At 46.1% G+C, this 121896-nt stretch overlaps 5 protein-coding genes and 2 non-coding genes across 8 annotated transcripts in view; 4 read left to right on the forward strand and 3 right to left on the reverse strand.

Annotated features, from left to right (window-relative positions):
- Positions 1 to 13177, reverse strand: part of Mtr4 (exosome RNA helicase Mtr4) — a 38711-nt gene extending 25534 nt beyond the window's left edge. Inside the window, exons 1-8 of the mRNA XM_075672308.1 lie at positions 13024 to 13177; positions 12642 to 12752; positions 12419 to 12485; positions 4586 to 4764; positions 3104 to 3278; positions 1734 to 1824; positions 928 to 1052; positions 1 to 85 (exon numbers count right to left, since the gene is read on the reverse strand). The exon at positions 1 to 85 is cut by the window's left edge and continues 14 nt beyond it. Of these exons, the coding sequence (XP_075528423.1) occupies positions 1 to 85; positions 928 to 1052; positions 1734 to 1824; positions 3104 to 3278; positions 4586 to 4764; positions 12419 to 12485; positions 12642 to 12752; positions 13024 to 13136 (946 nt within the window). The 5' untranslated portion in view covers positions 13137 to 13177. The remainder of the gene's footprint in view (positions 86 to 927; positions 1053 to 1733; positions 1825 to 3103; positions 3279 to 4585; positions 4765 to 12418; positions 12486 to 12641; positions 12753 to 13023) is intronic.
- A 193-nt stretch (positions 13178 to 13370) lies between these two features.
- On the forward strand, positions 13371 to 15539 carry RpL12 (ribosomal protein L12). The gene is made up of 5 exons (XM_075672317.1): positions 13371 to 13546; positions 13690 to 13763; positions 14156 to 14336; positions 14990 to 15189; positions 15450 to 15539. The coding sequence occupies exons 1-5, from the start codon at positions 13510 to 13512 to the stop codon at positions 15453 to 15455; spliced, it is 498 nt and encodes a 165-aa protein (XP_075528432.1). The 5' UTR covers positions 13371 to 13509; the 3' UTR covers positions 15456 to 15539.
- Positions 15540 to 15546: 7 nt separating this feature from the next.
- Positions 15547 to 26709, reverse strand: mRF1 (mitochondrial translation release factor 1). The gene is made up of 7 exons (XM_075672309.1): positions 26253 to 26709; positions 23940 to 24031; positions 22225 to 22408; positions 20400 to 20563; positions 19029 to 19146; positions 17471 to 17607; positions 15547 to 15763 (listed from the first exon to the last, which is right to left on the reverse strand). Exons 1-7 carry the CDS (start codon positions 26704 to 26706, stop codon positions 15560 to 15562), a joined length of 1353 nt encoding a protein of 450 aa, XP_075528424.1. The 5' UTR covers positions 26707 to 26709; the 3' UTR covers positions 15547 to 15559.
- A 208-nt stretch (positions 26710 to 26917) lies between these two features.
- TRNAA-UGC (transfer RNA alanine (anticodon UGC)) lies at positions 26918 to 26989 on the forward strand. Its single transcript has one exon. It is a non-coding gene; the product is annotated as a tRNA-Ala (tRNA).
- A 4506-nt stretch (positions 26990 to 31495) lies between these two features.
- LOC142560320 (uncharacterized) lies at positions 31496 to 49344 on the forward strand. The gene is made up of 4 exons (XM_075672318.1): positions 31496 to 31819; positions 35788 to 35874; positions 48128 to 48282; positions 48881 to 49344. The coding sequence occupies exons 1-4, from the start codon at positions 31660 to 31662 to the stop codon at positions 48974 to 48976; spliced, it is 498 nt and encodes a 165-aa protein (XP_075528433.1). The 5' UTR covers positions 31496 to 31659; the 3' UTR covers positions 48977 to 49344.
- Positions 40534 to 40605, forward strand: TRNAA-UGC (transfer RNA alanine (anticodon UGC)). The gene has a single exon. It is a non-coding gene; the product is annotated as a tRNA-Ala (tRNA).
- A 4538-nt stretch (positions 49345 to 53882) lies between the features above and the next one.
- Positions 53883 to 121689, reverse strand: LOC142560321 (uncharacterized). Of its 2 annotated transcripts, XM_075672319.1 has the most exons (30): positions 121516 to 121689; positions 118342 to 118470; positions 102143 to 102334; positions 99758 to 99949; positions 97163 to 97375; positions 92870 to 92999; positions 91785 to 91890; positions 88156 to 88321; positions 86746 to 86832; positions 85953 to 86084; positions 84835 to 85038; positions 82169 to 82336; positions 80652 to 80734; positions 78849 to 79053; positions 77753 to 77954; positions 75599 to 75750; positions 72927 to 73043; positions 72077 to 72186; positions 71279 to 71497; positions 70451 to 70604; positions 69787 to 69861; positions 67144 to 67298; positions 66041 to 66211; positions 62616 to 62739; positions 60196 to 60446; positions 59362 to 59484; positions 57092 to 57258; positions 56480 to 56625; positions 54609 to 54833; positions 53883 to 54051 (listed from the first exon to the last, which is right to left on the reverse strand). In XM_075672319.1, the coding sequence occupies exons 3-30, from the start codon at positions 102234 to 102236 to the stop codon at positions 53912 to 53914; spliced, it is 4311 nt and encodes a 1436-aa protein (XP_075528434.1). In that variant the 5' UTR covers positions 102237 to 102334; positions 118342 to 118470; positions 121516 to 121689; the 3' UTR covers positions 53883 to 53911. The 2 variants fall into 2 exon arrangements, with proteins under 2 accessions (XP_075528434.1, XP_075528435.1); XM_075672320.1 differs by lacking the exons at positions 118342 to 118470; positions 121516 to 121689 and adding an exon at positions 113490 to 113705.
- Between the last annotated feature and the right edge of the window lie 207 nt (positions 121690 to 121896).

A 121896-nucleotide genomic window follows, 5' to 3' on the forward strand; every position in this document is an offset into this window, starting at 1 on the left:
CAAGGTAGAGACCACTGCCGCCAGCCGGGAAAATGTAGTGTTGCAGGGGCACTGGGCGATATTCTGTGTACACTACATGGCATGGCTGCATGTAAACAAGAAGCAAAATGTTTAAGCATTCCGTCTGCAATGTGCTTGATGTGCCGTTCAACAACAGCAAGAAAAAATAAGCCTCCCATTTTCTTCGCAGCATAACAATGGAAATGCATGGCTACGGTAAATGCTACACCACAGCTCTGCGTGTAGAATAGAAATGGCTTTTCCAAGTGGAGGTACATAGCTCAGGTTAAAACACTTCGGTGAGTTGAGCTTTGATGGTGCCCGAATGCATGTGCTATGGACTAACACATGGAAAACAATAGACAAACTGTAGTCACGGCTGTCAAACTACTGAATGTTTTGCTCATTTTTTTTACGCAAAAAGGAGCAATTGACACTCATGGCCAAACTGAAGGACAGTAAATCAAGATTTCAGACAAAAAACTACAACGCTACTTTTCTTGAAAGCAAAGCTTTTGGGTAGAGAAGCAAGGGGCCTGCAAAATTGCAGATGGAAGCAAATTTTAAAGCAGTTTTTCCTGTTCTTACTAAGTGGTGTTGCACCCGGCACTGTCATTCACTGGTTAGACGATTCTAAATTTCTTACATTAATAAAGCAGAAATGAAACATTGTTATGGTAAAACTGACAGTCACAATAGGTGTGTGATAATACAGTAGGTTTGAGAAATATGAATCGTGCAGTATTCATGGCCAGTGAATACAACTAAGGATAAAGGCAATGTTTTAGACCAGACATGTTGTGCCTGTTTTGATATGTCAAATGATGAAGTTAAAGTTCACCGGTTCTTTAGCAAGCTACAGCATACACACACATACATACAAAACTGCTACGCAAATTTCAACACCCGAGATGTATGTGCCCTTACCTGTTTATGCAAATGACATATCCACTCGGCAAACTGCTTCGCATTAGGGATGGTGGCGGACAGAAAAACATACCGCACATTGTCTGGAAGCAAGATGATGGTCTCCTCCCAGACAACACCTCTTTCTGCAAAGGTCACATCAGGGACTCAATGCTCACATAGCATTATCAAATTTATTTTATTTCTTTGTCAATAGGAGCAAACACAAACAGTTTAGCTTCTTTAGTACAGTTCATAGCTCGAAAATTAAATCACATGTAAAAACTGCAGAGAAACAAATACACACACAAAAAAAGCAGACCTCGGAGATTCCGTCAGCTCTGAACACATTTACTGCAAGAACAGCAGAATTTACCAGCAAACACTACGATAGCAGACTAGTTAGTGTGTACAGCTCCGAACTGAACATTGCCGCACTGGCACATGTTCAAGACCCAGTGGCTATAGTGGGTCAAGCTTTGTCTTGCTGCAAGCTACAGCGAGGGGAGATCTGAGGAAGTCACCCGGCATTGACGATACACCTCCATCCACTATATTCGCAAGTACGAAAAGAGTGTGCATTCCAACATTCTGCTCTGATGTACCGCTGATTGGTTAAGTACCTAGCTTTGTGACTTATGCCACCGAGTTGAAACAGTAAAGAGCAAATAGCTCATTCATAATGGCTGCTTTTAGACCAAGCCGAACGGTTGCTATTGTTGCTCTCTGACCACGTCTGTTCTGTGACCACCCCGACCTGCCAGCATTAATGCGCCAAAGATTTCACCACACTGCAACTGGCTAAACTCGCTGCACAGCTGACTTACCTTTGTCTCTCATGTAGTGAATCTCATCAAAGATGACCCAGCCGACCTCTCGCATGATCTCCGACCCCCTGTACAGCATGCTTCTCAAGATCTAACAAAAAGGAAAACAGGGCACAATGCACTAAAACCAAGTGAGCACAGTTATGTTGAAGATCTTGACAAACACAGAGGTATAAACAGCCTTGCACAAGCTAGAGTATCCAGGGATATTATCTAGAGATAGACAGATACAGCTGCATATAAAAAGTAGTATCTTAAAAAAATTAGAATTCTGGGGCTTTAAGTGCCACAACCATGATCTGATTATGAGGCACACCGTAGTGGGGCAACACCGGGCTGATTTTGACCACCTGGGGTTCTTTATCGTGCTCCCAAATTTAAGTACAGTCTGCCATATTGCTCCCACCGAAATTCGGCCACCGAAGCTGAGATCAAACCACGAGCTCAAGCTAAGCTAAGCAGTGCCACAGCCATTCAGCTATCGCAGTGGGTGCTCTAGACAAACATTCATGTATAAACAGCCTTGCACTAGCTATAGCAACTAGATGTACATACCTAGAGATAGATACACTATTTAGATATAAATACAGCTATAGATATATATCTTGTGTAAACAGATAATTCAATGGGAACTAATATGACAGTGCCCATTTAATGGCTCTGCTTGTCAAAAACAGCTAATGCTTCAAAGGGCCAAGCAATTTAAGCCTGATGCAGCATTTAACATACTACAAACTCTTCATGAATATGGGCCCGTATTCACAAAGTGTTCTTACACTAAATTGGATCTATATTTTGAAATAAGATAAAGCCAGAGGCCACCTGCACACATTCGTTAGCAAAAATTTTTCTTCCAACAGATGACGCACTAAATCCATAAGTGTACTTCTCAACAGATCTCATCTGTGTTAATCAGGATTGATTGACACAGCTAAGGTTCGCTTGTATTACGACAGTGAAAATGCAGACTTGTCTCTTGTGATGAAACCATGCAAAAGAGGCAAGCCCAAGCATGTACAGCTAACACTTCACATTCACTTCAATGATAGCCAATGCCGCCATGCATTGGGCATCCGTGCACTGCAGTGAAGCACAGTTGCAGGTTAGGAAAAGAGTACATTATATAAGTAATTACCAGAAAGACAGATGCAAGAGACAATGACCCCGAACAGGACAGAAATGTCATGTCGAGCCACGCAAGGGGGCACAAACAAGTGCTTAAAGCAGTGCTACTGCCAGCCACCGAAAAAGCAGGCACTGCTAAATGTTGACGAGCTCAGTGTCTCGAGGATGCAAATATAAGAGCAACCGACTGGCCTGTCAAAACAGAGGAATCTAGCAGGAAGTGTGGTCACATAAAATCAACTCACCTCTGTTGTCATTATAAGGCAGCTGGCGCTTGGGTTGATAGTCACATCACCGGTCATTAAACCTACATCTTTGAAATCGTCTGTGAACTCCCGGAACTTCTGGTTGCTAAGTGCTTTGATAGGCGTCGTGTAGATAACACGCTGCTTCTCTTGAAATGCCAGTGATATTGCATACCTGCGAAAGCACAATGCCACAGTTCCTTACCCATTAGTCAAAATGAAATGAACAAAATTTCTGTTTTAAAGACGTTTTTGACCTTTAGTCGGCTAAGAAGGCAACGTAACGCCAGGTGCTTAGCCTTGGGCACCTTGATTTCAACTTATGTTAGGAACCCAGCCTCGGATCAAACTATATGTCTTTGGTACACTCAGTGGAGCAAGCATGTTGTACTATAGGAACTAAAGTAATGTGAATTATATTCTGGGGTTTAACATACCAAAACAGCCCAGTAGGTTATGAGGGATGTCGTAGCTGAGGGGTGCGGATTAATCTTGACCACCTAGCGTTCTTTAACGTGAATTTAAATCTAAATATGAGAGCGAGTGTATATTCCACTCCCAATGAAATGTTGCCGCCACAGCTGGATGTCAAACATGTGACCTTATGTTCTGCAGCAGAATATAATAACCACTTCAGTGGGTTTAAGTCATGTCCTGTACCTAAGAAGTGATCTTGAGTAATATATGTGCACAACAGTTTGTTTTAATATGATCCGGAGCCCTTGAAAGGGTTTTAGTTTAAAGGGGCCTGCAACAATCGTCAAAAATGATGAATGGACCAGCTCAGTTACTAGACAATGCTGTCACAAACCATCTCAGACAAATATTTTTGTCAACACAGCAAGTAGCTTAAGATTTCTCTCATATCACTTCCACAGATCCTTGCCACTTTTTGTGAATATTGATGCCATTGATGGATTACTTTACATGTCATGATGACTAACTAACATACCTCCGATGGAAGCAAGAACAGATAAATCTAATTGGTAAAGTGGTTATGCAATCCACCTGGTGGCAAAGAACAATAACCCTGCACTGATAGTGTGGTCTCTGAGATCAGCTCCACCTCAGAAGCCAAAGCACGGTGGAATGTTGGGCGGAGCATGGCCTGCATGACACACCTTCTTTTATCAGTGGAATGGTCCACGCGGAACAATGACCGAGAAGAAATGGATGGAATCAAAGAAAAACAATCCCTACAAAATAATGCCCTAGGGCTCTTTTTAAATGCAGCTTAACAAAGTTTGTCCTGCACAATAGCTAATATATGGAGAGGTACGAGAGTTGAATAGGTAGCATCCAAAACACAGTGGTAGTGACGTGTTTCCGGCTCTTGCAATTGCTCCAGGTGCAAGCCGCCAGCAAAAGCATAGGCTTTGAGATTAATTTTGGTTATGTAGAGGAAGTCACCACTTGGATGTGGATACGGACATCACAGGCTGTTCAAGGCAGACACAACATAATATGCAGGATGATACATACTCAGCCACAACTGTTTTGCCAGCCGAGGTGTGGGCGGACACCAGGACGCTTTGGTTGTGCTCAAGACAGAGGATGGCTTCCTTCTGAAACGGATCCAGGATAAATCTATACTCTCGTGCAGCAGGGCCCTCTCTGTTCCGTTTCAGGGGCACGTATTCCATCCCCTCTGGCATTGCCACCTGGTAGAAAAAGAGTGAACCACCCACGTCAATGCCAGCTACTTATCTCACTCATGCCGTACTGCTATACACAAGGTCAAAGCGCCTGGCTACAGTGGCTAGATGGGTAGGCTTGCCATCTCCCGAGTGGGAAGCGTTGTTCAGCTTCTCCGTTTCGTGAGGACAAACTTGACACTCTGGTCAGCGATCTGTCATAAGCAGCGTGAGTCTTGTGCTGCCGCGGCCGTATTACAGTGTAACTAAGGTGCACTTATCATTGTAGTTAAACTGCAAACCGACTTCACAGTGACATCACAGACAATAGCAAATTTCTGAATGTAGTCGAGCTCTGCCACTTGCCAAGGTAACAGACTTGCCTTGTCCGTCAGCTGCTCATTTCCCGGTTTGAGGGGCAAAAATATAGAGCTCTTATACTGTTTAGTTCAGTAAACATGTTAATCTTGAGTATATGAGGAGGAGCACAAATTCCGTGCAAACAAACTAGCCCTTCATCAGTTCTTATATAATGAGAGGAGCGAAGCTATCCTTTACAAAAAAGTATATATAGGTTCTGTATGCGAACCTAACTTGCACAGGACGTATTCATGTAGTACAAAATGTGTAAGGGAAATAATTTTGTTTGAAGGAATGTAAAATAGATTCAAATAAATATTAACATCCGTACAAATAAAACCCCTGTTTTAATTTTTTTGCTGTATGGGTACTATTATAAACGAGACGTACACATTTGCAACATAAATCAACAATCTTTTTTTACAGTAGAAATGAACTTGTTTGTGGAAAGAAAAAAAAAATTTCTCATCTTGTTCAATCACCTATGATTAACTCCAAGAGAGGATTAATTTACAGCATGCAAATTCATATAGTTTGTACTCTAGATGATCTTGTACATGTGTATTTGAATGCAGTAGGGTAATTTCTCGGTCACATGCGCAAGCCAGTCATACCAAGATTTTACAGCAAATTATAGATTTAAATGAAACACGACGCTGCACCACAGCATCCTATGGTAGAGTAAGGTGCTTTTTCTTTTACAGAGTATGCTCAGGAGCCAAGTTATACCCCTGTCAAGTGGGCAAGCTGAGTGCACTTACTCCCCGGGGAGCGCACTCAGTTTTAAATGAATTTTCCCAAATCTAAACGTCGCAAGTGGAGTGTACTTACAAAAGAGTGCACTCCGGTTGGGGGCGTTCACGGAACACACTTTGCTGGTTGAGTGCATAGCCTCGCGCCGCCAGCGGTTTCAACGATATAAAATGTAATGCATAGAAAAAGGACACAGAAGTTCATTCTAGCTGTTGAATAGCTTTTAACAAATAATCAAAACAGAACTCGCTGCTATTCTACTCTAGCAGGATCAAACGCCTCCTCGTCGCACGCCACCATCTTGCTCTGGATTGGCTAGGCATTCGTCTTGGCCAGCCTTGACTTGTAACACTCTTATGATAAAGATATTTTCGTTTTTTGTTGAGTGAATACAGATTAAGATTGTTTTTTTATTTATAATACAACTAAAGCAATCACTTTTTTGTAGGTTTTTTTATTTTAATCTACATCTTCAAAAAACATGATTTTAGTCTGTCACCATTTCTTTTAGTGGAAGTGCGCTCTGTTTTCCTGTTTAGCATCGCGAAGCCTAAAGTGTCACTCAATGTCCCGAAGTGCACTCTCCGTAAGTGCACTTAACTTGCCCGCTTGACAGGGGTATAATTCTTGCTCTTCACAAGAATTAAAGTTCAGCTGAGCAAGGAATTAGCTTCATGATGCTGTTTGTAAATTCGAGCTTGTGCTGCTCAAAACCGACCAGACCTGCAGGCTTGAGCTAAGGAGGAAGAAAGAAACATCTGCCAGTGCATGCAACAGTTGTTTTCTTGTGAACCACGGCCACTGCGCTTCGTGCTGAATTTTCTGCTGCTATATGTTGTATGTTGATATTCGTCGTCGTACTTGGCAAAATGGCTTCAAGCCTTTCGCACGGAATCATTTTGTCGGCCTACATTCAACAGGTTCACTTCCTCACTTGTCTACAAATACTGATTCTTCACTGTGTATACAACATGCAGCCTTTTCATTCACATCCTACTTTCTTGAAGCATGTTCAAGTGTGGCTCACTATCTCTTCAGGAATATTTTAGTGGCCGGCATTCAGTCGGAGTCTTGCTTGTTCATTTGGGGGGAATTTTCTTCATCATGTAAGCTTGAGCGTCAAGTAGCATCGAAGGTACGGAGCCACAGATACACGCTCAAAATGTTCCAGCCTGTCATACGCTCAATGAAATACACTCCTCAAAGTGGCGTTCACACACGACTAAAGTGGTTGAAACATTTTCTCTGAATGGCAAAGTGCAAGCTCATGTTTCTCAGAAAGTTTTGGGTCTCACGACGTCGAAACCAGTGAAAGTATTGCCCGTGGCTGCCATGTTTGTAGCCGAATTTACAATTCGAAGCAAAGCAAGTGATGCTCCTCTGGCTAGTTTTCTTTATAGCAGGAACACTTTCACTCTGTCTCAGAGCCTCAGGAACTTGGTATTCATGAACATCACCTACAGTATTCACTTCACTCCTTAGATGTCTAAATAAATTTCTGGAACTCTGAGAACTACAGTGGCTGCGAGCACAGCGCACCGTGCCATCTGCGTGTGAACAGACCATATAAATCACCGCTTTTCAAGATGACTCATTGCAGCAAGAAGTGTCACATTTTTATATACTCTCTCACCATATGTTAATCACTTTCTTGCAAGTTTTGGTGTGAAAGCAATTTATTTAAAGTATTACAGGCACTGTTGTGCCATTACCACAAGCCCGGATTCCGAATCTGCAAGATGGAGAATTTTCCTGCGAGCGCCCTTTGGACAAACCCGGGGCTGCGCCGAAAGGCACAGCGCTCTAATTCTCCCTTGACAAGTCAAGATGCTGAGCCGTCAGGCAGTGGTGTCCTCCGGAGAAGCATCGGCGGGCAACATGTTCAAACGTGTCGCCAAGTGCCAGACAGCCCGGCGCCGTACCTCCCCTTCCCTGGAGGTCACCGCGCCCGCCAGTTTTGAACGGGGTGACCAGCGTGGTCGCTGGTTGGACCCCCTCCGACGACCGTCGAGTGCTCACTTTGTATTGGGCCGTTTGAGTGACAATGGTTTCTGGGGGCTTATAAGCCGCGGCGCGCCGCCTGGAAAACCGGATCCGCCGACCCACCGGGAGCAGAGTGCCGCTCTCGACTGGAGTGAGATGTGTCACGCGTTTTCGCCGGACGTCGCCGTGCGAGAACAGTCGCGTTTGCTGTGAGCTCTCGGCCCCAGTGCCGATCCCTTCATGTCCTGTATAATGACCTGTATATAGTGTATAAAGTCCCTTTTGTTATTCTCACCGACGCCTGACTCGGAGTCTTCGCTACCAACGCTCTGTCACGAAACGGGTGACGAGCGCTACGGGACCACCTCAAAGTCGTAACAGTGGTGGCAACGGTGGGATGTCGTAACAGTGGATGGCAGCTACGGGATTGACCGGCATCAGCTACCTCGGCGCGGTGAGTGCCTGAAGTTTACCTCAAACACCAGACTTTCTCTGACACAGGTTATAGTAGCTTAGGGAAGGATTTGGTGTTGCATTGTGATAACCTTGTGTGTTTCAAGCCTAGTAAGAGTGTTTTGAAAACCAGGGGATGCTGAGGGGGTAAACAGGGCAGTGTGTGAAATACTTGCATATGTCTTACTAGTAGCATTATAGTAGCGTACGGCAGGTATATTCATAAAGGGTAAACAGCAGGAGGACAGTGTGAACGATGGAGAAGTACAAGGTGAAGGAACTTCTCGAAATTTGTGAGGAGTTGGGCATTGAGTTGGGCTCAACCAAAAGAAAGAATGCGATCCTTGAGGTCATGAGGACTGGGGACGTAACGGCTGAGGAAGCCGCAGAAGCCTTGGCGGGTATCAATGAACGTCGTTGCGAGCAGGAAAGGAAAGAAAAGGAACGTCGCGAGGAGGAAAGGGAGGAGAGGAGAGAAAAGGAACGTCGCGAGGAGGAAAAGGAGGAAAGGAGAGAGAGAGAACGTCGCGAGCACGAGCTTAAAATGAAAGAGTTGGAGATCCGAAATAACTCGCCCGCGCCTGGTCTCACTTCTAATGTTCCGAGAATACGCGATCAACTTCCACCCTTTGTCGTCGGAGAGGATATGGCCAAATACCTCGTGAAATTTGAGCACGTGTGCGAACGGAATAGCATTGAGCGATCCCTCTGGGCACAGAATCTGTTAGCCTTGCTTCCTGGGGAGGCATCAGACGTAATAACTTGCTTATCGAAAGAGGCGTTTGAGAGCTACAGTGATGTGAAGGAAGCGCTACTGCGGAAGTACAAATTGTCGCCCGAAGCTTTCCGGCAGAGGTTCCGGTATGCAAAAAAGGGCAAGGAGTCGAATGTTGACTTCGCGTTTCGTCTAAAAGCCGACTTGGTGGAATGGCTGAAGGGCGAAGAGGTTTACGACGACCGCGACAAAATTGTCGAATGCATCGCGTTGGAGCAGTTCTACCGTTGCATTGATGAGGATGTCCGGCTCTGGCTGCAAGATAGGCTAAAGGAGGTTAAGCTAAACAAGGCAGCAGAGTTAGCGGAAGAGTATTACACCCGCCGCAGCTTGCACAGCAAGGCAGTGCGCGTAGAAAAAGCAGATAGGAGAGATGGGTTTTCCGGAAAGCCCGAAAAACGGAATTGTTACAATTGCAAAAAGCAAGGGCACATCGCTGCAAACTGCCCAGAGAAAATTGCTTTTGCAACAAAACAGCGAAACGATGCGACGCGTTATTTTGAAGAACGGAAACCGTTAACCTGTTACAATTGCAAACAGCAAGGGCACATCGTTGCGGACTGCCAAGAGAAAATTGCTTTTGCAACGATACAGGAAACGCACAAGAACATACGACTATTGGAGCCCTATGTGCAGGAAACTAAAGTAAACGGTAAGAAGTGCCGAGCACTTAGGGACTCTGCAGCAACTATGGACATTGTTCACCCGTCTTTCGTCTCCTCGAGTGATCTTACGGGAGAGTGCGCTAGGATACGGCAAGTGGCCGAGGAGGAGAGTGTCAGTTTACCGATCGCAACGGTTAGCATTGAAGGAGCGTTTGGGAAACTGAACACCGAAGCCGCTGTGTCAGCCGCCCTCCCGGAGCACTTTTCCTACCTCTTCTCAAATAACTCGGAGCAGCTGCTGAAGGATCAGGGCAAATCATTCTTTGCCGACGTGGCGTACATGGCGCTCACGCGATCCAAAGCGCTCCCGCTTTCGAGGGAACTTGACTTTGCGTCGGTGAGCGAAAGGCGGTGCGGCACACGGACTGATCAAGGTAACTTGAGTGGCGAGCAGTCACGGGAGAGGCAGAGCTCGGAGGCTGGCCTAGGCGAGCGGGTCCTGGAAGTGAGTGGGAGTGACGCGTGCAGTGCTAGCCGCGATGTAGACGCGACGCCGCAATTAGGCGACGCGGGCTCCACACTCGCTCCGGTTTCCGCCAGCTGGCAGGAGCAGGCGGCAGTTGAAAGAGAAACTCTGATTCGCGAGCAACAGGAAGACTGTTCACTAGCCGATCTGAGGAAGAGCGTCAAACGGGGAGCGGAAAAAAAGTGGGTTTCATTTGGCAAGGAATCTGGCTTATTGTACCGCCGCTACACGGATAAGCAGGGTCGCAAATATAAGCAGCTTCGGATTCCGCGAAAATATCGCCGGGAAAAATGAATGACCTCATTTGCTTCCTCAGTAGTATGTTTTCGGTCCAAGTGATTTCAAGGGGACCATTCTATTTGTCATTGTTATTGCTGATTATTAATTGGTCCTGATCTTTTGGTGTGTTGTTCATTTGAAAAAGGGTTGTTTGAGCCTTGTATACTAGATCGTACACCTGCCTCTTGTTGCAGCGGGAGCAAAAAGGGGGATAGCAATTCAGTTAGGTTGATTTGGATTATAGCCTTGTCTGGTGTTTGACGGGAGACAGAGGGCACTTGTTCGTGTTGGGTGTTGCCTTTTGCCGGTCGGTTTTGCAAGCTGCAGAACGACCAACCGGGACCAGTGGCGAGAAGCAAGGGCTTGGGAACGACCCGAGCGGAGCTGGTTGAGGTGCCTTGGCGACAACGCGGTGAGCCGAGCTCTTGTCCTGGCGAGTGGGACCTGGGCACGTGAAGTGACCTGGCGTCCCGACACTGGACGTAAACTTGGACGAGCCTGACGAACGTGCGCGCCTGGCATCCGAGCCACGTGGAGGCAGCTCGTCTTCCCGGCGCCTTATCTGAGGGCGGGGATGCTGTTGTGCCATTACCACAAGCCCGGATTCCGAATCTGCAAGATGGAGAATTTTCCTGCGAGCGCCCTTTGGACAAACCCGGGGCTGCGCCGAAAGGCACAGCGCTCTAATTCTCCCTTGACAAGTCAAGATGCTGAGCCGTCAGGCAGTGGTGTCCTCCGGAGAAGCATCGGCGGGCAACATGTTCAAACGTGTCGCCAAGTGCCAGACAGCCCGGCGCCGTACCTCCCCTTCCCTGGAGGTCACCGCGCCCGCCAGTTTTGAACGGGGTGACCAGCGTGGTCGCTGGTTGGACCCCCTCCGACGACCGTCGAGTGCTCACTTTGTATTGGGCCGTTTGAGTGACAATGGTTTCTGGGGGCTTATAAGCCGCGGCGCGCCGCCTGGAAAACCGGATCCGCCGACCCACCGGGAGCAGAGTGCCGCTCTCGACTGGAGTGAGATGTGTCACGCGTTTTCGCCGGACGTCGCCGTGCGAGAACAGTCGCGTTTGCTGTGAGCTCTCGGCCCCAGTGCCGATCCCTTCATGTCCTGTATAATGACCTGTATATAGTGTATAAAGTCCCTTTTGTTATTCTCACCGACGCCTGACTCGGAGTCTTCGCTACCAACGCTCTGTCACGAAACGGGTGACGAGCGCTACGGGACCACCTCAAAGTCGTAACAGTGGTGGCAACGGTGGGATGTCGTAACAGCACGCAACAACAATAGACTAAGTAGCAGACAATGCGCGCTTCGCGACAGGCCTCTGACCGCAGTGCCCACTCCTGATGTCACGATGCGCAGAAGCAGTGAACTAAACCGGTCAGTACACCTACCCACCTAGCCACCGTAATCTGGCTACACATGACAAAGTCTGAAACCAAAATGGCAAACAGTAAAACACCGGGCCTACTCACTATGTGCAATATTTGGCCAGATGCCTGTGAGACTTCACAAATACATAACAAATTTATGAGCATTATCTCTAAATACGTTTAGAGTTAGATGCCACAAATGTTCAACCAAGTGCATCTACCCACTCTTTCAGGGTTCTATCAGGCATACTTCAAAAAATGCATTTGGGCCTTTAAAGATTTAATGAATGAATGAACCTACACATGCTCAACCCTCTGCCTCCTAAGTTTCATCCCACTAGCTCTAGTTATCTGCACGTGTAACACTCTTCAAAAATTTCCCTTCCACACACGGAAAACCGAGACGTCAAAGTAATTAATACACTGATGAGCTCTTAAAAGACAGATGCCGATAAAGAAATCATTTATTGTGTGCATAACATGTTAATCAAGAGAAGACATGACCTCTACATTGCAAGCAGCATGACACACACACCTGAGCGGCAGAAAAAGAAAAGCAGCAGGACGGCTTACCTCGTGCACGCACCCTTCCACCTCCTCTACAGAATGAACATGAACGTGCGGCAGGTATTCAGCGGGGCTGCGAGGTGATATTGAAGAACAACATTATGACTCGCAGTTACAATGGGCGCACTACCAACACGGCATAACTCAGCCGCGCGGTCACGTGTCCAAAAGCTAAACCAAGGACAACACGCACCTGAGCAAAAAAAAGAACAGGTCCGTAAGCACTCACTCAAAGTCGTCCCAAATGTCCGATGTCTTCCTTTTCTTGCTTGGTTCCTCTTCGTAAACGCCATCCAGAGATCTTTTGCCATCAATAATCGATTGCACAAAGTCGCCAGCGCTGCAAGAAAGAAGGAACTCCCGGTTGAAAACGGTGCCCCGATCTCTGACAATGAACGTGCCCTTTCCCACCCTCCCGCATAAGCTTACGAAAACCGTTACAGTGGGCCATGCAATGCTGTCATCTCGAAACAGAGCTCCCGCCTTCGCATACTGATGAATGCACCATAATACAGCGTGACAATCCACGGTGCGCTTGCACCGAACTACTGAGTGTCACGCTGTGCGTAACATCGCAGTAAGCGTCAGAGTTCATCGAAACGGCAGCAAACCTATTGTCATCAGGCGTCGGTTCTTCATTCTTTACGTCCTCCTTTTTTACAGTAGTCGAGGTTAAAAACTTGGATTTCGGCGCATCGTCGAAAACACTGAACAAGTCGTCCATGATGGTTACAGCAGAATGGTTCTTGCTAGCGATCGCGCTACCGATGTCGGACTGAAGCGAAAAACACCGTTTTTGTCGTAAAAAGTGCTTCCTAAGATAATATTTACGAGCATATATACAGTGCTTACAATAGTCTTATGTACTCTCGAATTCGTTTATTAGTAGAAATTTAGTACGTTTCGCGAAGCGCTCGTACGGTACCTAGCACAGTTAGCGAAACGAAAGTTTTGGGTTGGCAACAACGTCACCTCCTTTCCGCAAGGTGGCTGTCGCAGAGTTGCGGCGATTTATTTCGCTATCTGGGCAAATCCACCGTAATCTAACCTAATTAAGGGCTTCTTTCGCTCGCTACCGCGCGCACAAACTACACACGATGCCTCCCAAGTTTGATCCGACGGAGATTAAAGTGGGTGAGTGCTTTAATTTTAGACAAATTTGCCGCGACGAAACTCATGCCGACAACAGGCTCGCTACAGCTCGCACTGCATCGTGTTGCTTCTTTGCGAATGACAGCATTTTTGCCTTTGGTGCATCTCCTTTTTCAACAACGCAGTGTGCCTACGAGCCGTTGGCGGTGAAGTGGGTGCCACATCTGCCTTGGCTCCCAAGATTGGTCCCCTCGGTCTGGTAAGTGTACGAACGCCGTGGCTTGCGTTGACAGCATAGTGGTGAAGAAACCTAGCGTTCATGACGGCCAGTTCTACCTTTCGTATTGATTACGCCGTCGAACTAAGTACGGTCAATTGATGTTTGGCGACTGTAGCCGCTATCTGGCTAGAATAACAGCTGGACGATAAGTTCGTGTAGGAATAAGTTTCTGAACACCGTCAGCGATGCCAGATCCAGTCACTTCGTAAGAAACTTCTTAAGGAACTTCGTAAGCAATGGTTAATCGCAGTGTGTAAAAGAACTCGCCGGCCAAATAACGCTTTAATTTGCTTGCCACATTGCGCGCTATCGTTGATGCAGGTTTTTTGTTTCGAGATGCTTAACTGTGTTCGGTGTCTCGCTATCCGCAGTCGCCGAAGAAGGTCGGTGACGACATCGCCAAGGCGACGCAGGACTGGAAAGGCCTGAAGATCACCGTCAAGCTCATCATCCAGAACAGGCAGGCCACCATCGAAGTGGTGCCCAGCGCTGCCTCGCTCATCATCAAGGCTCTCAAAGAGCCACCACGCGACCGCAAGAAGGTCAAGAACGGTGAGCAAAGAGTTTACTCTTCCATGCTCGCACAATCTCTGAAATACCTGCAGTGGCTTGGATTGCTTTCGCTGTTTTGGTTATGCGGGTTTGCTGAGCTTTGATCTCTAAACAGGCCAGTGCGCATGATTGTTGGGAATGCCGCGTATCAAGACATCGTATCAAAGCTGGTTGCACCACGCAACTGGTAGTCAGCAACAAGTTTGAATTGTGATGCCTGCGTTTTCATTAGCAGTGTGTGTGCATACTGTTTGCAGCATATAGGGGATTGGTAATCCAGTACTCGTAAATTTTAGTGCTATGTTCAAACTGTAATGTGCCAGCATGTGTTCTGTGACACTTCTTGGCAGGGAAGAGTTTAGTATGTGTTTCCATTGTTGCAAAAACTTCTATCCTGCTGAACAGTGAACAAACATACCCAACTTGCACACGGCGTCACTACCAGTCTTGATGTTCAAAGCTTCGTATTGATATTTCAGCAAAGCTAGCATGCATGAATTAAAACTGTACTGTAACACTTGCCTTCTTAAAAAATGCACTTACCAATAGGTTGTGCCACTTTTTTTTTCGTCACTCCTGTGCACTAATGGTTTTGCACTCTTGTAAGATGATGTGTAGCTTACGTGTTCTGCCTGCCACTTGGCGACTTGCAGTGAAGCACAGTGGCAACCTGACCTTCGATGAGATCCTCACGATTGCGCGGACAATGCGGCCCCGTTCCATGGCACGGAGCCTGGCTGGCACTCTCAAGGAGATCCTGGGCACTTGCCAATCCGTTGGCTGCACCGTCGATGGCTGCCACCCGCACGACCTCATCGACAAGGTGAACAGCGGCGACGTCGAGGTGCCCGAGGTGAGTTTGCAGTATCTCGTGTTATCAACTTTCATCCGGTTCATTGTCTGTAGTTCTTTAAGAAAGCTAATTTCTCATCTAAGCACAAACATTCACAGTAAGCTAACATTAGTGCACAAGTTTAGAGACTTTTTTTCCAGTCTTTTGGTTTTTGTCAAAGTCGAAAACGACGAAAGTTCACACGAAATTGTGTTCCTGAATGTTAGTGGTGTTGCGGGGGAATGCAGGTTCACTCATGGCACTATGATTTCTCTTTGCAGGAGTAAATGCGGGATCAAGCTTGTACAGAGTTCTTTTCGCAAGTTTGACTTCAAAAAGGAATAAAAGAGGAAAGAAGCCCCCCAAAACAACTGTGTCGTCTATTTCTATATCACTTTACTACTGGCTGCAGCACTTCGAGGACTATTTCTTTTCTCGACTCTTGAAGCAGTCTGTGTATCACATTGTCCAGTTGTTCTTCTCCTTGCAGGAATTCCTCTATGTTGTGCACTGTTATTGGAATCCTGTGGTCGGTGACACGGTCCTGTGCATAGTTGTATGTTCTTATCTTCTCAGAACGGCCTCTTGACCCCACCTGATGAATGCAGTGGAAAAGAGAGTGGAAAGAATAATACTCTATTCAGATCATACATTTTCCATATAGTTTTTTCTCACATTTCTCATTAATAAAGAAATGGGACTCTAGTGAAATAATACTAAAAGATTGTAGACGAGATTCATTAGCCCAAGGAACTCAACTGAGCTGAGGCTTGCTTTCTGAAAAGAAGGCTCCTTTTTGGCAATGCAAACGCGAAGCTCTGTTACTGAGTAAAAAGGGCCGAAAAAAAAAGAAACTGCCCACGGCATACATGCTTAGCGCTGCATGTGCAAAATTCGCTTTTTTTTAGTTGATTTGAACATTGGTGCATGTTTAGTTCCCGAGAATATTCCTTAGCTTCAAAACAGTCTACGAACAAGAATTGCTTCTCACAGACACTGGTCAATGTGAAAATGCAAAGCCACATTCTAGTTAGTACTGTTTGTGCTTGTTAATCCGCACCAAGTTATGTGGTATGACAAACTTGAGCTGTGTTGAATACAAGAGTCTACATAGTATATAATATACAACTGTTTGTAGGACAAATAATGTGAATTCTTGCTGCTTGGCTATGAGAGCACCACAATGGCACCATTCAAATATTTTATATACATTTTGACAATTCTCTGCAATGGCAGTTAGTGGCAGATCAATACAGTGACGTGTCTTTAATTGAACTTTGAAAAGACACTGCAAGCATGCCCCTGCTTTGTCATTACTTTACTAATCGTGCAATGATGCAAGTGTCTTATTGAATGATCTGGACCAAAAAAGGCAATTATGTTAAGAAATGTGAGCGAAAACGTCGCATTGACCACTGAATTTGCTTTTGACATTGAAATAAATGCAGGTTGGTGTATCATGCAAAAACATTCCCTCAAGAGCAAAAAAATAAGGGAGATCAGGGCAGCAGTTAGAGTTGTCACAGCTGAGCAATGTGGAATTGTGTCAATGCAATGCATTGGTCGAACAATGGCATAACTCTGTGCTCGCACTGCTTAAGAAACTTGTTGCGGTGCCTCTGGTCTTGAGACTTTTGCTCCTGACTGTACATCCCTGTGGGTGCTAGGCGCTGTTGAATAGGGAAGGAAACATTCCCTATGGCTGCTAAGGTTTCGGGTTTCTAGGGCCACTGCAACACATTTTGAAGGCTATAAAAAAACATTCATGATGTGTTGACAATGCCGTTACAAGCCAAATATTCAACTACAGCTGTGGGAAGGCCATAATTTTGCATCAGAAATTGCTTTCAGGGCACCCTCTATAATGTAGTACTGCTTATGATGCCAGTCACTCAGCAGTCATTCATGACTACGAGTTGCTTGCACGCACACCCCTCCAATCTCTAGAAAATGTGGCATGCAAAGCTGGCAGCTTTGACGGACGCTGACCCTGAAGTGTTACCATAAGTGCAGTACAGAAAGAAAAAAGGGAGCAGTAGGCAGGGCATGGCTATCTGTGCTGTCTCAGCCGAGGGAAACGTGTTGAGAAATGGGGAAAGTAAAAACTGCACTCTTTAAATCTCCATTATCGTACGGTCTTTCCAAAAATTTCTGCAGTAATAAATTAATGGGCATCACAATCAGCTTTGAAGCAATAGAACTCCAGGACTGATTTTATTTTCTCTGGCTGAGCTTCGGAAGAGTCAAGCTAAATGGAAAGAGCAGCCACCGTATTTGAAGAAAGAGTTGCCTCCACAAATACCTGCAGTTTTCTTTGGGCTGACTGTTGGCTCAGCTGCTTGTCAAGTTCCATCTGGTAGAGCTTTGCCCGCAGGATCTTCAAGGCCAATTCTCTGTTAGTGAGCTGCGAACGCTCCTGGCTCGATTCGACCATGATTCCTATTGACAGACAGAAGTGGGACACATTACATAGATTTTGAGAACATTTTGCAGTCGTGGAATGTCAAGGCACCCCTCAACTATGCCTTTCCTGCCTGACACAAGGCAATAGTTAAGTGGGAGCTAATGGCAAATGTTTTGATCAAATTCACGTGGTGCATTCTACAGGATAACTTGAGAGTTATTGAATGGTTCATGAGGTTTAATGTGCTGAAGCAAAATAGAGTCGGATCCAAATTAATTTTGACCACCTGGGGTTCTTTAATGTGCACCTACATAAGTATGCGAGCGTTATTGCATTTCACTACCATCAAAATGCAGCTGCTAAGGCACTGGGAATTGAATCTGTGACCTGCTCTGCAGTGGAACATCATAGCCAGTGAGTCACCTCAGCCAGTAATAATAGCTCTTGTGTCCGCTCTGGTTAAGCTCTTCACCACAAGGTGGCACCACTGTGGCTGCTAAGGAGGCCAGCAGCATAGTAACTAATAAGCAGACCAGCCTTGGCTAGCTAAGGCTGTCTCCAGCAGCACCAATGGCAGGGACTATAACTAGCAATTTATAACTATGACTGCTGAAAAGCCATGGGTGCTAATTAATTTATTGCTGTGTCTTGTGCTGCTATTCATGCTGCAGTTTCACATGCTGATCAATGTAAGGCGCTCAAGTGGGAGAAAGCTGGACAAATGGGAGTCTTAGCAATAATGCACCAGAGCGTCTTTGCGTACCGGAAGCCTCGTGCCTTGATTGCTTTCTTTTGTATACCTCCTTACATTTTGTACGCCGAGCGGCTTTTCTCCCTTCGGGTGCGCAAAGCCTAAAACTTCCTAACGTAACAGTGAGGTGACATCTTCCAGTCGCAAAGTAAATCGCACATGGGAGCTCCCTGTGAAGTTGAATGCTACAAGAAACCAGCACGACTACATTCATTCAGATGCACAAACTGCTAGGTTCTTCCCTGCATTTGTACAAACCGTTTTATAAGCTGCCATAAGATATGATACTATATGTGCTTTCAAGGGTGTCAAGATACACTGTCACGGCTCGGTGGCTACGGTGGTGTGTGCTACTGAGCAAAGGTCACAGGCTTGTTTGCTTCGGGAAGGTCCTGCCTGAAGAAGGCAGAATGCAAAAACACTTGTGTATTGGAATTTCACTACATAATGAAAAGCCACACGATAAAAACCAATCTGAAGCCCCTCTAACGCAGTGCCCTTCACAGTTGAACTGGCTTTGGGATATTATCAAAGACAGAAAAGTGCTATTTACGCTCTATGCCAGCAGGGAGTTTTTGCAGCAAGTGCACAAATTTCAATGTGGGCGACAGCCAATTTTATAAATTGCATGGACACTTCGATGTGACTTGGGTATTTTTCACTGGGGTAAGTTCATTCAGAGTGTAAAAGGCAAATGTTTCTTACCAGTTGGGATGTGTTGCATCTGGACTGCCGACTCAGTCTTATTCACATGCTGACCTCCAGGACCACTAGCCCTCTTCGTTTTAATGACCAGGTCCTTCGGGCTGATGACAACCTCAACCTGTTCTGGCAAAGAAAAAAGGGAACCACCAGTGAGCGAGCTGTTGTAGAGAGTTGGTTTAATGACGACTGCAGAGGTTAGCCTAGCGACAGGCCTGGCAGGCTACTGATGAGGGATGAAAGGGAGCGAGGGAAAACACTTCACCCAAGCTGCAGTCGTAATGTTCGCAAAGCACATATTTTTCATAATCATGGCGTTGGGCTTTTGTAGCTGTATGAGCACAAATGCTGCCAGTTCTTCATGTTGGCCAGGTGCGTACTATATGTATACGGTCGAGCATCTCTACGATGAAATAACCTGTGTAACAAAGGATTCTGTAATTCTCGGCTGAGTTCCTATCTTTATGTATTCTGAGCACCTCTACAGTGAAGACTGCTGCAACAAATTTGCCTATACAATGCCTCATATAGGAAGCGTTGGTCGACACCACAACAGAAACTGCATGGGAGGACCTGGAGTGTGCAGCAGCTATGGTAGCATCCCCCCCCTCCCACTCTTTTATCATCCTCAAGACACATAAAGAAGACAAAAAGAGCAGGCTGAACACTTTTGAACGCCACTAGCATGTCATGAGCCTAATGTCGTAAGGTTAGCTGCAGTCGCACAATGCATCGGGCAAAGAGTGCAGAAAAAAACATGCAGCTTCTTTTAACTAAGTGCCTCTTGCATATGTGTTGAAAGAAGCTTTTGTTTGCTGAACATAATTAGCCTGCTCCATCGCAAATGGTATGGGGCACAATTTTTACAATGGAGTCCCGCATGACGAAGAATTTTGGAGCTCCCGAGTGCTTTGTTACCATATTATATCCGATCAATCAAAAGATGAGGTGGCCGACGGACATTTGCACCTTCAGAGAGACCGCATATGCAAGTTGAAATATGAGTGCCTATGCAGCACATGTGACGAGGCAGTGCCACTGAACGCAGCGCAACTGCTCGCCAAAGCCCACACCGCTTCTGCTTGCTCTCTAAATGGGGATACTTGAAGTCATGTAACCAGAAAAGGAAACCTGACTGCTGCGCTCATTGGCCACATCATAACGGCCGTATCCGGATCAAACACAGAAGTGGCACTCTCAACAAATATACTTGCAGCTGTGGCACTCTTTATGCTATGTATGACTGCAGTATGAAAAAAACATTGGTGCCTCTTGCATATGTGCCTATGTTTCTTCTGAAGATGACTAAAGGTTTGCAGACTGTTGCATACACGTGCACACACGGATACAAGTATGTTTTACGATTGATCTCACCTCGCTAGGCATTGGCATGACTGCAACAGCCATGGTACTAGTGTGTATGCGGCCAGACTTCTCTGTTGCTGGCACCCTCTGAACACGATGGACACCACTTTCAAACTTGAGAAACTTTCCCACGTCCCTTCCACCAATGTTTAAAGAAGCATGCCGTACTCCACCTGCATAATGACAATAAAATAGGAGTCGCAAAGGCCCGCAGCCACCTTGCAGTCCAAAGCAGGGCTTGAAATCAAGCAAATTTTAGTGCAATGACTCAAAATCCTTGTTTTTTAACGTATTATGCTGGGACCCATGCATGACTGAACAAGCATAGAATATGGACACTGTATAGAACATTTCGATGTGTCCAGTTTAGCAGCTTAAAAAGGTTCCCTCTGTTCATTCTGTCATGCTGTGACTTGCATCATCATGCAGCCGTCATCACGCTGCCACTAGCATCGTTGTGTACAGTTTGGTGGTTGCACAGGATTGAGAATATTTCACAGAAAGTTTATGGCATTTGGATTAGTTGGGGGCAAGACTTCCAACAGAAGGTTCAAAAACTGACCAGCAGAACTTTTTTGCAAGGAGCACCTATTTTTGTAAAGCTTTGCGCAACGTTTGCAGAAATGTAATATGAGCACAAATTCGTATATTTTACGGAAAATTTGGGAGAATGCGCAGGTGCGCCTTCCCCAAATGTACAAGAAGACTGGCACAAGGTGATAGAAGTGTACCACGTGCTATGGGCCTACTCGGGCACAAGGCATGTCTGGAAACGCTTTGTCTAAGGGCATGTTCTCCGCAATTAGACCAGCCTGCTGCCTTAGCACATGGCTTCAAGAGGAGACTAAGTAACCTTACTGCACTTCCTGCGTGATGCGAGGCGAGTTCAGCCATTCAAATGACAGCAATATTCAGTGATACTAATGGCAAGTCACTTGCACCAGTGCATCACTAGTCACTGCAGCTGGGAAAAGCATCTCTTGCATGTTTGTCACAACTAATTTACTTTTGTTTTGTCCACATGGACAAGTGAACACAACCGTTTTCTCTTGAAGGCATGAGTGCAAAGTACAATAGAATCTTTTGACAGTGGTGCCAGTGGTTTACTATATAATGTGGCACTAGAACGAAATACGCACATTAAAATGTGTGTACATGAATGAACATGTATTTACACCACATTTTTCCTGGTGCTGGAGCAGCAACAACTCAATTTCAAAAACTAGAGGGCACCTCGACAGCTTCAGTTCCAGTGTCACAGTACTCTGACATAGATGCATTCTTTCATTTCTGGCTGTATGGTGTTACTGACTGAAAATCTTGATTATTGCAGCCTGAAAAAACGTGTTTTAGGAGCACCCCGAGTAATGATTAAACACAATGCAGCAAATACTTTTTTTTTTGCCAGGACGTCATTCATGGTTAGGAATGTCAACATTATGATATAATCACTAATCAACAAGTTAGAAAATTAATCTTGATTCTACGCAAGCACCAGTGGTTACTCTGGCATGTAAATAATGCTTGACCCTCGAGCTCAGACTTGAAAACTGACGTTTATGCTTACCACCACGTCTGTTATTTTAAGTGTTTTCCTTTCTGGGCACAAGTTTGCCCAACAATGAATCCAAATTTTATTCACACTTTCTCGTGATAATGCTTCTTCACTGTCCATAGATCCTAGTCTTTGCTACTGTGAATGCGGTGATGCTGTTAAAAAAAAAAAAAAAAAAGAAGAAGAAGAGAGAAAAACTGTGCCTTGTGTGATAATTACTTGGTCACATTTGAAACACCTGATAGACTAGGCGGCACTGTGGACTGCAAGACCACACACCTTGGTCAGCGGTTTCATAATCCAGTGGTGTACAGCTCCACCCTTTCCACCTGCAGTAGTGCATGTACATCTCCATGATGTCTCTAGTGAACAGCATGGCTTCCTGGCCTCCAACTCCGGCCGTCAGTTCAAGAAGCACCTCGCTCGAGTCCACGGGATCTGGAGGAACTATTTGCTCTAGAATCTGCACAAGGAATGAAAAAAAGATGTTAACTCCCACACTCCTCCAAGAGTTTGCTGCAAAACAAGCCGCACATACAGTTTGTTGCAAAAGTGTAAAGGTCCACGTTCTCGTCATTGGAGCATGCCAGCATGAGTACCCTTGAGCTATAGTCGCCAGCTGTCGACAGGGGTGAGGTTCGAGCCCAATATTTCTGTGAATGTGCTACTACGGTGTCAACAGACAGGTGCTCGCAAGCTCTCTGGCGAGTTCAAGCTCTAGTGATAAACAGAAAGAAAAACATGAATTATTTTTAATGGTCTTTCACTCTTCCGAAGTTGAACGATAGTGATATACTTGCCTTTTCTCTATCCATTGTTTTCCCCAAGTGACATACCAGGTCTTTTTGCACATGTGACTCATGCTGCTTGTGATTATGATATGCATTTTTTGTTGCTTATTATTACAAGTTAACAACAGAAAGCATAAAGTGATGCTCTAAAGACATGTTTAATATTTTCTCTACTTCTGCATGTCACCTTTCTACTGCCCATTGTATTCCTAGCATGACCACGGTCTCCCTCTCTTATTTTCCTCTCCTTTCTTACGTATGACAATGGCCGCTAAAATGTGATGTGCAATAATTTGTCATCACTTTTTATGATCCCTGTGCAGCTGCTTAAATATGCACAAAGTTATGTTGCAAACTGTGCCAGCTTCACTGCTCAACTGTTTCATAGTGGGAGGTGCCAAGTCAAGTTGTAGTTCTCCGAATTTTCCAGTTGCCCCCTTTCTCTCAAAGATAATTTTTTTTTATTTACTGACTAATTGCCAGTGTGGCACGGGATTCTTGCAGTAACCACCAATATGAAAATCATGAATGGTGTGCCTATGCCTCCATTCATGGGAAAAATTTTGAGGAAGGCACATTCTGAATTCAATGAAAATTTTCCCCACCACTATGCATTTAATTGGCACAGAACAAATACTAAGCAATTTTTAGGAGCATAATCCATAACTCTAGTTAAACTATGCTATTCTCATTAGATGAACAATTTTCTCCCAGAAAACAACATTTCAAATTAGTTTACTCTATACCAAGTGGAAAGAGAAAGTCGTGTTTATCACCACCAATCTGATCTTCTTGATTTTCTGAAGTACTGCACTTGGGCATATCATAATCGCTGAGATAAAGCATTAGGATACAATACAGAACTTTGCAATAGCTCTTTGAGGTGTGGCTATTACACAGACAAAAACATGAAGCTCTTCATCTTTTTCTTTTTTTCTCACAAATGTTAACCTTATTTCCTACGAAATGAAATTATTGTAGCAACCTATCTACAAGGGGCACTTAATGAGTTCATATTATAAGCAGATGCATAAATGACCTGATGGCACAACATGGCGAAGTGTGTTTTCTGTTGAAGCTTAAACAAACAGGAATGAGGGCCAGTGACAGAAGCAATGTTGATACATCAAAACCAGCTACACACAAGCTAACACAGCAACAAAGACAAAGAAGCCAGCATTTTCTCATGTGCCATACACTTACCTGGTCATAAATATCATGTATTTCAGTTTTACATTTCTTCAGGTCCTCCAAGGCCATGGTGAGCATTTCATTATCACCTGTCTTGGCAAAATCTAAAGAACATGAACACAGGACCATCAGCCACACAATGCATGCATGCTCACACATTCATTTCCATTTTTCTTTATTACAAATATAAAGCTTATCTCAAATTTAACCTTTACTCACAACAAATTCTACACTATCAATAAAACAACTGTTACCTTGGTAAAGAAGGGATTTAATAGCTTGAAACAGGACATCAAAGGAATCGCAAAGGCAGAATGGCTCGCGTGGCGGCAGAACGGCTCATGTGCCCTTTGTTATGCTGTTAAATCTACTATCTACCGAGACATACCAATTACCCAAGGTTGGGCAATACGTTGGTTAGTGCTGCATAATCTATGTTTGCGAGCACATTGGACACTGATGACAGAAAAGGACAGACAGAGCACTGACACATTTTCTGTCGTATTGGTCTAATGCACTGGAAAAAATCTAGTACCAATTAGCCCCCAATTGAACACTCAGCTATTTCTCTTACGCTTTCCTTGGCTTCATAATCTGCTGGCTTTATGTGGTTGGCACGAAATATCGAGCCCCTTGGTTAACCTGATTGCTCTCTTTCAACACACGTATGCTGTGATTCATATCATGCACACGTTCTGTTAGCCAAATATATGAAGTGTTTCACTTTCACTTCTGTTTCTGAGATATATAGTGCATACTTCCCTATGGTATTGTTCTTTGGACTGAATGTGGATTTAAGTAATAAATGTATAGATAAATATCCGAGTGGACACATGTATCTGAGATTTTTTTTTATATATGTGTGCAAGAACTCCAAGAACGATATCCACGGGTAATCTTAAACAGGCAGCCCTGAAAGCCCTTTTGGAAGAGCGCAGTGCTACATCGTTACCCCTCCCCTAGCTTTGGCAGCATGCTTCACCAGCAGGCTAAAGACAACATTAAATTTCGTTGGGTGCAAATTGGATTCAATTTTCAAATTCGTAATTTGCTCTTGTCCACTGTTTATGGAACAATAAACTGACACCCCATGCTTTCTCCATTAGGATTGCTAATCATTGCTACTTATGTTTAAATTTTCTGATATCATACATATTACGACCTATTAACATCTAAATATGGTGCCAAAGTAGAGAGGTGCGTGGCAATTTAATTTTTCATCGACCAACAACATACCTTGATACACTGCTAGTCTATAAAGGTTTCCAAAATGAGATCAGCCTCCTACAGAAGTGATTTTGTGCCCACGGATGCGCCATTTGTAGGCCTCACGGATAAAACGTTTCATTGGACGACGACGTGTTGCGTCATTAAGGGAACATGACAAATACAAGGAACGGGGGCTGTTTCACTTTCAGATTGTCATACTCGGCAAATTATATCTGTGCTAAGCATGCTGCGTGTGTCACAGAATTGGTTTCGAGCATCACCGATATTGACTTGTAAAACCCGTTGAGTGCGATCGACTGCAGCAGGAGCAAACCGGGCGTGTTCGTGAAAATGGCGCGTAGTAGTACTCATCCTGAATTGACTCCAGCAAGCTCGAAAGTGCCCGTGCGACATCAATTGTGATTTTTGAGGAGGAAAATTCACCGCAGCAAGCTGGTACGGATAGGCACATAGACACAATAATATCTTTCTTGTGCACTGAACTTTTCCTCTAAAAATTAATGACAACTGGGGACGTATTCTGTGACGATCACTTTCGGCGGCAGTGTCGCCTCGGCGATAGTATCGCCGGCAGGCGCGCGCTGATTGGCTGGTTGAGCAAAATCGGATGACGTAGTGCTCGACCAGCCAATCAGCTCATCCAATTTTGTTAAAATTGGCTCCGATGGCGAAGGTGTGGCCAAGGCGATAGTATCGCCGTAAGTGATCGTCGCAGAATACATCCCCTGATTTTCTGAGCTGTCACATGGTTTCATGTGAAAATATGCGGCACTTAAGATTGCGTTAGTGCCTGATCGGTACAGGATTTCTCGATTGAGGTTGGTTCCCTTACAAAGCTTGCGCCAATTACGATCGTGAAATTTGATCCCGATATAGCTCTATCGTCATCGAAAGTGCCATTGTGACTATATATATATATATATATATATATATATATATATATATATATATATATATATATATATATATATATATATATCGGAGCATTTAGGCTCTTTTTGGCGGTTTCGAAAATGCAGTTGTTTTCTGTGTTAAAAAAGAACAAATCGTCAGTGCTTCAACCAATCACGAAAGATTAGTAGATAAAGGGGCAACCTTTCTCCAAGTCCTTAAGACCGTCGACTTCCCTTCTGAGTTGGTTGACTTTCTCGAACAGGCGTACGATTCCCGACAACCGTGCCACTTTGTCGTTGAGCTCCTTGGTCCTCTTCGCATCTAGCGAACGTCGGAGGAGTTCCTCCTCCACTTCTTTGAGTTCCTTGGCCACGACTTGGAAGTACTTCAACAGAAGTTTAGGATCGACGGCTAGAGCGTCCTTTTCAGGAAGGGTTGCGAAGTGTCGACGGTGCAGCGGCGTCGGCGCGGCAATGGAGCGTGTCCAAAAGCTAGCGTTATGCGTCACCCTATGCGATATAGAGTGCCTGAGCACACATGTTTGCAACGTCCTGCATAACTCGGTCGTGCGAAGCGATTGCTTAAGGAATATTTGTTGATCGGAGAAGACGCGCAAGCCGCTTAGGGCCCGTCGTCTGGTCAAGGAAGCAGCCATCTTAGGCAGTCACGTGGTGCAAACAAGCACGCGAAATTCGGAAATGCGCGTTATTCAAAGGAAAGAAAGATGGCTACGTGCCATGTTCTTTCCACAAAAGTTATTTTAAAAATCTAAGCACTATTATTTAGAAATTACCTATTCATCAAATATGAACAAAAATATAGAGCTAATATTTATGTGTGCTTTTTAAGACTAAGCAAGCATCTTTGGGGGTGTAGCTCAGTGGTAGAGCGTTCGCTTTGCATGTGAAAGGCCCCGGGTTCGATCCCCGGCACCTCCACGCATTTTTTTTTTCTTTGCTGCGCATTTTTTTAACGCTGTAAACATTAATATGCAAATGAGCCCCAGTTACGCAAATAGCATACTTCTGAAAAGAGCGCGAAACAACAAAGGACGATGAAGAGGACTGCTTCATATTCAACTCTCATCCGTGTACGGCAACTGCGGTGCCCAAATCTGCGCGACGCGCGTTCGGGTCTCGCTTTTGCATTAGAGAGCGCCATTCTATGAGCGTGCGCTCGAAGCTAGTCGAAAACAAACGTGTTAGCATTGGGACCCTGGTGTTAGCGATGCGGGTTTGTTTTTTATGGCACGAATACGATGTTTAGTGAGCAGCAAAACCCGTTCCTACCAGTGCGAGAGCCGCGCCGGCTGTACTTTGCACACAGCTCAAGCGCTTTTACTTGTTTGCTATAAGCGCTAGGATAATTCAACTCAATTCAATTCAGTCTTTTTTTTTCTCTTGGACAGCGAAGGAGACAGGACTAAACGCTCGTAAGCTTGACAGAGGTCCTGTCCCGTTTATCATGTTGACAGTGCAGTATACATATATAGGCAGAGATTTTCAATTTTCCAAATAAACATTAAAAAATAAAAAATGTAAAAGCTTGTTGTTCCTGAATAAAATTTTGCAAAGACTTTCAAAGTTCCAGCCCAAAACTTGCTTTATAATGGCGCCCGTCGAGCATTATTTCTACGGCGCACCGTGTGAATGGGCGATTAAGTTAACCGTGGAAGGTTTTGGAGGATCGGTCGGGCTCAAGTCCTCTAAGTGCGACACAGCTGTTTGTGCGGTGGGCGCATTAGCTCAGTTCGTGCAATGATAGTGGGTTGATGAGTACATGTAATATCTGGGACGTGGCACCTCCGGGTTACAAGTCCTCTTCCCATCTGACAACGGCACCATAGCGCTCATCGTAGCTTTCAGAGATCCCTGACTGTTTCTCACGCCTCCCGGCACTTCAGCTTACGTAGCCGAAATGTACACGAAGGCAAGCTTTCTTAAAGATAAGCTTTCTGGTAGAAACGCCGCCTCTAGCGTGGGCCAATCCCGGAGATAGTGCACAGCCTAGCCAAAAAAGTTACATCATCTTCAGGTTTCTGTTATTGTCTCACGCTTCTGACATTTAGGTCTGAGAAGATTTAACATAAAAGGCATGCGCTGTCGGTGTTTTGTTCCATGTCATTTGTTAGGGGGCTGTCATTATCAGAATTCCGAGGAATTACTTTGTAAAGAATGTAAGACAAGGCATGAGCAACTTTAGTGATAGAATGGCGTGGCAATATAACCCGCATATACCACACGTCACATAGCAATGCGGGACTGTGCATACACCTAAATATGTACGGCTATTTCTGCGATACGGGACCGTTCACGCTATTGCGTTAACACACAGCGACGTGGGAATATGTTGAAACTGGGGCGGGATCGGCTAAGATAACGATTCCATGCCATTCCTTGTCTGGTTGATGACGGGTCGATAATGGTAACAACGAACCGAATTTTAGTAAGCGCTAAACCCTTTCCTACCTGCCAAGGCATGTTTTTAAGTCGTCTTGAGTAATGCATTTATTTCTTTTATACTCCTTCCGGTTGAATATATCTTTCCACATGAACTTTCACTGCATGGGTTAATTTCGGTGGATAACTTCTAGCATGGAGCTTTCGTTTTCTTTTTTTTTTAATGTTTGGTTCACTAAATTTATGGGAGACGGAACGTGCTATATAACAGCAGATCCAGCTCTTCAACACTTCACTTACAAAAAGAATACACAGGATGACAATATTTTGGAGAGGCAGTTCAGAAAGGCGCTACGCCGTACAGTGATATGACTTCTCAAAACGTTCATTTTTCGATTTTTTTTATCACTTCATCATTGTCTCGAACGCCACCTTTATCAGTCGTATCAGATTCTCGGATGATATGAAAATGAGAAATGATAGATAGATAGATAGATAGATAGATAGATAGATAGATAGATAGATAGAGAGAGAGAGAGAGAGAGAGAGAGACGTTTATTAATAAAAAAAATGTGTACACATATTAAAGGCAACCCCACTGATATTTCCGGCGAGGTGTCTAGATTAAGTTGTTTCGCTCCTTTGAACCTGTAGCCGTCTACAGCTTGGCGGTGGGCAGAGGTCCCTCTGAGAAATGAAATGGACCGTTACAAAGTACAGCGTTTGTACAACAAGTCTTCTCTTTTCTCTCTCATTTCTCCACTACGCGCTAACCTTTTATTTATTCATTAAGGCATAAGCCTTAAAGGCTAAACCCCATTAGCGCGATTTTGTGCGCGACAGCGACGAGCGACGGGTTCGCGCGACGGATCAGGCCGTCGCTTGAACAGATCGCTAGGTCTTGTCGCGCGATCGCTCGGTTTTGCAAATCTAGAATTCGTCGCTCGTCGCCCGGAAGTGCTATGAGCGACCAGCCAATAGCGCAAAGCCGGAACTGGATGTACATAACTCCAGTACTTCCGATTGTCGCACCGAACAAGAAACGATTGAATTTTTATAGGTGCAAGGATAAGAACCTACTGCAAGACTTTCAGAAATATATTATGCTGCTTTTTACAGTAAAATACATCAACTTAAGTTAATAAAGCACGCGTCACGCTAGTTTCGGCGCCTATATTGCTGCCCTCATACCGGTAACACTGGGGAGACGTCGCTCGAAGTCATCGCTCGCATGGGGTGCAACTTGTAGGCGACGAGCGAACGCGACAGCCATCTCCATCGCGTCGCCTGTCGCTGTCGCGTGCAAGATCGCTTGCATGGGGTTTATACTTTATTATGTCCCATCGGTCAGTCGACCTTGAGCGAAAACACGTCGATGACACGAAAGGTACAAAAACGCTACGAACCCTCGACCTTTGGTGCAAGTCAAACGCATGACCTTTGGTGTTAATGAAGGCGAATTCAGACGCAGTTAATTAAGATAGACTTATAAGGGACTCGAACCTACGACCTTTGGTCGGCGTCGAACCCTCGGTCTTTGTTGATATAATTAAGGCGAAGTTAGTTAAGGCACGTGCAGTTCATCAATATACAGTTATTTAAGGTACTCTAACCCACTATACCTTGGGTGGGAGTCGAGCCCTCGACCTTTGGAATTAAGAGAGATCACTAAGCGAATTAAGGTGGGCGACTAAGCGAAATTAAGAGGATGAGTAAGCGAATTAAGAGGGATGACTAAGCGAAGTAGACGATGCGAATTAAGCGGGATGTGTACGCGCCATGTGTACGTCTTCAATGCATCGTCACTTGGGCTTTCGCTTTCAAGTCGTCTTAGAAATAACATAAGAGACCCTGTGAATTTTTATTTGTTTATTTATTTATTTCCGTGTCCCTCGTAAGATGGCAGTGATCCGGTTTCACTTTCCCGCTAGGACGCCTTCTCCACTGCAGTTTTTTATTACATTTTATTTGACCTCCTCGGGTTTATCCAACGTATTGTCACTGTCCTAATTAAACGATCGCGCAAAGCTCATGTGTGCATAGATAAGACTTGTTATCTTTTTAAGTAGCAAGCTGAATATTAAAGAAAAAGAACAGTCGTTACAGAGGTTGCACAACGGTTGTAGTTACAGGAGATAAACAGAGTAGACTTAATGGCCAAGCGCTTCTCGCATCATTATTCACAATTCGCAATTTATTCGCACGCATATTGCAGAGCAATTATAACTAAAATTTCGGCCGAAGGAGGAGGGCGTAGATTGGCTTTCGTAATGACCCTAACAGCAAAGGGAATAAACATCGCAAAAAAAATATATGATTGTATGATGGTCTTCCCCTCGAGCACATGTACACGCACACCCTTTCTTTCTGTCTTTCTTTTTTTGTGCGTCGCACATTTCCCATCGAGAGTATAAAAAAAGCTCATAGAACTATTCTTACACTCCGCTGCAAAAGGCCGGGCTCATGAGAGTACCGTATACCGATCTTTACCATATGAGACCCTGAACGCTTGACTCACATAGCACAGAGGCACAGAGGTGTACACAGGCCGATTTCTCTGGAAAAGAGGCTTCTAATTCTTAAGGTGCATGAACTTAATTTGGCGATAATTGCGGTCATGTGCAATGACTACGACGACCACTTCTCTACGGCCGTGTTAAGAGCCGAAGTCGCTCGGTCACGAGAACGTTGAAAATTGTGTGTACTCCCTGCAGGTGTTATACGCCATACCAGGAACGCTTATGTAAGGCTCGGGTAGCGAACAAACGAAATGAATTGCTAAATATCGCATCTGTCTGGTGACGCCCGCCGACGTGCTATAGTTGCAGGCCCCGCCTACAGAGCTGCTACGACACTCCTCATACTTACCTTTGTGCTTCTTGTTTTGTTTTCCTTAAAAAAAACGCGCTGCCATTGTTCAAGCGAGCGCGCTTTCAAACAATGCCGCTTGACCATGACGGCTTTCCGTGATCGATCGATCGTCCAGTTGAACGAGAAAACCGATTCTCGAGGAAAAAAAAAAAACACAGAAGACAAAGAGGAACCGTTTGCGTCTGTACCGACGTTTCTTCGCCGTTTCGAGTTGGGGGGACCACGAAATTTGTTCGCGTTCGTCGTTCGAGCGAAACGAAGAAGTTCGGTTTCTTATTTTTGCGTCTTGGACTTGCTTGGCGAAGTGGCGACGGGGGAATACCGAGCTGCTTATAGGGATGGTGTTCGCATTAGCGAGAAGCGCTCTGGAGGCAGTGAAGGACGTAGCATCGCCTCTGACGGATAATGCACTCACTCGCACCGTGGCCGCGGCACCAGCAGCTGTCCTGACAGCAACGAGAGACTACGTCGTCACTCCCGTTGCCGAAACGGTTGTCAGTAAGTCTCTTAGAGAATTAACTAACACGGTTGCCGAAATATTTCGAGGAAAAAAAGTACATCAAGGAGTAGGTGCGTAGACAATCGGCCTCTGTAAGAACCTTGACAGCAAAGAAAATACGTTTACGGGTGAAGTTTCACTCCCAAAGACTACATAACATTACATTCCCAAAGGCAAAGTCACGCTACTCGAAGACATTCGCTTAATTGACAAGCTCTATAGCCTGCTTACAGCAATATCATCACCTTTGTCTCTCCTCGGGCCCCTCGGTTAACCCCCTTTTTCTCGTTCTCTATACATACTATGATCATATATTTTCTAGCATTTTCTTTTTGAATGCGTAAGCATTTTCTAAGCCTATATACTCAAGGAGGAAAAACGTCCGTCCGTCCATCCGTAACGTAAGACAATTACTTTCAAGATAGGAACCGCAGCAGCGAGTGAATTGACCTTCGTGCTGCCTCTCGCTTCAACGCAAACTAAGCGGCGAGAACACAACGCGCACGAAGCTGTCAGCAATGGGCGCATCACGTCCCCATGGCAGATCGCTTTCAAGACAGGGGCCCCCGAAGGCTGCGCCGTACGCAGCCACCGCCGTTGTGCAGTTGCTCACGGTTGACAACTGTTCCACGCGGATGGATACGGCGCTAAAGAGCGATAACGGCTCATACTGATCGAAATGTCACCAGCGCACTTGGCGCCGCCACCTGCAGTAATTTGCTTACCTCATCAGTTCACCTTGCGCCGCTGTCAGCACCAGTTGGTGTCGCCGCAGCGCTGTAGTTTATACTGGTCGGATCAAGTTTCATAACATATCATATTGACCGCAAATGAAGACGGGGACAGCGGAAGAGGACACAAAAACGACACACGCGGTCGTTTCCGCTGTCTCCGTCTTTATTTGCGGTCAATATGATATCCAGTAAACACCAACTATAACCAAACTGAAGTTCTTCTGAAGTTTCATAACATTGATAATGACACCGGGCTGCGCGGAGACGAGAAAGTGGCACAATGCTTACGCATACTTAGACGATTGCCAGAGGAGTTTCTGCGCGAAGTTTTTTTTTTTTTGTTCTTTCCCCGCCCTTCTCCTTAATGCTAGCACCTCTCTGTCCATGATTCTCTTCCCTACGCAGAGATGCATGTAGGCGCCTACTTATAAGCCAGCAGATATCCTCTGCCAGCATAGATTTAATTTTCAATACTTGCAATAGCTTTCTCTCTCTCTCTTCTAGTTACTGCAGCAGGCAGTTACTACTTCTCACTGACTGTTATCTTTTACTGGTCATTTATGGGTGCGTAGTTACTCTGAATCGCTGTTTCAAGATGCTCCTGGTAAGCATCACTACTAAATACTGGAAACGGTGAAGGTCTCTTCGACGAGTTCCAAGTCTTGCATTGGAATCAGTCGCACTATAGTTATTTTGGTTTAAAAAGTTGATTATTCTAATTTTCATAATTACTTGTCTAATCATCAAGCATTAATCAATTTTCAGATGCACGACTCTGTCGTAAAAGCAATACAAAAGAAGTCATTTAGTTATGTTACCTTTATCTATTTTTAAGCAATTCCTGGTGGATTTCGTGAAACCGTGGCGCCGTGTAGAACAGCTCTTTGACACGCATGCCAGTTCCATTGTCATAATGAGGTCAATTCTATTGTAAAACGACCAACCTCTCCATATGGCTTTCATAGATGACGAAAAGGCATTAGATTCAGTAGAGATACCAGCAGTCATACAGGCATTGCGTAATCAAGGAATACAGGAAGCATACCTGAATGTCACAAAAACTGAAAAATGTCGATCGAAAAAGGGGTGAGGCAAGAAAACACAATGAGGTTTAAAGTAACGATTCAAGCGGCGCATGGGCATAAAGATTGCATGGGATTACAAGCCGCACATGATGTAAATAAACGCAGTTGTATGCACCGCATTTAGTTGTGTACAGCATTTCAGTAATCACTTCATTGAAGCCTCGCTTCACATAAATATTAACCACGCCGACATCCAATTGGTTACCTGCACGGGAGAAAGCGAAAAAAAAAAAAATAAAGGCAAGAGAAGAGATAGCTCACGCTTGCAGTAGAATACAGTATGTGTTTCCCGAGTTTCTACAGAACTCTAAAAAAAAAAAAATATCGACGGTGGCGGATAGCCCACTGCTTGAGCTGGATTACTTAAAGAGGCGGCCATTACTCGGGCGAGAAATCGAAATGCATAATCAAATAAGTAACAAACCATCGCTAACTTTTTCTAGCTATTTCCTTTGTGGTACATGTTACAATTTGCGAATTGCAGCCGCAAGGCGTGTCCACTTGGAACGAATTCGGAGTGTGACACAAATTTCGAGACAAAAGTTTCCACAGTGTGAGTCGAAATGCACAGGTGTTCCAATTATTTTTTACCCGTCAACGCAAAAAAAAAAAAGCGTTTTGCTGAAAAACTAATTGGAACATTTTTAATTCTTTTTACCGAAAGTTTGACTGCGCTTACCTTAAAGATGGTGCAAGTTAAACATTAAAAAAAAATGGACGTGGCTTGTTAAATCACTGGCTGCAACTCGTAAGTTTCAATATCTACTTTTAAAAAAATCTATTATTTAGTGAAGTTTACTCGATATATTTTGCAAGTAAGGTTCACCTGATCGATTAATTCAGCTCGATGCTGAGATATGCGCTATATGCCACAGGCGTCTAAAAAAACTGCGTAAATATTAACATAAGGTCACCTGGTACGCCGCATAAGCGGTCTCCCATACTTGTCATTTTAATAACTCTGTTAAGAATATTGAGAACGCTGTTAGAGCGTGTGCGAACACCTTTCTGGGTTGATGTTGGATGCATCGGTGCATCCGGGAACTTTGGGTGTCTAATTTCAATTAAACTATGACAAATGGGGCCTGGGGAAGGAAGTACTTTTGACGCCACTGCGCTCAGCCTTTGCGGAATGTGACGCGTCAATTATCTAGCACTTAAAAGGGTAATGACATGAAATTTTCTACAATTTTCCTTTTGGTTTGAATAAAGGTCTTAAAGCTCTTAATCCTAGAGAAAATAGTGACTTTCGAGCTCAAATCGTGCATGTTTGTGAAACCTTACATATCGCACAGCAAACTGGCAGAACTTGAGTTCATTCGGTGCAGTAAAAAATTGTACTTGAATTTTTAATGTCGCAGTTGAACCGCCAAGCAGCCTGGCGAAACTGAGTATTGACGAAATGAACAGGCACCGCCGGAAATGGCTACCTCGGGTAGCATAAGCCGGTCTCGAAGGCCATGCTTTATTGTGCGGCAAACAGCAGAAGTGATTGCAGGAGCTCGGAATACGTCACGGCCGCCACGCGTCGCTTCGTTCTTGCATGTGCGTCTCGGCGCATCGCTGTGGTTTGCTACTGCTTTTAATCACGCAATGAAGGAATTATATGCACAATTCAGCGGCGACGCTGAACTGTGCTCTAGCACCGCTGGGTGTTAGAGCGCGCGGAGAAAACGTCCTGTGTTCTCGAACCGTTTCAAAGCAGACGGGACAGAGGTGGCTCCTCAGTTCTTGACGTCAAACAGCGCTGCCTTTTCATGACTTCGTTTCCCAGGAGGAAACTGTGCCGTTACGCCAAGAACAGTATGCGATGCCCTGCGTGGGAGCAGGTCATTGCGAGGTTTTGACACAACATAGACGCTCACAGTGAGTCGCAGCATACGAGGCGACCGAGCGAGCCGGAGCGAGTGTCAAGAGGTCGCCAATCTCCAGCTCACGACACATACTGTGACGTCATACTGACGTCACGACACAGTATCCTCCTGGAGACGAAACCAAAGCTGGCTGTAGAAAAGCTGCTATAACAAATTATTAACGCCGCTGCGAGGCCCGTCATGATTTTTTCTGGGATTAGTCTGGGAATAGCCTATGGCAATAGTCGAAACTATTGTGTCAGTACCCCCTTTAAATCACTGCCTTCATTTGCAGATCTCCCGTCGACGGCTGTGGCAGCGCCGAAAATCGTGTTCGGGGTAGTGAAGAACACAACTACAGTGATCAGCGCGGGAGTGAAAGGCAAGTACACAACACGAATGTAGTCGGTGTCCAAATTCACGCCCAAGCGACGGTTGCCGCCGAGTAAGAGAAGGGGATCTCAAAGGCTATGTTTTCGCACGTTGCATGCGCCGGAAATGATTGCAGAGACAGAAACACGTCACGGCCACTACGTTTTAGTGAATGTAAGGTGAATGCAAAGGTGTTTTATTTTTAAACTGAATATAATATTGAAAAATGGTCTGTGGCGCGAGGCACAATTCTGACCCTTGAGCTGGGTTCTTCGAAGAGGCTTACATTACTTGTATGGGAAATCGAAATGTATGTATCCGACTAATTAACACTTTATTAACTTTATTATTATTAACTTTTGAATTAGTTGCTACACGGCACATATTGCGTTTTACGAAATATAGCCGCCGAGTTCGCAGGGCGCATCCACTTCGAACAAATTATGAGGATGACACTAGTTTCGTGATATTCGTTCCAAGGGTTGCGACCAACTACACTGTCGTTACCGTTATTATTGTGGCTCGGATGCATAAAAAGGCTTCTTGCTAAACAAGTGTAACCACTACACTGCAACGCCGGTGAACATGGTGTTCGGCGCGAAATTCAAGAACTTAAAAGTTCGCACTTTCGTTCTCTCCTCTCGCGATTAACCGCTTAGAGCGAAACGAACGAAAACACACTTTCGAAAAGCTACAGTATCAGTCTGAGCTGGCTCAGTGGCGTCTCTATTGCGCCACTTTAAAGCTCCGTGTCCTCCCGATTTTCTCTATTTTCATTCGACGACTACCGATGCCTTAGTCTCCCATAGAAGCATGGAACGTACAAAACATGTCGACTCCCCTGTTTACAAGAGCGTGTTTTGCGAGAGCTGCCAGAACGTCCTTTGTGTGCACGGGGCGCCACTTCTTCGAATAATAATAATAAAAAAAAAACGGCTGTCGCTATATCCGTCACAAAGTGACAGGTGTCAGCTTGAATGGCTTGACTGCAGTCGCTCTCGTTTACCTTTCTCTTTTGAAACTTACATCCTCCCGTGCTACCGTTTGTACACTATATAACCCCCATCGAAAAAATCACATAATTCCCGTATCAGGTAATACCATAGATAATCGATTGTGCTCCCACATAACATATGGGGCAAGTCTTAAATGAACGTATGTAAATCCCGTTTTAAAAGCCGTGTGTTCCTAATAGTGCATATGTGACTTACCCCATATGACAATGAAAGCATACCGGAAGTTATGTGGTGTCCCAATACGTTCACATAATTTCATGTAACTTGCTTCACATCTTAAACAAGAACATGACCTATAAGGGTTATTATGTGGGATCACCACGCTTTCGTATAACCATATGGGACTTGCCCTATATGGTATACGGGAACATAAGGATTTTTATGAAGTATCCCTATATGTTCATATGAGACTTGGCGTATGTGATATATGAGAACATACGGGTTTTCATATGGGACCCACATATGTTTATGTGGGATTAATTATTGGATATGCGGCACATTGGTGTTTTTCGATAGAGCATGCACATTATCTCCACTACTGTGTCGGCATTGAGGGAAGCGGTCGGGAGCAGGTCTACAGAATACCGCGCATCGAGAACGCTATTCTCAGTGATCCTATAGAGAACACTTTAAGGAACAGTGAAAAAATTACAGTCTATTAAGCGTATTTTTGCTTTCACTAAACGTATTCCTTCATGGCTTCTTTTCTCTGTTTGTGATATCCGCATATAACGAACGCATCACAAACCTTCGTTTACTTCTCGTAGGCGAGCTTATGTACCCGATACATCTACCTTTAGGGCATAAGCTTGTTCGTTATAGTCAGGTTCAACCCGGTTATAGGGTCGGAAGTGAAAGCGATTTGAGCCCACTGTTACCGTCGGCACACGTTAAAATTGGCGCTAATTTGACCTAGACCACTGCCTCGTCGCACGTGACGAAAAGCGCAGTGCCGCGAGTTGACATTAAAATACAGGACGCATGCGTCAACGTGCCAATCTACCACGCGATATTACAGTTTCACCTTTCGGGACTGCACTTCAACTTCTCGGTACACTCGTCAATTTCAGTTTGTGCGTCTGAATTACGAATGAATTCAGTTCCTTCTTCAGCGTCTAACTTGGGCATGTAAACAAACAAGCAAGCAAGCAAACAAACAAACAAACAAACAAACAAACAAACAAACAAACAAACAAACGAGAAGTTAGATAAAGGGAGAGGGAGAGAGAAAGCAAGAAAAGGAAAGGCAGGGAGGTCGACTCGACGATCGTCCGGTTTGCTACCTTACACTACCGGAAGGAAGATATGCACTCCTTCATATTTCCGGGATCTGGCGCTTAAAGGAGCTTCGTACATTCATATTAATCTCGTCCGGCATAAGTTCCGTTGAAGTAAGCGGAACATTTTGGCAAATTTGTTCCACGCGGTCTCATTGGCAAGAAGTTCAAACGAATGAAGAGCCAACGCTCAAAGACGTTCAATCACATAGGTTCCACTTATACTCGATGACAACTCAAGAAAAAAGCTCCATCTACAAAAACGCATCCGCGCTTCACCTCTGAGAGAGAGCCGAGCTACCTGGATTCTACTCGCAGCTTAATGACTTTGTTTGCTAATGTAAATGCTAGGCCAATCGTAAAATAAAAGCTTGTTGTTTCAAGTCAGACTTCTATTTTTGACTGAGCTGTGATATCAGGATCAGCCTTAAATTTTGTCAGGACGTTTAGGTTCCAACCTAAAACCAGTGACACAAAGGCCGATCTGCAAGGAGGAAAACGCCGCTTTAAACACGCAATGTTGCTTCACGTCAAGGAAGTATATGTTTATCAGATGGACAAAATTTTACGGAACACAAAAAAGCTGCATGTCTGTGCAGCCTCATGACGCAGCCTAGTATTTGCATTTACAGCCTCTACCAGTATATGTGAACAACATTGGGATGCTCGGTTTTACTGACTACGGGCTGCTCGGAAATTGAACGTTTACCGAGATCCCTCGGCACGCAAACTTTTGTCGTTGACGTCACATGCATATTTATTCTCAGGTTGTCACCGACTACAGTAAGTGGAGCATTTTCGCAAGTATACCGATGAGCTCGGAGCACGCTTACGCTGTGCATGCGTAATGGATATCCGTTCGCTCGATCTATCAGACGCTGCATATATCAGCGCATTCCCCATGCGGAATGCTTTCGGTTCGACATTTGCATTCAGGTGTCGGTGCTTGCGTATTGAAAACGCGATACGCGTGCGCGCGCGTACGTCCGTACGTCTTTAAACGATGCACAATCGTTATGACAGGCGCTTGCGTTTATGTCCTGCTCAGGATCGTTCTGAGCGCTTAACATAAGCTCAGATAAGCAATTGAATATAAGCTCGGGTAAGCATGTTGTGCGCAATTCTTCGCTCGTACTGTGACCAGAAAAAAAAAAGCTGTATATAAAAAGGAGGCGCGCACAGCTGTGCTTTGTTCTGCTGTCAAGTGATCAGGGAGGCGGTGCTGACGATATATACATAGCCTCGCAGCTGCAGCTGGGCTTCGCCGTACTTGATGACTGCACATTAACTTTGATTGCATATGCATTCTTTAAGGGGCAACTTGAACTCCTTTTATTTATTATTATTTTTTTTGGGGGGGGGAGCACGGATCTCAACGAAATTTGGGTCATACATTATCCAGAACCAGGGCCGTAACCAAAGGGAGCGTCGGTGGGCGGGGGTGGGAGGGAAGGGTGGGTGAAGGGGGCGCCAGTGAGCGCAGCGGCTCAAAACGACGAGTCTTGATATGAAACCTGCACATGTACGATGCACGTAATGTCAGCTCACAGATATCTCTAAAGCACGCAACATTATTTACTTACTTACTTACGTACTTACTTATTATACTCGGGCTACACCATTTTACGGCCACATGTACGCACCCGTACTTGCCCAATCCGCTAGAATGATCGAGCATGTGTCGCCGGGACACGGGTATGTGTCATACTTCTCTGTGCATACGCCTCTCTCAATCACCGCTCTTGCATCGACAAGCGTCATACATCGCCTTCGTTCCCGCGACATCGCGGCGTCGACGCCTCACGCCTGCTGGTGTGGTGTTTGCACTTAATCGCCGCAGCTTGAGAACGGTGTAGTGCATACATTAAATGAGATTAAGGTTGTGACCTGTGCGGAGCATGATCATTACACAGCGCACGCATACATATATATATATATAGGTACTGAAATGCAAAATCGGGGAGTAAATTAAACGGAGATAAATAGACAGCAATTTTCACCGCTTTAGCAGACCGTACACAGTTACGATCAGTAAACGCACAATTCCCGGATATCAAGAATGCATGTATAAAAGTCAAATACTGTTGCGCGATGAGGAATTCTCCGCGTAGCGCTGTAACATATCACGACACCGAATTTGCTCGCTGGAAGCTACGAGCGAAAATTAGCGCGTTCGCTACGTTACAGACTCGCTGCTGCAACTGACCGCCATTACGTCGTCTGAAGGTACACGTACGACAGCGTGCGACTACGAACGCTATCGGACGCCCGCAGCGTACGATACTGTCGACGCAAATACGAGCCGAGAATTCCATGCAAGACAAGCAGCGGCAGCAATCCGGGTCACATGTGCGTTCGGAGGGCCAGTATCCGTGCGGGGGTGTAGCTCAGTGGTAGAGCGTTCGCTTTGCATGTGAAAGGCCCCGGGTTCGATCCCCGGCACCTCCAGGAGTTTTTTTTTTCTCAACATTTTTTTTTTCTTTTTTTGTGTGTGTAAGGCAGAGGAAATGACATAACCCGGGGCCTTTCAAGTCTCTGTGCTCGGTTAACGAGAGGTGAACAAGGTGAAGCCAGCGGGAGTACCTGCGAGAGGGCGGCATACGCTGAAGTCTGCTTTGCAGCACAACTCCAGTGGTTTTGCTCATTTGCTGTGACCGCTAGGACGATAGAGAAATAAAGGCTTGTTGTTCCTGGCAACAATATTCGCTTTGGTTGCAAACTAAAATCTTTAACTTCTGCTAAGTTTGCTAAGGACATTCCAAATTCCACCCCGAAACTTGTGACCTTCAGGCGCCCGTCCAGCATTATGTCTGCGGCCTAACGTATACGTGCTGCTTAAAACAAATTTGTAAAAGATGCTTAAAACGTAGTTGAGCTTTTTTGGGGGGGAGGGGGAGGGGGGGTGTTGGTATGTGGTTCACCATATTTGTTGGCAGTCCTGTTCAACACGTACTGCACTTGCAAACAATACACTGGATGACAAGGTTACAGAGAAGCAGCTGCAGCTAGCAAGGGCACAACGCCACATGGCTATTTGACTTCTCAAAATGTCATTTTTTCCCTTTTTTTTTTCTTTCACCCCTTCGACATCGGCTCGGACACCACCTTTAGCATTCGGACCAGCCCTGCTTAGCGCAATTAGTGATACATGAAGATAATGAAAGACGAAATGGAACGACACAAAATATAGAGTTTTATGCAACAAGTGCTCTATTTTCTTTTCCTTTCTCCCCTACTTGATAACGTTATGTATTTATTTATTTACCAATTCTAAGATATTTTAAATCGTTAGGTGGAGGAAACATGGCGATCGGTGAAGATAAACATTTCTTCGAGTAATCCACCTCAATTAGTAAACTTTAGACATATGGTACAGGCGATTGTAGAAAGTCTGTTCATTGTAATAGCACTTAGCATTTATGTCGATCTCGTATTCGATGTACGCATGCACTACTGAGCCTACATTTAATCTTATAACAATAATTGTTAATATTTTGTATGTTCCACTAGAACTTTCGCTGAACCATCCTCGCCTGTTAAAAAAAAAAAAAAAGAAACAGGCGAGGCAGTTCCTAGCATAAGGTTAGCAACTCACCGCTATGCAGCAGGTGGCCCCCTTATTTTTCGGCTTTAAAATCTTTCTTTTTTTTTGCATATCCTACAGTGTTTATAATGCAATTCGGTCTTTTCAAGTGGATTACTAAAGAGACGGGTATTACTTGCATGACAAATCGCAGTGTCCAGGTGGCTAGTTATTAGAGTCGATAAGTATCTATTTTATTTACTCACTTTAGGACACAATTTCTCATTATGAAGTTGAAGACGAGTATACCAGCGAAGTGACCCAAATGTCCAAGGCTGTAACGCCTACAGGCCTTTCGAGATGTCCGCCCCAAAATCTGCTAAAGCTGCATTGCCCTTTCAGTTAAGTTCGTCCCGAAGTTTTCCAAAAAGGCACGCTTTTGAAAAACTGTCGAGTGGAACGCAAATTGATGTTGTAGCGCACTTTTAAGGCAGGATATACCTTGAAAGTAGTTCTATGATCTTACGATTTGTGCTATGCAAACCAACGCTCAGATTCATTTTTGCAATAATTACCAATGGTCCCCCGAAAGAGAATAATTAAGACGTTAGTTAGTGAAGCTCTTCATTTAGCCACTTGGACGTGGCGATTTCACACGCAATTAATTTCCGTTTGCCTCTTCCAAAAATGTACCTAAAAAGACGGAGCAGCGCTATCCGTTCAACCTAAAGAAACACAGATGACACTTTTCAAAGTATTTTTAGTAACGATCAGCTAGTAACTGGACAAATTTGATAAAATAAGTATAGGCCGACAAGCTCGTTGTCAAAATAAGGATATTTAACGCACAGTCATTGATGTCGTTGTCACGTTCAGATGCAGCTACAGAAAATTTCCGGTGATGGTGCGATACATCACGCTCTCTGTGTGGCACACATATGTATATCACAAGGCCTGTGCACTCTGCTTTGTGACGTCGTGTTACCAAGCCCGCAGTTTGCATCGCTAAGCTCGGCGTGACGAAAGCGGTGACGTCAAAATTACCGACACTTGTACGGGAGTATTCCCGTTAGATTGCATGGCAGTCGGGCCAGGTTTACACTCTAAGAACAATTTACACCCTTTGGAGTGCCCCTTCTGCCACACAACGATAATCGTCATCTGTCTTGATGCGTTTCCTTTCTTTAACGCTGCGAGCCCGGTACTTTAGAGTAACGAACGGCATGGGCGTTATCAGCATGATAGCATTTCCTGTCAATGCTATCAAAGAAAGGAAATGCGGACAAGACAGTTGACGTTTATTGTTGTGTGGCAAGATACAACCCAAAGGATGTACTTTTGTTTTAGAGTGTATACAAAGACTACCACTGACAAGCGTTAACTGTTACCCCGTTCTGCAAACAGCAGTGATTGTGTTTGCGTGCTCCTGTTTCTCCCTCTCCATTTCCTTCTTTTTTACGCCCCCCCCCCATCCCTTCGCCTTTCCAGTGCAGATTAGCAAACGTAATTTTCGCTCTGTTTAACCTACCAACCGCATTTTCTGTGTTTCATTGCTCTCTCTCTATGTCGCTAAAACGCTCGCAGCATATGTGTCAAGCGCTTGCATACTGCGCAATGTTTCAAAACACGATCACTGGAACACGCCTGAATACACGAAACACGACATACGTATACGTCATCGCATTGCGGCTTCACGCGTCATCACGGCAACAGCCAACGTAGAAGAGCTGCAACGTCACAGGACTGCGCGAGCGCCTTGCGTCGCTCTTTACAGCCGTCGTATCAAGGACACGAAGCAGCGAGCGCGTAAGAGTTTTTTTTTTTTTTTTTTTTTTTTTGCAGGAATACAGAATGTTGCGCATTGTATTTGTCGAACCGACTGTCCACAGCTATTGCTTTCAGGAATGCGGCACCGGATTTATCTCGGCGTCGTCAAAGAAATTGTACATCGCGACAATAACGCCCTAGCAAAAACGATCATACAGAATAACAGGACACCAAGGTTGCACATAGTTGTAGCGTTTGCTATCTGAGCATATCCACTTCGATTATACGCGTCTCTCGTGCTGCTAAGAGACTTGTACAAGGTTTGCAACAGATAAAACGAGTTGGCAAATGATGCAGTCACTGTGTCTCATTACGAATATTTTTCTAAGAGTGTCGGTCGCTGTAAATACATGCAAGAAATGCCCCAGCTGCAGCCGCATAGCGCTTGGAGTGAGCGGCCTGTGAAAAGGAAGAAAACGCGTTCTCGGTGACATTATTATTATTATTATTATTATTATTATTATTATTATTATTTGATATGAAAACATATATACACATGACACGAAAGGGAAATCAAGGAGCAGGCTGGCAACTGCCACCGAAAGGGGCACAACGCCTGCCTAGTCTTCAGAAAGGTGGAGACAGAAACACAGAAATGGAAGATAGGAAGAACGGGAGGAAAGATAAAATAAAGAGAAAGATGAGAAATCTCAAGCATGAAGGAGAACACACGCAGCACATGTCACACACAGCACAGGTCGCACACAATAGGGCCGGTCACTGCAAGTCACGCTACTACAGAACGTGACAATAGAATAGTGTCTGAGGTATCGTCGGTTGAAAAATACAAACAGGCTACAAACGTTAGTTTCCTTCAGGAAAGTAAGAAGAGAGCGAAGCGCCTCATCACGTCGAGACGCACAACCACTGGGGTACAAACATTCGTCGAGTGTCGTACACCGCAGGCCAAGGAGATGATAGTCCCTCATTAGCGACATCCGTGATTCATGTCCATGCCCTCTCTGTAGCCTCCTGTCCCCCCCCCCCTCCTCCCCTTTTCACTACCACGAGCCGCAGCAAGTGCTAAAACGTCGCGACGTTCAGCTCCCGTGTCACCACTTTCTGTGTCACGGACAGATCCACAAAATGGGGAGCGATACCGGAAAGTGGTATACGTAGAAATGGCTATTACAGTAAACTATTTAAGGCGCTCCAAGGATTGCCAGTATGTTTTTCGTTTGCCAAGGGCTCGAGGGGTAGGACCTTTGTTAAATGCAAACAAAAATGTAAACGAGAAAATGCCATGTCTAATGCAGCCATTGGGAGTCACTTTTCGGGTATACCTTTCGCACAGCATCTAGCGTTGCGGCCACGTGCCCAAACCTAAAGTCAAGAAGGCCGTGTCGTCTCTTGAAAGACTGACTGGACCAGATGGGCACGATTATAGCAGACTATGACCCGCCGCGGTGCGGCCATGGCGTTGCACTGCTAAGCACGAGGTCGCGGGATGAAATCCCTGCCGCGGCGGCAGCGTTTCGACGGGGGTGAAAGGCAAAAGCGCCCGTGTCCAGTGCATTGGGGACCACGTTAGGGATACCCTGGTAGTCAAAATTAGCCCGGAGTCCCGTAATCTTGCTTCATAATCAAATCGCTGCTTTGGCACTTAAAACCCCAGAATTCAATACAATTTTAACAGACCATGGAACAGCCACTGCTACGTTAAGCCACCAGTGTCCTCCTTACATGGCTGCCAACTGCTTCTACACACTCGGTTAAGATATAGCTAAATATGCGAATATACATGACATTAAATGCTATATATAGGAAGCAAACTGCTCGTTCGCAAACCGTAGGCAAATGCAGTGACTCTACACTAAACATATACCAGCGCAGTGAAATGACCTTGGTTGCGCACACAGTTTAACATACAATGTACAAGTATTTCACAAGGCATTAGCGATCGCTTGCGTACGTACAATGAAGCAGGTTCGTTGGAATGCGGTGCGACGTCGGCAGCTGTATCTTATGCGTCCGTCTGACGGAACGGCTTCATTGATGAACCCGAAAAATTTCCTTTGGCTTGCAAAAATCTGGCTGGAGATTGAGCTAAATTGAATCCTTGCAGCGATTGCGCAAGCTTCTTGCCCTTCAAAGCCGCACTGTAACCCAACTCTATCGTTCACGAATCCAGTTTTAGATTGGTCTCAAAAGAGTGGCAGCTAACGGGATCGGTCTCAGCAGTTAGAGCTCCGAAACATCGCGACTGTCTCGAAGATAAATTGAGAAGGGGGGGCCTCTCAGGGACAGGTGCGGTGGTATAGACATGTGACATCACGAAATTTTCGCATTAGCACTCGAAAAATGAACAATTTCAAACAAAAATTAGGGAAAGCGTTTTATGTCACTTCGCAACCTTGGCGAAACTTCGAATTGTCTGGCGTTAATTTCTGACAGCGGAGAGCTGCTTGTGCGGGAGCAACGCAGAAACTGACAACGACGCTACGTATGGCCGTGCTTAACTTGAAAGCCAAATGTGTGCAAATCAGTGTTATTGCGATATCCATTATATGGACACTCCAGGCGCATTTCTGCCATCGCCGTCGCCGTGATGTTCTGTATGAATTCCAAGGGCGACATCGTCACCGCGCGCCGTAGCCAGGGCGAGCCGAGGAGGGCCGCTCAATCTCGATCGTGCAAGGGAAGAAAGCGGGGAGGAAGCGCGCCGTCTTACGTCGCGCGCAAGGCACCGGGGGAAAGGCGGGAGTTCTACTTCGGCGATGGCGCGGCCGCCTGGGCCCTATCATAAAAGCGATCTACGATGGGGACAGAGTGCGCTGGGTGCTGATAGCTTCGCGTGCGCAGTTTTTCGCCGCTTAGTTCACGTTAAAGCGAGAGGCAGCACGAAGGTCAATTCGCTCGCTGCTGCTGCCGCGTTTCCTTATTCCAGCGTTCCAACAGCGAATTCCTGCGGTCATCCAGTGAGATCGTGTTCATGTTTGCTTGTGTGCACGTGACAACACGCTTGTTAATTCAGTTAGTAAGCGAATGTTTACAAGTTTATACGGCCGATAAAGCTACTATCCTACTAATTTGCTATTCTAATTATTAAGATAGTATACTAATGCTATCCTAATCCTGCTGAAGCTGTCTAGTGATTTGCTATCGCAACAGATGCTTCGCCTTTCGGGCTAAGCGCGACGTTTTATTTTTCGGCAAACCAATCTGAATATTCCAATTATGTCACGAAAACAAAACACTAATACAATCTTTCACTCATCGACTGTCTCTGTATCAAATATCTCCGTATATCATTTACATTGCTGATTACAACGATTTAAAAAGTGGACTTTGATTGTGACACTACAGCGTCAAATTGTGGAAATTTTAGAACTCATTTCCGAATAGGATATAATTATCCTGCACTCTTGAAATTGTGGAAATTGTATCTTCATTTCTTCGTCTCTTAAATGATAAACCCTATTTCTGTATCTCACTTAACCTGCCTAAGAAAACGATCTAAACTGTGCACTAAGCGTGATGCCGCGTTCATTTATTTCTGCTTATATTAAATTACTGATTCGAGCAGCAATAAATCTCGTTAATTTAACGCAAAAGTCTCAAGGGCGTAACATATGTTTACAGAAGCGAAATTAAAATGAAAAAAAAAAAGCTGCAGGTGGTCAGGAATGTACTGAGATATTTAGCTGCAAGTTCAAGAAACCCCGGGAGATCAAAATTGGTGCGACGTCTTATGTAGCGTACTTTCACGCACACAGCAGCAGATTTGTGACGTCAAACCTGACAGTAATTAATCTCTCTCTAAATATCTCCATGCGTAGAACAAAACTGCGCCAAGAGCCAAACATTATAAATAAAAGGGGTATACCATGCGCCAACACCTCCTTCCCCACATTATTCACCTTTGTTCAGGTGTCAGTGGCATGCGCGCTAGACAGTCACGGTCTCTTCCACAGGCATCGATAATGCTGTCAAAAAATGAAATGTCATTCAGTGATATGGTTCACTTATTGCTCATACGGCCTTACAACGGAGATTTTCCTTTATTTTTTTCTTCTCGAGGTTGTCATGTTTACGTTCCCACGTTTCCCATAATTTTGAGTCGTCAGAGAGAAAAGTATGTATTGACACGCAGTGTCCTTACACACTATTTCTTCGCCTATATGCTACACTGCAGGGATGGGAGGAAGTGATCGAAAGACAAGAAGCACGCGAGGGTAGAAAATGTGTAAGCTGGGCATTTGTACCCTTGTCCGAAAGAACAGCCGACTTGTTTTTAGAAACCCGTGTGAATGCGCGATAGTGATGGCATCAGAAGCAGCATATCAACACGCTCGTTTTCTTGTTTTGTTACGGGGATCAGTTTAAAACCGGCCTACCGGCAAAACAAACGTTTCAAGCACCAGCGATTTATCTTGCTTCTGTCATCTCTTCGTCAGATTTCTGCTCGATTCCCCTAGCTGTAACACTGATCTAGACTCATCACTCCTCTCCCTCTTTCGCTACCGCTCCCCACGTGTAGGGTAGCAAACTAGGCAGTCTAGTTAACCTAACCGCCTTTCCTTCTTTCTTTCCTGCTTCACCATTCTCCAACGGACAAGCTGGCTTCAAATTCCAAGCTGATAAACCACAGCGTCTGACGCTTTCTTTTTGCGAATGCAGGCACCGCGAGTGCATTGAACCCGTTCGGGTTCGTCCACAAGCTGACCAGAGGCGCCGCCATAGGCATCGGGGTGGCCGTCGGTCTGATTGTTTTCATCGTCCTGCTCTGCTGCTTGATTGCTCTGTGGAGATGCCTCAGGGAAAACCGAAAGAGGGTACGTATGTAGTAAGCTAATATCTGTGACGTAGTGAGCAAAGTCTACGGTCGGAGCAGAGTTTTGTAGAGCGTTCGCATATATAGAGAAGGAGGAGTTAATTGGCATGAAATAATTATTTGGGCGCCCTATTTTGTTATGCATGCGTTGCTTTTGAAATTTACCGTAAAGACACGTTAGCGCTCTTTAGCCCTCACAGTTATAAAGAGCCCATAGAAAAGCTGTCGACGTTTTTATTTTAAAGTCTAGAGATATTTTCTGCCCTGAACGCCCGGGTAATTGTGACCTTTCACATTTTTCGACCAGTAAGGGCAGACTTTCGGCATACAACCTATCCGGAAGTCTGCTTAGCATAGCACACCAAATGAGGGACTTAAATTTTGCCTGAAGAAATCAAACTTCATATATAGCCAGAAGTTCGAATCGCTAAAGGGACAAATGGGTGTACTAAGAGATTACAGACAATATGTCCCGTCTCTGGCTATAATCACATACCGTGCTCTGAATTATTCCATTTGCATATGGGAGAAGCTTAATTTCTGCACGACGTGGTCATTTGCGTAAGCGTGACTCAGTAATGCTCCCGTTTGCTTTGCAGGAATCGGAAAGCTTGCTGTACCAAACTTTGCCGTTCAGAAAAGGTGGTCACGTACCGTACTACACTATGTACCAAGCTCCGGCTCCAGGAAAGTAGCAGGCGCACAGGAAACTGCAACTGTACACGCCGAACAGGTCAATGCCTGAGGGAAAGAACCATCTCTGCGGGCAACCTCGACGGCTTCTTATAAGGACATTAAAGAAAACACAAAGGGAAATCTAGACTGATAGGTCACACTACCAGTGTACCTAGAATTAGGTCAATGTTGCGCACAGCTGAAGCTTAACAACCGAAAAGCGGGAGGACTGGTGGCGACTCCATCGTGAAATTCTCGCACTAACTTCCGGAGGCATCGCTGGCTCTGGCAACGTCTGGACGAGGCTGGTTACTTGTTTTTAAAAATATGAATAAATAAGGAAACGTTGGCACCAACATTCGGTACCGGCTAGCTCTTTTCACATGGGTGACGTAGAAATGCATCACATATCACATGCCACATATATCCCATAACCTTTTTTATTACTGAACAAGAAAGGATCAGGTATTGTACCCAAAAACAAACGAAAGACAACCATGAAACCTTTCCAGCACTTCGCCTTCGCGAGGCCTAAGTGTCCGAATATGATACGAAGTTTATCGAGTCACCTGGTAGCGCCATCGGTGCAGCAATTCGGTCACAAAAAAAAAAGAACGCAAAGATAAGGATCTCAATTTTCTCCGCTATACTCCATCTTTAATTTTCTGATGAAAGACGTCACACATTATGGCTTCGTCCGGCAAGGATACTTATTAATTTAAAAAAAATGGGAACTTGTTTTAGTGAACGAACAAAAAGACTAAACCTGACAACACTCTTCTTCACAGGGAACAGCAAAACACGCGAAAATACTGCGAAGATAGCGACATCACGCTGATGGGTGTCAGCGCCGCGGCTGTAACCTAGAATTCAAGAAAGGAAGTTCGTAATTTTTGTTAGGTAACGAACCAGATTTAATTTAGTGAACTTCAGAAAAGGAATCATCATAGTCCACAACTGTGGTGTGATGCCGAATTTTCTTTTTATTTTAAATGAACGGACGACCGACTCACTAAACGGCGTATAATATGACAATCGCGTTGTTCTGCGTTTTAAGGCTCACTCACACCGGCGACACCGGCGGCATGGTCGCAAATGGTCGCTTTTTTTCTCGAAAAGCGAATATTCTGCGCCAGTCGCTCGCCGCTAGATTTTTTTCACTCGCGCGACCGTGGTCGCAAAACTGCCAAACCAATCAGCAGCGCGCAGAAAGTTTGTTAGCATGTGCTTTCATCCGGCGTACCTCCTGCGTCGCACCAAATACAAAGTCCACGCCACCATATATGGCGGCAGACTACGAGAACGTTATTGGTATCTTGCTTCGTGATGCTGCGGCGCAGCAATTCCAGCAACGTGTCGAATGTACGCGGTGGCATTTGTACGAAGCTAAACAGCAGCAAAAGAAAGCACGAAACTTGCGCACCGCTTCCCACGCAACGCGAATTAGAAATTACAACTCACTCTCCACATTGCTCCTTGTCATGCGGGCGGAGTTCGGGCAGGAGGCGGCGTCTTGCGTGACCGACCAGCCCGGCGGCCCGGGCGCTCCACTGACGTGCCCTTTTTCTTCCGAGTCTTCCGTGCTGCCACAGTTGACCCCATGCTGTTGTTGTTGTTGCTGCCTCAAAAGAACAACAACAGCATGGTGATGATGATGATGATGAAGCCTCAGTTAATGGCACAAACCCACTGAGGGGGATAGGCCACGAATCGGGTGGTAATATGATTCAATAAATAAAATAAAATAAATGGGTTAATAAATAAATAACACGAAAAAAGGAAGTAAAACAAATAATCCAAGATGCAAAATAAACTGTGAATACATGATGTCAGCTGTGGCAACGCGAAAGCCTTGTCTTCTATCCTCAACAGTGGCGCATACCCACTTTGGGGGATTGGCCAACAGGCAGGCGGTTTTCCCTATATATGCTCAGAAGTAAAGCAAAACTATATTTGAATTGTGGAGCGTGGGACGATAGAACTGTAATTTAGAAGTGTAATGAAAATGTTGTTAAGAATTTCGATAAAATAAGTTAACGTAAAGAAATGAAACAATAAAAATTATTGATAATTTTAGGAATTCAGCAAGGTACTCTTTTTGTCTCTCTAATAAAATTGTAAACTGCAAGAAAAGCATTACTGTGGCTGGATCCCAGTGAAGTCACCCCAAAAGAAAGAATGGTTGGCGAGGTTAGCGATAGCCCAAGTCTGGTAAATGAGTATTCTAATAGTTTTCTTTGTCTTAGAAGGCGGTGGCCCGAGAGAAAATAATGTTCAATAGTTTCAGGTACACTGCAAAAAGAACATAGAGGGGACATAGCGAGACGTCCGAAGCAGACCACATCAGCACAGTGACGACGTCTTCCTCTTCGCTCGAGTCAAAATCCATGGCTGTTGTCTGAACGCGGAACCAGCGAAGTTCACATGGGGGTGCAATACGAATAAGGCATTCCACAAAATAGAAAATCTGAGTGCGGAGCAGTGGGAGAGCGTGCTCTCCAGCGGCGACCCTAGCCTCCAACGGAGGCTGGTGGATCATGCCCGACGAGCAGCCACGCTCAGTGGTGCCCTGGAATAGGGGCGCCAACCATGCAAGCCGGAGATCGGCATCAACCAACAGAAGATGAAGACATCCGGCCCGACCGCTGAATTACTCTTTCTAGGGCAATAAAGTTTACTTCCTCCTCCTCGCGCGAACTGCGCAGATCCCTATAGAGTTCTCGCGGAGAACGATGTAATCTCCGAGATTGCGAATAGCATGCTGGTCGCGCTCGCCCGAACTTGCCGGTGTGCGAGCATGGTCACCTTCAGTAGCTTTTCGGTCGCCAGTCGCAAACGGCCGCGCGACCTCCTCAAGTCGCCGGTGTGATGGAATCAAACCGCGGTGAAACTCATAATCACGTAGCGTGCGTGTTCGGCTGGGAAATCTGCTTGGAGTTTTGTTATTTTGTTTCTCAGTTTAAATGCGCGGAGAAAAAAGAGCAGCTGTGCTAGGAGTGCCGAAGTGCAAGATCGGAATCGGACATCTAATAATGCCGTCAAGCCTGTTGATAAAGGTGCAGATCGAGGCGCAAGATTAGGTTAGACAGCGATCCGTGTCGTTTCTGAAGCCTCTTGTGCGTCATGTCTTATAACGCAATAAAAAAAAAATCCCCGACGATTACGATACTCTCTAATGCGAAATTTGAGGGCAGCTCTATTCGTGTTGTCATTTGGCGATATATTGAGGCAAAGAATTTGACAGACATGTAGCAGAGTAGACAATCGTCGAAAATCTGATCTGCGGGTCAAGCGTGTCCGCTCTTATACACGACTTGTTGAAGGTTCCAGTGTAATCGCTGGCGCCGCTTGGCGTATGCGCGACACAATTCGCGTCGCGCATACAATCAGATTACAAAACAATCGCAAACCATGACAATCGAAACAAACGCGAAAGAGACTAAACCAAGCAAACCAAACAAGCGCGAGCGACAGCTGACGCGAGCAGACGATAGTACGAAACAAGTGGTGCGGCTGAGACCACATACGACTATGCATCGAGCGGTCTCGTGGGTCCGCATGAAACCAGTTTCGCACGCGCACGTCACCGGAAGGGCCGCTCTCATTGGTCTCCGCCGTTCGCGGCTCGCGTCTTTCATCTGACGTTCCGCGTTCGCTCTTTTGTTTTTCGATCTTGTGCTCGTTCGCTGGTTAAGCCGCCGCCACCGCCGCCGAAGCTCGTCGTAGGAACGGGTCTTCAAAAGCTGCGCTCTAAAAAAAAAAAAGAATAGTGAATGCGGAAAGGAACGCAAATAGGTGCGTCAAAACCGCGGAGGCAGCACCACTGTTAGCCGACTGTATGGCAGATGTCGCCACAAGACAGCACCATAGCAAACAAACAGATGTTACAGCAAGGTGCGTAGCAGCTGCGCCTTGATAGCGCAAGTGCTAAATTTAGAACTTCAGATTTAGAACTTCAGATGCACGTTTTAAAACGTGCATCTGAAGCAGCACCGCGTGCAGAACACCTCAACTTGAGGGCTATTGGAGGTTATTTCAGTCACAGTTTTATGCAAAGTGCGAGTTCTTCAAACGAATTGTTTTCTTAGCCCCTTTCGTACGTTGCAAACAGCCGTTACAAAGGGCACGTTCTATCGCGCAACGGAGTTGCTGGCGTCTGCAGAAAAGGAGGATGGCAGTCGCCTACCACGGCGGCGCCGCTGGAGATAACACAAATGACAACTTGGCTTATGATTATACCATGCAGCTCAACTACCGCTGCAAATGTGCAGGCTAAATGATTCTGTTCTCCACGGAATTCCGCAATGAAACAAGAAACGCCACTGCGACAAATATGCACCATGAAGCGCATCGTTCCACAAAGCAAATAGCGTCCTAAGCGCGTTCGGCTATTCGCTTCATTGACAATCATAGATATATGGCTTCTAGATTTATTTTTTCTTTGGCGTTGTCCCTTTACGACGCACTCGTCGCGAATGTAGTGCAGCATTGCACATATAAACACAATTTCACGCTGCATTTGCACATTGCTTGTCGTCCGCAGTTGAATGTGCAAGCTTGAACCTAAGATCAGCAATGTGTATAGGGCTCGTTTCCGCCCTAAGGGACGAGAAGCAGATGCTAACGAGGTCTCACCGCTACTTCCAAAAACTGTGCCTGTCTCATTCGCCCAGTTTCAGTTCACATCGAAAAGCAGGGTACTCCGAGGTTACTTCAAATATTTTTCTTACACAAACCCCCTTCGAGAGTTGAGGAGAATGCAATCAGCACTGCTGCCATACCAATTCTGTTATTCCAGAGACGTCAGTGTGCATTTTTAAGAAACTCATGGCGCCATTTTTTCTTTTTTTTTTGAGGAGGCAGACATGCTTCTGCCGCACGCCTTAATCTTTTTCACGCCATAGCTATACCGTTAAACGATGTGAAGAAGAAAGGCATGGCTGTGTTTTATTGCTTCAACGAGGTCCCTGGTCAGCCACTTTGGCGGAGCCGGTGTGCTGCTTCTTGTGCATCATGAACATCATGACGGCGGCGATGATGAACACGCTCATGAGGCAGGCAACCACGATTCCCGCGATGGCCGCCGTGCTCAGGCCTGGGCCGCGCAGAAATAAAGAAAACATCACAACCGTCATCATAGCCAGCACAATCAGCACTGTCCTGCCTTAGCGATCTCCAATGACCTCTGTCTTGCGCCACCTGACACCATCGTATGTGCCAGCATATATACTAACCCGTTCAAGTCACATGATTTACTGCTGCCCTCGAATGCGGTTCCTTTCCCTTGTCATCTATTCTGCCACTCTAAAGGACCACCGTTTACACGCATTATACGACGTGCCTAATTCAACCTTTTTTCACTTAATGTTAAATGGAGTGTCGGCCTCTCGTTAATCTGTAGATCGGAACTGACTTTTTGTCTTTTGACATTGCGCCTGTATTATTCACAATAAAGGACTCGGCTGACATCGTCAGTGCAGGAAAGGGGTAATGTTAACGAGATTCGGGACAAACTTTGCCCTTGCAGTAGACCTAACAGAGCAGACGACGACGATAATGAAGGGTGGCGGCGATGGCGAAGGTCAACGACTACGCGGTTCTTCGGCGCACGCAGTTTCCACATATCGCGCAGAAGTCCAAACGCGGTCGTACCGTCCTCGACCTCGAAGACGGTGAAGGAGCCGGTGGAAGAGGCGAGGCAGGTGACCTGCCGCTGCTTGATCCCGAGCTCCGTCATGTCCCTCTGGGTCCACTCCTCGTCCCGCTCGTGCCAGCGGAAGCAGCGCAGCACCATGCCGTGCACGCGGGACTCATTGCCCGTCTGGCGCATCTGCAGGCTCAGCGAGTCGCGCAGCGAGATGCCCCGCACCGCCTCGCCTGGGGCCAGTGGGAAGTGGAATCGGGTATATATATAGGATCGGAAGAGTGTCGGTTAGTAAAATAGACGCCTCGTCGCCAATACACGGGAAGATGCGGGATGTATGGTGCTGAAGCATATATATGACTTTCCACACTGACGAAACCGTTCAACAGTTCATCGCGGTGGCGCAGTGGCTACATCCTTCCGCTGCTGAGCCCACGAGGTCGCGGGCACGATTTCCATTGTGCGGCGTCCGCATTGCGATGGAGGCGAAATGCAAAAAGAAATATGAAAAAAGAAAAGGAAGCTCGTCTACTTGGATTTAGGTGCACGTTAAAGAATCCCCAGGTGGACAAAATTAATCTGGAGCCCTCCTCCGCGGCGCCTCTGATAGACCTAGCGTTGCTTTAGGGCATTAAACCCTACGTATATCTAACTGTCTAAACAAAGTAACGGCCGCTGAAGACAGCGAGCTTTGTCGTCGTTGCCTCTGACGTAGTCGATTAACGATTCACGTGGATTTCTCGGCGATCGACAGTCGATCATCGCGAGCAATGTCGCGCCGTTGGGCTGTAATTTCATTTCAATATTCATACCGGGGAATGAGGTAGTTGCACAAATGCGTTCAGTTTCGCGCAATTGAAAGACCGAGCCAATGTTCATTGCAGCTATAGCAATGGCCGCGTATTGTCATTCCATTCCATCAATTCCAGCAATGAGCTACACCGTGTGAAAAACTCCATACCCCTGAAGCTGCTGGCCACCTGAGGGTTTTGCTTATGCTGGGTGATTTAAGCGCCTGGCAGGTGCGGGGAGTAGGGAGGCGTTTGCAGAATACTACAACAGCCTTGATAACGTGTTTTTCTTGTTCTACACGGCATGACAGGAATGCCTAAAGGGATCAGCAAACCCGTGTGCCTATGTGGCGCCTCCAGCAGAAAAGTAAAGGAATGGAACATCCGTGGAATCGAAGCCATCACATTCTAATTCCAGTCGGACTAAAATAGTTTCGATTCCATTCCCTCTTTACTTCTGTAGAATGAACGGCCATTCCATCCCGGAATTCAAAAATTTCCTGAATGATTCTGGAGTAACTTCCGTTCCGGTTGGCAGCTCTGTATTCCTGATTGTAAATGCACAGGCCTGCGCAAGAGCGCTACTAAATCTCGGGAATGATTGCGGAGTTTATGAGCAATGACACAGTCCACCAACTACTTCCATTTCTTAGGCCTTTCCATCGGCTCACGTTATGTTAACACTAGTATTTCTGGCATGGCTAACTAGTGGTATGAAATCAATAACTGGACGACATTTCGCCTGGTGGGAAGGCAAATTCGCATCAGGGAAAGAAAGCCTAACGGCGACCACAGCCCGGCTAAAAGAAAAAAAAAAGACGTTTCGGATTTCACACGGAAGCCTCAACTCCATTTAACCGCACCACTTTCGTCGGCGTTCTGCTTTTGGTTTCCTTAATAGGAATTTCAGTGCTGCTGAAAAATGTTACTTGGCGGCCAAAACCAGGACCCGTACTCACGAGGTCGTTTTTACGCAAGGACGTTATTAACATACATCTCGTGAAATACCGTCCCTTTTGCGCTGCAGGAAAAACGAATGCCAACCAACTCGGCCAACAGCCGACTACAACACCGTCAAACGCGCTCACCGGTGTCTGGTGTTCGGAAGGTGACCGAAACGACGGGAGTCATCCGGGTACCCACGTCGCTGCCCACGAAAGGATTGGTCTGGTGCACCGTGATCACGAGCACCACACCTTGGCACATCCGGGAACCACACTTCCAGATCTGGAACCTGATATGTGAGATGGGAACATCCGGTGTCACATCTGGCAATTTCGATCGGGGTCGCGCCAGATCGGGATCAAACTTCTCCATTGCGATTGGCTCCTTTGCACAAGCTTCCCAAGGGAACCGATAGAAAAAGAAAAATTTGATTCCGATCACGACTGATGACAATCGAAAGTGTCTCGCGTGACGAAGTAGTATAAGACGTCGCACATACGACGTGGAGATATGCATGCCAAAAAGAGTTGCACGTAATGTTTACGTATCCTCTCAGCATTGCCAGATCACATGCTTCCTGATTTAAACACGTCACCACGTCGTATACAGCTAATTCAGCGTGCATTCATCGCCGTCAGCAAACAAACGAAAAGTTCAGTTAACCGGTGCTCGGGCGATCACCTTCGTGAAGCCTGCAGCTATATGCACCTGTCTTGCGGAGCAACGGCGCCATTTGTGGAGAGCCCTGCCCTCACCTTTCCCATAGGGCCTTGTCGAAGCTTATGGCGACGTCTGTGGCTCCGGGCCTGCTGAGGCTAGGAATGGTCACCTGGTCTCGACTGAGGAACCGGTGGTGGATGTGCGTCACCTGGTCAGCCACAAATCGGACCTGCTGGCCCTTGGGCAGCCTGGAAGCTGTCACCTGGCACCGAGTGTGTTGGTAGATTGAAGAGTGGTCACAATGTTGCGCCTGATCTAGCGGTTTTGCACACGAACGTATTCCTGCCCCTTACCAGTTAACGCCTATCATTGTCTATCTAGTAGGGGTGTGCGAATATTCGAAATTTCGAATACGAATCGAATATTTTCCTTATTCGAAGCGTATTCGATTCGAGAAATGCCATATTCGGAAATTCCCGAATATTCGAGGACGGCCGAATAACGGTGGACACGGTGAATATTCGGACAGACTGCGAATAATTGAGCAATTAACGAATTGCATGCTTGCTCCACATTCTCCTAAGAACATGTTTATTAACTTAGAACTTCGCATGATCCGCTCATTATCTGTATGCTCGGTTTCAGTCTATCTGCTTCAGGCCCATGAGACATGATAAGTTTCGGTTTCTTTTTCACCAAGCTTTAAAATTCCAATCATTTTCGGAATGCTCCATTGCATTGAAGTTTGCAAATGCAACTCAGGGTTTGATAACATTATTGCAAAATGTATCAAGACTAGTTGTGCGCAGTGCGAATTTGATGGAGTGGCCAGCCTTGGTATGTTTCGTGATCCGCACTTTAAGGCCACAGTTCCTCAGACATCTGGTCAGATGATCTGGCTGAAAAACCTTGTGACAAGGGAGCTCCAGGAGCTGTCATGCAACACAGTGCGGACACTGCCGTGCCAGCGTCGACTTCGTGTCTACTGGTGGTATCGAGTGTACGCAATGCTTTTGACGATCTAGTGATGAACAAAGCGAAGACACATTTGGCATCTGCCCCCGAGAAGGAAGTTACAGACTACGCGGAAAAGCCTCTTCTGGAAAGGGGCATGAATCCTTCTGAGTGGTGGCAGTCCATTGGCCGCTTCAGGTACCCGCTTTTAAGTGCACTCGCCCAGAAGTACTTGGCGATCCCTGCCACCTCAGTTCCTAGTGAAAGAGTATTTTCTACCGGTGAAAATGTGACAGTGCATAGAGAGCGTTTACTTTCTGGCAATATTGAGCAGTTAATTTTCATCACAACAATTTGTAACAGGCGTTTTACCTGACTGAGAGCATTGCACAGAGAGCGTTTACTTTCTGGCCATATTGAGCAGTTCATTTTCATCACGAAAATTTATAACAAGCGTTTTACCTGACTGAGAGCATTGCCTGAGTCCATTATGTATAATGAGTGCCTCTTTAACCTGAAGCAGCCTTGTAACATGCAATATTATTTTTAAAAGGATAATAAATCTATTGTTACCTCGCTTTGCAATATTTTAACACAATACACATATTCGATATTCGATTCCATATTCGAAGACAGTTTTTCGCCTTATTCGTATTCGATTCGTATTCGAAAATTTCAATATTCGCACACCACTATTATCTAGTCAACCACTCGTTACGTGGTCCTTAGATTTCTATAATGTCTATTCCTTAGGCAATAATTATTTTTGTCTCATAAGTTTAGGTTATCAAACAAGTTGAAGAAGTCACGGTAAGATTGAAACACGAAGTGGTCAACAGTGCGGTAAGAGCAACGTGCAGTCAGAGCTTCGACGAGATTTGTTCTCGATACGGTGAAAAATGAAAATAGGTGTTCAAAAGACTTCGATGTAAACAAGTCCCTCATCGAGACTTAATATGGTCCAGAGTTTGTGAACAATAGCCCTAAGCCTGATGCCAATGTTTCGACAAGACGATCAGTCGTCATCAGCGTGACGAATGAGAGTAATCGACAGGCCTTACAAAAGCAAGTACCCTTATCGAAACGTTCCCTCGCCGAGGCTGAGGCTTCCTCTATTGACTCACTGCTGATCAGTTCAGATTATCGGTTGCGTGAAAATTACTAGTTTATACGAATGATTGCTAAATTAAGTGCATTCGACAATCCACGTCTTCGTTCTGTCTACTCCTTCACTATTATCCTAGTGTAGAAGCAGCTGGCCAGAGGCACGCTCATCCGGCCGACATCTCTTTTTCAGGTCTCATTAAATCTCCCTCTTTGTCTCTCTCGCTTAAGTGTACGTAGGCGTGCATGCATGTATCACATCCTCATGGATCGTACGACGCATGAGAAAAATTAAACTATACTATACCTCCTCGATTCTCCTCTGGGCATTGTCGACGTTCCTGCGAACTTGGTCGTTGTCCGGGTAACGGGCGCTTACGTTTCGCGTCCATAGGTACACGGCCTCGAGCGTGTCGAAACCGACGGGAATCTAGATGGGCCAAGAAAAAGGAGCGCTATAGAGTGGAAACAGCTTTAGACTCGCGCTCAACTACAGTGATATGTAAGAGTCCTTACGTCGCACGACATCCCCGATAAAAAGATATATGAGAAATAACGAATGTAGGATATGTGAAGATTACGCTGTTACCTAAACTTTTATGCCAGCAAGTACTTTGAACACATGCTGCTCATGAATGGCAATGAGAATCCTGCCACGGCACAACTGACGTCAAGAGAAGCATATCCCCCTTGAACTGACGTCAAGACGTTACTTTTTCACGTCACGAGAAGTATGATCGTCCTGTATTTGAGGTTGTATACGGTTTCGCACAAGTTCTCCTGAGACAGGTTCCTAAGATGTGGGCACTGCAGCGCTGCTGCTCACATGCCGATGTTACGAACGAGAAGCAGGAGGTAGCTTCACTCCAGGTCACGAATCATGCCTCGCGCGCACTTATCTTAAAATTGAATTCCTGAAGGAACGTACGACACGATTTTTCGTCGGCCTCTGCAGGCCTCGAAAAGCAGCCCGAGTTAGCCGTTGAGATGACAGGTGCCCTTTAACTGACTAGATGGTTTTAAATATGGAGCAAGCCTGCGCTTCCGCGCAAAGGAGTTCCCATCACTTCCTTTGTTTTCACCGCGCGCACGCGCGTGTGATTCGTTTGTGCATCAAGCGGCGCACTGATGATACACGTGCCTTTTTCTTGAGGGCCATCTCGGAGATGACCGAGGTGGCCTCGAGGGCGCCGGAGACCAGGTCGACGTTCCCTCGGGCCATCATGACGCGACAGGCCTGGTAGAGCGCCCGCACGTCGCCCGGCTCCAGCCTCTGGGCGTTGGTGCTCTGGAAGGTGGCGCCCAGCAGCTGGTCCAGCACTCGACCCGGTGCCTCCGTGTCGTCCTCCGACAGCGCCGACACCAGCGTCACCACGCTCGCCAGCTTGTTCCCTGGTTTGCGCGACCGGCGCATTACTCGTCCAGTGTGATGAACAGAATTACCCAGAAGGTGAACATACGCGCTTGCTGGACATTACTGGACAGCAAGCGCGGAAATTACTGGACATTCGTCGTCATCATCATCAGCCTATTTTTATGTCCACTGCAGAACGAAGGCCTCCCCATACGATCTCCAGTTACCTTTGTATCGCGCTTACTGAGTGTGACGTGCGCCTGGAGATATCCTAATTTCATCACACCACCTAGTTTTCTGCCGTCCTCGACGGTGCTTCCCTCGGCTGTACTGGCTATCTACCCTATGCATTACATCGTCTGCCCAGCTCCATTTCTTTCTCTTAATGTTGACAAGAACATCGGCTATACCTGTTTTCTCTCTGATCCACGTCGCTCTCTTCGTGTTTCTTAACGTTACGCCAAACATTTTTTATTCCATCGCTCTTTGCGTGGTCTTCAACTTGTTCCAAGCTAAATTAACTCAATCTCCAAGTTTCTGGCCCATACGTTAGCAACGGCAGAATGCAACGATTATACACTTTTCAACGAAAGTGGTAGGTTTCCAGTCAGGATCTGGCAATGCCTACCATATGCACTCCAACCCATTTTTATTCTTCTGTAAATTTCCTTCTCATAATCAGGGTCCCATGTGAGTAATTGACTTAGATAAAAAGTACTTCTGTACAGACTCCAGAGGCTGACTGGCGATCCTGAATTCTTGTTCCCTTGCCAGGCTATTGAACATCATTGTTGTCCTCTGCATATTATTCTTCAATCCCACTCTTACACTTTCTCGATTAAGCCCCTCAATCATTTCTTGTAGTTCATCCCCAGTGTTACTGGACAAGACGTCATCTGCAAACCGAAGGTTGCTGAGATATTCGCTGTTTATCTTCACTCCTAAGCCTTCCGTCTCTAATAATTTGAGCACTCTTAAGCATGCAGTGAATAGCAGTGCCTGGCCCTTTTCTTGATAGGTAACTTTCTTCTTTCCTTATGGAGAACCAAGGAAGCTGTGGAATTCTCGTAGATATTTCCCAAGATATTCACGTACGCCTCCTGTACTTCTTGCTTACACAATGCCTCTATGACTGCTGATATCTCTACTGAATCAAATGCTTTTTCATAATCTTTGAAAGCGACATAGAGGGGTTGATTGTACTCTGCAGAGTTCTCAATTGGATGTGATCCATCCCTTCCTGTGGCCAGCCTGTTTTCCTTGTTGGTTGAAGTCAAGTATTGCCTTGATTTTATTGGAAATTATCTTTGTGAATATTTTATACAATACTGAAAACAAGCTAATGCAGGCATTCTTCCAGCTCCCTGATACACTTCAAGTCGCGAGTCATAGCATGGTAAAGTGCCGCAAGCTTTTCAAGCATGATATCTCTTCCATCTTTGCTTAAATCGACTGTTATTCAATCTTCTCGTGCCACTTTCTAGTAGTTCATGTCTTGCAAGGGCCTTCTAACTTCATCGCTATAGTCATAGGAGGGGTATGTATTCTGTTCATCACTACTTCGAAGGAATGTAGCATGGCTGCTATGGGTACTGGACATTACTGGGCAATAATCCACCGGATTGGTAAGGAGCTTGTGGACATTACCCAATCAATCAATCAATCAATCAATCAATCAATCAATCAATCAATCAATCAATCAATCAATCAATCAATCAATCAATCAATCAATCAATCAATCAATCAATTTCAACAAATCGAGGAGCGGCGGATAGAGGAGCTTGACGAGCCCGCAGCCTATGGGTTGATAGCAGCACAAAGGCAAAAAGAGAATACAGACGATTGCACCAAAACAAAAGTACCAAAATAACTGATATGATAACATCATGCTGAATAATTTCCACGTAATCATGCTGTGGTGTCGCGTTTGCAAAATTGACAGTCATAATAATTCAAAAGACATGGCAACAGGAAGGACAGAAGAGTTTTTGGATTCATGAACTTAGACCATACATACTTGAGCAGTACAATTACGTGCCGATACTTGTCCAATAACAGACATTACAGCGCGTACAGAAGAGGCGCATACGTCTGGCATTGCCCCGTATAGCACTCGGGTACAAGTTAGAGTACGGCGACCGTAAAAATGAACGCATTCGAAAGCGAATTTCTGGCAGCCGGAAGGCGAGCGAATAATGACGTCGTACCTTGGCGGTACTGCATCGCGGACCTCTTGAAGGCCATCGTGAGGCTTTCGCTCTGGTTCCCCGAAGGCACGGTTTCCAGAGAGTCGTTGCAGAAGATGCCGCATTGCTGCGACACGTCGCAGGCCTGAAACGAGATTTTTTCGAAACGCAGAAGAAGAGTCCTAATATGGCAACATAATGATCGTAAACGAGGAAAGAAAGAAAGAAAGAAAGAAAGAAAGAAAGAAAGAAAGAAAGAAAGATGTTACAGTACATTCTGGGGTCTTACGTGCCAAAACAACGATCAGATTATGAGGCACGCCGTAGTGGAGGACTGAGGATTATTATGATCACCTGGGATTTTTTAACGTGAATTTTTAAATTTATGTACAAGAGCGTTTTTGCCTTTCGTCTCCATCGAAATGCGGCCGCCGGGATCGAGAATCGAACCCGTAACCTCGAGCTCAGCGGCGCCACGCCATATCCAATGCGCTACCACGGCGTATAAAAAGAAACACAGAAAAAAAAAAAACTAGCACACCGAGGACAAAAAAGATTGAGAGACACGTGCTCTTTGTCTTTCTTTCTTTTTTTTGCGTACCTACGCCATATCGTCCAGCGCAAACTACGTTTTTCAGAGCAAACATTTTCAGTCGGCAACAAATGCAACAAGGGCAAGTTCGAAATTGGCGCGATTACGCCAAGCGCTTGAAACCTGCCCACTACTAAAGCTAACAGGATGGTCTAGATATGTAACTCGCAAGGGAACGCACATAAGTATGGACTTGGCTCTGGAACATTAGGAAATATATCGCGAGTCACGGCACATACGGGAGGTGGGAGGGGCGGGGGGTAGGCAGGGTATAGTCGGTGACAACCTAAAAATTCAATACAAGATCCACCCACAAAAAACTCAGTACACCTGCCCTTCCCCTCTGAAAGAGAGCCGAGCCAGCTGGGGTCCGCTCACAGCTTAATGACTTTGCCATGCTAATGTTATCGCTAGAACTGTACAATAAAGTGTCGTTGCTTCAAACCCAAAAAATTACAACTGGTTGAGCATTGATATCAGGGTGGCCCACAAAATTTGCCAAGACGTTTAGCTTTCTTCCCAAAACCAGTGACACAAGGCAAGGACTCTAGGGAGAAAACAGCCGTTTTGATATTACGTGCGAGTTCGACATATAACTGCAAAGTAGTTGTCACCCGAGCTCGTTGGTTGCACATAGGATAAATGGTATCTAGCAGAAGGTACTGAAAGGAACGACGACGCACGCTGGTATCAACGGAATGTTAATTATTTGTTTCTCACACGTTTTACAGCACGAGAGAGCCAAAGCTTTTTTTTTTTTTTTGCTTTTGTCATGCCGATTATCCGTCGCCTAGCGCCAAAGGTCGTTTTTGCACAGCAGCCTTTTTCTTTTTCTCTTAGTAGTATCGATGGGGTACTGATGCATGATTGCCCACTTTTGTCAATGGCCATGGCTCCTAAACTTTCGCCCGTCAGCTTGTACTCACTTTCTTTTTCTAAAACCTTGATGTCCCGAAATTGTACGATGCAATGGCGATGATGAAAAATCGAGATGCCCAGCGGGAACTCCTTCCAAAGATACTACATGCTCTCTTAATTGTCCTGTCATTCAGACACCTGCCTGTTTGTTCTGTATATCGTCGGTCACATGATAAAGGTATAATATATATCACTCCAGTATTGAAGGCAGTGTACTCCTGGCGTTTCTTCTTTTTAGAGCGCAGTTGTTAGGCACCCGTTCCTGTGTTGAGCGGCGGCGTCCCTCAGCGTCGGCGGCGTCCGTCGGCGTAACCGAGCGAACGAGCACAGCGACGGATGAAAGAGCGAACGCGGAGCGCAGCGGGGGGATGAAAGACGGCGAGAGCGAAAGAGAGCGCGAGGAGGAGGGCATGGCGAAAGAGCAGCTCTATGTGCGGTTTCATTTCTCGACATACAGGGTGACCAGACTATATGTAAATGCCACGTAGCTGAACAGAAGCAGGGTAATGTCGTTTGCTGTCGCTTGGAGATACTCAGATCATACTTTGCATTCCGCTTAATTACGTAATTAGTCTTAATTATTTACTTCTTAAATATTACAACTAGATGAAAAGTGTCACTGAGGAAAAAAGACCCCGGGTACGATCCTTGGGGACTTTCACATGCAATTCGAAGAATCTTTGACTGAGCACTGACCACTGACCTACACAGCCAGTTAACACATTACGGCTTGGGGTACCACATATGATAGTTATAAAACAATGTTTTTTTCTAACTTAATAAAATGAACACAAAGAAAATAATACAACTGTGATCCGTGTCATCTCCGGCAATGAAATTCATAGCGGGTGGAAGTTGGGAAATAAATTCTGAATTATTTTTCTGTCAAAACATGTGCTCCGACAGCTCGTTACTCATTGAGCAAAAACATCATCAACGGAGAGGTTTTGTTATTTATACACGTGAAAGAGTCACAGAAAAAAGATCAAGGGGTTTGCTAGCTCCTGATCAGCTTACTGTGAAGTTTTGAACGAAAAAGAAATTCTGTGAGGCAATCGGTTATTGCTGTATGATATTTGAGACAGCATGTAGTTATGGGTAGTATTGTAGACGACAGCAGAAATTTGTTTCCGTACGAAAAAAACAAAATTTATACGTACACCCCATTTATTAGAGCGAAGCATCAAGTTTATTCAATTGTTGTGATTTCTACCCGCAAGTTTTCTCCTATCCGAACCTCCTTATGTATTGTTGTAAAGTATACCCTGTATGGTGTATAATACAGGGTACGCGTCAGTACCCGCTTGTGAATAACTCAATTAGGCGTTTCTTTACAAAATAAATTCTTTGGGCACTTCTGGGAAAAACAAGCCTTTGTCAAATTTTTTTCCCCCTTGAAGACAAAATTTCATGCAGAAAGGGGTTAATCCGGAGCACTCCACTACTGCGCCCCCACTGTGAAGGTTCACGCAATTTATTATTTAGATCCCGCAATTTTATTTATCAACCACATTTCTTGTTTACGTTCAACAGCATTTTAGTTTTCTAGCGTACGACACTGCACCTCCAAAAAGCCTAGCAGAATGTACTGCGGGGCATTTCTATGGCATTTGAGACACTTGAGTCGAAAACAATGCACACTAAGTGCTGCTCTGAGGAGGAGGGGGAGCTTGTTTGCTGCGGGTGGATCTATAGCCTTGCTGTAATTGCATGCAACTGCCCGCCAAAGCACCACCTTTCAGCAGAGCTTTAAAACAACCTATAACGCGTCATTCTGTGTATCCTCATTCAGATTGCATCGCAAGACACGAATGCATAGTGCAAGTCGAACTGATACGTGACCTCCGAGATTGCTACGGCGTGTGACGTTGTATCTCGGAGGCCGTGATTTATAGCGCGACGTCGCTCGCCTGGACTACCTCCTAGAACACTGTACCTGGACGCAGATGGCGCTGAAGTTTGCTGAAGGCACGATGAACTCGAGGAACGGGGAGCGCTGCACGGTGGTCAGCGGTACCGTGACCACCTCACCGTCGTGCGCCCAGAGCTGGTACGTCATCGGATGAGATCCGGGCGGCACTACGCATGCGCGCACCACGGCTGTCGTCTGCAACAACACGCAGAACGCCAATATATCGTTTGTTATGCCACACGGAGTGTGACAAAATGGGAGGTCAGTTGGTACTGAAAAGCCCGTTTACCCCCCCCCCCCCGAAAAAAAAGAAAGAAAGAACAGCACGAAAGAACTATTCGTTGCTAAAGAACACGGAGAAATACAGAAGGAAGGAAATGGCAAAAAAAAAAGAACATGAGTACTATGCAGTCATGCTCAAACAGTCAAGCTGGCATCAGATCGCACAAGATGTATTGACTCAAGAAAGTCATCACGGCGTCGTATAATCGTGAACACGAAAGCTAAGTGCGTTGGAAATGTTATATACGGAAGTTGAAGATAGAAATTGGAACGAGCGCACGACGCCAACCACATAGCAGAAGTCGCAGATAACTAATCAAGTCACGGATCCAGGCGAAAATACCACTAGATTTCAACAGACTACCTCTCGCCACTAATTCAGCGACACACCTCGGATGAATGAGAAGCACACACTTTTGCAGCCATATCGCGTGCACGGCTCAGAAATTTATTCTGAGCTGTGCTCCCAATAATTAATATTTGGGGTTTTACGCGCCAAAACCACTTTCTGATTATGAGGCACGCCGTAGTGGAGGACTCCGGAAATTTTGACCACCTGGGGTTCTTTAACGTGCACCTAACTCTAAGCACACGGGTGTTTTCGCATTTCGCCCCCATCGAAATGCGGCCGCCGTGGCCGGGTTTCGATCCCGCGACCTCGTGCTCAGCAGCCCAACACCATAGCCACTGAGCAACCACGGCGGGTGAGCTGTGCTCCCAAGGACAGCCGCAGTACATCTGTCTTTTCTTCTCAACCTCGACCCCTACACTTCGGGAGCGGACATATGATCAAGCCGTTGCCTGTCCGAAAGATTACTACTGAAAAAATGAACGAGTAAGCTCACCACGTTGAGCAGTTCCACCGGTTCCTCGGCCTGGAACTGCAGCCGGCACAGCGAGGGTCCCGGCTTGGCGCTCAACGACACGTTGATGCCGCCGCAGCGGGACTTCTCGCACACTTCCAGCTGGGCCGTGTAAGATCCGTGGGGAACCAGGCTTCCTTAGGAGAAGGGGGAGCAGAGCGGGCTTGCACCGGTGCGGAAGAGGGCGCACCAGCGTTACTGAGATGCGCAGCCGGATTCAAATCCGTGGAAGAGGACTGCCTGCAAGTGCACGCTCCGCCCGTGGGCCGTGCACTTTTCGAGTGCGTCATACACATGACGAGCCGTAGGCTACTGCAGTCGAGCGCCTTTATAACGAAATTATCTGTATAACGAAGGAATAATTCTGTCCCGGTTTCATTGTGAGCTGTGGTGCGCCGACTATAACGGCGAAGTTAGCTGCATAAAGAATGACTTCGGAGGCGCCAACCACATCGTTATAAAGGCGTTCGACCACGCATCTCGCGTGCCTTGGATTAAAATGAAAAAATACGCCAGCGCCACGTAGCTGGAGTAGCTTCTTCAAAGAATGTACTCTCTTTCAACACCCGGGCGTCGTGTGGGAACCGTGGAAGCCAATCAAGATATATAAAAACCTGCTCTGGTCGTTGCGGACCGCTTACAGTATTACAGATTCCCTTCTTCTTCCGGTTTACATATGAAGCAGTGCAGTCGTCTCACTTTAGAATCTCAATGTGACTGCCATCAATCAATGCCTCCCACGGTGTCGCTGGGGCCTTTCCCACCGCTTTGTGTCAGGAAGGCAATGTTGCTGCGGGCCATTCCGGCAGCGCTTGGGCAACATATCACTTCAGCGCTAATTGATGGTAGAAAACTAAGTACCTTTTGCATGCACAGCACAACCGACGATTGAGAAACGTCAAACGTGCCTGCTACCGAGTACGTGCTTGTTTGCGCTCAAAGGTAGCTAAGTACCAGAGTGAGAAAGTACGCCCGTCTCCCCGGTACTTCTGAACGACATTTATTAGCGGACCTGTAGGACGCTATGCAGCTATGCTCGTCATCGTATATATACGAGGTGATCATTTTTAAGTTTGAGATAATTTTTTAGAAACCATCTGTGGCAAACTGCTTAATTCCAGTCTTTGAGCTGGATTATTCAGAGGCGGACATTGCTTGCATGAGAAAGCGAAACTCATTCAAGCGATTAACAAAATGTACTAATTGCCTTCTTATTTAGTTACTTTAGGATACGTATTGGAATTTACGAATTTCAGCCGCTGAGCTTGCAAGGCGAGTATCCACTTGCAATTAATTTGGAGAATAGCACGAGTTTCGAGATATGCGCCGTCAAACTAGCCGTAAAAATGCACAGTTGTTTCACTTACTTTTGTTTCACCAAAATGATCTTTTATGTATTTATTCACAAAAGTAACTGGGACGCCCATGTTATTTCATTCCACAAATTCGCAAATATCTCGAAACTGGTGCCATCCTGGCAATTCATTCCAAGTGGATACGCCTTGCAAACTCACCGGTTACAATTCGTAAATTGCAATATGTGCAATAATGTAATTAATTAAGAAGGGTACTGGTTTGGGCAAGTTGGTATAGCTATAACATGAAAGAGCAAGGTTGCGCGCAAAAATTATAATTATGAAATTAAGTAGTGCAGTTATGTTAATGAGTTTATTATGTGTTTCAGTTTCTCGTACAAGTAATGTCCACCTCTTCGACTAATCCAGCTAAAGGAGTAGAATTACGCTATCTGCCACGGGTAATTCCTACAATTCTGTAAAACTTAGCTCACACACGCATGCGCAGGGATAGACCGAGTGAGAGGCTAGCGAATTCACGAGTACAGACAAGGTCAGAATCTCAAAGAAAAAAAGAAAATTCACTGATGATTACGATACTCTCTGGTGCAAAATTTGACGCAGCTCTATACGTCTTTCCATTTCGCGATACATTGGCTGGCGCGGTTAATCTGTCCCTTGCGGCACATTGCAAACTGAGGGAAGTCATGTGGCGCGACTGCCTCGCTAATCGGTAGATCGCGAGAGGCAGTGCGTAGGTAACGCATGGGCGCGACTCACAGCAGCCGCCGCAGAAGGACCTCCGCTCATGCAGCGCTTCGTTTCCGCATATGGTACGGTGGACGCGCTCGCCGCATACCATCGGTGAACAGACGACGGCGCGCTACTCTGGCGCCATCTCGTAGCGGTCGTCGCCGCACAGCCCGTCTTGCGCGGCACTACGCTTTTCTTCTCACGTTTTCGCCATACCCTCATCCTCCGCTTTCCGGCTCATGATACCGCTGCGACCCTCTTCCTTCACTCTCCTCCTCGCGCTTTCTTCGCTATCGCCGTCTTTTATCCCCCGCTGCGCTCGGCATTCGCTCTTTCATCCTTCGGTGCGCTCGTTCGCTCGGTTACGCCGAGGGACTACGCCGAGGGACGCCGACGCCAAACGCAGGAACGGGCGCCTAAGAGATGCGCTCTAAAACGCTTATTAAATTGAACACATTTCGTGACACCATTCGTTCCAGCCCAACCCCATACGTCGAAATGCGTGTAATTGGTCCCGAAACGCGTGTAACTGATAACTGTACGGCCATGAGATAAACAAGCTTTACAGCACACATACCTTCAGGCAGCGTTAGGTAAGTGTGGCCTTCCAAGCCTTTCTTAACACCAGCTGTGCTGTACTGGCAGGGGAAACCTAGAAAGGTACACATGAGAGCGATTGTCAGCGCCACAAGCACTGTAATGTAATTCAAACTCTAACAATTACTCAAAAGTACAGCGGAAATGCTATAATTTCGCATTCGTTGGGACGTGAGCAGCTTGTATTCGAGTACCACCCTCAATAAAAACATGCTCAAAGCTGCATACCACCCCTCAAAAAAAGGAGCACAATGCAGAAACATGTAGCGGTTTCACGGCGCAGCACCAATGAATGGCTATAATGCACCAATTCAGAAATGCTCGTGTGTTCAGAATAAAGCATTTTCGACTAAATAGCGAGCGAAGAAAAAATTATGTAGCGATTTAGCGGCAAACGCGACAGAAATACGTTAGGAATTACGGTGCACCTCTTTGAGTTCCCCGAGTCATGATTTAAGCTACGTTCACACATTGCTAAGAGTTGCTCAGGAGCTCATTAGACATCCGCCTATTCGAGAAGCCACTCACAGGGGTCCGGACAACCTTTTTTCAACTTTGAACACATAATGCTAATACGTTAATAAACTGAGCATTGAAGACCTCATCGACGCTTAGTCGGAGGCGCAGTAGGCAATTTCGTCTACCTGGAACGTTCCAGTTGATTGATATGGACTTTGAGTGGACGAAGAAGACCGCGTGGACGACAACCATTGGACCCACGTTCACTAAATAGGACTCCGTGGTGGCGTCGTATTCGTACACCGGCTTGCCGTCAACCAGTATCTCGTCAAGGGATACCTGCACCAGAGGACGCAGTGGGTTATCCGCAGTACCCGATAACAAAGCTAATGAAGCTCTTTTCATGCCGAGATGGAATCAATCAATCAATCAATCAAGCAAGCAAGCTAAAAAGCAGTCAATCATACAGACGGTTAAACAGCATTCCCTTCTTGCGCAATGTTAGTATAACAGGCCCGCTCGCTGTTCCAAACCAGCGTGCTTTTTCTTTACAACGGCAATCTCATTCCGCTCTCGTTCACAAATGTTTTCGAGCAATCTTGTTCACAACGGCGCGTGTCACGACGTTTGTGAGAGTTTAATAAATACTTAGAGGAAGATTGCAGGCGGTAATCACAGCGACTACAGAAATTTTATGTGTTTAGTGGTAATAGGGCAAAGCTACAGCGTTTCCGAAAGGAACCACAATACTCTTATGATGACAGCGCATGTTGAAGGTGAGGAAAGTGGAACGTTGTCTTCCCCGGTTAACTATTCAGCGGTACGTTAGGAGCAATCAGCACCTGGCACTCCCACGTGATTTCTCTCCCTAATCCTTTCAGTCGCATTTTGACGCCAAGAGCCTTTAGCTTACTTATTTATATAAGTGAAACAGACCGTGCGGTCTGTACTCCGGAAGTTACGGTGCTCCTAGCTCACGGCAGCACTGGTAACCCTGCGCGTCGCTTCCTCACCAGAGGTATGGGTTCGTCACGTGTGACGACCAGCGTGGAGGCAGCCGCGCTGTCTGCGCTGCTGTTGTCCCCGCGGAAGACCTCCAGGGTGAAGTTGAGTCTCTTTCCGGGCTCCAGCCTCTCGGCCATGACCCGGAGAACGCCGCGCTTCGCCTCCAGCGGGTCGAGCAGTAGATCACCGGTCGCTGCTGGTCCGTAGTCGTAGCACGGTTGCAGGTCCTCGAGATAGATAGATAGATAGATAGATAGATAGATAGATAGATAGATAGATAGATAGATAGATAGATAGATAGATAGATAGATAGATAGATAGATAGATAGATAGATAGATAGATAGATAGATAGATAGCAGCGTTTATCATGTCCTTCGGATGACACTTCGGATGCTTCTGAACAAAAGGTTAAGGGTTCGACTTCCGGTTATCTGGCATCGGATTTCCGGTTTCCAAGACCATGACGTCAGGATAGCTGCAGAAGTTATCGATACGACAGAATCGACTTTCGCGGGACCGAGGGCACAGCAGAGCGAACTACAGAAATTCACATCGCTATTCTTTCACAGAGGTTGACGTCCCACAGCTTTACACGGTTTACGAGGGACGCCGTAGTTCCGGAGGCAGGGGAGACGTCAGAATAATTTTTCTGCAGTATCTTTAGACTAGGGTGTTTACTGTTCCTACTTTTTTTTAGTGCCCACTAGAGGCACTGTAAGTAAACGATGATGATGGCGGTGGTGATGACGATGAAGATGATGCGTTATGAAGGATTTAATGATACATTTAGTGTCGGTGCACCTACCTCGTCTAGACAGCTCCACTGGTAGACAAGCGGCTTCACATTAGGACTGGACGGCGAGCCGTCAATAACGACATCATTCTGGCTTACACCAGCCACCCGGACAGGGCCACCTGGATTGTAAAGACACGAACGGGCACGAGCTTCATCAATTTTCACGAGGAAGGGTGTACAATATACGCGGTTCTTAGCAGTGGTAACGTGGGTGAGGGCCAGCCTCAGCCAATATGTGACAACATTGAGACGACAAAATGACAACTTACTGAGCATTTGACAAGTATTTGAACAGGCAAAGACACGCCGTCTTTGTTCTGTAAGCAACACTATCACGCAACTCTTCGCGATCATTTGTTTTACTCAGCGCCAATCGTCTTTCTAGACCGGGATCAAGTCAAGCGCATATCAATGCGGCAAGTCACGCGTACTCAGTCATACTAAGGGCTGTTACTGAGTGGAACCACTTGTAACCTTCACTGATGCTGCATTTCATTCAACATCATAACTTGCTGAGCACCCGTCTTCATTAATTAATTAACTGATTCTTGCAGATGACTTGTCACTCAGTACAATAAAGATTTCGAGGTTCTATGCTGCGTTTATCTCATCGCGTTTGCATTTAATATTTCTTGTTCGCCATTTCGTAACCATGCTTGCAGTTTTCCACTGTTTACTTATTTCCTCTTATGTAATTTTCAGCGGAGGGCCTCTGTGAATAAGTAAATAAATGCGTATCTGAGTTGTATGAGAAGTACTTGGCACTGAGACAGCTGGTTAGCTAACACGCACGCACGCACGCGCCCGTATTGAAACACGAGCCGAACGCCCTTAAGCACAAGTTTAGCACTGTTCGCACCTTTTATGACGGCCGTTAGCGGAGGCGATCCGACGACGAGGGTCACCGACGCCTCGCCGTACTCCTCGGCGTCGTAGTAGTTGGAGACGCGCAGCGTGAACGTTACGTTCGTGTCCGCTGCGGTCAAGAAGAAGAAGAAGAAGAAGAAACTTTAGTAAAGAATAGTCCGGCAGTTCTTGATGTGGTGGCCTGCGGTCAAAGAAAAAAAAATCCGAAAGGTTCTTCACATATTGAAAAAAGATTAAGTGCATCACGTGCGTCTTAGTTCATGCCCACAAAATATAGAGACAAGAACAGTTTGCTTCAGGCGTTCCGGGCAGTCCGCCTCACTAACCGCAAGAGGACGCAGAGAACGAACAAGGCGCCCTCTAGCAGCATTGCGGAACAAAACGGGCGTGACGCATTATTATTTTTTTTTTCGCAAGGGCGTAAGGCATTCTGCGAAAATAATTCAATCGCCAGTGTCAATCGCCGCAAGTTTGCTGGCGCATATTTCGAGCCGTTGAACGCTGTGTGACCTGGATCGAGCAATTGCAACGCGCTCCACAAACATATTTAAAAACTTAATAAGCTAACTTAGGGCGACTAGAAGTTTAAGAAAATACTTAAAAACATTAGAAAACAATTCTCCCATCACACTGCAGACTTACCGCACTACATATCACAGAAATATCGGTACACTATGCAACCAAACATATCGCTGTTCCAATTATACTCATTTTCAGCACACTACCTCTTTTTTCTTTTTGCTGCCTCATATCTGTTCCCGTATCTATCTACTTTACGAATACTCTAGATCTAGTTTCACACTCTCTTTCTCTGTTTGCTCACGTTACCCCTGTTATTCATATCTTCAACGCTAATGAAAAAAAATAATATCAGGTTCCCAGATTGCGGTAACCTTTAAATACATACGCCTCAAAAGGTACGCGCGTGCATCATTTTTCGAATTCGGGAAACAACCTGAAAGTTAGCTTAATTCTTTTTCCCACTAACCGTAAGAAAATGTAATTATTCTTAGACTACAGCAATGTTCTAAAAGAAGCTAATTACTTCTTCGGCTAAGCCATTCGTAAAGGAATCCAATAACAGTGGTGACATTTACAAATGCACCTTTATCGCAGTAAAACATACATACTCATATGTCGACATTTTCACATCAAGGGGCTGTACGTTCTCCTTGGACGATAGCCGCGATAGTTTTCATGTTTCGCTTAGTTTCCATTAGGCCTAAAGCTACACCGTAAACCGATATGCACCCTTAAGGGTGTTTTATGTCTACAATTCACACTCTTACGCCTTCACGGGTGTAAAGGTGTGAGTTATGCACCGATTTGCACCCTTAAAGACCCTTAAGGGTGTAAATTGGTTTGCAGTGTAGTACGTAGATAGCAGTAAAACTCAGATGAATAATTTTAAGCAATTGCAGCGTCGTGGTGCACCTGTATAGGGGCCAGTTGGTTGTGCATTGCCTTACATAAACGCGCTTTGTATACTCTAGCTGTGTTCCGTCCTGCATTAAAGTTGTGGGCTAAGTCATTCATATACTGTCTTTACACTTGACACAAAACAATTACATTAGATCTGGTACGATTTTTAGCGCTCTTTAATGTTACAAAAATGCCTGTTACTTTTATGTGCGAACGCGCGCACCGTCATAAAGATCACAGTGAAAAGAGGGTACAGCTGCCGTCCGACTTAGCGCGAACGATGAATATACGTCTCTATCGATCGGCTTAACTTTAACAAAGGCGGCTTGTAAGCAGAACAAAAAAAAATCGACATAAGGTAGTCTATTCAAGATTTTTCAGCCAGAAATGTCCAGCATTTTCTGCAGCGGAAGCAAATAAGAGATTAAAAGGAAGCTTTAGTTCGATACAAACTAAATACGATACGATACGAACGATGCGAACTTGAAATGATTTTTTCACTCAAATACATGTAAAACGAAGAATTACTTTTATGAGATGACAGGTGGACTGATATCAATGATATCAGTTGCGTTTGAGACAAGATGTTAAACTCTAGCGACGGTAGGAGCAGAACTTTGACTTAAGGCTTGAAAATTTTACTAAGATTCCCGAGAACAGGTGGGTAAAAAAAAAACTGAAGAACGACGTTTACAAGTCCGTAATGCTGCACCGAAGAGAAATATCCGAGTTCTGTAAACTGCATCCGTTATATAATCTAAAGCGGACAAAGTTGATATTCGTTTACCGCTAACGTGGAATTGGTACGATGTTTGCTAGATGCTTCGCAAAGGTCCCACCCACAAATTAGTGGTATATATTAGAGCGGTGAACAATACATAACCTCTACCCACTCTATAGATGTATTATTAGGTTCAGTTCACAGAACTGTGACATCTTTTTTCATTGCTGAGTTTTTCATTGCTTCATTGCTGATAGCTGAGTTTGCAAAACTTTGTAATATTCAAGAATTTTGTTAAAGTATTGACAATCTAAATAAAATATGTGCTTCCTATAATTCCTAGATTATAACAAGCGTCTTCAAAACCAGTGCAGTGGTTGCTGAGAAAAACAATTTCTCCGTTTCCATGTATATATATAGAAACTCCCGAGCTAACGCTTCCTCTTAAGGAGCGTTGGGATTAAGTATGGCGAAGGCTGTACGCTTGTGATGTGCCGCCACCGTTATGACAAGAGACGTACCGGGCAGGTCGAATGGCCTGACCCTGTAGACTGGAGACTTTTGGTTTCCAAAGTTGAAGCGCACCAGCGGAGTGTCGACCACCCACGTAAAGTCCAGGTCCTCGATGGTCCTGTTGCAGTCCGGCACCTTGACCTCCGCGTAGAGGTAGACCCTTCGAAGACGCGCGGCGGTGCGGACCGGTGAAGTAAACAGGCGATGCACTCTTCATAGATATCACCCTTAATAACGCCCTTAATCGCCCGATCACCCTTAATAGATAGGCTTGGCAGTTGCGCTAAATGAAAGCTTAAACACTGCAACAACAAAAATTTGTAGATGGCACGGTCGATCAGATGGACGTAATCAGAGACAACGCAATCATACAGTTCAAAGTAAGTTATAAGGTTTTACGTTTGATACTATATATGCAAGAAATACTACGAGGGGTAGTGTGTAGCTATATAGTGTCTGAATATGCCAACAGCATAACGGCTATGTGATCGATCGAAATTTCCCATGGATTCGGCCTAAAAAAACACTTCAAGATATATTTTGTCTGGAAGGGGCTACACTCTCAAGGGTATGCATTTAATCCATGGAAAAAGTGAGGTTACGATAAGAGTTGTGGCGCAGCGTGGCATGGACAAGCCGACGCAGCGCGACGTCATGCTGTGCGTTGCATGTAGTTCAAACAAGGCGCAAAGTTTAAACGAAGATAGATATAGTTGAAGTATGGTGACCATACTTCGAAGTTATCAACAGGCGCTGAAGAAAGAAATCGCGCAGAAACAACCAACGATGATTGTCAAAGCAGGCGAATAGCCAAACGCTTCTAGAAATATATTCGCGTTAATAAAGGAACTATGCACTCGACGTCGTACGCTTGTTGCAGCGACATTAGTTTGGTAGGATTTGTTATTTGATCGCGTAATTCCGTAAAGAAGAGAGCCGTTAACCAGCAAACCTGTAGTGCCAATATAGGTGGATACACATACGCCATATTTACCCGATTCTAAGGCGCCCCCGAATCTAAAACGCACAAAATTTTAGCGGGTTAAAAGCAAGAAAACCAAAGTACACCCGAATGTAGCGTGCCACCGAATTAAAGAGTAAAATATAGCATGCCCCCAAGTTCGCAATCTGAAAAAAGAAAAGAAACGAGTCGTGCACGATATACCTTCAGAAAGGGATTTTTTTTAAGGAGTTCTCATAATGAAAGCGGTGCGTCGTTGTCGTTATTTACGTTTCATTGGCCACAGGTACCAAGCACCCAGGGGCGGTACTATCGAGCGATCACCTTTAGATGTACTACCACCACTTTCGCGAGACAACTTCGAATTTGTCCGAGCATGCGTCCGATAACGTTCCCAGTGTCAGCAGATAGCGAGCGAGCTTGGCACATCGTCAGTTATGACACTGTGCCCAGCCTGTTTTGTTGTTCTTCCCGAGTGACACTGAAGCTTAATAGGTAGCCTGACAAAGGCCGCGACGTAGCGATGACATGACGATAGCCGCGTAACGGAAAGGACGGACAGAAGGACGTACACAGGACATCCAATTTCGAGCTTTTAACTATTAGCGCAGCAAAGGGATTAAAAATGGTTGAAGGAGTACTGGCATGGCAATTTTCGACTCTTCGTGTTCTTTTCTTTGCTTTTTTTAGCGCTAAGCGAAGGTCCTAGGCCTCAAAATCCTAGACAAAATCGTGGCAAATCTCAGAGCGCCCTAAATAATTTATTGCAATAGGTTTTCCACGACAAGTTTAACGGTTTCGTTATTCAGGAGGTGACCGTGTCATGACGTCGTGACGCAGAAGGTGGTCGCATGGAAGCAGGACATCGAGGCTGCTCGTTTGGTCGCTTCCTATGCTGCTACTCGTGGTGACGCCCGATTTAGCAGCGTAGCAGACGACCGAGCGAGTGTCGAAGCGTCGCGATGTCCTGCTCTCACGTGACCACGTTGTGTGCGTCGGCCGTCCCGATACAGTCACCTCCGGGAAAAAGAAGCCAAACTCGCCGTAGAAAATTATTATAATAAATTATTTAGGGCACTGTGAGGCTTGCCAGTATTTTTTCCACGGTTTAGGGTCTACGACCTTTATTTAAAGCAAAAATAAAATAAAAAAAAACATAGTGTCAGTACTTCTTTAAGAGAGATGCTCAGGCGTATCTCACTCGTTCTCGGGTGACACCTGCTGTCCATTCATCATGGCATCGGTGTAGATGACCACGACTGGGGCGTTGACGTCCCTGCGGATGACAGCGTGCAACAGCTCGACCACGTTCTTGCTGTCGGCCGTCACCTTGACCGTGAATCTGTACTCCATGTCCATCTCCAGGTCTTCGGCGTCAAGCTCCAGGAACGGCGTGTTTGTGCCTGCCGAGAATTTTCTTCTTTTTTTTTTTGCGAGCAAAAGACGTGACGCAATGTCCCGATGCACAACTACGCAATAAACGATTGTTTCGCAGCAAGGAGCCTTTGCAAATTATCGCATGAGCAGTGGCTTCAAAGAAGAAATGGTGAGAACGTACGACAGAAACATTTCGCCGTTTTTCTCAAAGGGGAATGTATTGAAAGCGAGGGCACGGTTTAGCGCTTGAACTGTTCAGACATGTTGCCTTGCGTGCTAGACAGCGCCCCGGCAGCTACCAGGCGTCTCAAAACGCTGGCGTGGTGAGGAGCGTCGCCAGGTGGCGCTGCGGGCGTAGCAACTTGATGGTGAACGAGAAGGGAACGACGGGAAACCTTCGGCGTTAGTAGTCGCCTAGTGAAGTATTGGATAACTTTAGCTAGACATACACTATCAATTCCGTTCAGACCGCTGTATTATACACCGCGGTGTAGTATGCATACAGCTGCTCAGTAGGCGCGCCGGCTCTACAGACAAGCTGCACAGCTTGACCATGGCCTCCGAGATCACCCTCGCGAGCGTTCGGGGTGATCTCGGATGCCCTGGCATGACGGCGGCATGCGGTCACACTCTCCGCGGGCAGAAAAAAGACAACGGAGAAAAACTCCACTGGCGTGAATTTTCTCGGCAGGCGACCTATATTTTGCAACTATAGGTCTTCAAAGCGGCGAGCAAGAACAGAAGACCCCGTGCAGCCCTCAGCTTTTTGTTCCTGTTTGCTTGAAAAGTGCAACTTGTCTCTACCTTATTTGATCCCGAGGACTTTCGATTGGGCGATATTGTGACAGACAGTACGTGGTGCGCTGTCTAAACGTCATAGTCTGTTTTAATACGCGGCTTAATCCTGCACACCGCCTCACCCTTGAGTTTGGCCTTGAGGTGGTCCTCTAGAGTTGCGGTGTCGTTCCGAACGGCCGACCACGCGAACGTCTCCACGGGACCGAGGGGCCACGCGTACTGCACGTTAAGAGTCAGCGTGCCGCATCGAGGAGCCACGCTGGGCCCCGTGATCACTGCCGACAGGGCGGGGCTTTCCGACGGCGGCGACCGTTTGGCGTCCGTTTTCTGCAGGACGAGCAACAAAGCCCCCAATAACTTTCCTGAGTAAAAAAAAAAAGCTAAACGTCATTTGCATAAAACAGCGGCGACTGCAAACACTAGCGACGGCAAGTTCAGGTTTCTCTGGCACAAGGTGCAGCCTTATGTACGCGCTCTCGCTCATCAACTGCTGCTTAAAGGGCAACTCCGGCGATTTTTCGATGCCCACTGATGTTAATAAAATATTGAATATACGTTCTCTTTCGCAGTCTGATTATCCGTGCCAAGCAATATGGCTGCAAGTCATTTAGTTTTCCTGAAAAATGGATTTTACACATTGGCAGCGCGTTCCCGACTCATGACTTCTTACTGGCCACCCTGTGTTTGTGACGTCAGAAAATACATCGCCACCGTCGCCGAAGTCTTCGCTGAAATCACCGCTGTCGTGTTCGCAAAATCTGTAAAAGCTCCCTGTGTCGTCAGAAGACATCAGCTTCACTTGTTTGACGTTAACGCCATGTGTACTGCGTGTTTAGCACGCTTTCTGCGTGCTTATATTATGGTAGTGTAGGGCCTGACGTGAACGACCTCATTGTGACATCACACGAACCAGCTACCCGTTTCGGTTTCGGTATCTCGTTTATCGGTTATTTAAAATTGTTAATGAATTTCTAAGCAAATTGAACCAGCCTACCGGTGACATGACTGTCGATGCCATTTGAAGATGACAATATCCTCAATATCCTAATATTGTTAAAAAAAAAACACCGGAGTTGGCCTTTAAAGTGCACGGTGACGAACTTGCAATAGCAAGGCGTAGCTATATTGCGCGCATTGGTGAAGCCCCTGGGTTTGCCGCTGTGCGGTGTTTGCATACACTGGACGAATGACGGCGGCTGCGTTCGTGATTTCGGCTGACATCTCTGCGTCGTTTTCGTCTTTTTTTTTTGCATGGTTAGAAGACATATGACACACCAGAGGCTTCAGACAAGTTTGCACGAACCAGTGCGAGCAGTAAGTTGCTATCACAATCAAAACTCCAGAAGGACCCACCTTTCGGAGGCATGTGCACGACGCACAACAGGCTTCAGACAAGAGACTTCGCGAACGAATGTCAAGGCTGAGCCTAATTTGTAATATAGTTTTAGCACATTTCGTACAACTTCATGTCATTAAAACGGGCACAACAACAAAGCAGGTTGGGCATTTTCGATTCTTAAATTAGTCTTTCTTTTAGTCCGCAACTGTTAATTTGCATTCTGATCTGCAAATAAATATCAGATATGAGAACAGAATGGGCTTCCTTGACTCTTCTAGAAATGCAATAAACTAAGCGAATTGACAAAGACAATCCCATATCATTTCATATTATGGAGAACTGCTCGAACGTATCGCCAATGTGCGCGTTTCTACTGGATGGATGGATGGAGTAACTTTATAGAGAGGTCCTGCGAGCTACGGGGCGCAAGGTCCCATAGAGCGGGCTACTCCCACGTTGGGACCGGGAGTTGTAACTCCCTGGCCGCATCGTTTCTACTGTAGATGCACGCAACTGGCGATGAACGTGGACAAGAGAAGGTGCATTTAAAATGGCATACACGAATAAAATGAACAGGTGAACTGACCAGCTCGTCACCAATGTTCCAGATGACTGCCTGCTTGTCTTCGACCACGTTCTCGGAGATGAGGACCAGCTTCACTTTGTCTCCTATTGGAAAATTTTCGTAGAGAAGCGTTTGAGAAAAATGCGTTACAGGCGCGGAGGGAGTGCGGGGTGGGTGGAGGGGGACGCATATAGCGACGGCACAGTAGGCACGTCTAAGTCAGACATCGATAAAACCTTGCGACAGTTTATTTTTTTTTTATGCGAGACACAGACAAGCGGTTTGTGCAATGGTTTTGACACTGAAGCATCCCACGATAGTACAGTGTCACCGAGAAAAGTCACGGCGGCGCCCGAGGAGATGCGCGTTCGCGTATGTATTATTTACCGCTGGCTCCGCGTGGCTTTGAGACTACAGCGCCAAGAACGTATGCGCTATTTAATGCTCCGGAACGAAGCAAACCATCATAGGTAGCGCACTGCTGTACTTTGATACGTCGAGGGTCTTTTCTCAGTGATACAAACAGGCAAACAAACAAACAAACAAACAAACAAACAAACAAACAAACAAACAAACAGATGTTTGAATATTCACACACGGCTAGAGCCAGCTGATGACTTGCAGTTGACTTCTTACATTTACTGTTTGATTTATTAATTTATTCACTGCTTAATGAGCGAACTAATAGGTTATATGGTAGATATAATGACCGGTCAATTGCAGTTGGCTGTAATATGGGCGCAACGGCTACTAGCGCAATCTGTGGCAAAGTGGAATTGCGTGTTTACAACACTACACATTCGCGGCGATGGTTCAGTGGCTGCGCTGTTCTGGTGACGTTCATGAGGCCGCGGGGTCGACTACCTGCTCCGCTGGTTGCATTACAATAAAGCAGGAAGGCAAGAACACTCGTATGCAGTGCTGTCAGGTGCCCCATATAAATCATTCGTGCGCTCCAGCAAGAACCCACCGATTGTCTTTGTGTTGCTTTCGGTCGTTATAAACCAAATGAACGACTGGATTGACGAATGAATGAATAAATCAAGGAGAATAAGTTATGATGACGATGTCGACAAGCAGCTTTTCGGGGCGCACAGGCCACGTTCGGGCACTGACCGACATGAGTAATCAATAAAAAGTAATTGCGTTGGTAAAAAGAGATTCTGGCGTAGGATGATTGCGCAAGGATTTTTAGTAAGTACACGTCGAAGTAAATAGTCGCGGTAAAATAATGGTGCAAAAAGCCACGTTAAAGGCATGAAAGTGAGAATACATTCTAACACTATATTATCGAATTGTGTCATCCTATTTTTTTTTTAATATACCTTAAGCGCAGATTATTCGGACTGGTTTGCTCAGAATGAGAGCCTAGTAAACAAAGCGGCTGATGGCGTAAACCCATGAATCAATAAATGGCTGGTACACATACAGTTTGTCGAATAATGCATTGTGTATTTGATCGATTGAGTTAATGATGTGTTTGTTCCTTTATTGAACGATCGATCTGTCGACGGACTCAGGAGGCCAGTAAAACTCACCAGAGGCGGGCTTGGCGAGGTTCACTACGAGCTGCTGCTTGGTCGCCCATCGGCAGTGCACGTTCAGAGGACCCAAGGCGCTGAGCGTGTCGCTGGAGAGTATCCGCTCGCAACCGGATGCGAGACACACGTTGACGGCGCGGTCGAACAACACCACGGCGCTGCTGCCTTTTTGAAGACGCAGAAATGAAACACACACACACACACACACACAGGCGTGAGAACGCACGCGCTCAAGATACTGAACACAAACTTAGGTTCCTTCAAGTTATTGTCGGTAAAATGTCATCACGCAGCTGCACCCAGGCCGACAGTCACAGCGCTGGTCGTGGTCTCGTGCAAGTTGGACTTAACCAAAGGTCGTCAGGAAAGCGCGCGAGTGCACCCATGATTTTTAAAGAATGCAGCAGATGCAACGAGTTGTAATCTATTTTATATACAGCGAAGTTTTTTGTGAATGCATAAAGGGCCGAAATACGAGTTTTTGTTTGTGTGTGCTTGTTGAATGTCCGCACAAAGTGACACGAAAGGTTTTATTCAGGCATTGCAGAGTGGCTAATGCAATGCAAAAGCCGCTGCCGCGGATGCACGAAGGCGAGTTTTTTTTTTCCCTCGCACGGCTGGCACCGCCGCGAATGATGATGATGATTTATTGGCATCCCGTTTGAAACGGGGCGGTGCCAAACAATCATCCAGCCTGCTCGATTTCATCAGGTATGCTATGCATGTTTACATGTACAGTATACATGGTAAATGCTATACCGTAATCAGGTATGCTGCACGTGGCGCTCGCCTCCGCGGATGCGTAAAGCCAGAATAGAGGGGCCTTACGCATGCGCGGAGGCCAGCGCCATCTGGTGGCGGTGCAAGGAACCCAGCGGCGCGCGCGTCGCCCGCTGTAATTCGTTGGCCTATTCGGCGAGAGAACAGCCGCCAGGCCGCAGCACCCGCGGTAACGAAGCCCGGCGAGCGTCGCAAAGCTTCGCTTTAGAGAAAATGGCAGTCTCGCCCGAAAGCCAAGCACTGAAAGTGTAATGGCACATCTTTAGCTCTGCGTTCAAGCTCCTCACGCAGTGTGACGGGGTGTGACGCGGGGTGACGTGTTGTGACGTGGCGCGACGCAGAAAGTGAGGCAATCGCTGCTGTGCAGTCGAAACAGCGGGTTTGGCCGAAGCCGAAGGCAGCGGCCGGGGCGATGTCCGGTGTGCCCGCCCCCGTTGGCAACGCTCCTAATCATAGGGAAGGATAGAAAGAAACTGGTACTATCACTTGTCTAAGCAACTTGTTGCTAGGCGACGTTCCGCACGTGAAGGACAGCGCTAAGGTTGACTATTATTCACGCGTTTCATTCCTGCGTCTTATACCCCATAGCAATTGCTGGCGAGCGCGCACGTGATCTAGCTCTTCCGAGACACTGTGGCTATGCGACGTGACCCCTCCGCCAATCGTCTCAGTGCCAGGGTTGCTAACCATACCGAATTTAACGAGACAGTCCCGACTTTTGTGTTAATGACCCGTGTCCCGTCTATAGACTCAGTCGGGACGGCCCACTGGCCCGGCTTCAGCTTTTTTCCCTGCTGGATAACAGTGGATAGATCATATTTCCTTTTTATAATGCGTGACAATGCGTGTGTGTGTGTGTGTGTGTGTGTGTGTGTGTGTGTGTGTGTGTGTGTGTGTGTGTGTGTGTGTGTGTGTGTGTGTGTGTGTGTGTTTTCTGTTGCATTGCTTTCCACAAAAAGGTGGTTTTGTTGTCGTGGTCGTAGGTCTGATGTAGGCCGTAAGCACCTCACAGTACCTCGATCCGCATTGGTAGCCGTATCAATCATGCAACTTTCTTGTAAATCGCGACACGGTTAGGACTAAAAAAAAGTTATTTCACATTGCTGCACGTAGAGACTGACTGACGCCATGTAGATTTCAAAGTACTCTTTCGCATTTGGGCCACTGTGGCTCAGTAAAAGTTCTTCGAACGTGCTGCGTCTAGTCTTTAATGACGCTTTTTGTATATAATGCAGTCCATCTTTACCGATAAAAAATTAAAGAGTCGGTGGAACTCTAAGATTTACAAACAAGCTCCGCCCACAAAACCACAGTGCTCCTGCTTTTTCCCGCTGAAAGTAAGCCGAGCCAGATCGATCCGCTAACAGTATAACGACTTTACTATCGTAATGTAAATGCGAGGCTAGTTGGAAAATAACAGCTCGTAGTTTCAAGCTAAAATGTTACCATTGACGGAGCGCTAATATGATGATCACCCATAATATTTTCCAACGCTTTCAAGGTTTCAACCTGAAATCATTGACGCAATGACAGACCTGTACAGAGAAGGCCATCGTTTTAGACGCGCAAAACTGTTTGAAGTCACGAAAACGAGCAAACCTGATTGGTTGGGGCATATATGAAAATTGCGTTTGAGTTGTACACCGTCAATATGACTTTTTATGCTTAGGTTGTCACTGGATACAGGCAAAATCTATGACGTCACAGCAGGCAGTTGCTGGGAACTTCAAGCAAGGGAACTTCACCCGTCCTTCAGTTACACTTTTTTAAAACTCACTAAGCCTCTTTTCACGGTAAGAGTGGTTTTTTTGGTATTGCAGATGAGAATTCACTAATCAGCTCAAACGTTTTCTTTGTGGTCCCTATACGTGCAGATAACACACCGTCGGCCGTGATGTATGACGCCTTGATCTGCGGCCTAGTCGCGTACAGCGACAGGTTGAAGCCCGTCACCAGGGGGTGCTGCCCGTCGAGCGAAGGGTACACCACGAAATCTCCCGACGTCTTGGGGAAAGGCACGTGGCACTGTGTGAACCAAGAGGGAGCCGATCCCTGAGGCCACACCAGGACACGCTTTTTCACTCTGTCTGCAACGGGAGAGGCCATACGTTCCGTGAAGTAACGCCTTAAGACCGCCGAAATCGTCAAACTCTCACTATACTACTGCAAAGCTGCCCTTCAATGTTTCAAGAAAAGCTAGTTGCAGTTTTACGCACAACGACCTTTTAATGGCGCCTCCGGCGTCACCAGGGCCCCGTATTTACAAGATGTTCTCACGCTAGAACTGTTCGCGCCAGCCAATAGTGATGTAGGACATACTATTAGCGAAGGCGATCAGCCAATTAAAAACAGCACTTACGAACGAAAAGCTTTGTGAATTCGGCCCCAGGTGAATCCGGGTCGCGAATTTACCGGCTCCATCCGTTGCAGCCACAATCATCCGAACTCGCATTTCCCAATTAAAGAAACCGGCAGCTCAAAACAGCCACAAGAAACACGACATGACTTTCTACTTTAATGACTAGTTTGTTTCATAAAACAATATACAGGCGCAGAACTGGCACATGCCTACCTAACTGTAGTCTATTATCAAAACGCATCGACAGCATGATTTACCGTCCAAAAAAGTTTGTTTAAGCAGAGAATCCAGAAGCCAAAATACAACCCCCCGCCCCCACACACGCGCGCGTACGTGCAAGCACGCACGTACAAACATAAAGACGGACGGACGGAGACAAAAGTGGAGAGGTCAATTTTCACAAGTTCATCACGAAACACGACAGAGAAAATAACAAGGAGAAAGAGATGCAACAGCCGACATAGTCGCTACTTGCCCCCTCTGCATGTTCTCTCTTTCTTTCCCTTCATACTACAGTGTCTGAAAGTGAATGGCCACTAAGTCGCCGCACCATCCACACTATTTACAAACGCACAAGTTACGGACGTGCAGACACCACCTCGAGATTGGCTCGCACTGTCACCTGTAGAGAGGAGCAATCACCTGATGGCACGAGGATGCAGTACAACGGAAACTTCGGGACGTCTCCGCCAGAGAAGGTGAGCGTGAGAAAATCGCCCTTGTTCTCCTCCCGGCGGTAGGGGGCGCTGGCGGGCTCCATCTTTTCAAAGGACACTGGGCGTACAAGAAGTCGGCGTTGAACGGCCGGTTAGATCTGCTTCCACTGGGCTTGTGGTGGTTATTTGTTATGGCGGACCCAATTGAAATAATTACTGAATTAGTGTAGGCTTATAAAGTATAATTTCAAAACCCTATTTCCGTTAATAGCGTTATAAGTGATAAGTTACTAAAACCGAAAATGCAGCCCGACCGTTCATTTGGCTACTTTCTTGGTTACTTTTCTGATAAGTAGTCAAGATTGGTCGTATATTTTTCGTTTTTAGATTTCATGAGCCTTTATTTTTTACGTTGAGACCTGATGACTCTGGACGTAAGAAACAAGGCGTCTTGCGTTGCTGTGGTGTTAAAGTTGTCGGGCAAGAGCACTGGCAGATGGTGAAAAGCATACTTAGGCAGCGAGAATAACAAAATGTTTACAGCGAAAGTTTGGCAGAAGTAGTAAGAAAGAATTGCACAGTGAATCTGATTAACTTGGCGCGAAGGAAACAGTGACTTAATGCACATACTAGAAAGCAACAAACCACCCGTAGAGAATCCAGCGTGCAAGAAAAAAAAGTATTTTATGTTTGCATGATTGGCAATGCTGACTGTGCTGACTTGTAAAACATTGCGCCTTGCCGCTTTCCACCCCCCTTTCTTGTTCAAACAGACTTGCCTTCATTGTTGAATGCTGTGAGGATCGTGTCTGAGCTGTTGACCTCTTTGCCGATCCGTGAAAGTCGCGCCGTCACCACGTAGGTTCCTGGAATTGGAATTTGCCACACACGGCAATTAGAATACGTTATGGATACGCTGTGGTGAAATTGTGCGAAAGACAATAACACACTAAAAGAAATGTTCGCAAGGCAAAAAACGTAAACGAGCAGCTAAGCTGCGGGTCGTTAGGCGTGACATTAAGAAATAGGAATCCAGTGATCTGGATTACAGCGCAAATGGCGGTAAGCCGATATTCTAGTTGACAGTGAGTGAGTGAGTGAGTGAGTGAAACAACTTTATTTGGTCCACTATAGACGTAAGCGAACTCCACGTCACCTGGCTAGGCCCACTCGGGGACCATCAGGTGAAACCTGACGGAGTCGTGCAGGCCATTAATGCGTAGAACAGATAACCGGTGGTCTATTACAGTTGCACAATGTGCGCCAAGGGAATGGAAGCACAATGGCGGACGGCAAAGAATTAGGTGGCGTGATGAACTCAGCAAGTCTGCGGGCATAAAAGGGGTGGGGGGGGGGGGGTCAGCTGGCGCAAGATAAGGGTAATGGAGATCGCCGGGACAGTCCTTCGTCTTATAGTGGACATAAAGATAGACCAGTAATGATGATGATGACGATCAAGTTCTATCTGTATATCCGTACGCGAACGTGCCCTACGTAAAAGGCACATTGGTCAGGTGCCTGAGCACATTATGCATATACTGGATATACGTACGCGATCGCCTAAAGATCCACATTCGCTGGCTTTATACAGCAGCAAGCGGTGACGAAGCTGTAATCGTAAAGATGGCGTCGCCCGTGTCAGCGTTCCTCGCGCCAATTTACCAAAATACACACCAGCTCGGCCGACTCAGAGAAATACAGAATAATAATCGGCATGCAACATATCCGCGGCGAAAAACATCGGCTTCCAGAAGGTCATTTGGAGCCAAAGACAAAGTCTAGGCAAGTTTGTCTACTATACCTGCCATTTATGGTTCATGCTTTAAGGCTAAGAGTTTCCTTGGATCAATAGCGATAAAAAACATGACGTGATAAGCATCAGCATATAAGACAAAAGTAGCAAAAGTTGAGCTTCAAACGGGGGTGAGGCGAATGAAAGGATTAGAGTGAAAAGTGAACAAGAAGAAAGAAACTAAAAAAAAGAATATTGTGCACTGTAAAATACTGTACATCCTTAAAAGGCTATAAGGATGTAGATATAAAGGCAAAGAACAGGTGAGACGAAATACGAGAGAAAGAAACAGCGATGACACGAACACAGCCTATAAAAAGGAAACGCAAACAGGCAAACTCAGTAAGCTCTACAGGATTTGGTCAACGCCTAAGTATACTGTGTGGTGTCTCTGTACCTTGAGGGAATGCCCTGGGCTGACAGACGAACACGGTGCCGTTGCCGCGACCAGCGGCCGTGATTGGCGGGGGCGGCTCGCCGGACTCTGTTGGGGTCGCCTCACGCCGCCGGAACACGCAGAGGACGTCACGTGACTCGCCACTGAAGGCGCCCTCTAGCGTGACCTGAAGAAGACAAGCACGACTTGACTTCGACATGCGTGAACAAGACAGGTGGCTAGGGTAACAACGACAGAAAAATTTCATTTCATTTTTATTCCTTGAAGACCCCGCGACGGGGTATTACATAAGGGATGGGTTACACAGAAACAAGCACAAACCATGTGTTAATCTATGGCGAAAGGTGGTTGGTGACGCTTTCTATGAATATCTTCCTTCCAGCAAACACTTGTTACTGTTCAGGTAAAAATGATCCATTTCATATTTTTTTTTTTACAGTGACACAATCCAGCGCACTTAAAGGGATACGAGTGAGTGCATTTAGTTACGTTGTATTAGTAAATGACATAGTAAATAGACAGGAGGTTAGCCTCAAAACACACAGAAACACGAGAGGTGGCGACGCCACTGTGGCTGTTTCCGCATCAGCTCCTCACCGTGACGTCACAGATGTTGACAGAAAGGTCGCAGAACGCCATAACCACTGAACCCCCACGTGGCGGGTAGGCCACCAGAAAGTATATCACGTTGAAAATTTCAAAACAGTCACTCGCTTCATTTGTGAAAACGTTACTCCCCGAAATTCCTTAATTCTCTTCAGATTATTATAAATATCCGTAATCTTTCTTGTTTTACGTTTCACGGGAAACTACTCGCTCCCATATTCATTACTATCAAAATTGCGAATTACATTTATAACATAATATTCACTTTAATATAATGTCAACACCACCTGCTTTCTTTCTTTCTTTTTTTGCTTTTGTGTTGCTGATCCTGCTTAGTGGGTGACTTCCACTGCTCGGAAACAACAATGACAAGTCAGGAAACCGAGTTTCTACTACTTAAAAACGAGTTCTATCTTTCCCGTAACTTAAGAAAAATAAATGTTACACGGCCCGTCCTGCTTAGCAAGCTTCATCGACCGTATTAGCTCGTAACAGAAACAATTCATATATCGTCGATACGGCGTCGTATCCCTGTGAACTGCGAAGTGCCGGTGGCCAGGAGGACGTCGTAAATCAAAGGGGGCGACCTAATTTCGAACCTCGGCAACGTGACATGCTAGTTCGGCGACAAGGTCTCCTTATCGGCTTCCCGCGCAGACGAAGCAGGAGCCAAAACAAGCCCAGCAGGCCAGTGTCCAGGTGAATCGATGCACTCGTGGCCCCGCGAACTTCCACTCGACGCGACGCGGAGAAGCTAAGTGTATAGACGTAAGCACGTGAGAGTCACGAGCTCATTGACCGCAAACTCGACCGCGCTGCCAACGGCGAATAATGGCTCGTCTACACGTATGTGAGTTGCACGGAATCTCGCCCCGCGATCGAAGGCAAGGACTTAGCATTTCGCTAAGTTGTGGCACTGACAGAAAAGAAAAAGGAAAAGCGGGTCTCTTTTTCTTTGTTCGATGAAAACGCTTTTAGGGCTCCCTGCGTGATGCCCCTGCTACTTACCTCAATCGATCGACGTTGTTCTTGCTGGTGGTTCGTCAAATCCTGTTATCTGTAAACTCTTAAAGAGACTCTTAGCACTACTCTAAACGCATTCACTGAAACAGCGACGCGATGGCAGGCTAGATTTGCTGTTTCTACGGCAGCCTTTTCCATTTTCTTTTGTCAAATGTGCTCTGGCTGCATACAACACGCGACGAGGTTCGATCGATCTCGTTCACTGACTCATAAAGTGAATTTGGTGATCTTATGAACGAAGTGTGTTCTTGCCGCCGGACGTATTGTCGAAGCAATCGATATATGGCGTAGAAAACGTGAGCGCCTCACAACCACCGCAATAATGAAACCGCGAAACTCCCCTGAGAGTTTTAGACTGTTCATAAACCTATTGCCAGCATACCTGTTTATCGGGGAAGAGCGCAGATTATTATTATTATTATTATTATTATTATTATTATTATTATTATTATTGTTATTATTATTGACATCCCCTTTGAAACGGGGCGAGGACCAATGGTCACCTAGCGTGCTTGAGTTACTCGAGTATGCTATCAATGCTTTTCATTCTAGCATACTTGTATACATCTCTTTAATCTTCTCTATATACCTTGTACCGCTGCCTACGCGTCTAATGGATCCGGTCGTATCAGTCCCCATTTTTCCCCACCAATGCTCTAAACGTCTCTTCCTTATCTCAGCTGCTGACTGATTGATATTGCCATCTATTTTAAATCTAAGCGCGTCTGAAAGTTGTACGCTATGTACTGGTATCGTTGTGTGAATACCTTCGCATTCCATTAGAATGTGCTGAGTGGTCTCCGGATCTTTGCCGCAGCATACACATGCCCCATCTAATTGTGAGTATTTGCGCCGGTATGTTTTTTATCCTTAGGTAACCAGCTGGAGACTCAAATAGCAAGATGCTTCCCTTTGTGTTCATAGCCCCAGTGACCCTACTCGGTGTCATAGACAAATGGTAATTTACGAAACACCAAGATCGCCCCAAACGTCGTAGATGTAGTCCCAACAAACATGTACAAACTTATTAACCGTGTTCTGTTGCACCGTAACATTGAAGTGCTATTGCATTCTCACAGAGAGTGATCGGAGATGAACTATGCAACAATTCTTTCTTTTTTTTGTTGGAAACCGGTCGTTTGAGCAGCAGCATGGGCGTACCGACGGCTGACACTTCCGTGCGAGAGAGGGAGGAAGCCACGATCTTTGACTCGAGAGAGAGAGAGAGAGAGAGAGAGAGAGAGAGAGAGAGAGAGAGAGAGTCTTTATTCGAATAACAGACTTATCGTGGAAAGCTGTTGTACGCGAACGGGGCAAGGCTACTCGATCACCTGACCAACCTGGCTTCTTCGACACACCCGTGGCTTTTTTTTCTTCTTTCTTTAGCGAAAGTGCTCAGGCATTTCTTCCAGGAAATCTTGTAATAAGCACGCCATAAGCAAGTCATAAGTCCTTGCGACAAGTTAAGCCACTCTGCCTTATATTGCCGTAGCGTTATCACATGTTAGACGGATGACATCAGCGTCATGTCGATGCTTACATGTTTAAAATGCTGCGACGATGAACATGAAACAGAAGTGAGAAGTGAACGAACAACATTGGAAGAGAAAAAGGTAGCAGAATACTTAAAAAAATTTCATAGATCACAGAATGTTAGCAGCAGCAGCAGCAGTAGTAGTAGTAGTAGTAGTAGTAGTAGTAGTAGTAGTAGTAGTAGTAGTAGTAGTAGTAGTAGTAGTAGTAGTATAGTGGTATTAGAGAGAAACAAGGAGAGTAGTATAAGCATTAACAGCATTAGTAGTAGTGGTGATGGTTGTGGTGGTAGTAATTCGCAGTAACAGAAGTCGAAGAAACGAGCTAAATGTAGTAGTATGAGGAGGAGGAGGAGGAGGAGGAGGAGGAGGAGGAGGAGGAGGAGGAGGAGGAGGAGGAGGAGGAGGAGAAGAATTGTAGCAGCAGGGCACAACACTAATAACGACAAAGAACAATGACTGCCGTACCTGTACATCCACGTCAGCGGGTACGGCGGACGGTCGCACGGCTTTGAGAACGAAGCACGTCGCGCCCTTACCGTTGCACACGCCACACTCATCCTTCTCACCCTTCCTGAAAAAAAATACGCAGATACAACTCACAGCTTGGAATCTCTAGAAACGGAAGCATTCGCGAAGCGCTCACTGAAATTATCACCTATGCAGCGCGTCATCTCATGCAATGTTTGCGCTCATGTGCGACACGTACCGTTCACAGTATACGGCGAAATGCAAACATCGTTTCATGCGAACGCACGCAGTGAGTCGCCGACGACGCAGCGATGTCACGAGCCCGATGGTGACGTTCGTCGACGATGCAGTGCTGAGGACCGGGGTGTGTGTTGAGAGACGTATACAACGCGAAATATAGTGGTAGCGTTTACCATTATTCTTTTTTCTTTCCCGGTTTCTTTCACGCGTGCGTGGCTTAACGGAAACTGGCTCGCGTACACACGCTACCGAGCGAATCCTGGTCACGCAAGCACGTGCTACGCGACGCGAATAACGCGCTTGTTCGGCGAGACGGCAGCAGCCACCGTATAAAGCGCCTCCATCCACGCGTCAATGCGGCGTTGACGCATGGACCTGGTCGCGTTGACCTGATCGCGTTGACCTGGTCGCGTTGACCTGGACGCGTTGACCTGGTCGGCGAAAACGTGTATGAAGGGGGCTTTACCACCGCCAGGGAAATCCAGGAGGGTTCATTTAAAGAAAGCTTCCCATAAAAAAAATGAAGAGTCCACGCAGCGTGCAATACGACTTTACGCGAAGCATTCTGCAGGTATTGCCGGCTACCCGGCATTGTTTTGGTGTTCTGCAAAGCGCCAATAGGTGGAGCAACTTGCTTATGCAAGGCGAGCAGTTCCGTGTGTGACGCGAACGCGATGGCAGCGGCAAGGCGACAAAGGCGACGGCAGTAAAATGGCGATGGCACGACGACTAACTTATTGCACTCTGGCGAAAGAAACGTCACAACACGTTCTGTTACGACCTGGGCCGGTCCCGAAGGCGATACAACGTCATGTAGCGTCTCAAAAACGCCATTTGCTCACCCGTCGCAGAGGCAAGGGGCCTTGGACGTCTTGCAGTTGCCGCAGCTGTCCAATACGTCGGCCTTGGATACGGTTCCGTTGCCACCGACGCAGCTGCCGCACGTGACTGTGGCCTTCTCTCGAGACATACCTTAACGTTATCAGCGAAAAAAAAAAGCGGTAAGTTGCAAGTGCTCTGCGGGAATAGCGTGGTAATATAAGCTTGCAATACAACAACGTCGAAGTAACAACCTCCATCGAGAGAACACTTCCCTCGCACAAGTCATGCATCGTAGCCGACTGCATATCAATAGAGAGTCTATTGAAGAGTCTTGTAGGCACAGCCCTATGTGATGAGGGACTGCCTGAAATACAAGACCAAGCTTCCAGTGCCAAACCCGTTGTGAAATTCATTGTGTGCTTGCGACGGTTGAGTACAGTGGTCCTTAGCTTAGTTTGTTACCGGTTTGTAATTCCCTTTAATTTTTTAAATAGTGCTGTTACAGTCCGTACCAAAGAGGTCTATCTCGCAAATTTTCTTCAGTACATAAAAGTCAAAGAACAACCACCTAAGCAATAGCTCTCAGTGGGACGCTGCGGCCTCGGCCCGAATCATTTCATATCCCTTAGTTTAAGATTTCAAGTCGCCTGCCCGCATTCTCCTCCACACCGGGTCGCCATACAATTATTGTAAGTCGCCCACTGCAGGACGCCCGGCCATAGATTGGGGAGCATGACGGATATCACCGCGAAGCAGGAAACCGAAGAACCGTACACGATCAATATGAACATGAGTCACTAATACTTTGCATTCGTGCTGTCTCAGCGAAATTGTATGAGTGTGCAAACTCTGATTCGGTTATAGACGGCCCAAGCTAGACAGCTAATCGAAGCTCACCGTCGACTACAACACCATTTTGCAGTTGTTATTGCTTCTGAAATATGATACGTATCCACTGAGGCATAGAGTTACACAGTAAATATTTGTGCACTGAGGGGCATGAACCAAGAACAAGGGTGGTACGAATAAACGTAATACAAATATTGCGAAAAGAAAAATAAGCAGACGTGGAAATCCAATGATTGAGGAGAAAGAATACTGCGTCATTGAGTGGTTGGACCAGCTGAATGGACACTTAATAAAAGATTCAGAAGAGAGAAGCTTCACAGACGAAAATAAGAAACCTACGCACGGAAACGAAAGTCACAAGCTCACGAATAGTGTCACAACGACCGGCACTACAAGTACGGTCTAGTATTTCGGGCACTCACCTCATCATCACGCAGGGAGATTACGCAACATATACAGCATCCAAAAACTGGCACAGAAGTATTACTAGGGAAAACACTACGCGGTCGCGACCTGAACGACATGAAAGCGTGAACAAAGGAAGCACCGTGGAAAGGGGACAGATCAAGTAATTAGTTCATACTTTACAAAAATCACGCGTCACATTCAATTGCAATTCTATAAAAGAGCTTCATTCACTGCAACGGAAGCTCAGCAGAAGCCCAACAAAATTTTTTTTGTAACGAGTTTTGTAAGAAATTGAATTTTTCAAATAGCCGGCTCTAAAAAGAACTATCTTTCCTATCCTCTCGGTAAAAAGGTTTCATTGAACAATTCCGATCGAAAAGGACTTGAAATAAATGTAATAGCAATAGGAAAGACAAGAAAAGCACGTAGCTGCAATTAGAATCTACGGGAAGAGAAACTTTATTTAAGCGTTTAATTAGACGCTATACAACTAATGATGATGCATACAAACTTCATCCTGTGCAACGTGTAACCTCATGCAAGGTTTTGTACATTACACGAAATCGATTACACCCCCAAACGTTCCTGCAGCTGAGGGCACTCGAAAAGCAGTAGAAACGCATCAGAATTTCTATAACGAGCTTTGCATGGAATAAAATTACTCAACACAGTCGGCTCGAAAGAGGAATACTTTGCACTCAATAAAAGAGTTTCATTGAGCGTTCCCAATATCAACAAAAGTTAGAAGTAGTAGTGATAGGAAAGAAAAAGAAAGTTATCATGGCCGACGTTCGATAGCGTGAAAATAATCGAATACGGCATCAAAAGCATCCCTGTGTCTTAGAAGCGGACTCGTGTAATGGGCGTGGTTTTTTTTTTCTTTAGTCCAATTTTTTTCGATACACCTTGAGAGTCTCTCGCGTTGTTTGCTGACGGGAGTCGATCGCGATGTTGCAAACACGGCGTTGCAGTGAACGGCTCAGGCCCGTTTTTCCTGGCGTGTAGTAAAATACTGCGAAAGAGAGGGGAACGGACGAATCCCGGCCCCGACTCCAATCGATGTTTTTCTTGAAAATATTCTTAAATTTTTTTTGTTTTTTAATATTCCGTCACCGTATACGCCTAGAATGTAAAATGTTGCCCGGGAGACCACTAAAAAAAAAGTATATCTATTGAGCGTGCCGCGATGCGCGACGGATCGACCACTGTTTAAAGAACCACGGCTTTCGCGTACACGCATGCACTTTGAGAGCCCTGGTTCTCGTGTGGGTGTGTTTATTACTACCCTAGAATTTTAATTTCCGCCGCTATACAGCTCCTTATTATTTGTTTTATATCCTATTTCGCCTGAATGCCGTCGTCGTGGTAACGCTGGCCTACCGTGGTGATTTCTCTACGCACGAGGGTTTCGATTCAACTCTTCCGAGTGTATGCAAAGAAAAAGAAAAGAAGGAGGAACTTGTTGAGGGTAACATAAAGGAAGTTAAAGGTAAGCCGAAGAATCACTTTTCAGAGGACTTTCAGCGAATTATTAGTCTCCCCCTCCCTCCCCCACTGAATTTAAAAATCACAGTTGAACAGGCCACAAGTCAGCGCAAGTCAGTTCAATTTAGCAAAAAGAAAAAGAAAAGAGCAGCAGCGCCTGCGGAAGACACAGCATGTAGGTTAAATGCCCAAGACGATCTTGACGTCATCGTGGTATCGGCGTGGCGCGCATTTCGAATAGAGCGCTCACGTGACCCCTAATTTGACGTCATCCTTGCGCTCAGTTTCTCGCCGTTACGCTCGGCGCGCGAGTTAGTGGGTGGGTGGGGGGGGGGGAGGGTCAACGAAAATTTAAACGGTCGATTGCAGCGCTGCTACACACACAATCGAGAGAGTAGTAAACTTTATTCTTTTAGACAACTTTAGAGAGTAACTTCAGGAATCGGAGTACAGTCTGGTAGCTCTGCAAACCACTGTAAAACTTCCAAATTCTAAAACCGCGTCGGCTTCCCTGTGCCACAAGAGGGCTCGGGTGCTTATATCACCAGTTGTGAGTGACTCAGCGATCAACACCTGATTGTGGGTGTACCAGTGCAAAGTGTCAACTCCTCTCTTCTTCCTCATCTTTTAGTTCCTTTTCACCAGTGAAGGGCAGCCCAAAACGGGTCCAGACTGGTTAATCTCCCCGCATTTCCCGTATGACCTTTCCGTCTATCTCTCTAGTGTAACTTATAGAACAACAGTAACAGGCATGACAACAAGGGCAACGTCGACAGGACGAACGCTGACAACGGCGACTGCGCCGACATGACGACCGCTCTGGCGGCGCCATGACGAGCGATGGTGTCTACGACGGAATGGTGACGATGTGACACAACGAAATGGTGACGATATCAATGGTGACGATGTCCCACGACGGAATGGTGACGGTGTCGATGGTGACGATGTCACACGACGGAATGGTGACGATATCAATGGTGATGATATCACACGACGGAATGGTGACGATGTCACACGACTAACAATGAAACACAGAGAAAGCTATCGATCTAAAATTGCGTTTCTTGTGTCAAATTAAAGGCGAACGCATCTAAAATCGAATCTGAGGCAGATCTAACGCATCTAAGGCGCGAACGGCGTCTGCGTATAGAATACAGCCACGTAACGCGCAACTATTTATCGAGGACGGAATGACAACCTACGTGCATCGAATGTCAAGAACCACTTACGATAACGTAACATTGTAATTACATGCCACGCGAAAAAACATACTTTCACTAGTTATACAAGCGAATAATACCCTTGCACCCCAGCTTAATTTCACGTCAGAACGCACTTGTTTCACAGGCTAACGTCGTTGATCTCTCGAAAGAATGCGCTTTTTCTAAAGAAACTGTGGTGATGTTAGTATGATTGCTTAAACTACTTAATTAGTTATTTCTGTGATGTTCTCTGGCTAGCGCAGCGTAGCCTTAGTCGCTTTTGCGCCATAAAACAAAACAAAACCCTAGGGAATGATGCTGGAAAGACGGGGGGGGGGGGGTGAGGAGGAAGCGGTTGATGCGCGGTACCTGGTATGCGACACACTCCGAGACAGTCCTTGTAAGCGCTGGCGTCCTTGGCCACCGGAGCGCGGACGCAAACGCCGCACGAGTCTCTGGTGTATGACGGCGACGTGGGCCGGGCCGAGCTCGCCACCTGGCTCGCCAGGCAGACGCCGCGACAGTCCCGGTGCTGGGCTAGCAGCTCCTTGTCGGCCGCGTACACCTTGCTGTGCTTGCCGTCTGGCAGCGCGGTGGCCGAACGATAACGGATGAAGGGAACATGTTAGTGGCGCAGAGGTGGACACAGCAGGACTATAGTGTCTGCATACTCTTAAGCCGTATGGTGAGCGCACTTGTACACGCTGACGAAAATATTACATTGTAAAATTCGTAAATTCTGCGGACACGACACCGAGGGAGAGACGGGTGGGTCCAAAAGCCCGGTTTTTTTTTTCTTTTTTCAGGCAATTGCCTAGAACTTACAAGCAGTGGCAGACTTAGAACAGCAAAGTCCAGCAAACAACACGTTGCTTTCAGTTCACAATGACTTTTTCACGTGTTGAATGTCTTGCGTGCCTCGCCAACTTATCCGAGTGAATTTGCTCCCTTTTAGTTAACCGTCTTGCATCATTTCGCCATTAGAAAGCTTCCGACGAATGGTTCGCAGGTCGAAGAGCAAATTTTTTTTGCCACCAAATTTATTTTTCGTAAAGTTTGACACCAAATTCGTGAATTTGTAAAACGAGCTCAAATGTGTGAAACTTACGGAAAATTGGGCAGATATGTACTTGTTCCACTCATCTGGCTCTGCTTCACTACGTTCAACACCAGGCCGTCCGCATTATTGCTTTTCAGTTCACTCAGATACAGCGCATCGTACCTCTTGCAAAAGCATCACGTTTGTTTAAAAAAATTGGGTTACTTAATTTAAGTAAATCAATCACTGTTTACAAATCACTTTACTCAAGCGTTCCTTTAGACATTTTTAACACATAACTACTTGATAACAATGAAACTCGGTTTGCATAAGCGAATAACTTCCTTTTAGCTAAAATTAGAATTAATTAGGAAAATTCATTTCTTTCTTTTAAGCACTGTCCTTCTGTAACACGAGATCGTTTTTCATGTAGGCAGTCCTAAAAGGGTTTATTTTTGCCTTCTTTGTAATTATATTTTACTAAAGTGTCTTTTAATGTGATTTGTGCATGTGTGTTTTTTTTTTTCGTTTACAATCTATAGTTCTAAATAAAATTACGTTACTTTACTGTACTCTTTTCTGCGTTGTGTTAGTGCTTGTTACTCTGATCTGTTTGCTGCATTTGCTTAAGCATGTTTGCTTCTTTAGCTTTAGTGACGATTCAGACAAAGAAACAAAGTTTATCAGACTCTCTCTTTCTTAGTACAGAAGGTACCCTTACAGCCTAGAGCATTCGGACATGTTCCTGTGCATTTTGTTACTATTATCCAAGGTTGAATGAACTAAGTGCTTAATAATATGATTGTGATTTAAAACTGTGTCGTATAAATGTTGAAACAGTGCTTATCAACCCTGCGCTGCAAGGTTAAATAACACCCGTAAAGGGTGTGAATAGTATGGCTACGCGCATTGGCCTCTTATTGGGTATTGGTATAGTTTATGTCACGCTAATTTCAGAAGCTTCGGTAAGCCGGCAACACAAAACAGCGAATCACAGTATAATCTGCCGCGGTGCATGCGTACTTTGTTGAGCAAAAGGTAAGTTCTGTGCAGGGGCGGTATATTCTCGATCGAGCTGGCCGGTACTGTCACCTTCGCGAGATCTCGCGCGACAGCCACCGGACGCCTCGAAGTAAACAGTCGAAAGCGTTCTTGGGAATGCGCGAAGAACGCGGGCTCGGGTACAGCGCTTCCAAACGCTTGCAGCCGTACACATGGGTGCGTCCGGTGCCGACTGAGGCGACACCTCGCGTAAGCGGTCGTAACCTCGACGGCGACAGCACGGTGGCTAGAGCAGCGATAATTTCTTACAGCAGAACTGCTTATTGTCCTAGTTAGTGCCTGCTAAAAGACATGTTTTTTGCCGCAAGTTAGAACACGCACTAAAGGAAGACACATGCCGCCCGTGTTGTCTTTATGCGTCTTCCTTTTGTGTGTGTTTTAACTTGCGACAAAAACACGTCTGATAATTTCTTAGTCGGCGAGGCAGCCGACGACGACCACACGCCAAATCACAGGGGTGGGGGGAGGGGCGAAAGAAATGTTTTGCTTAAAAACGCATTACAAATACACGGAGTTGCGAACGGCGGTGGCTATGCGTTTCGCGGGCAGGAGCACATCATCGAGATCAGCGGCCACCGAGCCGGCGCTAATTGCCGCTGCACAGAGGTGGCATTGGATGAGGAGCGAAGAGAGCAAGACTCGCGCCGTGCGCGAGAGATGGCGCCAGGAGCGCGCTGGCCTGGTTACGGCGAGGGACAACGGCGAGGCGCGACAGTGGCGCGAAACCCAGGTACGGGCGCCAAACAGCTGCGCTCGAAACGAGACGCATTGCAACAACAGTAAGCTTCCACTGCGCGAAGGGTTTCCGGTTCTCCCGCACTTGGCACGGGCGGGGACGGAAGGAGCGTCGTCGTTCAACTCACAGACGCACTGGCCGGAGCATGGCTCGACGTAGGCGCCGCCGGCGCACACCCCGTTGCAGTCCCTGCGCGCCGTGCCACCGCAGGCGCCCCGGCAGTCGCGGCCGTGGGTGCGCCCCAGGCCCGTGTTGCCGCCCACGCAGTAGCCGCACGGGTTGAGCCAGGCGCCGCCGCCGAAGCCGAGGCTCGAACACTCTGCGCGTCGCAAACGTGCGGGTGGAAACACGACGCACGGGGCAATTAACGTTACGGCTGGGTGACACTATATCGCGCGTGACTGGTAATAGGAACAGTGCAGGTGACGATAACGTATTACAGGGGACGGTGGAATATTACTGAAAAATGCAGGGTGTTTCTTTTTTTACGTGGCATAAAGAATTGAGAAAAAAATCACCTGTGGCAGATGGCAGAATTTAATCCTTGAGCCGGGTTACTTGAAGAGGCGGACAATATAAGTGCACACGAAATCTAAATTCATGATTGAGTAATTAACAAAATGTCAAAAGTTGTGTTTTTAACAAGCGGACAACGGCGACGTCACAGAACGTCCTTTCTTCCTGGTCCAATGGCCTTAAACTCTGTTTTTTTTTTCATTTCTTAGGTGCTGCAGCCCCGTTGGGACAATTGTAAGAGTGAGGATAACATCACACACGAATTGCAGGAAAAAAGAATCGATCAGCAACTACGAACGAAACTCGCCGGTCAAGGCATTCCAACGTCCATACCAGCGTACCAATGGTCACGTAAACACTACCTGATCGTAATAGTCACTACTCCCAGCCATTGCATCTCCTCAAATGGCGCTCGATTAAGAAAGTCGACGGAAGGACGAGAGTTCCGACTCCGGTTGTGACTACCGCTGTCTAAAGCGCACAGAACAGGAGGCACCCTGGCCTATCCTTTTTTTTTTCTTTCAAAACAGTGCGCCACGCCCACGGCGAATCAGCCGAGACTTCAACGCGTGATGGTAGCATGGCACGCCATCCGAGCCGCCAACGCACGGCGCGAGCAAGTCAAAGCCGTCAGTGTTCTGAGCACGCAGTCGCAGTGTATAGTATCCCGTGACTTCCTTCGGCGCCACGGTCGGTTTCAACGCCACTCGTCGCCCACGCGATAGGGTGGCTACCCACGCCACGCGAACAGAACACCGGACTGAGAAAGGCATTAATCTTTCTCTCCTTGACAAGGTCCGTTGCGCCTCTTCTCCGGCTGCACCGTCCAATTGAAGTTAAGGCCGTCGGCATATCACGAACCGATGTCCCGTGACATGTGGAGGTAGCTCACGCCACAAGACCGACACCTTTTTTGCCGAAAGAGGACAAGAAAGACAGGCAAAAGACTGACCAAAGGAGGGGTACCTCCGGTTGACCACCCTCTACCGGGGAAGACGAAAAAGGGGGTCAGAAAAGAAGCCTTTTTTTGAGAGGGGAGGGATGTAGGACCCAGTCGCTGTGTGGAACGTAAAACGTCTTGTGCGCTCTACAGAGGCTGTGTGGCCACCAGGCTACACACAGAAATGGCGTAACAAAAAAACATAAGTTACATTCATTCACGCATTTGAAAGCTTACATCCCTAACGTATGTTACAGTTAGTGGGAGTCTTACGGACTAATTTTGCAATCGGGCTCACTGCCTATTCGTAGTGGACCTGTTTGCAGAGGCAACTTATGCGCCAGGTTATAAAGACGCACTTCTCAAAGTGAAGTTTCTATACCTCGTATTTCTTTTGCGATTAAGTGCACATTGTGGCGAAATCGCCAAACACACTTCGAGTTTTCTGCTAGATACCTCCAAAGTAGGCGAAGTCTGCGTACAAAGTAGATGAAGTCGCTTGTATATTTTTATATGTAACCACGTCAATGCGGAAAATAATAAACTGGTTCTGAATGTTATAAAGAAATACGTGACGGATGGTGGGATCGAACCTCTGTCTTCCCGTGCAGTACCAGCTCAATGCTCTAACCATCAAGCCATGAGCTAGCGCTTTGAGACGCTGTGTTACACTTCACTACCTTCGGGATCGGCCTACATTTTCGCCAGACAGATACCTACAAACTATACGAGGTCCGCCTATGGTGTAATCGCACTAGGAAAGAAAAAAAAAATACCGCGGCAGTACTGCGGCGTGTGTAGTATTCAGTAAAACCTCGTTATAACGAGTAAGGATATAACAAAATAATGGTTATAACGAAGTAAGTGAAACTCTCATTGAAGTCCCCATGAAGATCCATAGCGTAGTACACAAAATAACGGATATAACGAAGTAATTCTGGCTCCCTTTTCAACTTCGTTATAACTCGGTTTTACTGTATAGTAAATAAGTCTGTGCCGAACGCCTGTCGCAAAAAAAAAGGGGGGGGGGGGCTCTTCTCGGGTTGTGCGACTCACTCTCGTCAGCCCAGACGACTTGCGGGAGGAGGGCGCCGGTCAGGACGTGTAGCACCAGGGCCAGCGTCGACTGGAGAGGGAAGCCCTGGCGCATCTGCGGCACATGCGACCTGCGGCCGACGCTTGCTCACCGCATGCCCCTTGGACCACGTGGTTACGGAGCTTCCTTGTATATTCTTTTTCGGTTGCAGTCTGGAAAGAAAGAAAGAAAGGGTAAAAACCGTTCTGTCAGAGCGTCAGAAGTCCTGTCTGGACTGTTACGCGTGGGGGATCTGACTGGTCGACGAGACGTTAGAAAGGACACCAAAGATGAATGTGCGGATAAGCTGATTTAGGTAATTACATTCCTGCAGTAACATGACGGCCACTATCGCCGGGAGATGAGACTTGGTAAGCTGGAGAAAACGTAAAGATCGGTGGCGAGGCCACTGTGATGTTGCTGCGCCAACCCGCAATGACGTCACTGATCTTGAGAACGTTTGCTTGGGTGCAGTTAATTGTTTAACGGTAAAATAAGGACTACATTGAACTTTAAAAAGACCCAATAGTCAAGCAAGTTGTGAAAACGTTTTCTGCGCCTAAAGAAGGTCCCAAATACAAGAAAATATATTTGAATTCATGACGTCACGCTAAACAACCGTTTCGCAGGAAGATGTAGATTGGAAGTGATCAAGAGTTGGCGAATGAAGCAAGCACCAGCCTGGAGCCGAGATTTTAAGAAGTGGACTTGTCATCGTTAGCAGGGCCCCTACAATAATTTGAGGACAAGTCCAATGACGGAATGTTGGCTCCAGGCTGACGCCTTCCCTTGTTCGGCCTCTGTTGGAGACGTCGCATTAACCTGGCTTCCCTGAGATGTTAGCGGTGAATTTCAGGAAATTTCTACGTTCAGTGACCATACTATTTTGTTTCCCTGTCAGGTGAACGAAAATATCGTTTTGAAACAATAGTTTATGCGTACAATCTAATGCAGTGTCCCTCATCGCCCCTTCCACGTCGCCGAGTAATGCAGTTGTTGTGACAGACGCAGCTGTAGAGGCGCTGCCGGTTGATATCGACCAGCTGGGGTTCTTTAACGCGCGCCCAATGGACTGCACACGAGCGTTTCCGGTGCGCCATTCTCTCTGTGCTCAGATTTGGCGAGGAGGCTTTTTGTGGCTGGAATGTTCTGCATGCGAAATGAAGCTAGCTCGTAGAGCCTTACCCTTACTCGAGGGAGGCCGGCACTGCGCTCGGCGCATCGACTGCATGCATCGCACTTTAAGCCTCCGCAAAGTGCGCTGGCTACTCAAAGAGCCCACAGAAACGCCAACAATAACCGTAGTACGGATATGACTCGCTGATCTGCAACTGGTACCTCATCAGTAGGAGCACTGCGTTTTAGATTAGGAACAGCACGCTGCGATTATTCGGCAAGCTTTGAAATTTCTTTTGAGGGCAAGCAAAGTGTGTGTGTGGGGGGGGGGGGCGGAGGAGGCGAGGTGGCTTACAAACTATAAGCAAACGCGGCGTCTTCAGTCAGGGCCGTTCGAAAGAAAAAAAACACCCAACAGCGATAGCTCGTCACCTCGGTGCGGCCTTCTAGCCCAAACATATGAATGGTTAGGGCACGAGAGCAATTAATAGTTGTCTCCATTAGCGACGCCACCGTCGGCTTACGGCGCGCTGCATCCAAGCGGTCGGCAGCGGTGTGTGTCGGGCGTTCCGTGACCTGCGACGCGCTCTTGCCGCTCGCCTCGCTTGGTTGAATTTCGCATGTAACGACAACGCATGACACGGCCGTTGCGCGCCGCGGGTGATAAGACCGCGCCGCGCCACGAACGCCGCCCCCATATGGCGCCATTAGAATGCCACCGCAGTCATGCAGAACACAAGAGGCGCTGACTTTTTTTTTCCTTTTTTTTTCAGCGTCAGCTGGTAAGAGCATTTATAGCGCAGACCTTTTTCGTCCTCTCCTGCTTAGGTTTGGTTCGGTGCCACGTGCGAACATGTCACGTGTGGCACGTGACATGTCACGTGCACGTGCCACGCGTGCACGTGGCAGCAGTAGCTGTTCATTTTGCCCGTCCGTGCCCGAGAAGCAGGAAGACGCGGGATGCCGTTTTAAACGATTGCAACAGGACGCTGAAGGAAAACGCGTCAGGAAACGAGCATGCCGGAAACGAGTATGCTTTGTGCATGCGTTCTGGCGAAAGCCTTAAAATTGTGCGTGGTGAAACCTCAAAGCCAATAATTAATTGGAAAATACGCAGTGAGCATTCGTAGAGCCGTCAGGCGCTCTGGACGCAGGCGAGGAGCCTTCCCAATGTTTATAAGGGTCCTCACGCAAGCTTATGTAGACACGAGCTATACCCAGTGAAGGCTCCAGTTTCAGCTACCCTTCGCAGTGGTCCAGTGACCATGGCGTCGCGCTGCGGAGCACGAGGTCGCGGGTTCGACCGCGGCAGTCGCATTTCGATGGGGGAAAAACGAAGGAACACTCGTGTGCGTAGATTAAGGTGTATGTTTAAGGAACCCCAGATCGTCAAAATTATTTCGAAGACCCCGCTACGGCATGAATCCTAATGAGATTGCGATTTCGGCGCGAAAAACTCCGGAATATTTTTGTTTCCCGGCATCACCTAAAGAGTGCATCTGCAAATCCTTGCCCGTGTTTAGCGATCCGCTCTCACCCAACGCTATTCTTTCTGCACAGTAAGACTGCCATAGATCTGTTAATTATCTTATTTGCGTTACTTTTAAACAGATGTAGCTGTTCTGTGTTTTTTTCCAGTTCTCATTGTCTCTGTCAATAGACCGCACGAGAAGAACGATCACCATTACCATAGTCACTTTTATCAACGCCACGTCCTCGTGGCAGTTATAAAGCAGGAGAAAGTATTAAAAAAAGATGTCACGTATTTTAAGTGGATTAGGAAAAGCAAGCGCATTGTTCCCGAAGACTTGAGTATTTGCACCTATCTACAGTCGAGAACAAAAGTCTAGCGACCATGGTGTCCGCAAAAAAAAAAAAAAAAATAATACATTTCTTCTGGCACAGCCCGTGCAAAGTTAAATTGCTTTAATCCGTTACATTGGTTGCACAGGCTCACGTAGGCTTAACCCATTTGATTTCAGCCTTTATACCTATGCTGCGAAGACAACGGCTTATTTGGTAGTACATGTGGTCCTCAGACTTGCTTGTGACTGTACGTACACCAACTGCAAATCGCATAAGCACAGCCAAAGGCGCGATGAGGCTTAATATTTCAGCAGGAAGCAGAGGTCAAAACACCGTCGAGACATCATAGGAGACAACAGAAGTGAAAGAGGAAGCTTCATAGCGATGCGTCTCCATAGTTTCAACTTTTCAGCGTCAATGATTGGGGCTACTTAGTATTGCATTTCGAATCGCTATCACTGCTTCGGACTCTGGGCAAAGCTGTTACTCTTCCTTTTGATCTTTTTCAATCGTAGATAATAATATATATGGTCCGCTCGATGCGATTTAAAAGACGCCCCTGCGTGCATGTGTGACCGCGACTCCCACTAAATGTACTCGTCAGTTTCGGCTTTCCCTCATTAAGAGTCTTTGTGTGGAGAAGCCCACTTCTGGTGTAGCGAGCCAGACATGGTCAAGCTGACATCTGAATTTATATCTATCTATCTATCTATCTATCTATCTATCTATCTATCTATCTATCTATCTATCTATCTATCTATCTATCTATCTATCTATCTATCTATCTATCTATCTATCTATCTATCTATCTATCTTATTCCCCTCTTCATTTATTCAAATCAGGTTATACGATGTCGAGCAATTTATATTGGTTATCTTAAGCTCCGCTCGTAAATGCGAGCCGGGGAATAGCCCGTAACAGATGTCGCTACAAAAGGGTTGCGCTAGAAGGTCATGCGCGAATGAAAGAATGGCCGATTTCGTCGTTATTGTGTTCGTGCCCTTGTCGCGAAGACACTGCAGTAAAGCAAATTCAGCAAGAACTACGTTAATTATCCCGGTACGTTCTGTTAAACGGGCTCCGTGATCGCGCGCGTGTGCCCTTATTACAGCGCTTAGCCATCCCGCTTCCTAGACACCGTCATCGTATCAGCGTACAGCACCTAAACGAGCGAGTCACGACTACAACGACGCGTCTACGCGAGGATCCACCCGATCCCGTGACACAAAGCGGTTAGGCTTTGTTACACTACATGCTGCGTGTGCTCTGGGGCGGTGCAGTAGCGAATGCTGATAGCGGGGACCCGTCAAAGTCTTCGCGATACGCCCATCGCGTGCGGGAGGGCCACTGACCTCCTGGCACCGGTATTAACCTATCAAGCTATATAACGAAGTGCGAAAAGGCGCTTCTTCTTCTTGATATCTCGTAAACATAGGGGTTATCTTGTTACTCGGGATCACTCCATTGCAGTCTGCACCCTTCGAGTCACATTGCAGCTGTTCTCTCATTTATTTCTCTCCCTCCCGCCCCATATTATATTTTTTGACAGCGAATAGCTGTTAATGACGCTAGCCTAGCAGGACATATCCTCCCTTTGCCGCCTCATGTCGCTAGCTTAGGGATCATCACATTAGATAACAGTATACCAGCTGCAGTGGCCCAGATGCTACGGCATCACGCTGCTGAGCGTTCGAGGTCGCAGGTTCGATGCCGTCCACAAGGGCCGCATTTCAATGGAGTCGGAATATAAAAACAAAAGTTTATGTACCGGGAATTGGGTGCGTGGTAATAAACACATAGTCGTTTAAATTATTCAGGAGCCCCCCCCCCCCCGCCCCCTCATTACGCCGTGCCTCATAATAGGATTATGGTTATGGCACGAAATATTCTAAGAGGTAATTCTTTTAACCTTGCGCGCCTTTCTATCTGCAGCACAGACGCTTCATTTCAACTAGAAGCTCTCGAACACGTAAATAGGTAAACACAGCCACGTAAGCGTAATCTAGATGACGGTTATAAAAGCGCCAATGCGCACATATCTGGCACGCCATGCCATGTGCGTTAGTCTTGGCCGAAGTTTGAATATGCGTGTGCGTCCCAAAAAAATGTTTAAGAGCACAGTGCACGTGATAACGAAACAATGGTCGCGACGCTGTCCTGAACTACCCGCACCAGCATTCCGTGACGTCGTAGATGGTAACAGCCTCTGCTTGGTTCTAGTTTGTTCTTTAACAGTAAAAGAAGGGCTGCACTGCATTATGAAGAACACTAAGACTCAACGTGACGAGTTCGGATAACTTTCCCTACTCGAGAGCCGGCCTTTGATAGCATAAAACACTTTTTGAAATGCGTTACATCACACTGACGTACCAATGCTAAGCTTCGAGTGTTCAACTCAAGAAAGCGTACAACGACTTAATTACATCGTAATTGGAAAGGCTGGGCGCTTTGGTCTGTGTTGCAGGTATGGGAATGGGTAGAAAAGGAGTCGCCATACAGATCATGGTCAGTCATTTGCCTACGTGAGCCAATTAGGCTTAATTTCATCCAGTAATATTGAATAATTTTCCGCCAAATAAATAAAAATACAGGTAAAACATAGATTATCACTCTAAATTGGTTCAGAATTGACTTTAGTGTTCATTTAAGTATCGTGGGCGACAAAGTATACAGTCTTACAAGGAATATAGGTTCACAGGAAGATAGAGTGATCAACAATGGTCGAACGAGGGTTGCCACCCTGACGACAAGTCTATTGTCAATCAATCAATCAATCAATCAATCAATCAATCAATCAATCAATCAATCAATCAATCAATCAATCAATCAACTGAACCTTTATAACCCACGAAATCCTTTGTTCAACGATTGTTGACCACATTCCTTGGATTTGACAATATCGCTAGACTATGTATTGGTCAACAACACGTGTAAGCCCGTAAGACCACAAGCAGCGTATAGAGAATCTGTACTGCTCGCTCACTCAAACACACACACACACACACACACACACACACACACACACACACACACACACACACACACACACACACACACACACACACACACACACACACACACACACACACACACACACACACACACACAAACGAACGAACGAAACATCTCTATAAACTCTATAGAAAGAGACAAAAATTGTTAGTAAATGACTAGAAAACATTATATTCAAACAAATCTCCTTTCTGAGTTGGTTCGGAACCACAAACTATTCCCACGTGCTAATTGATAAAAGCAACAAAGGCAAATACTCAGATGCAGTAATCAAACGAACTAGTGAGTAGGAATACGTCCTCTTATTTATTTTTTCTGCTTCGAAGTGCGTAAGAAAAAAAAAAGGCGGAGATGCTGAAAAAGATATGTCAAAATGAGGACATGTTTTACGCTCGAGCTGTAATTGGCCAGGTCGCATTCAGTCCCGCTCTGTTAAGCAACGTAATCAATACTACGCTCTCCGGCCCGAACGTTGTAAACGGTTTTACGTGATCGCGACTCATCCGGGTAATACCCACTCCGGAGGGGCAAGCGTTTTATAGCGGATCATCATTCAAACTCTTTGGCCTGGCAACGGTTATGCAGTTTTATGTAAGCGCACAATGTATACAGAAAAGGGCGACACGCTCGGAGTCGTAAATAGTTGATGAGATAGCGCACATCGAGGAGAGCGAGTTCTCAAATTTGTATACAAGGTAACTGGGACACACAGGACGCAACGTGGATCTTTTAGGGCTGTTGACAACACAGTTCAGCCCTACGACATCGTACGTGTCGATATCACGATATGCGCTGCCATCATGTGGCATCGTGCGACATCACGATATAAATGCGCTGTAATACGATTTCTTGTACATTCAATTTGCAATGGTTGCACACGAGAACTTGTATATGCTACGTTTTGTAATCAAGCTAACCATTTCTCTTTAGGTTGTAAAATTGTTAAAGTTTTGTGATCTCTTGCTTGTGACACCTCGTTTAATTTAGTTGGCGCCTTGTTCAACGCGATAACGTTGAAAAACATGCGCTGCACTGAAACACTCCAACGCTTGCACAGCTGAAATACTCAAGTACTGAGTACTTGAGGAACGCCGCTTGCGCGCTTGTGACTTGTGCTATGTGGTGCGTAGGTTATTGCTGTTTTAATTTTCCTTGTTTTTTTTTTTTTCCTGAGTAGTGTTTGAAACTTCGAGATAGCCGGTTCTTGAAAAACCTACCCTCACGTTTCTCTTCACTAAAAAAAAAAAAAAAAGAATGAATGACACTCTCATTCCAGCCCATACATTATTTTTTAGGTGCCTCCACCGCGCAATGCCCCACAAACCGAAGCAGACCGATGCATTTTGCGAAGTGTTTTGACAACGGGTACGACAAAAACTGGTGATAGATACTCCAATAATTTTCATTAAGTAAAGTGCCTCGAGCACTAACCGACTTCAGTAGAAAGACAACCACGTTCTGAGCGCATGCGCCACGGAACTGCCATCGTCATGATGACACCGTAAACCTCGCCACATTCACGCTGTACTTGGATTAGAGACAACATTGAGGTGAATGTCGAGGACAGTAAAATAGTGATTTTTTTTCAGTGAAGTTTAGAGGGAAGTTGGCGGGTGCGTCTGCTCAACCTATACCGCTACTGCACAGTGGTTTAACGCGAATATCACTCTTTGCGTACTCAGGCAAGTTTTCTTTTCCGGAAATCTAGCTATACCACCAAAAATATGGGCTGGTCCCGGAGATCGCGCAGTCTAAAAATCTGGACCGCTCGTGTGGGTGTGTGCCGCTCCTTAAAGAATCTCACTGACACCAATTCGGGCCGCAATGTGTGTGCCATGCGCGGACAAGAGTGAATCGCGAGAGAGGAGTACAGCTGCAGTACATGCCGCATACACGGCTCCATTTCGGCTATTCACATACTTAGTCATGACAGTTGTGCTCGAATTTTTTTTTTTTATTCTCGCTTCCCACCCTTTACAAGATCTAGAGGGGCAAGCAGATTTGTGATGGTTCAAACATCAGAATTCTTTCCGCTGCAGCCTTTCAGACAGCTAGTGACTACAACCGGTGTGCTTTGCGGCAACAGTGCGGTAGGGAAGCTTGTCCTGAAATCGGTCTTTTGCGCAGTTTAACCAAGTGGCCTAAACTTATTAGTGACAAACTGTAAACTTACGTATTTTGTTATGATCACACATTTATTCATATTTTAGACAAAGTGCGTTGCCGCAAAAGGAAGGCTTCATTATCATTATCATTGCTCTGCTATTTCTAATTTCGGTCATTTCCGCTTGAAACAAGTCGTACAGCAAAGCCGGCTGTCGGGATCGTTGGTACCGATACTCTGATAACAACGCAGTGCATAAGATAAGGAGACAGAAGAAAACCGTGGCGTCTTCTGTGTTTATTTCAGTATCTCTTCTTCATGCAATGGTATGTCCTTGAGGCGGTATTGTCCTAATGCGACAATGTCAAAATTCAGACCTCCTATTGTAAACTAAACATACTTATCACTAACGTGGTCTAAATTTGCGCCAATTTGTGGACCACATGCCAGACATTGAGTGCCTCGCTGATTGGCGTGGTGGAACGTTCTCGTTCTTCTGAAGTGTGTCCCTTGTTTATATATACACATATATATATATATATATATATATATATATATACACACACACACACACACACACACACACACACACCGGCGGAGAGAGAAAGCAAAGCCACTAACAGAGAATATAACAAACATGAATACCTCACTGTCGCCTTCACCGCCTACACGCGCTTTCCAAAAATGACTATATTTTGCCCGCAAGAAGAGTTAGATAGCATAGGAAACTGGGAAATTACATATTGGCCTAACGTGGGTCCACACCAGCCCAACGTCAGACCATGATGGTCCCACACTGCGATTATATTGGTCCTGCTTCGAGCAAGAAATATCCTTTTAAACGCATCGGTAAATTACCCTTCTGAATTACCTGCAGTTTGGATGCAGATCTGTTAAAAATGTGTTTTGTTAAAACGCGGCACCCAGATCTCGAAACGTTAACAAATTTCACTGAGGAATTCTTGAATGTCGAGAGGCTTGGAAGTGTGTGCTTCGTTACGTGAAGTAAAATATATAAAGCGAAGCTTTCTTTGTGTACACCTCTCGGGTTTGACGTTGCTGCTGCTTGGTCGATCGGTATCCCGGCGAATATCTTTGTGGATATATATACAGAGGTTATATATGCATCAAATGCAAGTACATGCAAACGAGCCTACATAACTCCTGTACGCTGACCGACAAAGTAGTTCCAATAAGCATTCCCACATCAAACATGAAAATATAATGTCGGCGCTCACGGATATATTTGAAACATACCAACATCTTAATGAAATAGCCCATTATATTCAATTTATTTTTGGACTTACGTGATTTTATTCGATTTACCCTTTGATACTGTGATTCGATACGTGCCACTGGATCTTTGCTCCATCCTTAACCAATCATCTAAAATGGGAATTGGCCACAGTGACACAAAAGGTACAGAATCTTTGAACGCACCTAGACATAGGTAGTACTTCTCTGCGCATACATTTGTCATCGCCATTCTTAGGCCGTATGACGTAAAACTATTCCATTCTAGTTTCAGTGCCTCCACCCCTACCCCCCCCCCCTCCTCCCCAATCTCCAGACGCCAAATTTACGTAACTTCCCACGTAAGCATCGGGACGTGAACCACTGTGTTGTCTGAAATGCCCAATTAAACGCTTTCATCGGTTATATGGGAGATCACTTTTGTTTGCTTTTAAAGCGAATAACATTGCTCTCCTCGACAGTCCTTTCTTTTTTAAATCTAAGTGGCTAACAAGAGGCGAAAGCACGCAGAAGTGGCGAAGGTTTTGGTGGGGCCGAGCTAGCGCAGTGAAAATAGGTAATCTGGGGAGGAAAGTGGTGCCGGCGTCTGCGATTGGTCCGCTTCCCCCTGCTCAGCCTGCGGTGGCTGGTCGAAAATTTCGGCGGCATGCAACGGGGAGTTAGAGATGTCGTTAAAACGGGCCCTCAGCGATGAGGAGATGGCAAAGCGATGTCTTATATGTGTCGAAAGGGCTCGATAACGTTATACTGCCAAGCAAAAATTTATATTACACGCAACGAAATCCACTGTCGTCAGTAGCTCCGAGTAGCCAGTGCGGGAGCGATCGGCGGCTAGCCATCTTCTATTCCTCTAGAAACGGGGATGACTCCGGCTATTCTGAGAAAAAAAAAAAGAAATCAGTTTTATTCTGCGTATTATTGCCTCTTTAGTGCGTACACGTAACTTTGACGTGGCGAGTTATCGCGGTTTTGTGACGTCGCGCGGCAGACAGACGAAGCAGGCGCAGACCGAAAGATATTTCGCCAATAACGGAACGCTAATGGCGAAGGCGGCGTAGAATCAGAAATAACTTTTTTATTTTCTTTTGTTCGAGACAACCATGATTTATCAGCGTGTACACGTCATATTAGACGGGGAGTTTGCAGTTTTCGTGACGTGACGGGATAGACAGGCGAAGTGGGCACAGCTCCAAATTTTTTTACCATTCGTGGAGGGCTAAGCATACATGGAATAGAAACGGCTCGGAATAGCATTGCGTTAGAGCCCCCCCTGCCTTCGACAAGCATCAAATATAACATTGGTCCTCGTGACACTGCTACGCATACTTCTCACTGATACATCCGTCTAACTTGGTTTTGCGGTTTCGGCGTTGCTCGTGAGCAATGTAGCGCATAAACACAAAAGTTGTACGAGAATAAAATTGTCATCTTTGTGATGGATAAACAAACTAAACGCTGCATGATATTTCACGTTGCGTAGTATGAAAGTAACCGCAGTTGAACGCATCCCAGTTAGTTGTATACCTTTATTTATCACTTCACCAAAGTTTCGCTTCACATTGATTCTATTGATGCTTGGCTGGACAGAGATTGTGCCGAAATCGGTCACAAACACAATGGGAAGCAACGCTTGAGCACCTATGTTCGGGGGAACTAACACATATTTTTCCTATGGAAGACTTCGCACATCATTACTACGTATTTCCAACTTTTTGGTAACATTTTCCGATTTTGCCTGCTAGATGCGTTCACCTTTCAAACATGCCATACAATGGTTGCGGTTCAAACAAAACAAGCCATGGCATTTTCTGCATGCAATATTCATATCCCAAACGCGAAACCGCCAGCGCACGATGTCACGCGAGAAACTATGCAACAGCCGCTTCGGTTCCCAGCGGTAATTGAATTTACGGCTTCTACCAATCGTGCAACCGTAGACTCCCTTCTTTACTGACACCGGAACGACAAACGAATCTAACAAAACGCTCGTTTCTAAGCAATATATGGTCACACTATTTTTCGATTTCTCACTTACGCTTCAATGCAGACGCCTTTCTCCCGCCGTTTCCTTCGTCGAATTCCCAGAAAAACTGGCAGCGAACATTTGAATCCGAACAATCACAAGTATCCGTTCCCAGTGTGAAAAAAAAAGTTAAGTACAAAGCGAGAAACGAGCCACGCGGTGACTCTACCAAGTCCGTAGTCACCCGAGAAGCCAATCCGAAGCTAACCACACGCTCCTCGATCACGCGTTCTCTGCAGCTTCAGCCGACGCAGAAAACATCTCGTCGAGTCGATTTTCTGCGCGCAGCAGCTCAGAGCGTGCCGTCTGCACGCGAGCAGAGGGTTGTGATTGGTGCACGAGCCTTCCGGCAGTGACGTCATCGCCGCGACGGGCTGCAGTTGGTCGGCCGACCCCGGCCGGTCGATAGCGATTGGTCGCGTGCTACCGAGGCGTTTAGAATCGCGCCGCCGAGAGAATTCATTGACAGGGTTAGAGTCTCCCCCTTCGCGACCCGCAGAAGGGCAACGATTTTTCGCGGGATCGCATTTTGTCTGTAGTTTTTTTTTTCCTTAGTCATTCCTTCTCTATGCGGTCGGCGATTGATGTGTTGTACATCCTGCGTTTGCCGCTTCGATCTGTTGTGGCGCATGTGCGTCGATGGTCACAGAGTCAAAGCCGTCGATGAACCGCCAGTAGAAAGCCTTGCCCCGCTATGATGGCAAGTAAGATAGGCCTGTCCAGGTCGAGACGCCGAAATGGAAGTCGTGATAACTTGTTGGGGCCGCTATTGGTTGCCCCTATTTGTTGTTGCCGTTTCTGTGCCCATATATTCCTATGGGTAGCCTGCCATTGCTATCTCTTCATTCATTCTTCACAACCAGTGCGACGAGCAGCCTTGCTATCTTTCTTTTTTGTGTTTTTGTTTTTTTCACTTGTGAAGCTGGAAAAACATTAACGCTTTCAATAACTTATGGAGGAATGTTCGTTCTCGCTTCCGTATCGGTAGATAATAAATTACCAAACCCCAGTAAACGTAGGAAGGCTGAGAAGTTTTATTACATTCGCTGGGAAAGAAATAAAAACACATCGAGATAACAAATAATGTTCTGCCAAAAAGAACACGGGAAGGCGAAAACAAATTGGACTGGTAAAAATTCATCGCTTCTTGATTTTTACTATGCTCCTTTCAACATAAGCCCCTCTCTCTCACTTGGTTTTGGGCAAGGAAAACATTGCCTGGAAGTGACAGATATTAAATATTGGCTACGACTGACAGATATTAGCCCCGGCCAGAGTTGCGATCATAAATCCGGCGCACTTTGGCTCTGCCGCCAAACAAATGTTTTGATAGCCGGACAGCATCGGTAGGCAAGAGGTACAAGGAAAAACGGCCGCTGCTATTTCCTTCTGCTCCCCGCTCCTCGGTCGTGTGCTAGGTGTTCTTTTTTCTACTGCACGGAATTTTCAGGAGTCAGCTGTGGCACATCGCGCAATGCAGCCCTCAAGTTGCACTAATTCAAGAGGTGGACATTACTTGCGCGATAACCCAAATTCATAACCGTAAATTACAAAATATTGCTAATTAAGTTTTGAGCCAATTACTTTATGAGACATATTTTGCGATTTACGAATTGTAGACGTTGATTTCGCAAGGCGTGTTCACTTGGAACGATATGTCAGGACGACACCAGTTTCGACGCATTATTTCCCAAAGTGTGCGACAAAATACAATGGCATTGCGGCTACTTCAATGCACGAAACTGCGCTTTCGTCAGAAAAGTAAGTAGAGCAATCGCGCGTTTTTACAGAAAGTTTGACGGCGCATATCTCGTAACTGGTACCATCCTGAGAATTCATTCCAAGTGGATATGACTTGCAAACTCACCGGCTACATTTTGTAATTTGCGATGTGCCGTAAAGTATTTATCGAAAACAATTAGTGAATATTTGGGAACTCGTTAATTGCGCGTTTTGATTTTTTGTGCAATAAAGACCGCCTAGAGCGAAATGGTTCAAGGACTATAATTGTGCTCTCGGACAAAGACATTTTTTATTGCTATAGCAAATATATGGACACTCCAAGCGCATTTCTGCCGTCGCCGTCGGCGTGACGTTCCGTATAAAGTACAAGGGTGATAAAATCGTCGCCGTGCACCGCCTGCTGTATGTGCGAGTGAAATCTTGCGAGAGTGAGTCGGCGATCGCGGCTCAATCTCGCGCACGCAACGGACGGAAGCGGGGAGGAAGCGCGCCGCCTTCCGTCGCAAACGGCTTCAAGGGGAGGCTAGGGAAGGGGGGCGGCGCATTCTAGACCGGGCTGCCCGGGCCGATGTATCTTGAAAGTCATCTGCGACGGGTACAGAGTCCGCGCTCCGCTGTTTTTTTCGCGGCTTAGTTCGCATTGGGGGGGGGGGGGAAGGGATGCGAGCGGCTGCACGAAGGTCGACTCGCTCGCCGCTGCTGCCGCGTTTCCTCACTGCAGCGCTTCGACAGCGAGTTTCCACTGTCATCGAGCGAGATGTGTTCATGTTGGCTTGTGCGCGCGTGACACCACGCTTGTTAATTTAGTTAGTATGCCTATATTTACAAGTTTACGCGGCCGATAAAACTACTAACCTTGCTTTGTATAGCTGTCCACTAATTTGCTATCGAAATCGATGCCTCGCCTTTCTGGCGAAACTGAGACTTTTATTATCGAACTTTTCTATCAAATTGTCACGCAATTAAAACATAGCGTAGGGCGCACGACCAAATGGTACGCATGTTCACCAGAAAACGTTTCACTGGATCTAACATTGTGGCGCTCGAACATGCGGATCCCACGCATGACGAGGATTGAACGACGACGGCATGACGACTAAATAACGATAATAAAACTACGACTTCAAGACGACGACGCTGTGACGACACTAGAATGACTACCGACGTACGACAACCCCATGACAACTATGGAATTACGAAGAAGGAATAACGACAACAAGATGATATGGAGCTGGAGTGAAGACGACTACATGACGATGATGGCTCGACGACCACGGGGCAAATTTTCGCCAAGAAATTCATCGCATTTAATAAACTCAATTCGCAAATCGCAACCAAAGCTATATGTATTCGCTAAATGGCATGTTTTCGCATTCCTATACGTAAGCAGTCTTGACTGCCTCTGCCGAATCTTTTTCCATAAGAACATACAGCCACTTAAAATATTAACTGTAGTTTGCCTTTTTGAAAACTAGCGAAAAAATACTGTATAGGATACGCGCATTACAAAGTGTCAAGCATGACACTATAAGTTCGGAAACCCGCTGTTTAAGTAACCAAGATGCGACGGGGGCGTCGAGTTACCTTGCGGTACATTGCATCTATGGCCAGAATCTTTCTGGTTACCTAAAAAGTCAGTTTCTTATCCGACAAGATGCCACTTAGCGCTTTTCGCCAATAACTACACATATAAAGGTTAATTTGAATCTCATGCACGCGTCTTTCTTCCTCAGGACACGCGCAGCTCTTACGCTCCGACACTGGATCTTCAGTGCATCGCGAACTAAACAAGAAGCCAGACACTAACCTGCGCGAGCACTCCGATGCGCGCTGTCAAAGAATATATGAAATGAAGAACATGAGCAACTATGGGGCCACCGGATTCGCAGATTTATTTATTGTCCAACCTTTACAAACGCCGCAAACCTGCATTTGCTCTCCTTTTCCTATTTATCATTTCCTTAAAGCGCCAGCTTTGCGGCCAAACCCGAAAGGCGCGCGAGCTGTCGCCCGTCATTTCGCTTTGCCGATGTAAGCAAACCGCAACGTGTTTTTCTGGACGCGCGTGAGACCGCAGCCACGAGCGAAACGGGCATGTCAAGTGAGCGCACTGTCGCCGCCGGCCAGGCACAAGCGAAAGACAAGACGAGCAGTGAGATGGAGCTGCGCTCCAGCTATGGTAAGCCGCCGGAAACATACCGAGATAACAGAGCACAACACTTCGAGGCGCTGGCGTCAGCCCAAGCCGGTCTACACTCTAAGAACAGTTTACACCCTTTGGCTTGCCCCTTCTGCCACACAAAAATAATCGTCATCTGCCTTGATGCGTTTCCTTTCTTTATCGCTGCGAGCCCAGAACTTTCCAGTAACGAATGGCACGCGCGTTATCAGCACAGAACAGTTTACACCCTTTGGAGTGCCCCTTCTGATAACGCGCGTGCCGTTCGTCACTGGAAAGTTCCGGGCTTGCAGCGATAAAGAAAGGAAACGCATCAAGGCAGATGACGGTTATTCTTGTGTGGCAGAAGGGGCAAGCCAAAGGGTGTAAACTGTTCTTAGAGTGTAGTGCACGCTGCGGAGCGTTCGTGTTAAGTGTGGTGACGGCTGTACGCACCTATCTAGTAAGGTTCGGCTGTACGTACATCACCTGCCACACCGGGCCGCGTCGGTTTGTATTATATCTAGTGGCGGCATGCGCTGTGTCCGGCACCGGACAATCGTGCGACAAAACCACCTTCGTATATATATCCACAAATATATCCGCCGAGATACCAACCGACCAATCCACCTACCAGTAGCAGCCACAGCAAACCCGGGACGGTAGGCAAAAAAGGCTTCCTTCTAAAATCGAAAACATGAACTTCTTCAGCAAGGGCAATATTCATCGCGGGCATTACAGCCTTCTGCAAAGCGATACATCGTCGCCGCGTTCAAAACTATCGCTCATTATCGTTGCTTTCTGCGATCCAATCACGGAGCTGTGTTTCAAAATTCGTTGTCCGAGCGCATCGCGTGAGGAACCACGCTGCCTCTAACGTTAGCGATAATTTTTCTAAATGTGCACGATAGGCTACTAGAAACACAGAAATGTCATAAGCTCAAAAAGGGGCGAATTACTAACCTTGCAAAACGTGGGCTTCTTCTGAAGCGATGCTTCAATTCCAACCGGCGGTGTGGCTCAAGCAGACGACCGTCGAACAGCAGACGACACCACTGTCGCTGTGCCATCCGGCGAAGTCGTCCGTTCACTCTGGATCAGAAAAAAAGAAGAAAAAAGTAAACGCGAAAGGGCGAAGCACTTACTCCGTGAGGCAATGCAACGACAAACTAAAACAAATTGTACTTACAAAGAAAGGTTGAACCATGGCTACGCTTTGTTTTCGGTTAGTTCCTCCACGCATCGCGTTATTAGCCCCCACAGAGTCGCGTGATTTTTCCCCCTCCTTGCTACGGGGATGCTTCTTTCTCATACTGCCATTACTACCCCTCCTCCCCCCCCCATACACCCACGAAAAAAGCAAGGGAAAGCGTGCGATGACCGCCATTAAAAATTCAGTGCCCGTCGAGCCACGAAGCACGACTCTACACAAAGTCGAGTTGGAAAAAAAAAGAAAATAAATGAAGAAAGAAAGCACGCAGAAAACAAGAGCAGACGAAAATGGAAGTCGCGTAGGTCCTAATGGGTCGATCACATTTAGAGCGTGAATAAGCTCGCTCATCCAGCTCGCATGCCACGTTACAAGATGCATGCAGCGTTGTTAAGGCTAGATGAATAACCGTCGGCTAATCAGCGACTAGATTCGCCAAGTTGCGAGCAGGCAGGAAGACCTTTAACCAACGAGCAACGTGGGTTCAAAGCGCCGGCGTAAAGTGAAACAAGCACATTGCAGGAAGAACATTGAACTTGTTTTCTCGAAATAAGGTTTTAACCGAAGCAAGGTCACGACTCTACGGCGAATCACTATCGTAACGGACAGAAGCCTATACGCATTGTACTTTAGAAATTTCATCACATTAGAACTGCGCGAATTTTAAATTTGGCAGCGTTCGCGAATACCCGCGGATGTCATCCTGAGAATTCATCCTTTCGGGATATTAATTCCCGAACTTTGCGGAGATATGCATTGGCGTTTCAGTTAATTTATTAGCAAAACGTCGTTTTATGCCTTGAAGCGCAAAAGTAACTGCAGCGCCAACGCATTTCTCCGCAAATTGCAGGAATTATTATCTCGAAAGTGATGTCATCCTGAGAATTCGTTCCAAGTGCATCCGCCTTGCGAACTCCACGACCAGAAATTGTAAATTGCATTATGGGCCATAAGAGAATTACTTAAAAGCATAATTAGTGAATCGTTGTTAATTAGTCGAATACGCACTTCAATTTTTTTTTTGCAAGTAATGCCCTCCTCTTCGAGTAAACCAGCTCATGAACTAGAATACTACTATCTGCCGCAGGCAACCTTTAAACATTTTTTTAAAGTGTTCGCTGAAACACCCGGTACCCTTCGCGGTGGCTTAGCGGCTATGGTGCTGCGCTGCTTAGCACGAGGTCGCGGGATCGAATGCCGGCCACGGCGGCCGCATTTCGATAGGGGCGAAATGCGAAAACACCCGTGTACTTAGATCTAGGTGCACGTTAAGTCCCCTCAGGTGGTCAAAATTTCCGGAGTTCCCTACCACGGCGTGCCTCATAATCAGATCGTGGTTTTGCACGTAAACCCAATAATTTAATTTTAATACACTGTATATATACATATATATATATATATATATATATATATATATATATATATATATATGTGTGTGTGTGTGTGTGTGTGTGTGTGTGTGTGTGTGTGTGTGTGTGTGTGTGTGTGTGTGTGTGTGTGTGTGTGTTTACCGCATAACATGATATGCTGATGGACAATTACAAAGCTTACAAAGGTATCAATCCGGGAATTCTACGGGGATTTTTTGTTGTTGACTGTTGTCAACTTACTGTCTAGATACGACGTTTTGGAAATATATAGGCTACAGACTTACCGAAACAGATTCTTTGACGTGTTGTCGCATGGGCTGATGGGCAAGTCGATACCGCAGACAGAAATGAGTCTGGTCTATTGGCGTTTTAGCACACGATATCAGAAGAGAGCCTGAATACGTATAACCTCAATCTTTTTACCGTAATACCACGATGGACCAAAGAAAGTAAGTTTCCTAACAACTTCTGCCCATGTGTACTTTGCATGGATAAAAAGATTTAAAAAAAAAACAAGAAAATAACTCTAAGTGTGATTTATGGACTCACTCGGGACAAGTCTCAAGTCGGTCATTTCTGTGTACATCGCTGTCGTAATGAACAAGAATATCGCCCAAGTGCAGTTCCTTCACGACGTTCATTAACAAAAGGTGGCACAAACGTTGAGAGGAATTACAGCACCAAAAAGAAAAAGAAGGAAAAATATACCGAACACACAACAAGGGAGTCGAAGACGAGCCCTATACATGTGCCTATTTTTCAGCGGTAGTTACCCTCAACAATTACGCAAGAACAACTGGCCCGGCAACCCGCCGTGGTTGCTCAGTGGCTATGGTGTTGGGCTGCTGAGCACGAGGTCGCGGGATCGAATCCCGGCCACGGCGGCCGCATTTCGATGGGGGCGAAATGCGAAAACACCCGTGTGCTTAGATTTAGGTGCACGTTAAAGAACCCCAGGTGGTCAAAATTTCCGGAGTCCTCCACTACGGCGTGCCTCATAATCAGAAAGTGGTTTTGGCACGTAAAACCCCAAATATTATTAACTGGCCCGGCAGTTCGTTATTAAGGTTGGTACAGTTGGGCAGCGGCGGATCCAGATGAATACAAAATCACTAAACGCACACTGCAAACACTTGCGGACGCTATTCACGCAAGGTCATATGCATGCTGCATTTACATTTCTAGACCTCGCCCATAGTAACAGCAGCGTATATTAGGAGCCCGCCTGCTCTTTCAACACGATCGCCCAAATTGGCAACAGACTACGCAGCAACGCCGTCCCGCTTCTGAATTAATAGGCCACCAGTAAATCAAGAGTAGTACGTTAGGATTAAACAGCATAGCTCATTGCAAAACTAACGTGCGTTCTACTTAACCTCCATCACGCAATTATATCGACGCCGGTGGTCCTTCAACGCTTCTTCGTGCAGATCTCTGGGATGCTTCTTCGTGCAATTCGGCAGCCCGCACTATCCTGAGCGTCCGTGAAGCACTCTGCACACACGTAGTACACGCTATTCTCTCTCACTACTTCGCCAGAAACACCGAGACACTTACTGAAAAGGAGGCCGTTCCTGGGACCCACACGTTCGGGGACCGACCCCGCGTCGAGGCAAAATGGCGCACTTCTCGCATTCGTTCGCATTCGTTCCACGGTTTTATGACCCCCGTCGCTCCGCATTACGTTCTCTGCCAGATTCGGCCTATGTAGAAAAGAATATGTTCGCATATGTTCGGTCGACCACCAAACTTACGCCGGCACCGTCGACTATCCGAGCAATCGCGCTATCAGACTTAATGGCGAGTGACAGGGACCGGGGTAAGTAAAAAAGAGAAGCTAACAATGCTGACTCACACGACGATGAAAGCGGCCGAGTGGCCCGTCGCTGGCTGGCTGGCCATCACCTAACGATACGGCGCTCTCGCGAAGGGGTGAAG

The sequence above is a fragment of the Dermacentor variabilis genome, chromosome 10 (assembly GCF_050947875.1).
Source record: "Dermacentor variabilis isolate Ectoservices chromosome 10, ASM5094787v1, whole genome shotgun sequence".
Taxonomy (NCBI): domain Eukaryota; kingdom Metazoa; phylum Arthropoda; class Arachnida; order Ixodida; family Ixodidae; genus Dermacentor; species Dermacentor variabilis.

What these genes read in the sequence shown, in the direction of transcription:
- RpL12 (XM_075672317.1), top strand. Translation starts at nt 13,510, where the DNA reads ATGCCTCCCAAGTTTGATCCGACGGAGATTAAAGTGG. An exon ending in TCCGACGGAGATTAAAGTGG is followed by an intron (nt 13,547 to 13,689) that starts GTGAGTGCTTTA and finishes TCAACAACGCAG; the next exon opens with TGTGCCTACGAGCCGTTGGC. An exon ending in AGATTGGTCCCCTCGGTCTG is followed by an intron (nt 13,764 to 14,155) that starts GTAAGTGTACGA and finishes CGCTATCCGCAG; the next exon opens with TCGCCGAAGAAGGTCGGTGA.
- mRF1 (XM_075672309.1), bottom strand. Translation starts at nt 26,706, where the DNA reads ATGGCTGCTTCCTTGACCAGACGACGGGCCCTAAGCGGCTTGCGCGTC. An exon ending in TCATGCCAATGCCTAGCGAG is followed by an intron (nt 19,147 to 20,399) that starts GTGAGATCAATC and finishes TTGCCAGAACAG; the next exon opens with GTTGAGGTTGTCATCAGCCC. An exon ending in GATGCAACACATCCCAACTG is followed by an intron (nt 17,608 to 19,028) that starts GTAAGAAACATT and finishes GTCTGTCAATAG; the next exon opens with GAATCATGGTCGAATCGAGC.
- LOC142560320 (XM_075672318.1), top strand. Translation starts at nt 31,660, where the DNA reads ATGGTGTTCGCATTAGCGAGAAGCGCTCTGGAGGCAGTGAAGGACGTA. An exon ending in CGTTGCCGAAACGGTTGTCA is followed by an intron (nt 31,820 to 35,787) that starts GTAAGTCTCTTA and finishes CTTCATTTGCAG; the next exon opens with ATCTCCCGTCGACGGCTGTG. An exon ending in TCAGGGAAAACCGAAAGAGG is followed by an intron (nt 48,283 to 48,880) that starts GTACGTATGTAG and finishes TTTGCTTTGCAG; the next exon opens with GAATCGGAAAGCTTGCTGTA.
- LOC142560321 (XM_075672319.1), bottom strand. Translation starts at nt 102,236, where the DNA reads ATGCGCCAGGGCTTCCCTCTCCAGTCGACGCTGGCCCTGGTGCTACAC. An exon ending in GCCCCTTGCCTCTGCGACGG is followed by an intron (nt 91,891 to 92,869) that starts GTGAGCAAATGG and finishes ATTTTTTTTCAG; the next exon opens with GAAGGGTGAGAAGGATGAGT. An exon ending in CAGGTGTCACCCGAGAACGA is followed by an intron (nt 75,751 to 77,752) that starts GTGAGATACGCC and finishes GCGTCTTCGAAG; the next exon opens with GGTCTACCTCTACGCGGAGG.